We start from the raw sequence: 132,922 nt of genomic DNA on the forward strand, positions 1-132,922 counted from the left end.
CGAATGCTGTGGTGGCACCTGGAATGGTGAGACAACCCTTCTCCCAAATGTAGATTGTGGTGATAAAACATACTTAGTAATGAGACAAGGTGTTCGTGGAGCACAGGCATGGGCCTATAGCAAAAAGGCTAAAATTATCCCCACCTTTAATAACAAGCCTGGACCATGCCGTTGTATAGAATTCCATCCATCTGTACATAATACCTGTTATGAGCAGGTTCAACTATGCACTGGTACAGATAATAATACCTATTTTACAGCAATCTTGACCAGACATTTTTCGGGGACATTTGGAGGTGAGTGGGACACAGTCCCTCAGGTCTGGGGGACCTCAAATAAATATGCCCAATCTGGCTGTCCCAATACAGTAGGAAAAACAGTTTGCTGGAATAAGACTCCACCTGTGCACGTCTCTGATGGAGGTGGACCCCAAGATCAGGTGAGACAGAATATAGTCCAAAAGCAACTGGAAAACATTGTAAACCACATGTCTCCTAAATTTAATTACCATCTAATAGCTTTATCCAAAAATAGGGATGTGAATCTAGACCCCCAAATCCTGAAAATGCTAGACATCACACATAGGTTACTTAATCAATCCAACCCTTCTTTGGCTCAAAATTGCTGGTTATGCCTTCATTTAGGACTATCTATGCCTATTGCTATCAATGTTAATTCCATTGAATTATCATCTAATAACTGCATGCCCATCATGCCTTTACCAGTACAACCTGTCTTTTCTGAAGCACCCTGTATTGTCTCCCCTTATAGAGATGACAGTTATGCTATTGATATTGGCATACTCTCTTTGACCAATTGCACTGACATCATCAATATTACTTATTCCCCGTGTGCTCCCAATGATATGGCATTTGTTTGTGGCAATAACTTGGCATATACGATTCTGCCCACTAATTGGACAGGATTATGTACTATCGCCCTTTTGCTACCCAATATAGATATAGTCAATGGAAATGAATCTTTATCTATACCATCCTTTGATTATATATCTGGCCGTTTTAGAAGGGCTGTCCAATTTCTCCCTCTCTTGGCCACTCTGGGAATCACTGCTGGCATGGCCACTGGTACCACTGGTATGGGCATTGCTATACATAAATATACTGAACTAGCTCAACTTATGGCAGAAGATCTACAAGCCCTATCAGGCACAGTTAGAGATCTTCAAGATCAATTAGATTCCTTAGCTGAAGTAGTGCTATAGAATAGAAGAGGTTTAGATCTTCTAATGGCTAACCAAGGAGGCATCTGCTTAGCATTACAGGAAAAATGCTGCTTTTATGCAAATAAGTCAGGAATTGTTCGAGACAAAATAAAAAAATTACAAGATAATCTAGAGGAAAGAAGAAGAAAAATTATAGACAACCCATTTTGGAGCAGACTAAATGGCTTTTTACCTTATCTCCTTCCATTTTTAGGGCCCCTCCTTGGCTTACTAATATTACTGTTGCTAGACCCTTTTCTTTTAACAAAGTCATGGCCTTTATAAAACAACAAATTGATGCTATTAAAATGCATCCCCTCCAGGTTCATTATCACAGACTTGCTATGGACGATGAACGCATAACCATAACTACTTAGGGGACTGGCTAGTCAAGGACGGATAACGAGGACCCTCATCTCAGACTTTGCTTATCCTACCAACCTAAGACAGGAGTCCGGTCGTATAGCTACCATGTATCCCATGATGGGTAAGGAGGATCAACTGAGATGGTAAGGCGGTCCCAACCTAAGACAGACACAGTCACCCCACCCTCTTGGTCAAGAGCTGGCAAAACTTTAAAAGTAAAATGTACATTTAAAAATATTATAAAAAAGGGGGACCTGTGGAAGGCTGACACCACAGCATCTATTTTGTAGGCCAAGTGCCATTTCCCATACTAACAGACTTATGTTTCTATTTTCCTGCAAACGCTAGGCCTCTTCTCATAAATCATGCGAGCAAAACCTGGAAACTTGCCTGTGGGAATTTTCTGCTGCGGCCAGGTGCTGTGGCTGGGTTGCTTGGATACCCGGTGATGCAAACCTCCTCCTTCACCCACCCTTATATACCATGAGATAACATTGTAATAAACGAGACTTGATCAGACTCCTGTCTTGTCTCCATTCTTCGTGCCCCTTGCCCCTTCCCATTCTGACCCCCTCCTCCAGGTATCCCTGTCAACTGACCCGTGGGCTGGGTCAGTAGGTAATGGTTTTCTTTCGTCTGGCAGCTTTCATAATTTTCTCCTTCATATTAACTTTAGTGAAATTGATTATGACGTGTCTGGGGGATGTCTTATTTGGGTTGAGTCATGCTGGAGTTCTGAAACTGTCTGCTATCTGAATTTCGGAATCTCTTGGCATGTCTGGAAAGTTCACATTCATAATCTCATGGAGAAGAGACTCTGTGCCTTGTGAAGCCACTTCGTCACTTTTGGGGATCCCTATAAGACAAATATTAGTTTTCTTCAAATTATCCGAGAGCTCTCTGAGAGAGTGGTCTGTTTTTGCTCTCCATTTCTCTTCTTCTTTGAGGGTTTGGGAGCGTTCAAAAGCTTTGTCTTCAATGTCAGAAATCCTTTCTTCTGTTTGCTCCATTCTGTTACTGAGGGATTCTACTGTGTTTCTCAGATCTTTGAGGGATTTGGTCTTTGAATCCGTTGAATTCTTGAGATAACTTTTGGAATTCTAATTTGATCTTATTTGCTATCCAGATCCTGAATTCAATTTCTGACATCTCAGGTATTTGTGCATGGGGTCTTGTGCTGTTTCTGCCCCGTTGATCCTTGGGGGAGTTGATCTACTCTGATTATTCATATTGCCAGAGTTTTTCTGTTGATTTCGCTTCATGATTGTTTTTCACCGTTGCCTCTGGCTGTCCTCAGAGTTGGGGAGGTGTCTCTCCAAGATTGGACCCCAGCGGGATCACTCTATTGTTGCTGGATCTTTGTAGGGAGTGACCCTGTGTAGTTCCTCTGGGGCTGCTCTAGCTAGGGAGTTCTGGTTGTGGAAGCAGCTCCGGTTTGTGACACACCCAGATCCAGCAACAGGGTTCGGGGTGGTGCGCACGGTTCTGGGAGTGCCAGGCGCCCAGTGACTTTGACATAGAGAGCTCAAGGCTCCAGCAGTCTCTGGCCAGGAGAAGAGCTCTGCGTAGAGGCAGGGAGGGCTCCAAAGGGCACGCAGCTACCAGAGTCCCTGTCCAGATGAACGGGCTAGTGTGGAAGCTGGGAGGACACAGGAGGGTGGACGCAGGGTTGCGTGGCTCCCACAGTTCCTGGTCAGGGAATGCAGAGGCCCGGTGGGTGCGGGTCACCAGTCGGGGGTCACTGCACAGCTCTTATGGAGGTCTGGGTGGTGCCAAGCCCAGGAGTTTGAGGTTGCTATGAGCTGTGACATCATGGCACTCTACCCAGGGCAACAGCCCAAGCCTCCAGTGTGCCAAAACCATCTCACTCTGCCCCTAAGGATTAAGGCTGTAAGGCAGCTCAGTCCCCGCCTTTAGGCTGCTCAGTCAGTAGGTTACTTTGACCTGCCCAATCCTTGCTCTGAGACCCTGAGGGCGGAGCTTGCTGGGGCAGTTCTTTCACAATGGCTTCCTGTGCCCAGCTCAGTGGCTCAGTCTGGGGCCCCAGACAATGCCCAAAGTTCTCCACACTCCTGCTCAAGCTCTCCCCAAGGCAGTTCAACTGAGTGCCAAGTCCAAGAACACCGAAACAGTTCACAGGTAAGGCCTTTCGGGTTTGCATTCTCACTGCTGCTTGTACTTACGGTTGCCGGCGTGATTAGGTTGATCGAACACACGCAACCACTTGCCAGTTTTCCACTGTTTCTGTCCTCCTCTTGGGGTCCAGAAGTCCCTTGCTGGCTCCCTGTATCCTCAAAGGGATGATTATAGGCAGATCCCACCGGCCAGAGATGCCTGGAGTCTTGTCTCCCCAGACTCGCTGTTCCCAGTTGCAGGGAAGCTGTTATTCGGCCGTCATCTTTAATCTCTTCTCCTGCTCTCTTTTTTATTTATTTATTTATTTATTTATTTATTTATTTATTTATTTATTTAGAGACAGAGTCTCACTCTGTTGCCCTGGGTAGAGTGCTATAGTGTCATTATCCACAGTCTATATTTTAAGGGGAATAGATGCTCATTTTTTTCTGGTGTATAAAATTTGTATTGAAGTATAACATATACATAGGGAAGTGCCCATCCTAAGTGTGTAACTTGATGAATTTTCATCAACTGCACACACCACAAAACCATCAATAACCCAATGTAGTCAGAGCCCAGACCCCAGTGTGCCCTTGGCCCCTCTCCTCCAGGCAGGGGTGCCCACCACATGAGCCACCTGACACAGGCATATTTTGCCTGCTTTTTCCCACTGATTTTAAATCTTCACACAGGATGTGATCTCCCAGTCTGGCTACTTCGCTCAGCACAATGTTTGTGTGGGATGAGAACATTGATTGTCACTGCTGTCTGAATTCTACAGCATGAATGGACCACAGTGTGTCCATTCCACGGTGGATGGACATCTGCATTTTTCTATTTTTTGGCTATTATAAGCTTTTGCTTGCTCTGAGGGCTGCTGTCCACATTATTTCTATTCTAAAGGTCACTGCGCTGCCCTGCACATAACTTTCTCCTTTTGGCATAAATCATCCTTTAACCTACGATCTTGGTCACTATTATATGAGTTGGTCACTATTACCACCAACTTATACTTACTGATGATAATTGACATTTGTACTTTGCTGTGTGCTGTGGCCTGTGCAAAGTGTGGGTTGGTGAGTCCTGGCCTGGGCAGAGGCACTTTGGTGTGGATGGGGTGCTGTCATAGGTGTGCTAGTCTTAGGGTGTGCCAGGTGCCAACAAGTTCCCACACAGCCCCTACAGCACATCAGTCAGTCCTGAGCACAGTGACACTGGCCGACAGGCCACAGCAAACCATCTTGAGTCTTACTTTAGAAAAACATTATGGAATTATCTTAGATGTGACCCAGGAATTCCACTCCTAGGTATTTACCAAAGAGAAATGAAACTATGCATCATCTACACAGCGATACCATATGGGTGTGTTTACAGGGGTGTCAGTTGTCATAGCTCCAAACTAAATGCAGCCCAAAGTCCATCAGCTGGTGGTGGATAACCGGGTGTGGTGTTAACACACACATTGGAGAAGCGGGCATCAACATCATGACCCCCGACATGTGTTTGGTAGGATTTCACTTTTTCTTTTAATCTTTTGACTGCAAATAGGCATATAGGCGTTCAAACAAGATGTTTTGCTAGGCTTGCTGAGAACAACGCCTAGCAAACAAAAACTTGACACTTAATCACTGTTGTGTTACCTGACTTAAATCTCTAAGCACCATACGCTTAGTTCTTAATTATTTTTCACATTTGTGCCTGAAATAACTGAAATCAACTTGGATGCATTATTTTGATCAGTAAGAAACAAAGAACGTCCAGTAGCGCCGGGTACCCTGAAGGTTGTTGCGCTCCCTGCACGACTCGGCGCTCAGTGGGCCACGCAGCACTTGTGAGAGCTCTGCAGTCAAAGGTTAAGATAAATGTGTGTCTTCCGGCCGGCGGTGCTTGGGGGCGGACTGCGGCTCGGCGGTAGATCGCGGAGAACTCCCTCGGGTAGTGGCTGATCATGTCGGGCTTGATATCCACCCAGCTGAGGGTCTTGCCACCGTAGGTGCCCATTGAGGTCCCACGGTCTCCAACAGCTCGGCCGCTCCCAGCCGCTTCCCCGTGGGCCGTGCCGCCTCCTTGGCATTGCGCAGGCGCAATCAGGCGAGGCTGCGTCCGCGGCGCACTGCGCAGGCGCCTCAGCTGCTTCGGAGTGGTATCCTGCGGCTGGTGTAGGCGGCTCCGCTGTAGGTGACTTGCCGGGTGTCTGCTGCTGCTTCTGCTTGGTTCTCCAGTCTTGTCGGCTTCCCAGAAAGGGAAGAGAAGTCCCTCTGTAACGTCCTAGAGACCAGAACTGGAGCCTCGGGGTCGGGCAGGAGAAGCCGCTCAAGTTGGGAACTACTAGTTTACGCAGTAAGCAGAATCTGTCACACCAGTGAATTCACCAGTGAATTTTATTATATGCAAATAAAACCTTAGCAAAAGCCCCTGTGGCTTAAAATCGCGATTGCAGTTGCCTAACATCAAAGCCAAGTTTGAGGCGGCGCAGTTTGCTGGCCCGGCTGCTCCAGGGTGCGTCTGTGGTCACTGCGGGACAGGCGGCCTGCAGGTCTCTGCGCTCTCCCCGGGCTGGGGCGGCTGTCCGGGCTAGCCTGTCCCTCCTCCAGCTCCCAGTCCGTTTGTGACCTTGACAACAGCAGGCAGCCCACGACTGTGTGCCCTGGGAAGCCCAGGTCTCCAACCCTAACCCTAATCAATACAGGCCCTTCGTATTCAGGGTGAACCCCAGAGTGGGGCCATCGCGGCAGCGTCCGGGAAGCAGGAATTTCTGTTCCAGGCGCTGATGATGCACGGCTAGTCAGATTCCTGTCTTGCTTCTCCTGATAACTGAAAATGGAATTTCAAGCAAAATGCTAAAACTCATGGGTTCTCTGGGCTTCTGCTTTCAGCCACTCTTTTGGATTAACCTTCCATCTGAGAACATCAGAAGGGCCAAATAGCAAACCCATCTGTTCCAATGCATTGGAAGCTGGCTTGACAGCAAGCACTGCAGGGCTGAGACCCAAAAGATGTGGGGAGCCCAAAAGGTAACCCTAATATTTGGGGCCATTTATCCCTTGGAGGCATCTGCTGATTCTGGTAGAGGCAGCCAAAAAGGTGAGAGCTCCCACCAGACTCAGGGGTCTGATAGTAGGCATTGGGTGATCAAAAATTGGTGTTCAGAGCCTGCCAAAGAGGATAGCTCTGTTAATTATTCAGGATTTGGGATAGAAGCTCAGAAGGTTATGCATTCAGAGTGAGGATGGATTGGAAATAGACCTGCCTTCTCAGTGACTGACCAGGTGTAAACCACTTCAGCCTCTGAAGGTATCTTAGAGATTTGGAATTGTTAGTGACTCATGCCAGCTGCTTACTAGAGACAAAGTTAAAGGTGAATCTTCTCCAGTAGATAGTAAGTTATTTGCAATAGCCAAACAGATGAAGAGCTAAGACATGCAGAAGACTAAGAAAACTTGTTGGTAATAGAAAACAGACTCACTTTTGCCATAACAAGGGGGCCCATCGCTGGCTATGGCCAACATGTCTTGCTCTGTAAGCATAAATCTTGTTCTTACTCTGTAAACCTACCTTTTCCTTCTCAATAAACTTTGTTTCATGTTTGCCCTGCTTTCGTGGATTTGGTCATTCTTTGGCCATGAATACACCAAGAACTGAGAATGCAGACAGCTGCCCAAACCCTGACATTCTGGTGCTGTAACTTGGATAATTCTGCGTTGGTAGGCCAGCTGCCCATTTTCCTTGGAAATACTCTGACTTGCGACACTCCTCGGTAGGCCAGCCCCCTTTTTTCCATGTAAATGCTCTGACTCAGGGGGCCTTGTTAGGCCAACCCCCCTTTTCATGAGAATACTCTTGCTTTGGATCTTCCAGCCTTGCAGCCAGCTTTGGGGGGCTCTGAGGCTCACTTTCACTTTTCTGCCCTGGCCTAGTCTCAGACTGCATGGGCAAGTTCTTGGCTGAAACTGGGTAGGTGATAGGAGTTTGGGGACACATCCCTTGTCCCTCCTGTAGGGAAGAAGTGTTTCATTTGTTTCACTTTAAGGAAAGGGCGCTAGCTATAACTGTTATGCTTCAGGGACTCTGCTAGTTTTCGTGATGCTCTTTTCCATCTGATAGGGTGTTTATTTCTTTTCCTATATTAAGGCTAAAACAATGTTCTCCCCCAACCTAGTTTAGCCTGTTCTAGGCCACCATGTCTCTTCTGAGTAGGGCATGGGTAAATACTTACAGCCCTGGTCTTACTGAGCTCGTCTCTTCTTTAATTTTTTTCTGCTCTGTCCCAGGAAGTGCCTGCCTTATTGTGGCTGGGAGCCAGATGCTGGTGTCATCAATAATATTTTTACAATAAGACCAAGTTGTTACACCAACAGATGTTATTGTCCTGGTGCTTAAAATCAAAAAGAGAAATAGACTCACAGGGATTCAACAACGGAGCTGTCAGATACAGAATTTAATACATGGGTGCATGTATTATTTAATATGTGCAAGGAATTAAAATAAAAAATTGAAAATTTGGCAGAGGATTAGGAAAAAAACCCCAAAATGGAACAAAATACTCTTCACAACAGGAAATTCTAGAGCTGAAAAAATAAACTAAAATTAAGAACTAAGTTGATGGATTTGAAGGAAGATGAGACACTGTTGAACAGAAAATTGGTGAAATGGAAGACAGATTAAAAGAAAACTTCCTGACTAAAGCACAGATAGACAAAATGATATAAAACAGAGACAAATGTATAGGAGAGGCCTGGCGCCTGTAGCACAGTGGTTATGGTGCCAGCCATGGTTGGTTGGTTGGGTTTGAACTGGCCTGGACCAGCTAAACAACAATGATCACAACAACAACAAAAAATATAGCTGAGTGTTGTAGCAGGTGCCTATAGTCCCAACTACTTGGGAGGCTGAGGCAAGAGAATCGCTTAAGCTCAAGAGTTAAGAGATTGCTGTGAACTGTGACATCACGGCACTCTGTAGAAGGTGGCATAGTGAGACTCTGTTTCCAAAAAAAAAAAAAAGTATAGGAAAGATATGTAATACGTATGTGCTGTTTTGGCCAGGCACCATGTTTTATACCTATAATCCCAGTGCTTTGGGAGGCCAAGGCAGATCACTTAAGGCCAGAAGTTCAAGACCAGCTTGAGCCACATAGTGAGATCCCCATCTCTACAAAAAAGAAATAAATGTGTGCTATTTTAAGCCATTAAGATTATTAGACAGCAATGGAAAACCAAAATAGATGATGAAGAGAAGAATAGTGGAATGTAAGATAGAAAAAAAATATATATATGTATCCAACGACCTTGTTGGAGTATGTCCAAATATATATATATATATATATATTTTTTTTTTTTTTGGAGAGACAGAATCTCATTTTGTCACCCTTGGTAGAGTGCTGTGGTGGCGTCACAGCTCACAAACCTCCAGCTCTTGGGCTTAGGTGATTCTCTTGCCTCCACCTCCCAAGTAGCTGGGACTACAGGTGCCTGCCACAACACTTGGCTATTTTTGTTGTTGTGATCATTGTTGTTTAGCTGGTCTGGGCTGGGTTCAAACCCACCAAACTTGGTGTACATGATCAGCACCTGTCTGGGTCCATGCAGCTCTTGACCACAGCAGTACCAAGAGCAGTGGCCACAGCTGGGGAGGGGACAAAGCGACCTTGGGAGGAACCTCCCTTTGCCTACGTAAGACCAACAAAGCCATTGTGTGCCATCTGGTGCCTAGTGAAGACTGTCTTAGCTCTGAGGTCTGGCCAGGAGGTGTCCAGTCTGGTTTTCTTGCCTGCCTCACACTCTGGCTCTGGGGCACTTCTGAGAGTGGGTGAGTGTGTTGCCACCCACCGCTTACCCTGTGTGAAAGGCAACTCCTGTGTAGTCCCCTGATACTTGTAAAGTATTTGTCTTCACTTTTTAATCACTCTCCTGCAAGACTGAAGGCTGAGATTGGCACACATGCTTGGCAGGGCTACAGCATCACTGTGACCATCCTCACAGTGTAAGATGCAGGGTTGGGTGCAAAAAATGTTGCTGCTCTCAGCAGCCCACATGCTCTCCAGTGCTGGACAACGACCTTGTTGGAATATGTCCATGGACACATGGCCCCCAGGGAATTGAGTTGGCCTGTCAGGGCTCCAGGCTTCACCTCAGTGGCCTCTGCACTGGATGCAATGTGCATCTCTTTCCTGCGGGGTTTCACTCTTCTCCACACTGGCCTGGTGGGCAGGCCTTGGGTTGTCCTTGCTGCGTTTCCAAAATGTTGGGTTGGGCTGCCCAGCGGGCTCACCGTCAACTGGGAAAAGCTGTGAAAGAAGAGGGGAGGAGAAAACCAGGCATGCTCTTTAGGTGCAGCCTACATTAATTTGCTGATGTGATTGGTAAAAAGTCCTTTCTAAATCCTTTTTATTTTGAAATATAATATGCGTATTAAAATACTTAATACATAACAACTTTTGTAAAGGGGATGCCCCAGAAACCACAATCCCAGGAGGGAGTAGAGCTCCACAAGTGTCCTGGCAGACCCTGCACCCCCCCATCCAGGACCACTCCAGAGGGACTGCGTGCCTGGCTCTGTAGCAGACCTGCCTTGCTTTGCATGGCTCCACCCGTGTGTGTTACCTATTGCTACAAACCACTCAGACTCAAAGACTTAAAGTGATAGCAGTTTAATAATTCTCAGGGATCTGTAGGTTGACTAGTGTTTCTTGGGTACATTTTATAAATGCCTTCTCCAATTTTGTGGTTTGTCTTTTTAATCTTTAATGGTGTTTGTGGAAGTATAGAAATTCTTCATTTTATTTTAGCTAATCATTCATTTTTCCCCTTAAGGTTAATGCTTTATGTGATCTATTAAAACAAACTTTCATTGCCAGAATAAACTGCACTTAATTTCTTTTCTTTTTTTTTTTATTAAATCATAACTGTATACATTGATATGATCATGGGGCATCATACACTCGCTACATAGACCATTTGACACATTTTTCACTTAATTTGTGTAAATTAATTTTTTAATATATTGATGGATTTATTTTGCTAAAATTTTGTTCTAGTCATCTGGATGTCTGTTCATGTAATATTCTCACTGTCATTCATGGGTGCAGGTATGAATGTCTGTCCTAACCTCTGTTCTCAGAAAATGGATTTGTTTAACTTTCATTCTTTTTTTTCTTTTCATTTTTTTATTAAATCATAACTGTATACAATGATATGATTATGGGGCATCATACACTCACTTCATAAACCATTTGACACATTTTTATCACAGTGGTTAACATAGCCTTTCCGGCGTTATCTCAGTTACTGTGCCAAAACATTTATATTCTACATTTACCAAGTTTCGCAAATACCCCTGTAATATGCACCACAGGTGTGATCCCACTGATTCCCCTCCCTCTACCCACCCCCCCCTTTCCCACTTCCCCCTATTGTTAAGTTGTAGCTGGGTTATAGCTTTCATGTGAGAGTCCCAAATTAGTTTCATAGTAGGGCTGTGTACATTGGGTATTTTTTCTTCCATTCTTGGGATACTTTACTAAGAAGAATATGTTCCAGCTCCATCCATGTAAACATGAAAGAGGTAAAGTCTCCATCTTTCTTTAAGGCTGCATAGTATTCCATGGTATACATATACCACAATTTATTAATCCATTCGTGGATCGATGGGCACTTGGGCTTTTTCCATGACTTAGCAATTATGAATTGGGCTGCAATAAACATTCTGGTACAAATATCTTTGTTATGTTGTGATTTTTGGTCTTCTGGGTATATGCCCAGCAGAGGAATTACAGGATTGAATGGCAGATCTGTTTTTAGATCTCTGAGTGTTCTCCATATATCTTTCCAAAAGGAATGTATTAATTTGCATTCCCACCAGCAGTGCAGAAGTGTTCCCTTTTCTCCGCATCCACGCCAACATCTCTGGTCTTGAGATTTTGTGATATAGGCTAGTCTCATTGGAGTTAGATGATATCTCAAAGTAGTTTTGATTTGCATTTCTCTGATGATTAAAGATGATGAGCATTTTTTCATATGTCTGAAGGCCGTGCGCCTGTCTTCTTCAGAGAAGTTTCTCTTCAAATCCCTTGCCCAGCCTGCGATGGGATCCCTTGTTTTTTTCTTGCTGATGCGTTTGAGTTCTCTGTGGATTCTGGTTATTAAACCTTTGTCAGAGTTATACCCTGCAAATATCTTCTCCCATTCTGAGGGCTGTCTGCTTGCTCTGCTTACTGTGTTCTTAGCTGTGCAGAAGCTTTTTAGTTTGATCAAGTCCCAGTAGTGTATTTTTGAAGCTGCTTCAATTGCCCGGGGGGTTCTCCTCATGAAATACTCACCCAGACCAATTTCTTCAAGGGTTTTCCCTGCATTCTCCTCTAGTATTTTTATAGTTTCATGTCTTAAGTTTAAATCTTTAATCCAATGAGAGTCTATCTTAGTTAATGGTGAAAGGTGTGGGTCCAATTTCAGTCTTCTGCAGGTTGCCAGCCAGTTCACCCAGCACCATTTGTTAAATAGGGAATCTTTTCCCCACTGAATGTTTTTAATTGGCTTGTCAAAAATCAAATAGCGGTAAGTAGCTGGATTCATCTCTTGGTTCTCTATTCTATTCCAGATATCTACTTCTCTGTTTTTGTGCCAATACCATGCTGTTTTGATCACTATCGATTTGTAGTAAAGTCTGAGGTCTGGTAGTGTGATTCCTCCTGTTTTGTTTTTATTTCTGAGTAATGTCTTGGCTATTCGAGGTTTTTTCTGATTCCATATAAAACGAAGTAATGTTTTTTCAAGATCTTTAAAATATGACAGTGGAGCTTTAATAGGGAGTGCGTTGAAATTATATATTGCTTTGGGTAGTATGGACATTTTGATAATGTTGATTCTTCCTAGCCATGAGCATGGTATGTTTTTCCATTTGTTAACATTTTCAGCTATTTCTTTTCTTAGAGTTTCATAGTTCTCTTTATAGAGATCTTTCACGTCTTTTGTTAGGTAAATTCCCAAATATTTCATCTTCTTTGGCACTACTGTGAATGGGATAGAGTCCTTAACTGCTTTTTCAATTTGACTGTTGTTGGTGTATATAAAGGCTACTGATTTATGAATGTTGATTTTGTAACCTGAGACGCTGCTGTATTCCTTGATCACTTCTAGGAGTTTTGTAGTAGAGTCCCTAGTGTTTTCCAGATACACAATCATATCATCTGCGAAGAGCGAGAGTTTGATCTCTTCTGACCCTATATGGATACCCTTGATCGCCTTTTCTTCCCTAATTGCGGTGGCTAAAACTTCCATTACAATGTTGAAAAGCAATGGAGACAATGGGCAGCCTTGTCTGGTTCCTGATCTGAGTGGAAATGATTCCAATTTAACTCCATTCAATATGATATTGGCTGTGGGTTTGCTGTAGATAGCCTCTATCAGTTTAAGAAAAGTCCCTTCTAGACCAATTTTCTTGAGTGTTCTGATCATGAAGGGATGCTGGATATTATCAAAAGCTTTTTCTGCATCAATTGAGAGAATCATATGGTCTTTGTTTTTTAATTTGTTTATGTGCTGAATTACATTTATAGATTTACGTATATTGAACCAGCCTTGAGACCCTGGGATAAAACCAACTTGGTCATGATGTATAATTTGTTTGATGTGTTGTTGAATTCTGTTTGTTAGGATCTTGTTGAATATTTTTGCATCTATATTCATTAGTGATATTGGTCTATAATTTTCTTTTCTTGTTGGGTCTTTTCCTGGTTTGGGGATCAGGGTGATATTTGCTTCATAGAACGTGTTGGGTAGTCTTCCTTCTTTTTCTACATTTTGGAACAGGTTGAGTAATATAGGTACTAATTCCTCTTTAAAGGTTTGGTAGAATTCTGACGTGAAACCATCTGGTCCCGGGCTTTTCTTTTTAGGGAGGTTTTGTATAGTTGATGCTATTTCTGAACTTGATATGGGTCTGTTCAACATTTCCACTTGATTCTGGTTAAGTCTTGGAAGGTGGCGTGCTTCCAAGTATTGGTCTATTTCCTTCAGATTTTCATATTTCTGAGAATAAAGTTTCTTGTAATATTCATTAAGGATTTTTTGGATTTCTGATGAGTCTGTGGTTATTTTGTCTTTGTTGTTTCTGATTGATGATATTAGAGATTTTACTCTTTTTTTCCTGATTAGGTTGGCCAGAGGTTTATCTATTTTATTGACCTTTTCAAAAAACCAGCTTTTTGATTTATTGATCTGTTGTATTATTCTTTTGTTTTCAATTTCATTTAATTCTGCTCTAATTTTGGTTATTTCTTTTCTTCTACTGGGTTTGGGGTTGGAATGTTCTTCCTTTTCCAGTTGCGTGAGATGTCCCATTAAGTTGTTAACTTCCTCTCTTTCCGTTCTCTTGAGGAAGGCTTGCAGTGCTATAAATTTCCCTCTTAGAACTGCCTTTGCAGTGTCCCAGAGGTTCTGATAGCTTGTGTCTTCATTGTCATTTTGTTCCAAAAAATTGGTGATTTCTTTCTTAATCTCATCTCTGACCCAGCTATCATTCAGCATAAGGTTATTTAACTTCCATGTTTTTGTATGGGTATGCAGATTCCTGTTGTTACTCAATTCAAGTTTTATTCCATGATGGTCCGAGAAGATGCATGGAATAATTTCTATTCCTTTAAATTTACTGAGGTTAGACTTGTGACCTAAAATGTGATCAATTTTGGAGTAAGTTCCGTGGGCTGATGAGAAGTATGTGTATTCAGTTTTGTTGGGATGAAATGTTCTGTAGATGTCTGCTAAATCTAAATATTGGATGGTTAGGTTTAAATCTAAGATTTCTTTGCTCAGCTTCTTTCTGGAGGATCGATCCAACACTGCCAAGGGAGTGTTGAAATCTCCAACGATTATGGAGCTGGAGGAAATCAAGTTACTCATGTCTGTTAGAGTTTCTCTTATAAATTGAGGTGCATTCTGGTTGGGTGCATAGATATTAATAATTGAGATCTCGTCATATTGAGTATTACCCTTAACAAATATGAAGTGACCATTCTTGTCCTTCCTTACTTTTGATGGTTTAAAGCCTACTGTATCTGCAAATAAAATTGCAACACCTGCTTTTTTCTGATTACCATTTGCCTGAAATATGGATGACCATCCTTTCACCCTGAGTCTGTATTTGTCTTTTAAGTTGAGATGTGACTCTTGTATGCAACAAATATCTGGCTTAAGTTTTTGTATCCAGTCAGCTAACCTATGCCTCTTTAGAGGACAGTTTAAGCCATTCACATTGATGGAGAGTAAGGATAAGTCTGGTGGAATTTTGGGTATTGAGTTTTTCAAAGGTCCAGTGGACATTTTTAATCCTTTCGCCAGTGTGGAAGTTGGAGTTTGATCCGAAGTTTCTGAGTGAGTTTACTTTTGTGGTATAGGATTGGGTTGGTCATTGTGGAGGATAGGTCTGAGAACATCCTGAAGAGCTGGTTTACTTATGGCAAATTTTTTCAACATATGAATGTCATTGAAGTATTTAATTTCTCCATCATAGATGAAACTCAGTTTAGCTGGATACAAGATCCTGGGTTGAAAGTTTTTTTGCTTTAGGAGATTAAAAGTTGATGACCAGCCTCTTCTTGCTTGAAAAGTTTCAGCAGAGAGATCTGCAGTTATTCTAATATTCTTACCTTTGTACGTTATAGTTTTCTTTCGCCGGGCTGCTTTGAGAATCTTCTCTTTCATGTTAACTTTAGTGAAGCTAATTATGATATGTCTGGGAGATGGCTTATTGGGGTTGAATCGTACTGGGGTTCTGAAGCTGTCTGCTATCTGAATTTCAGATTCTCTAGGCATGTCTGGAAAATTTTCTTTCATAATTTCATGTAGAAGGGCCTCTGTGCCCTTGGCTGCAACTTCATCAGTCTCCGAAATTCCTATAACCCTTATGTTATTTTTTTTCGAATTATCTGAGAGCTCTCTGAGTGAGTGATCCGTTTTTGCTCTCCATTTCTCTTCCTCTTTGAGAGATTGGGAGCGTTCGAAGACTTTATCTTCAATGTCAGAAATCCTTTCTTCTGCTTGCTCCATTCTGTTACTGAGGGATTCTACTGTATTTTTCATATCTTTGAGGGCTGTAAGTTCTTGTTTCAGTGTGTCTAAGTCTTTGGTGGTTTTGTCTTTAAATTTGTTAAATTCTTGAGACAGTTTTTGAATTTCTCCTCGAATTCCTAATTCCATTTTATTAATCTTGTCTGCAAACCAAATTCTGAATTCGACTTCTGACATCTCAGCCAGTTGTTTATGAATGGGATCTTCAATCATATCTGCCGTATCTTTTCTTGGGGGGGTTGATCTATTCTGGTTATTCATGTTACCAGAGTTTTTCCGCTGATTCCGCCCCATGGTTTACTCCCTTTGGTTTTTCCCCTGGGGTTTTATCGAGGGCCCGTACAGTGTTGTGGCCTGAGAAACTGGGGCCCTGTCTGGTGTGGTGGAGCAAAGTGGTTCTGTCTTGTTTTCAGCTGGTTTCTGTTCGATCCTATTGCAACTTCTACTCTGGCTTGAAGTCTCAGCTGTGTGGAAAAATCAGCAATTAAGTCACCCCGCCTGCCCACCTCTGGCCCCAGTTGGAAAAGGAGAATCAAACCTTCCTACAATCGCACACCCAGGGCACCACCTGAAAAGTCCTCAGTCTATTAGCCCAGTTCAAAAGGTCCGAATCAACTGTCTCAATCGGCACTTGTCTCAGGTGGAAGGGTTCAAGAGGTCTCTGGGAACTGGATCACAGGGGCCTGGTGACTCCTCTGAGACAGCTCACCCCAGTGCAGCGTGGAGTCAGGAGGAGCCACCCCGCAAACAGAGCAGTCTGGGAAGGTTGACGTCTCCTTCCCCACTTTGCCCCTCCGTCGGACCCAGTCACTGGTATCTCTGCAGATGGCTAACCCAGTTGCCTGCAGTGAACAGACACTCCAGGGGTTTGCACCTGCCTGAATCGCGAGGAAGTCTGCCAGGCCCCCGCAGACTGCCGCTATCTAGCAGGAGGAGATGGGGCCTGACATCTTTGAGTGTTTGATGCAGGTGATGGGAAGGAGGTGTTCACTCAGGCTTAGCCCCGTCCCTGATGGATGCTGCTAACAGAACAGAACAGAACAGACAACTTTGTGAGGTTCTGTCTCTGTTCCTGTCGTCGCCTACAGGAGACGGGCTATTTTGAGTTCAAACGTCTTTGCTGCTGGAGAATTGCGTCTGAACACCTCTCTGGGTCGGCCCCGCCCTGGAGGCTTCTGGGTTTGTGAGCCGTGTCACCGGTGGCCTCCTCTGGTTGCCCAGGGAGACAGGGGGTGTGGCCTCAGAGTATCCAGAAGTGAGCGTTCTTCCGTTAAAGAAAAAACGGCTGTTGATCTACCTCCAGGGAACTGCTGCTCTGGTGTGGGCACTCAGGCGACCCTTTTCTCCTCTGTCCCGCGCCCCAGAGTCAGCACTGAGCGGCCGCAGTTTGTGCTGGGTCCACACCCCTTAAGAGATCCCCCAAGAATCAGAACTCTTGGGGGATGGGCCCCCAGACCCGGATTGGGAGTGGGGCGGGGGGAAGCTAGAGTTTCATTCAGTTTCACGCAATACTACGGTCCGGGGAGGGCTCCTGCACTGCACCGCAGGGAAGTGCCGCCAAGGCTTGATTTCCCCTCAGCGGAGTGCCCTCTCCTCGCTCACGTGTCCCAGAGTCAGCGCTGACCTGACGCAGCTCAGGCACTGTGCACTCCCCTCGAGAAATCACCCAAGGAGCCGAACTCCTGGGGGATAGGCCCTCAGACCCCGAGTGAGAGTAGGGGCTCTCAGCTCTCAGCGGGGAAGCTAGAGTCTTATTCAGTCTTGGGCCCCGTATGCCCGGGGAGGGTTGGTGCACTGCACCGCAGGGAAGTGTCGCCAAGGCTTGATTTCCCCTCAGTAGAGTGCCCTCTCCTCGCTCACGTGTCCCAGAGTCAGCGCTGACCTGACGCAGCTCAGGCACTGTGCACTCCCCTCGAGAAATCACCCAAGGAGCCGAACTCCTGGGGGATAGGCCCTCAGACCCCGAGTGAGAGTAGGGGGTTCTCAGCTCTCAGCGGGGAGGCCAGAGTCTGATTCAGTCTTGGGCCCCCTATGCCCGGGGAGGGTTGGTGCACTGCACCGCAGGGAAGTGCCGCGAGGCGTGACTCCCCCTCAGCCCGGTGCCCTCTCCTCACTCGGCGCGCCTCAGAGTCAATGCTGACCAGTCGCAACTCGGGGACTGTCCACTCCCCTTGAGAAATCACCCAAGGATCTGAAGTCCTGGGGGACAGGCCTCCAGACCTCAGTGGGCGGGAGGGGAGCGCCGGGGATTCAGGGTTGCCGGCAAAGGATTCCCAAAGTTTTATTCAGCCCTATGTCCGGCAGGAGAACGCCACGGCACCCCAGTAGGGGAGGTAGGTCCAGTTTTTAGAAGGTCTCTCCCGTGGAGTGTAGTGGGAGGGGCTTTAATTTCTGCCCGCTTGTTCAATTGTGGGGCTCCAGAGCCAGTCTCATGGGGGAGGGGGACTCCCGTCCGCTTGGTGGTGGATTTTGTACCTTTTGTTTGCGTCCTTGTGATCACAACTTGCCTCAGCGGTGTTGATGTGCGTTCTTCAGCCTTCTCTCTTGGTGAGGCTCAAGTCCACCAGGATACTTACTAAATTCCTGTCCCTTAACTCTCCTTCTGGACGGGAGCCTTTGTTGAAAGCTGGCTTCAGTCCGCCATCTTGTCTCCCCATTAACTTTCATTCTTAAAGGCAATTTTCTCTGAGGTTAGGATGGCAGATTTTTTGAGCACTAGGAGGCAAATCTCACAGTCCCTGGACTTCCTCTGTTGCTGTTGAAGGTCAGCTTCCAGGTTCCTAGAAGGTCACCTGCCTTTTCCCAACTGTCTTTAAAGAGTTTGTCTTTGGTGCTCTGTGAGTTCCAGATAATGTGTCTCTAGGGACTGCTTTTATTGGTTCTGACCTTCTTAGAATCTATAGATTTCTATCTTTTACAAATTCTGGAATATTCTCAATTGTTGTTTCATCAAACATTGTTCTGTACCAAGGACAAGCTGTCATATAGTATATGTTTTTGGCTTTGCAGTTTTCTGTCACAACTTTTCTTTTTTTTTTTGTAGAGACAGAGTCTCACTTTACCGCCCTTGGGTAGAGTGCCGTGGCGTCACATGGCTCACAGCAACCTCTAACGAGCTTGGGCTTATGCGATTCTCTTGCCTCAGCCTCCCGAGCAGCTGGGACTACAGGCACCCGCCACAACGCCCAGCTATTTTTTTGTTGCAGTTTGGCCGGGGCTGGGTTTGAACCCACCACCCTCAGCATATGGGGCCGGCGCCCTACTCACTGAGCCACAGGCGCCGCTATTCTGTCACAACTTTTCAACTCTGCTGTTATGATGTGAACTAAGGAGTAGAAAAAATGGAAAGCAGTGAGTGTGGGCATGGCAGCTGCACTGGGCTGCAGGCCTTCCTGCTCCCTTCCTGAGGAGATCTAGGTTAGGCCTCCTCCCTCTGTGTCTTCTGTATAACTTTCCTGTCCTACATTTTTCCATCAGATTGTTTCTCTGTGATTATTTGAGGTTTAAAGTAGAAAATCAGAATGTAAATGACACACAATAAGCTGCACGTACTTGAAATGTGCGTAAGTTTTGACACCCCTGTGGATTCATCACCCTGGTCAAGGTAAGGAACACCCCCACTCTGGTCTAATCATGCCCCTCACTCTTCCAGACCCAGCTCCAGTGCACTTTGTAGGCAACCACAGGTTAGCTTTGTTGCTGCTGACCAGCTTGTGCTTTCTTGAATTTCACATTAATGGATCCATACAGTCTATATTCTTTCATGTCAGACTTTTTTTTGTTTCTTGTTTGTGAGATTTAACTATGCTGCAGCATTGCCAGTAGTTCATTCTCTTTTTTTTTTTTTTTGTAGAGACAGAGTCTCACTTTACCGCCTTCGCTAGAGTGCCATGATGTCACAGGACTCACAGCAACCTCTAGCTCTTGGGCTCCTGCCTTTCTCCTGCCTCAGCCTCCCGAGCAGCTGGGACTACAGGCGCCCACCACAACGCCCGGCTATTTTTTGGTTGCAGTTCAGCCGGGGCTGGGTTTGAACCTGCCACCCTCGGTATATGGGGCCGGAGCCCTACTCACTGAGCCACAGGCTCCACCCTTGCTGATTATCCCAGCATGTGGATGTACCACGATCTGTTTATCTGTTTACCTTTTGATGAACATTTGAGTTGTTTTCAGTTTTTGGCCATAACAAGCTGCTGTGAATATATACTTACAGGTCTTTTTAAAGATTGTTTTAAAGGCTAGTCAAGTGAAGCAGTGGGAATGTAGAAAGGATAAAGGATCTATAACCAGTTATGATCAAGTATTATCAGTGACAATATATATAGTTGTAAACACCACTGCTCTCAGACCTGCTCAGTTCTAAGTCTTTACAAGGATTTATACTTTGACTTCCTTGAAGGAAAAACTCCCAACTTGTTTTCCACAGTGGTTGTTGCCTTTGCATTCCCACCACAGCATGTGTGTGTGTGTGTTCTGGCCCCTGGACACTTGCTAGCAGTTGGTGCAGTCCATCTCTTCAGTGGCACCTGCTCTCCTAAGTGTTTAGTGGTGTCCTATTGTAGCTTTAATTTGTATTTGCATTTATCTAATAATGTTGCTGTCCACTAGGCTTTAAGTCAATGACACAGAGGCAGCACCGCAGACAAAATGAATGATTTTATTCTTTTTCCTTTTTTTAATTTTTATTAAATCATAGCTGTGTACATTAATATGATCATGGGGCACCATACACTTGGTTCATAGATTGTTTGACACATTTTCATCACACTAGTTAACATAGCTTTCATAGCATTTTCTTAGTTATTTTGCTGAGACCTTTACATTCCACATTTACTAGGATTCACATATACCCTTGTAAGATGCACCGCAGGTGTAATCCCGTTAATACCCCTCGTCCACCTACCTCCCCCCTCCCTCCCCTCCCTTTCCCCCTTCTCCCTATTCTTAGCTTGTAACTGGGTTATAGCTTTCATGTGAAGGTCCTACATTAGTTTCATAATAAGGGTGAGTACATTGGGTACTTTTTCTTCCATTCTTGAGACACTTTACTAAGAAGAATATGTTCCAGCTCCATCCATGTAAACATGAAAGAGGTAAAGTCTCCATCTTTTTTTAAGGCTGCATAATATTCCATGGTGTACATATACCACAATTTATTAATCCATTCGTGGATCGATGGGCACTTGGGCTTTTTCCACGACTTAGCAATTATGAATTGGGCTGCAATAAACATTCTGGTACAAATATCTTTGTTATGGTGTGATTTTTGGTCTTCTGGGTATATGCCCAGTAGAGGGATTACAGGATTGAATGGCAGATCTATTTTTAGATCTCTAAGTGTTCTCCATCTCTCTTTCCAAAAGGAATGTATTAATTTGCATTCCCACCAGCAGTGCAAAAGTGTTCCCTTTCTCCACATCCACGCCAACATCTCTGGTCTTGGGATGTTGTGGTATAGGCTAGTCTCACTGGAGTTAGATGATATCTCAAAGTAGTTTTGATTTGCATTTCTCTGATGATTAAAGATGATGAGCATTTTTTCATATGTCTGAAGGCCGTGCGCCTGTCTTCTTCAGAGAAGTTTCTCTTCAAGTCCCTTGCCCAGCCTGCGATGGGATCCCTTGTTCTTTTCTTGCCAATGCGTTTGAGTTCTCTGTGGATTCTGGTTATTAAACCTTTGTCGGAGACATAACCTGCAAATATCTTCTCCCATTCTGAGGGCTGTTTGCTTGCTTTACTTACTGTGTTCTTGGCTGTGCAGAGGCTTTTTAGATTGATCAAGTTCCGATAGTGTATTTTTGAAGCAGCTTCAATTGCCTGGGGGGTCCTTCTCATAAAAAACTTGCCCAACCCAATTTCTTCAAGGGTTTTCCCTGCACTCTCTTCTAGTATTTTTATAGTTTCATGTCTTAGGTTTAAATCTTTAATCCAGCGAGAGTCTATCTTAGTTAATGGTGAGAGGTGTGGGTCCACTTTCAGTCTTCTACAGGTTGCCAGCCAGTTCACCCAGCACCATTTGTTAAATAGGGAATCTTTTCCCCACTGAATGTTTTTAATTGGCTTGTCAAAGATTAAATAATGGTAATTAGCTGGATTCATCTCTTGGTTCTCTATTCTGTTCCAGACATCTACTTCTCTGTTTTTGTGCCAGTACCATGCTGTTTTGATCACTATTGATTTGTAGTATAGTCTGAGGTCTGGTAGTGTGATTCCTCCTGCTTTGTTTCTATTTTTGAGTAATGTCTTGGCTATTCGAGGTTTTTTCTGATTCCATATAAAACGAAGTATTGTTTTTTCAAGATCTTTAAAGTATGACAGTGGAACTTTAATGGGGATTGCGTTGAAATTATATATTGCTTTGGGTAGTATGGACATTTTAACAATGTTGATTCTTCCCAACCATGAACATGGTATATTTTTCCATTTGTTAACCTTCTAAGCTATCTCTTTTCTTAGAGTTTCATAGTTCTCTTTATATAGATCTTTCACGTCCTTTGTTAGATAAACTCCCAAGTATTTCATCTTCTTTGGCACTACTGTGAATGGGATAGAGTCCTTAATTGTTTTTTCAACTTGACTATTTTTGGTATATATAAAGGCTACCGATTTATGAATGTTGATTTTGTAACCTGAGACACTGTTGTATTCCTTGATCACTTCTAAGAGTTTTGTAGTAGAGTCCCTAGTATTTTCCAGATATACAATCATATCATCTGCGAAGAGCGAAAGTTTGATCTCTTCTGACCCTATGTGGATACCCTTGATTGCCTTTTCTTCCCTAATTGCGGTGGCTAAAACTTCCATTACAATGTTAAAGAGCAATGGAGACAATGGGCAGCCTTGTCTGGTTCCTGATCTGAGTGGAAATGATTCCAATTTAACTCCCTTCAATATGATATTGGCTGTGGGTTTGCTGTAGATGGTCTCTATCAGTTTAAGAAATGTCCCCTATACCAATTTTCTTAAGTGTTCTGCTCATGAATGGATGTTGGATGTTATCAAAAGCTTTTTCTGCATCGATTGAGAGAATCATATGGTCTTTGTTTTTTAATTTGTTTATGTGCTGAATTACATTTATAGATTTACGTATATTGAACCAGCCTTGAGATCCTGGGGGATAAAACCGACTTGGTCATGATGTATGATTTGTTTCATATGTTGCTGGATTCTGTTTGTTAGAATCTTGTTGAATATTTTTGCATCTATGTTCATTAGTGATATTGGTCTATAATTTTCTTTTCTCGTTGGGTCTTTTCCTGGTTTGGGGATCAGGGTGATGTTTGCTTCATAGAACGTGTTGGGTAGTCTTCCTTCTTTTTCTACCTTTTGGAACAGGTTGAGTAATATAGGTACTAATTCCTCTTTAAAGGTTTGGTAGAATTCTGATGTAAAACCATCTGGTCCCGGGCTTTTCTTTTTGGGGAGATTTTTTATGTTTGATGTTATTTCCAAACTTGATATGGGCCTGTTCAACATTTTCACTTGATTTTGGTTAAGTCTTGGAAGGTGACGTGCTTCCAAGTAACGGTCAATTTCCTTCAGATTTTCGTATTTCTGAGAGTAAAGTTTCTTGTAATATTCATTAAGGATTTTTTGGATTTCTGAGGAGTCTGTTGTTATTTCGTCTTTGTTATTTCTGATCGATGAAATTAGAGGTTTTACTCTTTTTTTCCTGATTAAGTTGGCCAAAGGTTTATCTATTTTGTTGACCTTTTCAAAAAACCAGCTTTTTGATTTATTGATCTGTTGTATTATTATTTTGTTTTCAATTTCATTTAGTTCTGCTCTGATTTTGGTTATTTCTTTTCTTTTACTGGGTTTGGGGTTGGAATGTTCTTCCATTTCCAGTCTCTTGAGATGTCCCATTAAGTTGCTTACTTCCTCTCTTTCCCTTCTCCTGAGGAAGGCTTGCAGTGCTATAAATTTCCCTCTTAGAACTGCCTTTGCGGTGTCCCAGAGGTTCTGATAGTTCGTGTCTTCATTGTCGTTTTGTTCCAGAAATTTGGCAATTTCCTTCTTGATCTCATCTCTGACCCAGCTATCATTCAGCATAAGGTTATTTAACTTCCATGTTTTTGTATGTGTATGCAGATTCCTGTTTTTACTCATCTCAAGTTTTATTCCATGATGGTCCAAGAAGATGCATGGAATAATTTCTATTCCTTTAAATTTGTTGAGGTTAGACTTGTGACCTAAGATGTGATTGATTCTGGAGTAAGTTCCATGGGCTGATGAGAAGTATGTGTATTCAGTTTTGTTGGGATGAAATGTTCTGTAGATGTCTGCTAAATCTAAATGCTGGATGGTTAGATTTAAATCTAGAATTTCTTTACTCAGCTTTTTGTTGGAGGATTGATCCATCACTGCCAAAGGAGTGTTAAAATCTCCGACTATTATAGAGTTGGAGGAAATCAAGTTGCTCATGTCTGTTATAGTTTCTCTTATAAATTGAGGTGCATTCTGGTTGGGTGCATAGATATTAATAATTGAAATCTCATCATATTGAGCTTACCCTTAACAAATATGAAGTGACCATTTTTGTCCTTCCTTACTTTTGTTGGTTTAAAGCCTATTGTGTCTGCAAATAAAATTGCAACTCCTGCTTTTTTCTGATTACCATTTGCCTGAAATATGGATGACCATCCTTTCACCCTGAGTCTGTATTTGTCTTTTAAGTTAAGATGTGACTCTTGTATGCAACAAATGTCTGGCCTGAGTTTTTGTATCCAGTCAGCTAACCTATGTCTCTTTAGAGGGCAGTTTAAGCCATTCACATTAATGGAGAGTATTGATAAGTTTGGTGAAATTTGGGGTATTGAGTTTTTTGAAAGTCCAGTGGGCATTTTTAATCCTTTTGCCATTGTGGAAGTTGGAGTTTGATCAGAAGTTTCTGAGTGAGTTTACTTTTGTAGTAGAGGATTGGGTTGGTTATTATGGAGGATAGGTCTGAGAATATCCTGAAGAGCTGGTTTGGTTATGGCAAATTTCTTTAGCATATGTATGTCATTAAAGTATTTAATTTCTCCGTCGTAAATGAAACTCAGTTTAGCTGGGTACAAGATCCGGGGTTGAAAGTTATTTTGCTTGAGGAGATTAAACGTTGATGACCACCCTCTTCTGGCTTGAAAAGTTTCAGCAGAGAGATCTGCAGTCATTCTAATGTTCTTCCCTTTGAAGGTAATAGATTTCTTTCACCTGGCCGCTTTGAGAATTTTCTCCTTCATATTAACATTAGTGAAGTTAATTATGATATGCCTGGGGGATGTCTTACTGGGGTTGAGTCGTGCTGGGGTTCTGAAGCTATCTGCTATCTGAATTTCAGGTTCTCTAGGCATGTCTGGAAAATTCTCTTTCATAATTTCATGCAGAAGGGCCTCTGCGCCCAGTGAGGCCACTTCATCTGTTTCAGGAATTCCTATGAGACGGATATTTGCCTTCTTCGAGTTATCCCAGAGCTCTCTGAGTGAGTGATCCATTTTTGCTCTCCATTTCTCTTCCTCTTTGAGTGTTTGGGAGCATTCAAAGGCTTTATCTTTGATGTCGGAGATCCTTTCTTCTGCTTGGTACATTCTGTTGCCAAGGGATTCTACTGTATTTTTCATATCTTTGAGGGCTGCAAATTCTTGTTTTAGTGTGTCTAAGTCTTTCATGGTTTTGTCTGTAAATTCGTTAAATTCTTGAGACAGCTTTTGAATTTCTCCACGAATTCCTAATTCCATTTTGTTAATCTTGTTTGCCATCCAAATTCTGAATTCGATTTCTGACATCTCAGCCAGTTGTTTGTGAATGGGATCTTCAATTACATCTGCCGTATCTTTCCCTGGGGGGGTTGATCTATTCTGGTTATTCATGTTACCAGAGTTTTTCCGCTGATTCCACCCCATGATTGTTTTACTCCCTTTGATTTTCCTCTGGTGTTTTGTCGAGGACCCGTACAGTGCTGTGGCCTGAGAAACTGGGGCCCTGTTTGGTGTAGAGGGGCTAAGTGGTTCTGACTTGTTTTCAGCTGGTTTCTATGTGACCCTAGTGAAACAGTTACTCTGGGTTGAAGTCTCAGCTGTGGAGAAATACCAGCAATTAAGTCATCCCACCCACCACAGGCAACAAATGGAAAAGGAAAATCAAACCTTCCTATAACCACACACCCAGGGCACCACCTGGATAGTCCCCAGGTGAGTGACTCAGTTCAAAAGTTCCAAGTCAATTGTCTCAGTCAGCAGCTGCCTCAGGTGGGAGAGTTCAAGAGGTCCCTGGGAACTGGATCACAGGGGTCTGGTGACTGCTCTAAAATGGCTTGCTCCAGTGCTGCGTGGAGTCAGGAAGAGCCACCAGTAAATAGATCAGTCTGGGAAGATTGATGCCTCCTTCCCCACCTTGCAGCTCTGTCACACCCAGTTGCTGCTAGCCCCACAGGGCGGTGACCCAGTCAGTTGTCTGCAGTAAGCAGATACTCCAGGGGTTTGCACCTGCCTAAGTCACAGGGTAGTCTGTGTCTGCTCGACTAGGCCACTATTCTCTGTCTTTATCCAGCAGGGGGTGGTGTGGCCTGTCAACCTTGGGCACCTGATGGAGGCTGGAGGTGTTCACTCAGTTCCAGCCCCACCCTTAGTTTATGTTACTGGGTGAAGGGAACAACCCTGTAGGAGTTTGTTTCTGACCTTGCCAGATTCCTCTGCAGAGGAGAGGCTGATTTGAGTTCCCAGACCCTGTGCCTCAGGCCCTGTCTTTAGTCCTGCGGGTTTGTATTCGCAGCACAATCAGTTGTTGGCTGTAGCCTCTTGGCCTCCTTTGTCTATAGGCTGGTGATCCCCTAAGGGCCAGGTGCATCTTAGGCTCAGTAGAGCAGTCCTCTGGATCAGCCCCACCCTGGGAATTTCCCGGCTCTGTGGGTGTGTTTTCTAGTCCCCGTGTTCCACCCAGGTCGGTACCGTCTCAGGAAAACCCTTTACTCACGGGGCCTGTGTTTCAGTCCCAGGTCTGTTCCATGGTGGTTGCCATCTGAGAATATGCTCGGCCTCATCTGGTTGCCCAGGAAGACAGGAGGAGAGGCTATGGGTTATCTGGGGGTGGGCCTTGTTATTGCTGAAGACGGCTGTTGCTCTGCACCTCGGGGCACCACTGCTCCAGTCTAATTCCCTCTCAGCTGACCATCATCTTCTTGCTCCTTTCCTACAGAGTCAGCACTGGCCAGCTGCAGTCCAGGTCCTGTCTACACCTCTTGAGAGTTCACCCAAGAATCTGGACTCTTGGGGGGGCAGGTCTCCAGATCACAGAGTGAGAGGGGAGGGGAGTGTTAGGAGCTTGGAATTGCAGGTCATAACACCAAGCTCATTGAGACCAAATGAACAAATAAACAGATACAAAGGTTACCAGGCACATGGGCCCATAGATACAGAGACAGATGGAGACACATAGACATACAGGCAACAGCCACAACAACAGCAGTATAAGAACAACTGCAATAAAAATAGTGATAATCATAAAATAATTGAAAGAAAGGAAAAAAAGAGAGAAAAAAGTGGTGTTAGAAGGAATGTTAAATGAGAAGAAAGAAGAAATTAAAATTAGAAGACATAGAAATAAAAGATATATCTATATAAAAAGTAATAATAAAAAATTATTGAAATCTCCTCTAAGAAAATGGTGAGGAAAAAAGACAAAAACAAAACAAAACAAAAAAACCCCATGAAAACCAAAAACAAAACAAGACAAAACAAAACAAAAGAAAGGCACCAACTCCAAAAGTATTCTTGGGTGTAGAAATATACCTATAAATATCTGTATGTCTGCTGAAAGGGATCAACTTTCATAGGAATATATTCATACTGCGATATACTTTCTGGACACCAGGTGGCGCTGTGGGTGGTTCCGAGACTTATACCTGATTTACAGTTTATACCGTTACCATGGTAACCACCTTCCACGGCCAATGGCCATTTTGGAGTTTCCGTAACAGATTGTCACCTAAGAATTGTGCAACCTCGGCTGTTCTTTTCCAGACAGCACTTGGCGACTGACTTTCCCACTCAGTGCAGGTGTCCACGCTTCCTAAGTCCCTCCACTCTGTTCCCAGGTTCCCCTGCAAACTGGCGACTGTAATCAGCCATAAGGGGAGCGGTGTTGAGTTAGCGCTTTCGTTGGTGGGCTCCCGGCTCTATCTCCTGTAGCTGGTTCCCGGGGTTTCAGCAGCCAAAGCCGGTCCGTGGCTTCAGTAGCTTCGTGGCTCCAGAAGCCAAAGCCGGGTCCTAGGCTTCAAGCCGGTTCCCGTGGTTGGAGCACTCGGGGGACTTATTCTGAGTTTTATGGATCAGAGTTTCCCATTTGGATGGGCGCCCGCCAGTTCACCGCACAGCCTGAACCGCCAGCCCCCTCCAACGCCTGGGGGAAAGGTGCCCACCCTTTTGGGTTAGTTCAAAATGTCTGTTTCCCGGGCAGGATCCCTTCCCTTCAATTGTCCAACAGTTTGCCCAGCTCCCCGTGGTTTTGAGTGGCTCTCCTTTCAGAAGCCTCCCTCAGTTCAGGATTAATTACTTGTCAATTGGATTTTGTCAGCATTTACAAGCTGCTGACCTCTGTAGGGGAGGGGCCTGCTGGCCTGCATGGCCGAGCAGGGAAGAATCTCTACAACAGAGTCTGTGATTTTAAATTACTCCTCATATATAGCAAACCACCAGTTCGCTGGGCGTCTCCAGCTGTCTGTCCACTCCAATAATCCACACACAGGGAAGGTCCAGACTGCCTTCCCTCTCACCTGGTGGCTTGCAAAAATGAATGATTTTAAAAGGGATGGCTGCTGCTCGCTCAGGCACATCAGCAATCAGCCATCTTTATTCACTTTCTTACATATCCAAACTCATCAGATAAAAATAATCCAAGAATAAAGAAGACAAAAGGTAAAGATTCCTTATCAGCATTAATACAGCAAAGTATGCACACACCTTTCTAAACTAAGAATATCTCTATTTGGAGATAAACAACAACGGAGATGAACCACAAAGGGCTGGTTGTCTGTTCTGTTTGCCTGCTTCCCTATATGACTAACTGAAAGTTATTGTGTAAATAGAGGTAGGGGATTAAGTGCAATGATCCATTGCCCCAGGCAGATGATTTGTCTCCAGCTATGACTTGGCGAAGGCCCTCCTGCACGCTCTTTCCTTGAAGGCGTGACTGCCTGCATTTTTTAGCAAAGCTGCTTATGCGAGCTGGGGAAGAATATCCCCTAAAACTCACATCTAGCCCAAGTACTGGAAATGTTCCTTCTCAGAGCCTCATACCTCAAGGAGCACAAATGAGACTGATTTACCTTACAAGGGTGCAGGGGACTGTGCCCCTTCATAATAACCAGTAATATTCAGCGTTTTTCATGTACTCGTCATTTGCATCTGTTTTTTGCTAAAGTGTATGTTCAAACTGCATGTTTCTTAAAAATTTGTATTTTTTTTTGTTTGTTTTGTTATTGAGTTTTGTATATAAGTTGTTGAGTCAAAGGACACAAGTCCTTTACTAGACATGTGATCTGGAAATATTTTCTATTAGGTCGCAGCTTGTCTTCCCATTACTTTAACTATGTCTTTTGAAGACTTTGATTTTGATAAAGTTCAATTGATTAACTTTTTCTTTTATAGATACTGGTTTTGCGTTCATATCTAAGGATTTTTCACTTAACCTAAAGTAAAATTTTTTCTCATGTTTTCTTCTAGTTTTATGTTTCTTCTGTATTTAGGCCTGTAATCTATTTTGAGTTTGTTTTTATACATGGTGTCAGGTATGGGTCAAAGCTCATTATTTTGGAATTGGGATATCCAATTTCCCCGGCACCATTTGTTGAAAAGACACTTCTTTCTACACTAAATTCCAGTGAACCTTTGTCAAAAATCAGTTGTCCTTACCTGTGTGGTCTGTCTTGTTTCTGCTCTGCCTGACTCGTCTGCCAGCATACCAGCACCACCTTGTTTTAATTACAGTGGCTTCACAGTCAGGCTTGAGTTCTGGTTGTGTTAATTCTCCAGGGTTGTTGCTCTTTTCCCATTTATTTTGAATGTTCTCCGTCCTTTGGCTTCCATGTAGATTTCAGAATCAGCTTTGCTTAAATTTTCTTTGAGATTGCTCTGATCTATAGATCAATTTGGAGAGGATGGGCATCTTAACAATATTAAAGTTTTAATCAATTCATATGGTTTATTTCTTCATTTATTTAGGTCTTCTTTAATTTTGTCACCAAAATTGAAGAATTACATGCCATTAAATTTAATAAAAGAATGTAATACAATTAAATTTATTTTTATTATATGGTCTTGCATGTTTTTTGCAAGATTTATACTTAGCTATTTTGTATTTTTTGATACTGCAAATATTATTTGTGCTTGTGCTTGTGCTTCTTGTGGAATGTTTATAGTCTATACAACAAGGTTGCATCTGCTTGGGTATCCGAGCAAATCTCCCTGGCGAAGATACAGAGAGAGGTTTCTCATGGATAAGCTGTGCCCTGCTGGAGGCTTTTCAAACCACTCCTGCCACAGGCCTGGCCTGTCTGGTAGGAGCTCTACTTTAAGGGAAGCGAGGGTTTGGCATTTTCTCCCTCTGTTCTTGTTTCCGTCTCCCTCTGGACAGAGCACCCACTGCCTCTGAGCAGTTGGAGCCACCCCTCTGGTATCTGTCCTGCACCCACATGTCTATAACTGGTGAGGCTTTAGGTCAGCACCAGGCCATTCCACAGGGCTTAGCTCACCTGAGTTTGCTCCTTGAGCCCACCTGCCTAAGACCTTATGCCCCTCCTTTACCATCCACAAGACTGTGGCCCAAGGAACCCCAGGAGAAGTTAAGCCCTTCCCAGCAGACACACTGCAACCTTCCATAGGGCAGGCTCCTGGGCTCTAACCCTGCCTGGCACCCAGTGGTGCTGATGGGAAGCTGTGGGGTCAGTGTGGGCAGGGAGCCTAGGAGGGGCCCCCAGGGTCTGGGCCACTCTTTGCGCTGTCCTCCTGCATGGGACCAGTTGGCTTCCTGGCTCCACAGGCAGCAGATGGCTGGTTGAGCAGTCAAGTGAACACTGTGGACACCGTGGATGCCAGATTGTGGTAGTCGAAGGAGTAGATGGTTCTCAGCCAGGTGTAGACGCAGAGCAGGGACAAGCAGAAGACAACACCAATACCATGGCAGGTGCATGGCACATGCAGCATGGTGCCAGAAGTGAGGGGTAGTGGACAGCCTAGGGGAAGCCAGATGGAAACCCGCCTATTTGACCAACCCCCGGCTGTCTTCGTGGGGTGTGTTGTGAGTTTTGGGGGCAGGATGTGTGGCAGATGAACAACCTCAGCCCCCAGCAACAGCCCAGGGAGCAGAGAGGGCTCAGGTAGAAACCACCCAGGGGTCCCTGCCCCCCGGCCCAGAGCTGAGCGTGCAGGCCCCAGACCCTGTTATTGTGGGCTTCCCTCACCTGCTCAGAGTCCTCCCTTGGTGTTATCTACCCCGATTACTGGCTGGTCCATTATGAGGGGCACAGGGTACACTAAAGATATCCTGTGAAAGGGATAAAGGGTACAAGGACCCTCTTTCCCAGCACTGAGACCCCACCATTGCTACAGCCCCCCAGGCTCTGCCTTTTCCTGGGACAGTGAGGTCCTCAGCTCCCTGCCCTTTCCTCAAGGGGGTGAGGGGAGGTGTCCAGGACCCAATGAGGGGGTTTCGGCCCCTACCACCTGTGCACTGTTAGAAAAGGGATGTCCTAACCACAGGGGACAGCTGATCAGCCCCTTGTAGGTGGATCAGGGACCCAAGCTCATCCAACCTGACCTTGGGGCCCTGGTCTAAGCAGAGCCCAGACCTTTTGGCTGCTGAGGGCAGGTGTAGGTTGGCTCTATGTCCCCTGCCCTAAAGCCATTTGATAAATGTCTCCACTCAGCAGCGTCTGTGGGCCTCTTGCTTGGTCTCTATGTTGGCCCCAGACTTAGCAGCCAGTAGACAGGTTTTTGCCTGGGGTGCTCAGGTGTCAGAGGGAGTAATGGTCAGGATGGCAGTGGGGAGAGGGTGCAGCCTATGCTCCTTTGTAGTCAGTGTCCACACACTGCCTCCTACCCTGCCCGTGCTGTCAGAGGGCAGGCCTGATGGGAAGGGAGAAACCCACTCTTGAGGGGATATTAAGGTCTTCCAGAGCCTCCTCTGCTCTGGTCCCCTACCTGGCCATGCTGCGGGAAGACCCTGGGGACCACTAGTGGGCAGATGGCATGCCCATTCCATGCATGTGGGTTTCCTTCTAGATTTTAGATCTGTTTGTCAGGGCTGTTCCCCTCCTGAAGTTTAATTTGGGGAAAATTTTGCATCTACACTAGACTGAGACTCCAGTGCATAAACTAGGTGCTTCTGCATTTATTTAGCTCTTCCTTTAATGCAGTGGTTCTCAACCTGTGGGTTGCGACCCCTTTGGACTGTATTAAAGGTTCATGGCATTAGGAAGGTTGAGAACCATTGCTCTAATGGCTCTCAGTTTTCTGCATTAAGGTCTTCCATATCTGTCATTAGATTAATTCCTAGATATTTGGTATTTTTGTTGCTTTTCTAGGTGGTAGCTATTAAAAAAAATTTTATGTTTATTGCTCATTTGTAGAAAAACAGTTGGCTATTTTGTGGATACCTGGTAAGGTAGAGCACCTATGGGAGTCCAACCAGAGGGGAGCCAGAAGTGGGAAGACCTACTGGAGCCTGAGCACTTCGACCTCTGCACTTCAACATGATACCATCCACTGGACTGTCAGGCTTATGTGGGTCATCTTGGAAGCAAAGGCAGCAAGACTGAATTGGAGCGGGCCTTTGGCTACTATGGACCATTCTGAAGTATGGGGGTTGCTAGAAATGCTCCCGCTTTGCTTCAGTTGAATTTGAAGATCCCTGAGATGCAACTGATGCTGTACTGGAGCTTTGTGGAAGTCATCACGTGGCTGCCAAGTGGGAGTGGAACTGTCCAATGGAGAAGAAAGAAGTAGAAATCGTGGCCCACCTCCCTCTTGGGTCCTCGGGATGACTCTCCTAGGAGAAGTCCTCCCCTTGCTGCAGACCCTCAAAGAAGAGCTTCTCTTGCAGCCAGAGCAGATCCCTTTCTGAGGTAGGAGAAGGAGAGATCACTGTCTCGGGAGAGAAACCATAAACCTTCTGAACCTTCTCTAGGGTTAGAAGCCAATGTAGGTTAAATGAAGAGAAATAGAAAACCAGTTGGTCTCTTGGAACAGTGACACAAAAGGTATAATTCTCTGTGCTTTGAAATGGATCATAAGGCAAGTAATACCAAGAATTGTTACTTTATGTTTTCTAAAGCAAAATTGAATTTGCTTTGAACTTTACTTTTGCATAGGACTGATAATAAACCTCTAAATCCTTCCCAGATAAAGTGTTTTTTTTTTTATATATAGAAAAAAAAACTGGCAAAAATTGAACCAAGACTTATTTTTTCCCCCATATCTGAGATATAGTATGCAACTATAGTTGAACAAGCAGGCTTTAAAAAGCTGCAGTGAAACAAGCCAGCAGGTAAAAAGCTGCACCATTGTACTAAATTAGAGGCTTTTGAAAATCAAACTAATTTTCACCCTGGGCAGAGATTGCCTAATTGGTATAGAATCTGACAAATTCCAAGAAAGTTTACCTTTGCTTTAGGTCCTAAGTTCATTGTGTAGTTGCTATATATGAGTATATAGCTGTTTGTAACATTCTTAATTTGGAAATATAAGATATCAAAATACCAATGTCCTACCACTTTAAGAGTACATTGGAGAGCTGAACTTCGAGTTACTGTGCAAGACTTTTTTTTCATGCTATCATTTGTAATGTTTTGTGATAATCCTTTGGATTAAAGTTTTGATTATAATTGTTGCTTAATTTGAAAGCCTATTTTTCCTTGCAAACTCAAATCTGTGAGCTTGGTACAAAGTCCAGCTATAACATTCTTACAGGAAACCATACTTATATTTTCTTGTAACATGGTTTTGAATTAATAAAAAATTAACACACTTGTGTGATAGTCAGTTGAACCTACTGTTAACATTGTTCTCATCCCAAGGGAAGCAATTGGTCACACAATTCTTACTTTCTGGGAAACATAACCTAGAAGCAGTATGGATTAGTATTCTTAAGTGACAAGAATATTTAGTTGTCACCTAAGTGATTATTCATAGTCACCTCTTTTTAAAGGAGCAGAAGCCAGTTCAAGGTTTATGATGGTGACAAACATTTTAATGTCCAGCATCAACCTGGTACATTGTATCCTAAAGGTGCCCATGTAAAAATGGCTTTATCTTTAGCACAATAAGTTTCTACAAAGTTTTAAAAGATTCTTCCATTTTGTGTGGCACCTGTGGCTCAAAGGAGTAGGGTGCTGGCCCCATATGCCGGAGGTAGCAGGTTCAAACCCAGCCCCGGCCAAAAAAAAAAAGATTCTTCCATTTTATAATTTGGGGTGTTGCATGGGAATTCTAAACCAGCCTATCACGATATGGCTCATATGTGACAGTGCAGAACTAAAGATGGAGGCAGTCATAGCCTGCCTTTTAGAAGACAAGGAGTTGCAATTTCACAGTTTTTTGTGATTAGATCAAATCATAATGCAACAATAACAAAAAAGAAAAAATTAACTTTTGTTTATTGGCTGTATTCAATAAATTTGCTAAACTCTCCTATGACTTTTACTAACTTACTGCAGATTCTTTTGGATTTTTATATCCTAAGTGGCATTGTCTGAGTAATGATGGTTTGGACTTTTGTTTTCCAACTATGTGACTTTCTTTTCTGCCTCACTGCACTAGTTACAACCTCAAGTGCAAAGTCAGCACCAGCGGTGAGAGCAGAACTAGGGTGTTGGTGGTGAGGTTGGTTTTGATGCTGTTTGTTATCAGATCAAGGAAGATGAGGTGAATTTTCTATGAAGTTCATCTTGATGATGCTGGTTATCAGATTAAGGAAGTGACCTCTTAATTCTTATTTGCAAAAACTTTATTACCATAAATGGGTATTGGATTTTATATAATTTTTTTTTATTTCTTAAGATGATAATCTGATTGTTCTCCCTTACTATTGCAGTGTTGCAGATTACAGTGATTGATTTTTTTACTGTTAATATTTCCTTGACTGACTTTTCATTCTTGGAAGATGACAGTGTCAGCAGTGTCCTTTGCACACATTGCTGGTTCTGCCAGGGGTTTTGAGTCTGGTGTGTTCTTTGTGGGAAAATTTTCTTTTTTAAAACTAGCTTCATTGAGGTATAATTGATATGTTATAAACTGACACACCTAAAGTGTGCCATTTGGTAAGTTTTGACATACCCACACACCCAGGAAACCTCACAGGATCAAGATGGGGGTGTCTCACTGCCCACAGCTTCCTTTTCCTGCCAGACATCAGCCCTCCTTCTGCTCACTCCCCTTGGAAAAGAATAGTGTCAAGATGTAGAATATCTAACTTGGGTGCTTATTATATAGCCACATAAGCGATGGCAGTTTGGTGATGGTGTGAAGATAGATAGTCCATAAGGAAAGCCACGCGCTACTCAATCAGTGTTCAGCCAAAGGACAAAGGCATTTTAATGGGAAGCAAAGACTTCTGTGCACTGTGCTGGATCCACTGGGAAAAGCAAAAGCCTGACATCTGCCTCCCACCACATGCTTCAGTGAGTTTGAGGGGGATCCCAGACCTAAATGAAAAGGCTGAAACTATAGAACACCCAGACGAAAATGTGGGAAGTATCTTTATAACCTCAGGACGACAAAGCTTTCTTAAAGAAAATATGAAAAGGAAAACAATTACTGGTGGCACCCGTAGCTCAGTGGATAGGCCACCAGCCACATACACCGAGGCTGGCAGAATTTGAACCCAGCCTGGGCCAGCTAAAGCAGCAATGACAACTGCAACAGAAAAATAGCCGGGTGTTGTGGCATGCACCTGTAGTCCCAGCTACTTGAGAGGTTGAGAATTATTGTGAGCTGTGATGCCACGGCACTCTGCCCAGGGCAATATAGTGAGACTGTCTCAAAAAAAAAAAAATTATATCCTTACTGTGTGTCAAGCTTAAGATAAATTGTATCTCCATTAAAAATAAATCTCATTGTATTTTTAATGGAGATATAAAAATATCTCCATTATGAGGTGTTTGTATTTGTGTATTTCCAAGCACATGAGAGTTTTTTGTTATCTTTTTCTTGTTGATTTCTTGCTTAATTGCACTGTAGTTAGAGACTACATGAGGTATGATTTCACAGCCTGAAAATTAGCTTGAGACTTTAGCCTGATGACACTTTGTTATGGTGAGATTATTAATGTCGGCAGGAATTGAAACACATGTGTATCTGCAATTGCTGGGAGCACTGTCTACAGTGTCTCCATGTTCAAATTTGTTAATGGAGTTTTTCAAATCTTTTTAATATCTTCATGGACTTTTTTCTGTAATTGTATAACTTGCTGATAAATGTGTTGTTTTAGCAGACATATAAACACATTTTAGATCATTTCATTATGTGCTTGTAACATTAAAATTCTTAGTGGAACATTTTTATCATGATATAATTATTTTTAATTATTTTACATGATATTAATATCTATAGAAGTTTATGACTACACTAGTTAAATTTTAGTGCAATTACCAATATGTTGGGGGCAAAGCCTCCTCACTTGCTTTCTCTCTGTTCCAGCTGCTCCATGCCCCTCTCTGCACTCCTGGGACTCTGTCTCTCCATAACTTTGCTCCTGACATAGTCTATTGTTGTCATGTTTTAAATTTTAGTTTATGTGTTTTTGTTGATGTATCATAGCTGTACATATTTTGGGGACACGTGCTATTTTGATATAAGCATACGATGGGTAATGATCAAATCAGGGTAACTAGGATATCCATTACTTCAGATAAGATAGATAATTTATCTTAGAAAAGATAATTTATCTTTTCTTTGTGTCGTGAACATTATATTCTCTCTTCTAGCTATTTTGAATTATCATGTCTTTTAGTTTTCTAGATATCTCAAACCCCACAATATGCAGGTTTTATTGTATGCTCATGTACTCTGATTTCCTTACATATTACGGAAAAAGGGAGCACTGCACATAAAACACAGCTGCCTCAGTAGGCAGAACCTGGGCCCTGAGAACACTCACAGTGAGTCCTGCCGCCCAGGTCTGAGGCCCTGGCTCATCCAATCTGAGTCCCAGGACCAGCTGGGAGCCTGTTCGTTCTCACAGAGGAGGAACGGCCTTGGGGTGGAGTGACCCACTCAGGCCTCACACTGATCAGAAGTGATGGACTTCTGACACCTGCTCCTGGCCCTGAGGCCTGGGCCTCTTTGGAGCAGGACCTGGGTGGCCACTGCTTGGTGACAAGAGCCCTTGAGGTTTTGTGGGACTCAGACCTTGAAGTGTCTGGGCCCCTGTGGCTCCGACAAGGGTTTGACTGGCTCTGCCTTCAGGGTTGTGGCTGGGGCCAACCCAGAGGATTCTGGGACTGCCCCTGGGTGCTGGGTTTTCTCTGGTTTCCCCTAAACCTGCTATAATGGCTGTGTCTCTAGAGTATGGGGAGTGATCATGCTGGTGTGTCCCGAGGCCCAGGGCTGGATTCCACTGGGTTTGGAACCTCTTCCTCACTGGGCACTGGGGATTAGATGGCAAGAGCCCTTCCTGCACACTTGGCTCCCCAGAGTGGAAGGGGCTGCAGCTGAGAGGGGCCAGGCACATGGCCAGGAATGCTATGCCCCAGGGGGAGGGGGAGGGCCCTTAATAGGGTGGGTGTGCTCTGACCTGCTTACCCACCCTACCCTCTCACCTTAGATGGAAGGACCCCTTTTCCCCCAAGGGATGCATGAGCCAGTGCCCACTGTGAGCTGTTCATTATCAGAAGAATTGATCTATGTTGGACATTGAAGCAAAGGGCTAGCTGAGTTAGGACCACCAGCAACAGAACCGCTCTGTCCAAGGTCCACCTGTAGAGGTGGTACCAGGAGACATCCATGCAAGAGCAGCAGCATGGCCCTTGCAAGGCCTGTGGCAAGGCGGCTGAAGGCTGGTTCCCACAGCTCCCACTTGCGTTGAGTCTCACTGGCATCAGTGCCTCCCTTGGCAGTACAAGACTGCAGATTGTGGGGGCTACCTGGTGTCTCTAGGGAAAGTACGGGCCAGAGGTTTTTGGTCCAGTGACATGGCTGTGTTTGAAAGGAGCCTGAGTAGGCTTTGGTCTTGATGGCTCAAAGGGAACCAGGTAGTGGTCCTTGGTGACCTGAGGCCTGACACATGCACTCCTGCCTGTGTGTGAGTGTGTCTGTGAGTGTGTCAGAGACATTAGTCCTGGGGTGGACCCAGGGCTGGCAGAGGACAACTCTTATGCTGTATTCACCTTTGGTTCTTTGCTGCCGAGTGGGTGGCTCAGGCCTCCTGGAGCTACCCTGTGTGCCTACAGCACCAGCCGACCATGCTGGTGAGAGGCTTCTGATGAGACCTGCTCTGACTCATCTCTCTGTATGTCAGGAAGCCTGGAGAGAACTCATGACTCTTTGACTCAACAACAAAGTGTGGCTCTGGTTTTAGAGTCAGGATCGGCCCATCTCTAGGGTCACAGGCCAGAACCAGAGAAAAGTGAGCCGAAGCAGGTGTCTGCATAGACTCACTCAGCTGGGGCAGTTTCATTGTGCTTGCGGGTTTGCATTTGGGAAAACCAATTCTGATCTACACATCACTGCAAAAGAGGGCCCCATGACTCAAATATCTAAACACAAAAAGAAAATATTAGAACTTATTGGAAAATACACAATTATGTGGAGGAGTGAGGATGTTATTAGTTTCAAAATTATGAAAGCCACAAAAATGTCAACACATTTGACTAGAGAAAAATTTAAAAAATGTTCAGGAATAAAAAATTCATAATTAAAGCCAAAGTAAACTAGTAAGTTCTAGTTGCAGGTGGTCCAGGCTGCCCATGGCATCTGGGCAGGAGGAGAGAAGCATGGGCTAGGCACCAACTTCCACCCATGGGAATGCCCATCTGTGACCTGAGAACAGAGAACTGACTCAAATGAAACTGTCATTTATTTTAAAATGCATCTAAAAACCAATGTTGACAAAGTTATGCTGAGAACTTTTGGGTGTTTTTAGAAAATATTTTTTGAATTTAGAGTCATGAACCCTGCTCTTTTAGTGTATGGTCCGTGGTCTCTGACAGATGCACTGTGCCTCACCACCCCACACTCAAACTGCAGGATGAGTTCACCCTCCACACCTTCTCTCTGCCCTGTGGAGTCAACCCTTCCCAGTCCAGCCCTGGAAGCTGCCCAGGCTGGAGTTCAGGGGCATGGTCACAGCACACTGTAAACTTGACTTCCTGGGCTCAAGCCACCCTCTCTCGTCAGCCTTCAGAGTTGGGACTATAGTTGTGCACTACACAACTGGGTTATTAAAACAAAAATTTTTTTTTTGGTAGAGATGGGACCTTACTATGTTGCTCAGGCTGGTCTTGAACTCCTGGCCTCAAGAAATCCTCCTGCCTCAGCCTCCCAAAGTGCTGGAATTATAGATGTGTGCTGCTGTGCCCAACCCCCTCTTTCAGAAAGTCATATAAATGGAATTATCTGTGTGTAGTCTTCTGAAATTGCCTTTTCTCTCCTATTCAAGATAATTTCCTTGAAGTGAATTCAAGGTGTTGCATGTATTGACAGTTTATTCCTTTTACTTTCTGAGAAAGTTTCCATGGTGAAAATGTACCGTAGTATATTTAACTACTAACCCATTGAAGGACATAAGTAATTTCCAGTTTCTTGCTACTGTGAATAAAGCTGCTATGAGCACTGGAAATAAGATTTCATTTCTTTGGGGTAAGTGCCCTAGAGTGCAGTGGCTGGATCGTGTGGAAAACCCAGTTTTGTTTTGTTTTTTCAGTTTTTGGCTAGGGCCGGCTATGAACCCACACCTCCATTATATGGGGCCAGCATCCTACTCCTTTGAACCACAGGTGCCATCTGGAAAACCCAGTTTTAGCTTTAAAAGGGCGGACAGTATTTTCCAGAGTGGATGCAGCTGTGCCCTTTACACTCCTCTGGCCATGACCAAGTGATTCAGCTTCTTGACCTCCTTGCTGTGTTTGATGTTATTACTAAGTTTTTTTTTTTTTTTTTTTGAGACAAAGTCTCAAGCTGTCACCCTGGGTAGAGTGCTATGGCATCATAGCTCACAGCAACCTCCAACTCTTGGGATCAAGCGATTCTCTTGCCTCAGTTTTTCTATTTTTAGTAGACATGGGGGTCTCACTTTTCCTCAGGCTGGTCTCAAACCTGTGAGCTCAAGCTATCCACCAGCCTGGGCCTCTCAGAGTGCTGGGATTCCAGGAGTGAGCCCCTGTGCCTGGCCTATCACTAAGTTTTTGAAAGTCATTCTGATAGTTCTGTGATGCTTACTTTTATGTGTCAACCTGACTGGGCCACGATATTTGGTTAGATGTTATTCTGTGTGTTTTTGTGTAGGTGTTTGGATGAGTTTAACACGTTCACTGAGAGACTATGAAGCAGATGGCCCCTTCTATATGCTAGGCCTCTTCCAATCAGTCAAGGATCTGAAGAGAGCAAAAGACCGGCTGCCTGAATAAGAGGGAATTCCTGGCGCCTAAAAGCCTTGGAGCTGGGACATTGCTCCAGCCTAGACTGGGATTGAACACTGAATCTGCCCTCAGATTGGACATCCAGCTTTGGCTCACCTCATTCTCAGGCCTCTGGGCTCAGACTGGAGCTGATTCAGTGTTGGCTGCCTGGGGTATCCAGCTGGTCAGTGTCTGTGGACATATGAGCTGATTCCTATGATAACTTCCTTATTCTGCATACATACCCACATGCACACACACAACACATGATCATGCACACACACACACACGCTCATGCATGCATACATGCACATGTGCACACATAATGCACACATGCACATAATGCACACGCGCACATGCAACACATTCACACATAACGTACGTGCACACACAATGCATGCACACATAATGCACATGTGCACACACAACACATGCACACATGCACCCTATTGGAGAGCCCTGACTAGTGCAGATTCTGATGGAAGAGTGGGGTGCTTTGGAGCTGGGAGCAGGAAGAGGTTGGGGCCTGGGTTTCCACGGAGGCACTGTTGGCAGGACTATGACATTAAAGGTGATCATGGTGAGGGCTTGTGAAGGAAGGAGGAGAATGCACAGATTGTCACAAACAGGCTCAATGAGGAACATGTTACAGAAGCTGGAGGACGGTTACCCTTGTCATAAAGTGGCAAAGATGTGGCTGAATTGTGCCGGTGCTTAGTTTTTACCTAATGTCCTTTTCCTGTCTCAAGGCCTGTCCAGGACACCACAGTAGATTGTGTTTGCGAGCCTTGGAGAGGAGGTCACAGAGATAAAGTGCTGTTTTCATCACATAAAATCACAGGCACAACCCATTAGCACGGTTATGACTGCAGAGGTTGGCCTGATCACCTGGCAGGGTGCTACTTGTCTCTTCATGTAAAGCCCTTCCTTCCCCCTCTCCATACTTTACTCTCAGCAAAGACATCACTGTCTCTGGAGTTGAGAGTTGCCTCCTGCTTCCTGAGAACAGAGCATCTATACAAATTACTGGCATTCTTCTTTGTGGGAGATTTGTCTCCCCGCCTTTTTTATTTATTTATTTGTTTATTCAGTCTCCTATTTATATCATATGACTCATAGATATTTATTTTATTATATACTTTGGGTTTTAATCTAGTCCTACATTATTTTGTTACTCAAATCAACTCAACCCTTGCCATTTGGAGCTCTTCCCATTGCTTTGACCCTTTCACTTTGCTTTTTAATGCCTGCTCTTCCTTCCTGGTCCTGCAGGACATTCCAGGCTCATCTGTTTCTTGGCCAGGCTTAGGAGCAGCTGGTTACCTAGCTGCGTTGGTTTTTCTTATTGGATGATAATAGAAACTAAGACCTGGGGATTAGATGTGCTCATTGCTACCCAAATCTTGTTTGTTGTAGGCCCCCCAGCTGACAGAATGAAGGGACGTGCATGGGTACTGACACTGTGCATATCTATAAACATTTCTCCATGGAGCCATGTGTGTCTGTACTAAGCTACATGTGAGTCCATGCTCATTCTACAGCTTTGCCTACTCCAGCAGGGAGAACCTGGGCTCAGAAGCATTTTCATTATAAAATTTAATATCTATTCACATTATCTATTTCATCTTGGCTGAGTGTTGGTAGTTTATGGTTTTTAAGGAATTGTTCCATTTCTTCTAAGTTGTTGATTTTATGACTTTAAAGTTGTTCATAGTATTTTCTTATTATCCTTTTTTTTTTGTAGAGACAGAGTCTCACTTATGGCCCTTGGTAGAGTGCCGTGGCCTCACACAGCTCACAGCAACCTCCAACTCCTGGGCTTAAGCGATTCTCATACCTCAGCCTCCCGAGTAGCTGGGACTACAGGTGCCCGCCACAATGCCCGGCTATTTTTTTGTTGCAGTTTGGCCAGGGCTGGGTTTGAACCCGCCACCCTCGGTATATGGGGCTGGCACCTTACCGACTGAGCCACAGGCGCCGCCCTTCTTATTATCCTTTTAATGGCTTCAGGATTTGTTATGATATAACCTTTTTGTTCTTAATATTGTGGTTTGTGTGTTCTTTTTTAAAAAAATGTTTGTCAGTCTTGCTGGAGGTTTAATTTTTTAAAAGGTTTTCAAAGATTTTGCTTTGTGTTTAATTAATTTTCTCTATTACTTTCCTGTTTTAGTTCCATTGATTTATGATTTTTTTATTAATTTTTCCTTTTTTATGCAAGCTCTGGCTTTATTTAGCTATTCTTTTTCTATTTCTATTTTATCTCCTATTTGAGATAGGAATTTGAATAATTGATTTGAGATTTTTCCTCTTGCATAAGCATCTAGTCTTATAAATTTCCCTCTCAGTGTTACTTCAGCTACATCCCACAAATAAATAAATAAAACAACTTATTTCATTGAGTTCTGTATTCTTAGAAATTTCCTATAGATTATTTAGAAGTATATTTGATTTCTGAGTGCTTGGAGATTTTTCCATTGTCTTTCTGTTATTAATTTCCTGTTTGATTCCATTATAATCAGAAAATATACTCTGAAAAAATACACTATATGATTTCAATTCTTTTAAATTTGTTTTATGGCCTAGAATATGGTCAGTTTTGGTGAATGTTCCATGTGTGCATGAAGTGAATGTATGCTACCATCTCAATGTGGGAGATAAGTGGACCTGTATTACGATCTCATTGTGTGATGTGTCTGTAGATGCCAGTGAGATCCTGTTGGCTTTTGTGTTCAGTTCTACTAGGTCCTTGTTTAGTAGTTCTAGCAAGTGCTGTGAATGGGATGTTGAGGTTTCCAACTAAAATTATGGATAAGTCTATTTTTCCTATCAGTCCTATCATTTTTTGCTTCCTATATTTTAAAGTGGTTTGGTGTGTACACACTTAGAATTGCTCTGTATTTTTGGTGGTTTGAATCTTTTATCATTCTGTAATGTCCTTTTTATTTCTAGTAACTTTTTTTCATATGGAATCTTTTCTCTGAAAATAATATAGGTACTTGTGCTTTTGGGGATTAATATTTACATTTTTTCACATCCTTTTACTTTCATCCTACCTGTCATGTTGGAGAGGAGTTTCTTGTAAGCAACACATTTTTGTCTTTTAAAAATCTATGCTGCCGGGTGGTGCCTGTGGCTCAGTGAGCAGGGCACTGGCCCCATATATCAATGGTGGTGGGTTCAAACCCAGCCCCAGCCAAACTGCAACAAAAAAAATAGCTGGGTGGCAGGCGCCTGTAGTCCCAGGTACTGGGGAGGCTGAGGCAAGAGAATCGCCTAAACCCAGAAGTTGGAGGTTGCTGTGAGCTGTGATGTCATGGTACTCTACCAAGGGTGATAAAGTGAGACTCTGTCTCTAAAAAAAAAAAAAAAAAAAAATCTATGCTGCCTTTTAATCTGTGTATATAGACCATTTATATTCAAAGCAATTATAATATGTTGGGGTTAAGTCTGACATTTTACTTTTTGTTTTCTGTCTAATCCCACTGTTTCTCATGCCTCTTTTTCTTTTTTTCCTTTGTCATGCTGTGGGTTTTGTGGAAAATTTTTAGAGTTCTATTTTGATGGATTTCTAAGGTTTGTGGGTATATTATTTTCTAAGGTTTGTGGGTATATTATTTTCTATGACTTTCTGGTTGATTACTCTTTGAGCTGCAGTATACAAAATGTGACCTTTCATAGTCTGCTGCTGTTCACATTTTGCCACTTTGAGTGGAGTACACAAACATTACTTATATTTAGTTTCTTTCATCTTCCCACTTAAAAATGTAATTGTCCCAAGTATTTCCTCTATACACATTAAGAGCCATATCAAGTCACATTATAACTTTCACTTCAAACATAAAATGTGAATATAGAAACTCATAGGGTGATGAATAGTCTATTCTGTTTATTTTTCCTTTTACCTATTTCATTGTTCTTATTTCCTTTATGAAGACTCTGATATCATTTTTGTTCTTTTTGGAGAGTTTTCTTCAATCATTCTTAAAGGGTGTGTCTGCTACTAATAATTCTCTTAGCTCTTCTTGATTTGAGAATGTCTATTTTTCCTCATGTCCATAGGATGGTTTCACCAGATACAGTTTCAGGGTTACAAGAACTTTTCTTTCAGCACTTAAAATTTTTTGTCCCCTGCTCACTCTCACAGTGGAACTGTTGAGTGCCCACATATTCCCCCAGGGGACTGAGGGCCAGCTCACCTGGGCCTGTGGATGCTAGCAACCCCTACTACTCCAGCTGCAGAGCCATGAAATGCCCAGGTGTGCCCTTCTCCGGTGGAGAGATACTGGCCTCCCAACCAAAGCAAGTGACATGGCCTCATGTGCTCCCCGAGGAACGTTGCCCTAAGATGGAAAAACTTCGTTCTTTGTGGACATGCCTAGGCTAGTAAGAACAATCAGTTAAATGTTCACAGAAAGGAAAGTTACTGGAGGGCTTTGCACGGTTGCACTTGGGGGCTGGGCACCTGCGGAAGTTATGGGAAGATGTGCTCTGCTCTATTCTCCTTTTAGCAAATTATTCTTTCTTAAGTTTTAGGGAACTAATCAATCAAGGGCAAGACAGCTAGAAGCCGTTGTGGTTAAGCCTTCAGCAAAGTGTTGAGCAAAGGGTTCTCGATTTAGAACTAACTATGTATGTGTCTAGCAGCATGTGTGCTGAACAAAGAATTTCTTAACAGTCTTTATGATTTCACCATTAGATGTTCCTTTTTCTATTTCTATACATTTCTTTTTCTTTTGACTAGTGCTGTGGTGTGTATAAAAACACCCATAAAACATCCAAGCGAGCCTTGGTCTCCCTCTCATAATAATCATTCTGCGTGCAGTGCTTATCTCTGAGTCTCCGAGCATCTAGTTTTGAGGACAACAACACTCAGGGACCTAAGCATCAGCGTTCATGGGGCCTCTACTTCCAGCAAACCTTTCTACTCCAGTGGCAAAGCCACTATATGCTTGTATTCCCTACCCAGGGACGAGGACTGGCCTGCCCAGCAGACCCCACCCCCATCAAAGCCATGCCATAGTCTCCTCAAACACCTGCAATTACCGGCAGACCTGGTCAACATTGAATACAGTCAAGGAAGTCATAGAGACCATAATACTATGCCCACCAGAACCAAAACCAATGAACTCCATAGGACACATCTGCAGGATAAAGTCTTTCCCTACAAAAACTACTCCATAAAATTAGAAGAAATGACTATTCCACCAGATATACAGGTAACAAAGAAATATGAAAAAGTAAGGGAACATGATACCTTCAAGGGAAAACAATAATTCTCCAGTAATAGACCACTTAGGAAAAGGAAATTTATAAAATATCTGAAAAGGAATTAAAAATAGTGATCTCATAGAAACTCAGTGAGATATAAGAAAACATAGATAGAAAATTCAACAAAATCACACAAAAATTATGATAGATAATTGTCCCCTGCTCACTTAATGACAGATTTCATAAGAAATACCAAATAGGGCGGTGCCTGTGGCTCATTGAGTAGGGTGCCAGCCCCATATACTGAGGGTGGCAGGTTCAAAGCCAGCCCCAGCCAAACTGCAACAAAAAAATAGCTGGGTGTTGTGGTGGGCACCTGTAGTCCCAGCTACTTGGGTGGCTGAGGCAAGACCATTGCCTAAACCCAGAAGTTGGAGGTTGCTGTGAGCTGTGACACCATAGTACTCTACTGAGGGCAACAAAGTTATATGCAGTCTCAAAAAAAAAAAAGAACCAAATAGAAATCTTGGAACTGAAGAGTTCAATGAATGAAATAAAAAATACAATCAAGAGCTGCAACAGTAGACTATGTCAAAGATTAAGAATTCCTGAACTTTTATCTAGTGAGAATCAATTTTTGTTAATGGTGAAAGGTGTGGATCCAGTTTCAGTCTTCTACAAGTTGCCAGCCAATTCATCCAGCACCATTTATTAAATAGGGAATCTTTCCCCCAATTTATGTTTTTGATAGGCTTATCAAAGATCAAATGACGATAAGTGTCTGGGTTCATCTCTTGGTTCTCTATGTTATGAGGAAGACCCCCCACCCCCACACCAGGCAACTGAAGCAACACCAAAAATATATTACTGGGATCTGATCAAACTAAAAAGCTTCTGCACAGCCAAGAACACAATAAGTAAAGCAAGCACACAGCCCTCAGAATGGGAGAAGATATTTGCAGGTTATGTTTCTGATAAAGGTTTGATAACCAGAATCCACAGAGAACTCAAATGTATTAGCAAGAAAAGAATAAGTGATCCCATTTCATTGTGGGCAAGAGACTTGATCAGAAGCTTCTCTGAAGAAGACAGGTGCATGGCCTACAGACACATGAAAAAATGCTCATCATCTTTAATCATCAGAGAAATACAAATCAAAACCACTTTGAGATATCATCTAACTCCAGTAAGAGTAGCCCACATCACAAAATCCCAAAACTACAGATGTAGTTGGCATGGATGTGGAGAAAAGGGAACACTTCTGCACTGCTGGTGGGAATGCAAGCTAATACGTTCCTCTTGGAAAGAAGTTTGGAGATCACTTAGGGAACTAAAAGTAGACCTGCTGTTTGGTCCTGCAATTCCTCTACTACCCTGTTTCCCTGAAAATAAGACAGTATCTTATTATTATTATTTTTTTGGCCGGGGCTAGGTTTGAAACCGCCACCTCTGGCATATGGGACCGGTGCCCTACTCCTTGTGCCACAGGCGCTGCCCGACAGTATCTTATTTTAAGGTGTGCTCCCAAAGATGCGCTAGGTCTTATTTTCAGGGGACATCTTATCTTTCCTGTAAGTAGGTCTTATTTTCAGGGAAACAGGGTAGGTATATATGCAGAAGACCAAAAATCACTTTACAACAAAGATAATTGCACCAGAATGTTTATTACAGCCCAATTTATAATTGCCAAGTCATGGAAGCAGCCCAAGTGCCCGTTGACCCATGAATGGATTAACAAATTATGGTATATGTATACCATGGAATATTATGCAGCCTTAAAAAAGATGGAGACTTTACCTCTTTTTTTTTTTTGTGACTTTACCTCTTTTATGTTTACATGGATGGAGTTGGAACACATTCTTCTTAGTAAAGTATCTCAAGAATGGAAAAAAATCCAATGTATATTTATTTTATTTTATTTTTCACCATACACTGGTTTTATATACCATATGACAAATTTTCATCACACTGGTTAACATAGCCTTCCTGGTCCAATGTATATTTAAAAGAAAAAATATCCAATGTACTATTATGAAACCAATATATAATCACACACACCTTCATATGAAAGATAAAACACAACTACAGTCCAGGATGAAGGAGGGAAGTGGAGAGGGAGGGGAGGGTAGAGGGTGGGTGGACAGAGGGTAATTGGTGGGACCTCATCTATGGTGTATATTGCAAGGGTACATGTCAAATATATTAAGAGTAGAGCATAAATGTCATAACACAATAATTAAGTGAGGTGAAGGCTATGTTAACTAGTTTGATGTAAGCATTCCAAATTGTATATAAATCAGCATATTGTACCACATAAATGCATTAATGTATGCAGTTATGATTTAATAAAAAATAAAATTTATAAACTTAAAGAAAAAAGGACTATAAAGGAAAAAAAAATTCCTGAACTTGAAAAAAATTTGAAATAACCCAGTTGGACAAAAAAAGAAAAAAATAATTAAAAGACAAAGGAATCCTGTGAGACTTATGAGACATCATTAAGCTAACAAATATTCCCATTATGGAAGGTCAAGAAGGTGAAGAGATAGGAAAAGGCATAGAAAACCTGTTTAAGGAAATAATAACTGAAAAATTCCCAAGACTAACAAGAGATATGAATATCCAGATACAGCAAGCTCAAAGATCTCTCTCAAATATTATAGTCAAATTGTCAAAAGTCAAAGACAAAGAGAAAGTTCCAGAAACATCAAGAGAAGGGTGCCAAGTATTGTATAGGGAGTTTCCATCAGATTAATGACAGATTTTTTTCAGAAAAAACCTTGCAGGCCAGGAGAGAATGAGGTGATATATTCAAAGTGATGAAATTAAAAAAAAAAAAAACCCTCTAGTAGCCAAGAATATGAAACCCAGCAAATCTATCCTTTAGTAATAAAGGAGAAAGAAAGTCCCAGACAAGCAAAAATTGAGTGCAGTTGTCACCACTAGACTAGTAGTAGAAGACATGTGTAAAGGAGCCTTACCCCTGGAAGTGAAAGGGTGATAACTCCCATGATGAAAACTCATAAAAGAAGAAAAATCACTGGTAGAGCAGATACAAAAATAAGAATGAGAAAAAAATCAAATCTCATCACTACATAATCACAAAATGCAAAGCTAAACAAAAAAGGAAGGAAGAAATGGACAAAGGCTATACAAAACAACCAGAAAACAGGTAACACAATGACAGGAGTACGTTCACACCTATCAATAACCACATTCAATGTAAATGGTTTAATTACTCAATTAAAAAACACAGACTGGCTGAAAGTATAAAAATATAAGACCCAATGATACCTACAAGAAATTCACTTCACTTGTGAAGACACACATAGACAGCAAGTAAAGGGATTGAAAAGATATTCCACACAAGTGAAATCTAAAAATGAGTAGAAATAGCTGTGCTTATATTAGCTACAATAAACTTTAAATTAAAAAAAGTAAAAAGAGACAAGGGAGGTCATTATATAATGACATTGGTATCAACTCAGCCAGAGGATTTAATAATTGTAAATATTTATGTTCCCAATATTGGAACATCCAGATTATAAAGCAGATACTACAGCCAAAGAGAGCAATAAACCCCTATATAATAACAGTTGGGAGTGCAAATCCTATTCTCAGGATTAGACAAATCAACAAAGAAATATCAGACCTCAAACTGCTCTAGGCTGCCATGACAGTCCCTCTTGGATATTCATACCCCTCCTGTACTGCCAGGTCCCTAGGACCTGGCCCAAGGCTTTTCATGGTGTGGTGCTGTGTAGTGGCCCTGGCAAGGCTGCCTCAGCCAGTCCTGTGGGTTCAGGCTGAGTGGAGCCCTGTGGCTGCTTTGGACACCCAGGTGAGGGTCTGTGCTGCTCAGTGTGGAGGAATCCTCCACAGCCTGGCACTTAGGTCCTGCATTTACCTGTAGGTGACCTGGGGACCACAGTGCTGCCGCCAAGGGGTAGGTGGCTCTTTCTCAAGTTCCACACCTCCTGTGTGGCTGTGGCTCAGAAGAGCCAGCTCTGACCATTGTGAGGAGGACACCCCCTTCTCTGATGAAAAACACTCTCCTTCCTTCCTTGTTCCCCCATTTGTTTTGGGAACAGGGGCCGTAGGTCCCACATAGCCACTTCTGTGGGGTCTTACTTGCCCTTGGTGGCTGGGGGTGGGAGTTGGCTCTGGTAAGCTGTGGCCTCTTGGACATTGTAGTTCTGTATCCAAAGTGCAGATGAGCACAGTGGGCAGTCAGGACAATAAGAGACAGCTGTGCCCTGGGTGCCCTCCTGTCCCCTCTCCCTGGGCCCAGATACTTGGAGTTTCTTCCCTGAGTCCTCCACTTGCACCCTCCTCCCGTGCCTACTGCCTGGGTCTACACACCTGGTTTGTCCCACCTGGGCCCTCTACCTGGTCCGATTGGTCCCTCTCTCTGGGAGAGGAGCAGCCTGTCCAGGCAGCACAGAGGCCAGTTTCCTTGAGTGCCCCACCCCTCCCTGGGAGGCTGAGGGCCTCAGACCCAGGGTCACAATGCCCCAGGCAGCACAGGGACACAGGCAGCCCTGCTTCTCACTGTGTGCCCCCCACAGCCCCTCCTTTGGCCCCTCCACCTGCCCCTGAGGCCTGAGCCCTGCTGGAGACTGCCTGCCTGGTCCTTGGTGTCCTCCTGGGACTGGTCTCCCTGTTCCTGGGAACTCAGTGGTGCCGCTGCAGAGCAGCCTGCCAGGGTAGGTGGCTGTGGCTAGGTGTGGTCAGTACGGGCCTGGGATGGGGAGGCTGTGGGGAGGAGGGAGAGGATTCTTTGTGTGACCCCAGCCATCACAGGCCCTGCCTGTCCTCGTCACTGCCCATGGCAAGTGCTCAGTGACTCTCTGTGGAGCCACGAGCTTTGGGGACCCGAGGACCCTGAGTCTCATTCTTGCTTTGCTTCCAGGATGGGCACAGTGAAGAAAATACACACTTCCAGGGCTGCCTGGCCTGAGAACAGGTTTAAGGGATCCCCTGATCCCTGTGAGGGATGTACAGTGGCTGCTCTCCCTGGTGTGTTCAGGGGTGGCGACCAACAAGGCCTAGCCCAGGGTTTGAGGCTCCTGGTGCTTGGGAAGCTGCCTCCCAGTTCAGGGGTCTTTGTTCTCTGTGGGGTCTGTTGGCACAGGAGTTGGGGGTTTTGGCACTCCCAAGAGAGCAGAGGGGCCAGGCAGAGTGGGCTTAGACTGCAGGAACATTTGTCCTAGAAGGTCTGGTGTGGGCTTTGCAGGTTGTAGAATGTCGGGGCACCCATCCTGGGAGGGCATCTATGAGGACATCGGAGCCATGCCCCCGGGGGAGAAGGCTGAAGGGCCCACAGCACCCATAGACCAGGTCCTGGAGGAGGAGTATGACGATGCGGGAGAGCCAGAGCCTGAGCCTGAGGACCAGGACCACCCCAGGAGGAGGCAGTGGGGGTGCCGCTGAGCTGAACCGGTGGCTGTCTCCCTTTACACGCAGGTTGGATTTCTCGCCAGTGGGGCCCTGAAGCTCAGGCTGGAATGGAAGACCACAGTGGGCCCTGCCCCAGGACATGATTATCCTGACCTGACCTTGTATGGGGAGAGTGGGATATACCTGGGAGGCTGGGGTTTCACTGTCCTCATTGTTCACACAGCTGTTATTAAACTCCCTTTGAACTCATTCGCTGGTTCTTATTTTACCCCAGGGACACTGATCAGAAGCCACCATGGCCCAGGTTCTCTTCTGTCCCCTCTGTCTTCTGTACCCTTATGTACCTCCCATTGGAGAATGGACCTCTGCCGTGTCCTCAGAGTCTGCGGGGGAGGGTTTGTGTGCTTTCAGCTCATCCTTTTGTTCACAGTTCTGAGTCATGGGTGTGGTTCTCCGTCAAAGCAGTTTGTGGTCACTCTGATGTTCAAGCATAGCTTGTCTTGCCTGAGTGGAAGGTTTGTGCCTCACCTTCTTCATTTCTGTCATCTGTCCTGGTTTTGATCCCAGCACAGGCTGGTCTCTGATGATGCAGCCAGTGTATTTGTGACAGTGTCCTCCTAGAGCAACATTCACTAATTTCCTGCTGCTGATCAGAACCCACTAGGACCACTTTTTCTCACTGAACCCATCTGTGAACACACCCTCCACAAGCATATCCATCCAAACCTACCCTCAGTCGTGACCAAGTTCCAGGACCACACTCACCATGATCAAATCTCCTGTGACCATACACACCCACGAGCATACCTATAAGATCACATCCTCTCTGGGAAATACTTTCCTACCATCCCTGTTCCTGTGTGGGTGTGGAGTAGGTTTGCACATATGTGGAAGTATTAGTGATCTGAAGAAGAATGGTGCCCCATGGTGTCCTGATGCAGAATGGATGCTATGGTGACCTGATGGACTCTCCTAGTGCACAGCAGACCCTTGTGGTGGATAGGGACCCCTCATGCTGACCTGGTGGACAGTAAGCCTTATGGTGGAGAGTGAACCTTCATGGTGGAGAATGGACCTTCATGGTGACCTGGTGGAGAGTAAACCCTCATGGTGGGGAGTGGACCCTTGTGGTGGGGAGTGGACCCTCATGGTGGAGAGTGGACCTTCATGGTGACCTGGTGGAGAGTGAATACTCATGGTGGGGAGTGGACCCTTGTGGTGGGGAGTGGGTCCTCACGGTGGAGAGTGGACCTTCATGGTGACCTGGTGGAGAGTAAACCCTCATGGTGGGGAGTGGACCCTCATGGTGGAGAGTGGACCTTCATGGTGAGGAGTGGACCATCGTGGTGGGGAGTGGACCCTCATGGTGGGGAGTGAAACCTCATGGTGGGGAGAGTGGACCCTTCATGGTGATCTGGTGGAAAGCAGACTCATAGAAGACTGACATATTTGCAAATGCAGGGATGTTGTTGGTGTCTCTGGAAGTCAGACAGGATTCTACCTGTTCATCAAATCATGTATGTTGTATGAAGTGCAGACCCATGTGGACCATTAGGCCGTAGCCAATGTGATGTTGGTGCTTAGGTCTTGTGGAGAACAATGTGGAAACTGCGACCAGGGCAAGTTAATCTCAGTAAAAGGCCAAGTGTCCACTGGGGGCCCAGACAACAGAAGACCCTGTGGTTCTTTGCCTCCCTGTCTGTCCTGTCCTCTGGCCCTGCCTCTGGTGTTCTTCCTGGATGGGGATTAGGGGCCACATTCTCCTTTACCCCTCCCCCTTTCCCTGGCTTGTTTTCTCTTCACCTCTCTGAAAGTTTTGGAAACTCCACCTCAAACCAGCCCTCAGTAGGAGTGTTTCTAATGCTTCCCTTCCAGGAAGTTTGGGAAGGAAATCCTTTAAATTGTCATTTGGATTTGCAGCAAATTCTTTAGACATCAGGTAGGTAAAACAAACTTCTGGGGTCCCATGAGAGATGACTTTGGTGCCTTGCGGACTGGTTTTAGTGATTTGGGGCTGGGCCATGGCTGAGGTGGGCATGGGCTTGAGGTGTGAGGGAAGGCTGTGGCTGTGGTGAGGGTCTCCATTTGTGCTATTTCTTTCTGTTGCCCCATCTGTAATGTTGCACACCTCCACCCCACATCCACTTCCTGGGCTGACAGCTCAGCTATGTCCATGCTGACTTTAGTGTACATGCTTAGAAGACTAATGCTCTGTGTCACCACCTGAATTATTAATAATTTTTCATTGACGGCCCTTGAATTTTCATTCTACTCTGAATCTCACAAACTATGTAGCCTATGCTGGGGCTATCTCTTCATTTACTGCAATTATTTTGTTTACAAAATTCTTCACTTTAGAATGTTTAGAATGTACAATGTACAAGAAGAAAATAAAAAGTTATCCAACATTTTACCTCCCAGCAATTAATATTTCTGACATTATGGAGTGTATCCTTTGAGAACTTTATTAGCAAAGACAAGAAATTATTTACAAAGTGTATTGTTGTGTGTAATTTTTTTCTATGTATTTTTTATATTGGCACGTCAATAAATAAAACATTTGAGCCATAATTTTAATGGCAGACAAGTATCTCATTATATAGATGTTCCTTAGTCTATTTAACCAACCTGAACCAGGTGACTTGCACACCACAGACACACATTCTCACAGGGAGGTATGTACCCTTTGCAAATGCTAGTCACAGAGAATGTGAGTTTCTCAGGATTTTGATCAAATTGCTGAGTCTCTCTGTTCACATGGAGTTTGGAAAGGCCTTAGGTTATCAGCCACATCATTTGTATAAGGCAGAGAAAGCCCATCCCTTTCTTGCCAGCCCTGGTCTCAGCACCATGGCCACGAGGGCCTTGCTGAGAATGGGCTCCTGGTTGGTCTCTGTTGCATCTGGGACTGTGTCAGGCACCAGCTGCAGAAGCTCAGCCAGCCTCACTACACACCCACTGCTGGTGCTGTATGGCCTCAGGCACAGGTGACAGATGGTGGCTCTGATATGGGGGGAGGCAGTGAGGGCACTGAGGGGGGGAGGCTTCCTTCTCAGAAAGTGTCACATCAAGTCGGAGTCCACCTGCTCAGGGACAGAACTCATGTGCCTGCCCCAAGACTGCCAGCCTGGGGCACCACAGCAGCAGATGCAACCAGGCATGGCATTGTGCTCACTGGGACTGTGGCCCCTGCTTATGGTCTGCTGGACCCTCCCTCCTGGTGAGTGTGTGCTACTGTCCACAGGGCCCTAGTGGGTCAGAGTCCCCTGGTGTGCAGGACATTTTGGGGAGGAGGGAAGGGGATGACACAACACAGGACACACCTAGTTACCAGTTTCTTTGTGCACATTTTTGCCAACTTTTACTTCTTTGAAGAAACCGTTTTGATGCCATCAAAATGCAGAGCATTAATGGTATGGGAATTTGAGATAAAGGTGGGAATTTTGATTGAAAGTGAAAGTTCTGAATTCTCAGAATCTTCTTTCACCATCCTTTGTTCTTGTCCCTCAAGGCCTGGTTGGGGAGGAGTCCCTGAGTCTCCTGGGTGGTGGAAACCGCTGCGAGGGCCTCTTGCAGGTGCAGTACCTGGGCCAGCAGGGCCCTGTGTGTGGGGACTACTGGGGCATGGGAGAGGCATCAGTGACCTGCAGACAGCTTGGCTGTGGCCCTGCACTATCAGCCTCCAAGTATGTTCTGAGGCCCCAAGAGATAGGGCCTCCCTGGCTGGACAGTGCCCACTGCCAGGGTGAGGAAGCTTCTCTCTGGGAGTGCTCCCTGGGGGCGTGGGGGCCGCTGAGCAGCTGTGAGTGCCAGTGTGTGGCAGTGATAACTTGCTCAGGTAGGTAAGATGGAGACCCTGAGCCCCTCCAGTCCCTGGATCTCCATCCTCAGGCTGTGGACGCATCGAGGCAAGCCCGCAGGGTAGGAGGGAGGGTCTGGCTCAGATGTGAATGCCTGCCCCTTTTGGAGCTTGGGTTCCTCACGGTTCCTTTTTGCTGCAGGACAACACAGCAAGGGGTCTTCTCTGCTTTTTGGGAAACTGGTTCTGGCTTCCCTGCCTGTCTCCCAGCCTGGACCCCCTTCCTGTTCACTTTAATGTTGGTCTCTAGGTTTCTAAACTCAGCTATCCAAGCTGTGCTTTCCTTTGTCTCCCTCCATCATCAGGGCCACCTCAGGAAACTCCTTGGGGTCCCCCCACACCCTAGCTGTGCAGAAAGCACAGTATTGTCACAATGCAAGTTACCTATCTGGGTGCTCATGGCAGTGGCTCCTGTGTGCCACTCTCTGTGCCCTGCTATGACCCAGAAATCCTAGGAGGAACAGCTCTAGCGCCCCGGAGCACCTATGGGGAAGTCAGGCACAGGGTGGATAAACTGTGAGGGTCCCGTGGAGGCTGAGTCAGGCTGAGGCTGTCAGAATTGAATCCCTGAACATGTGCCAAGGGTGAGGATTCCAAGAGCCAGATTTCTTCTCTGTGCCAACAGATGGTACCATGCAACAAGTCAGATTGGGCGGTGGTGGCAGCCCCTGTGCTGGGGTCCCTGAAGTGGTGAATCCAGCTGGCTCTGTCCTAAGGTGTGACTTGCACAAGGAAGAGGCCAGTGTCTTCTGCAGACAGATGGGGTGTGGCTCTGCTTTACAATGGTCCACAGCTCACCACAGAGGGGACCCTGGGGACAAGGGGCAGAAGTTGGTGACCTGCCAGGGAACGGAGTCCCTCATCTTCAACTGCAAGATGAACCTAAACTTTCTAGAGCAGTGTGACCTCCCAGTGTACACACATGTGGTGTGCTCAGGTAGGGACACCCTGCCATTTCTGCAGGCCTCAGTTTTCTCACATGAACACAAGGAATAATGGCATCTACCCCTGTGTAGCCCCAGTGTGAGCGGAAGTTTCCCTCCTCAGTGTGGGGGTTGAGGGGGGGCGTCCACATGCTTCTGCATTCTCACCATGCAGTGGTCCAGGAAAGGTCTGAACTGTGTCCTGTTGGGGCCTGTGGTCTTGGCTGTTCTGCTCAAGGCTCCCATCTAGCCTGGGGTGGGGGTGGGGGTCGTGAGGGAGGGGGCTGGGCTCATGTACCCCTGGCAAACTTCCCAGGGGACCTGTGTCTCCCCAGAGGGCAGGGGCGAAGTGAGTTTTGCTGTCAGGTGAGGACCCCAGGGAGATGCTGACTGGTGGGAGGGGCCTCGCTCCCAGTCCAGGGGCTGGGGGTGGCCAGGGAGTCCTGTGACCTCTTGCAGAGATCCTCCCTTGTAGCCCAGAGGCTGGCAGGGAGACGGTCCTGCTGTGGTCTCTCCAGTCCAGCATCTGCCCCCAGGACACACCGAGGCGCGGCTGGCTGGCGGCGAGCACCCCTGCTCTGGGCGCCTGGAGGTGAAGCGGGGCCTGACCTGGGGCACCGTATGCGACGCAGACCTGGACCTGGCCACAGCTCACGTGGTGTGTCGAGAGCTGCGGTGTGGGGCGGCCATGTCCACGCCCGGGGGCGCCCGCTTTGGCCGCGGCTCCGGGCTTGTGTGGACAGAGGCCTTCCGCTGTGTGGGCAACGAATCTTTGCTGTTCCACTGCCCGCGAGGTCCTGGGAGCCAGTGCGGGCACAGTCGGGACGCCGGGCTCACGTGCTCAGGGGAAAGTAAGTCTCCCGCAGGCTCCAGGGGGCCCTGGACTGCGATGTGGGATCCAGGGCGGAGGGTCGGTGGGCGGTCGGGCGGGACAGAACTCAGGTCCGAGTCCAGCCCAATCGCCGCCATCCCCTGAATGGAAACGCGGGCAGACTCTCCTCCTGCGGCTGCAGGGAGTGCACAGGGTCCGGGGCTCAGGGCCTCTAGGGGAGCTCAGGAACCAGCAGGCACAGGCACACGTGTTCATTCCCACAAATCAAAGGCTCTAATTTAAACGCTCCTTCCTACTTTTTATTTTCCCTTTTCATTTTTACTGCGACAAAAATCACAACATAAATTCATCATTTTAGCCATTTTAAGTGTTAAATTCAGTAGTATTTATCTAGTACGTTCACAACCTACATTCTTTATGTGGTTCTAGAACATTTTTTATCACTCCCAAAGGAAACCGGTAACAAGTAGGCAGTTACTATTTCCCCGACCGCCCGCCCCGCCCCACCCAATCTTCTGCACAGACTCCCTGGACTTTCCTACTCTGGACATTTCATATACATGGAGTCATACCACGTGTGTCCGTTTGTGTCTAGCCACATTATGATCTGCAAAAGTTTTCTTGAATTCTGTAGGTTGTCTTTTTACTTTCTTGACAATGTCTGTGATATGTAAAAGTTTTTGACTTTGATTAAGCATGACTTATCCTTCTTTTGTAGATTGTGCTTTTAGTGTCCTATCCAAAAAACCATGGCCAAATCCAAGGTCATGAAGAGTTTTCTTCTAAGAGTTTTATAAAATAGCTCTTATATTTGGGTCTTTGATCCATTTTGAGTTAATTTTTGTATATGCTGGAGGGAAGGGACCAGCTGCATTCTTTTGCATGTGCACATCCACTTTCTCCTGCACCATTTTTTTCTTTCTCCAATGAGTGGTAATGGTACTTTTTTTTTTTTTTTTCAAAAATGAATTGACCATATGGTTATGGGTTTATTTCTGGACTTTCAATTCTGTTCCATTGATCTATATGGCTATACTTAATGCTGTACCACACAGTTTTGATTACTGTAGTTTTGTAGTAAGTTTTGAAATCAGAAAGTGTGAAATCAACAAAGTCCTCTAAGTTTGTTCTTTTTATATGATTTAGGCCATTCTATATGAATTTGAGGATCATTTTTTTTTTATTTCTTAATAAAAAGCTGTTGGTATTGTGATAGGAATGGCATTGATCACTTTGGGTGGTGTAGCCATCTCAACAATGTTGTCTTTCAGTCTTTGAATATGAGATATCTTTCTCTTTATTTGAGTCTTACTTAAATTCTTTTAGCAATGTTTTGTGGTTTCAGTTGAACAAAGATTGTGCTTCCTTAGGTGTATTTATTCCTATGCATTTTATTTTATTGTTTGATGCTATTGTAAATAAAATTTTTCTTAATTTCTGTTTTGGTTTGTTCAATGCTAGTGTATAGAAATAAACTATCATATAAATAACTGATATCTGTGCATTGATACTGTATTCTGCAACTTTGTGGAATCACTTGCTAGCTCTAATAATTTATTTGTGGATTCTTTTTTTTTTTTAAGACAGAGTTTTACTATGCCTCCCTTGGTAGAGTGCAGTGGTATCACAGCTCACAGCAACCTCCAACTCTTGGACATAAGCAATTCTCTTGCCTCAGCCTCTCAAGTAGCTGGGACTACAGGCACCTCTCACAATGCTGGGTTATTTTTTTGTTGTATTTGTATAGCTGACCCAGGGCTAGGTTTGCACTGACCACCCTTGGTGTATGTGGCTGATGCCGTAACTATTTGTGGATTCTTTAGGACTTTCTATATATTCATACCATCTGCAAATCGAGATAGTTTTACTACTTCCTTTCTAATCTGGATGCCTATTTTTCTTTTCTTATCTAGTTGCTCTGCTTAGAACTTCTGACACAATATTGAGTAGAAATGGTGGCAGTGGGCATCCTTATCTTCTTCCTGATCTTAGGGAAAAAGGATTCAGACTTTTTTGAGTATGCTGTTAACTGCAGGTTTTTGGTAAATGTCCTTTAAACATGTTAACAAGGTTCTCTTGTATTCCTAATTTTCTGAGTTTTTTAATCATGAGAGGATATGCATTTAAGTCCAATGCTTTTTTCTGCATCAATTGAGAATAATATTGTTCTCTTTCTTCATCTTATTAATGTGGTGTATTGCATTGATTGATTCTTATATGTCGAATCACCCTGGTATTTCTGAGATAAATCCTACTTGGTCATGGTGTATAATTCTTTTACTGTGCTATAGCTTTCTGTTTGCATGTATTTTTGGAAGATTTTTGCATCAATATTTTTCAGGGATTTTGCCCTATAGTTTTTCTGTGATGTCTTTGTCTGGCTTTGTTATCAGGGCAACACTTTGTTATCAGGGCAACACTTACCTCATATAAATGAATAGGAATGAATGGCCATTCCTATTTTGGGAGAGATTTTGAGAAGGATTAGTATTAATGCTTCTTTAAATGCTTGGTAGAATTCATCAGTGAAAAATTCTGGCCCCCTGACCTTTCATTGTCAGGATTATTTTGGGGGGGAGCTACTTTAACTATTTTTTTTACTCTCTATTTCACAGGGTATACACATTTTTATTTTTATTTTTATTAAATCATAGCTGTGTACATTAGTATGATCACGGGGCACCATACATTGATTTTGGTTGTAACCAAAGTGGAAATTAACTTTCAAAAAGAACCACTGTCTTGGGGACATCAATAGATTGAAAAGGATGTAAGCTCTTTGAGGGCAAAACTCTAGCCATCTTGTGTCTGCTTACACATCTCCTTGCCTCTTCCCAGCATGGCATGGAACACAGTTATTCAGAAAGTGTTTTCTTTTTTTTTTTTCCATGGGGCATCATACACTCAATTCATAGACCATTTGACACATTTTCATCACAATGGTTAACATAGCCTTCCTGGCATTATCTCAGTTACTGTGCCAAGACATTTACATTCTACATTTACCAAATTTTGCAAATACCCCTGTAAGATGCACCACAGGTATAATCCCACCCCCACCTCCCTTTCCCACTTCCCCCTATTGTTAGGTTGTAACTGGGTTATAGCTTTCATGTGAAAGCCCCAAATTAGTTTCTTAGCAGGGCTGAGTACATTGGGTACTTTTTCTTCCATTCTGGAGATACTTTACTAAGAAGAATATGTTCCAGCTCCAATATCCGTAAATCTATAAATGTAATTCAGCACATAAACAAATTAAAAAACAAAGACCATATGATTCTCTCAATCGATGCAGAAAAAGCTTTTGATAATATCCAGCATCCCTTCATGATCAGAACACTCAAGAAAATTGGTCTAGAAGGGACTTTTCTTAAACTGATAGAGGCCATCTACAGCAAACCCACAGCCAATATCATATTGAATGGAGTTAAATTGGAATCATTTCCACTCAGATCAGGAACCAGACAAGGCTGCCCATTGTCTCCATTGCTTTTTAACATTGTAATGGAAGTTTTAGCCACCGCAATTAGGGAAGAAACGGCGATCAAGGGTATCCATATAGGGTCAGAAGAGATCAAACTTTCGCTCTTCGCAGATGATATGATTGTGTATCTGGAAAACACTAGGGACTCTACTACAAAACTCCTAGAAGTGATCAAGGAATACAGCAGCGTCTCAGGTTACAAAATCAACATCCATAAATCGGTAGCCTTTATATACACCAACAATAGTCAAGTTGAAAAAGCAGTTAAGGACTCTATCCCATTCACAGTAGTGCCAAAGAAGATGAAATATTTGGGAATTTACCTAACAAAAGATGTGAAAGATCTCTATAAAGTCAGGATGTTTTTGATCATTGATTTAATCTCTCCACTTCTTATAAGTCTGTTCAGATGATCTATTTCTTATGGAGTCAGTTTTGGTAGTTTATGTCTTTCCAAAGATTATTCATTTCATCTGTATTATCTAGTTGGTTGGCATGTAATTGTTCATAGTATTCTCACTATATATATATATATATATATATATATATATGTTTCTGTAAGACCAATAGTAATGTTCCCACTTTTATTTCTAATTTTAATAAATTGAATCTTTCATTTTTTTCTTAGTTTTTACCTAAAGAATTGTCATTTATAAATTTTTTTTAAGGAACCATTTTAAACTTTCATTGGTTCTATGCCTTTTTTATTCTCTATGTTGCTTATTTCTGCTATAATGCTTATATTTCTGTGCTTCTAATATCTTTGGGTTTAGTTTGCTCTTATTTATTCTGGTTCCTTGAGATATAAAGTTAGGTTAGTGATTTGAGTTCATTCTTCTTTTTTCTTTTTCTTTCTCTCCTTCCTTTCTGTCTCTCTCTCTGTCTTATCTGGTTGCTCTGGCTAGAACTTTTGACACAATATTGAATAGAATAGAGTTGCTCACAGCAACCTCAAACTTCTGGGTTCAAGTGCTCCTCCTGCCTCAGCCTCCTGAGTAGCTGGGACTATAGGCACCCATCACAACTTCCAGGTAGTTTTTTCTATTTTTAGTAGAGACAGGGTCTCACTCTTACTGAAGCTGGTCTTGAACTCCTGCACTTGAGCAATCCACTTACCTCGGTCTTTCAGAGTGCTAGGATTACAGCGTGAGCCACCTTGTCTGGCCTTCATTCTTTTTTCATGTAGGTGTTTTCCATTACACATTTCCTTCTGAGCTCTGCATTCATTTAATTCCACAATTTTGGTATGTTATATTTTTATTTTCATTCATCTCAAAATATTTTGTAATTTCCTTTGTGATTTCTTCTTTGGCTCATTGGTTGTTTAAGAGTTGTTTTTAAAATTATACACGCTTGGAACTTTCCTTTTTTCCTTCTGTTATTGATTTCTAGTTTCATTCCATTGTGGTCAGAAAAGATATTTTGCATGAACTAAGAAGAAGGTAACTGATGACTCCATACTGAACCTCTGAGTCAAAGCATTCTGTGGTACACAAGCTCTTACCTGACAATGGGAATGTTACCTTTTTTGCATTATTATTATTATTGCTCAATATTTTATTGCAGCAATTGTCTGATTTCTTTTCTAAATCTATTTATCTTCGTTCGTTCTTTTTTTTTTTTTTTTTTTGGTTTTTGGCCAGGGCTAGGTTTGAACCCGCCACCTCTGGCATATGGGACCGGTGCCCTACTCCTTGAGCCACAGGCACCGCCCTCTTCGTTTGTTCTTTACGAGGTTTTTGTTTCTAGTCCTTATCTTAAACATTGTTATTGTTACTAAATTTTAAGCCTTTTTAATTTTGTTAAGGCAAAAAGTGGAAACCAAATAAACACATGTATATGTATAGAGAAAATAAAAAAAGATTTTAAAAAGATATTTTGCATGATTTAAGTGTTTTAAAATTTATTCAGACTTGTTCTGTGGCCTAGCATATAGCCTATCCTTGTGGAATTTTATCCATGCATTCCTGGAAGAACGCATATTCTGCTGATGGATTTTCTGTATGTGTCTGTTAAGTTTGTTGGTTTACAGTGGTGATCCAGTTTTCTGTCTCCTGATTGGTATTCTGTCAGATATTCTGTCCATTACTGAAAGTGAGATATCTAAGCCTCTGACTGTCATTATGGAAGTGTCCACTTATTCTATCAATTTCAACAATTTTTACTTCATATACAGTGCTATATTTCAAGACTCTATGGTTTCATATGTGTTTTAAATTATTATTAATTTTTCATGAATTGACCCTTCCTTCCATCAATATATAATCACCTTTTTTGGGTCTCAATATTTTTACTTATAGTCTTTTTCGGTTACTCTTTGTATTACTTTTTCTTGTTCTTTGTCCACCCTTTGGTTAATTTGCAATCCATTACTATCTTTTTTATCCTTTATCTTTCAATCTATTTGTGTCTTTGGATCTAAAGTGAGTCTGTTGTGACATTATATAATTAGATTATTGAAAAAAATCCTTCTGCCCCTCTCTCTGCCTTGTGGTTGGAAAGTTTAATCAATTCACATTCAAAGTACTTCTGTATGTCTTATACATATCTTTTTGTCACTCATTTCCTCCTTTATTGCATGTGTTTAATTGATTGTTTTCTGGTGTACCATTTTATTTTCTATTTATTTCCTTTTCAGTATATCTTAAAATTATTTTCTTAGAGTTACCTTGGGAATTACAATTAACATCTTAAATTTATAACAATCTGGTTTGAATTAATACCAATTTAGCTTCAAAAATTCAAAATACACAAAAATTCTGCTCCTATGTAGCTCCATATCCCTTTTTATGTTGTTACCAGAAATTACATATTTATATGTTGTATGCCTTTTAATATAGATTTATGCATTTGTCTTTTAAACCATAGAGGGGAGAAAGAAGTTATATTCCTCAAACAAAATAAAACTGGCATTCATATTTACTTATGTAGTTATCTTTACCAGTGTTCTTTATTTCTTCATATGGCTTCAAGTTGCTAAGTTACTATCCAGTGCTCTCTCATTTCGACTGGAAAGACTTGCTTTAAGTATTTCCTGTAGGGCAGGTCTACTAGCAATAAACTCCCTCAAATTCTGTCTGAGAATGTCTTAATTTTCCTTCATTTTTAAGTGTAGTATAGCTGTCCTTCAATTCTTGTTTGACTTTATTTTCTTTTTGGCTCTCAGAACTTTGAATATATTATCTCACTTCTGGCTGCATAATTTTGGATGAGAAATTGGCTTTCAATCTTATTGAGAATCCCTAGTATGCGACAAATCACTACTTTGTTGCTTTTAATACTCTGTCTTTTCACATTTGATTATAATGTATTTCTTTTTTAAACTTCTCTAATATTTTTCAATTTAGCAATAGTTTTAGCTTAATCTTTTTATTATTTATTTTTTAAATTGACAAAAATTATATATATTTAAGATATAGGACGTCATGTTTTGTTATTTATATACATTACGGAATGGATAATCAAATGCTTATAATCAAACATTACTTCACATATTTATTTGTAATGAGAATGCTTAAAATCTACTCCCTTAGCATTTTTCAAGAATGCAATATGTTATTATTAACTATAGTCACCATATTGTATAATAGATTTCTTGAACTTACTCCTCCTGTCTGATCAAGATTTTGTGTCTTTTGAACAATATCGCTCCAATCCCTTCCCAGCCCCTCTACAGCTCACCCCAGGAAGCAGCTGGTAACCATCACTCTACTTTCTCCTTCTATGAGTTTGATTGACTTTTTTCGATTCCATGTATGTGAAATCATGGAGTATTTGCATTTCTGTGCCTGGCTTCTTTCATTTAACATAATGTTAAGTTTATCCATGTTGTCACTAATTATAAGATTTCTGTTTCTTTTTAAGGCTAAATAGAATTATATTAGATACTATAAATATGTATATATATTTGTGTGTTTGTGTGTGTGTGTGTAATATTTTCTTTACCTGTTCATACCTTGATGGACAATTAGGTTGCATTGGCTAGGATGAATAGCTCTTCAGTAAACATGAGTGCAGATAACTCTTCAATATACTCACTTAATTTCCTTTGAATACACCTGTATACCTAGTGATTATAATGCATTTCAATATGATTATCTCCACAAATTGAATCAGATCAGGTTCTTACAGTTAGGCTTTCCCCTCAATTCCACGTTAAGAACCAGGTGCATTAGCGCCTGAGTTCTGGGGAGTGAGATCTGAGATATTGTTCTGCTCCCCAGAGCTCTGGCTGGATAAAGGAAGTGGGTCATGGGGGAGCACATGCAGCTCTCCCTGGGGTCACTCCTTGCTTCTTGAACAAACATTCAGCAACCTCCTCTTCCTCTGCGTTCCTCTCTGTTGGAGACATTCCAGAACGCTGGCAAAGGATATTTTGATTCAGGCATTGAATCAAATCTGAGATTTGAGCATTGCATCAAATCTGGGAAGTTTTGGCATTATTTCTTCAAATGTTCTCTCTGTCCCTTTCTCTCCTCTGCTTTCAGGACTTGGTATGCTTGATGGTGTTCTACAAATCTGAGGCTCTATTAAATTTTCTTTATTTTTTCTTTCTGTTCCTCAGACTGGATAATCTTGATTGACATATTTTCAAGTTCCTTGATTGTTCCTTTTTTGAACCCCTTGAGAAAAATTTCAGTGTCAGATATTGTGCTTTTCAGCTCCAGAGCTTCTTTTGGCTCTTTCATTTTGAAATTCTTGTCCTTTTATTGATATTGTATCTGGCGAGATATGGTTGTCCTGGCATCCATTAGTTCACTGACCATGGTTTCCTTTAGCTCTTTGAGCATATTTGAGACAGCTGACTTGATGCTTTCCTCTAGTAAGTCAGACAAGTGGGCTCCTTTGGGGCTGGTTTTGATTGTTTTTCTGCTCTGTGAATAGCTGTACCTTTTTGGGTTTGGTGTTTGCTTCATATTTTAAAACATAAAACTGGAAAATTTGAACATTATAGTGTAGCAACTTTGGAAATCAGGATTCTCCCCATCAAGGCTTGTAGTTACCGTACTTAATTGTTCAGCAGCTTCACTAAACTCTTTGTCCTGTGGCCTTGGGAGTCTCTGCTCAGTTAGCATACTTACTGGTCAGCCAGCATTCTGAAAGAGATAGCTCTTCCTGACTAGAGGAGCATATTATTCTCCCAGGCTTTGTGCATCAATTCTGTGTTGGGTCCCTCCCCCATTGCTTAGCCAGGTGTGTAAACTCTGTCTTGGCAATGCACTGCCTGCTTGTGTGGGACCCATATTTGGCAACTTCTTTCCGTTAGAGCCCCTGTTGTGTTTGCTTACATTCCAGAAAACTGACAAAGTTGATCGAGAGGGTTTTCCCAATGCTTTAGTGGAGGGATGAATGTTGGTGCTCCCCAGCCCAATTTTGGTGACATCACTGGGCGGTGCTGTTTTCTTGCCGGTTTCTGACCTCCCAAGGCTGGGGTGTGGGCTGTGTTTGGCATCAAAAACAAGCACAGCATGTCTGAGGGTCTGGGAACCACACTGCCTGCACCTTCTCCCCCAGAGTTTCGGCTGGTCAACGGCAGCAGCAGCTGTGAGGGCCGCGTGGAACTCCAGGTGGAGGGAGCCTGGGCACCCCTCTGTGCTGCCCACTGGGACTTGGCTGATGCCACCGTGCTCTGCCACCAGCTCAAGTGTGGCAATGCCGTGGCCACGCCGGGAGGAGGCCATTTTGGGGATGGGGATGCTCCCATCTGGCCTGACGTATTTCACTGTGAGGGGACAGAACCCCATTTGTTCAGCTGCCCAGCAAGCACTCTGGGGGCCCCTGCCTGTGCCCCAGGAAACTCGGCTTCCACAGTCTGTTCAGGTGGGTACGGCCTCAAGGCTGTGAGGCAAAGGGTGAGATGAGACTGGACGGGTTCTTCCTGGGGTGGTGGTCAGTCCCCCGATGCGCTGCGGCCCCAGCATGTACCCCTCAGCAGGTCTCCCCCACGCCCTGAGGCTGAGGGATGGTCAGAGCCACTGTGATGGGCGCGTGGAGGTCTCCCTGAATGGCACGTGGGGCCGAGTCCTGGATGATGCGTGGGATGTGCGCGGCGCACGCGTAGTGTGCGGGCAGATCCGGTGCGGAGCCGCCGAGCGAGCCTATGACGCGCCGGCTCCTGGGAGCCGGGCTATCCCTGTGGGGCTGAGCCGCGTGCGCTGTCTGGGCAGCGAGACGTGCCTGGGCCAGTGCAACCTGTCTGTGTCCCTGCGGGAGACCGCGGGGACTTCGCGGGACGCGGGCGTCGTGTGTTCCGGTGAGTGTGGAACCCCATATCTCACCCTCACCTTCACCCTCTCCACCCCCTCCACTCGCCCCCGGGCCGGGCAACCCTGAAGTCGGTCTCTCTGCAGGGAGCCTCCGGGTGCGGCTAGCCGCAGGGCCGGGCCGCTGTGCTGGGCGCGTGGAGGTGTTCCACCGGGGAGCGTGGGGTACCGTGTGTGATGATGCCTGGGACCTGCGCGACGCGCACGTGGTCTGCAGGCAGCTGAGCTGCGGCCGCGCCCTCAGCGCCCCGGGGGCGGCCCATTTTGGGGCCGGCGCGGGGCTCATCTGGCTGGATGAACTGGGATGCCAGGGCCAAGAGTCTGCCCTGTGGCAGTGCCCATCGGGGGCCTGGGGCCAGCACGACTGCGGGCACAAGGAGGACGCTGGGGTCTTCTGTTCAGGTCGGTGCGGCCCGTCCACCCTGTCGTCCCCACCCACACCAAGAGCTGGGCTTGCTGACTGCCCTCTCTGTCCGCAGAGTTCACGGATGTGAGGCTACGGAACCACAGCGGACCGTGTGCAGGGCGGCTGGAAGTTTTCTACAACGGGACCTGGGGTGGGGTCTGCCAGACCCTGAATGCAGCCTCCCTGGGGCTCCTGTGTGAGCATCTGGGCTGTGGGTCCCAAGGCCAGCTGCTGGCTGGGGCAGGGAGCTGGCCTGGCCCCGAGGCTCGCTGGCTGGCCTCCATTCAGTGCAGGGACAGGCATGATCGGTCCGTGTGGCAGTGCCCGTCAGCCCCCTGGGACCCGGATTCCTGCTCTAGCGGAGAGGAAGCGTGGGTCCTGTGTGCAGGTGAGTGGGGCTTATGTGTGCGGGTGGGGGCTGGCTGAGGGCCCTCCCACCTGGTTGGCTGCAGGGCCCTTTTCCAGAGGGAGGAAGCATCAGCCTTCCCTTTACCACATGGGTGGTGGTGGTCCCGTCCGTGCCCTGAGGCTCTCAGCTGAGTGGGGATCATCCGGAATCACCTCAGACTCCTAGCTCTCCCCGGTGGGGAAGCAGGACGTCGGGGCTTCCTGGGCGTCCTCGGGGGGTGGGGGGGACTGCGCAGGGAACGTCCCCCACCTCACCCCTCGCAGGTAGTAGTAGTAGTCAGCCTGTGTGGTGTCCCTTGCTTAAAGGGAGAGCGTTCTTCTTTAGCAAGCAGAAATCCTCTATTTGGGAGAAAGAAAGAATAAAGAAAAGAAAAACGTTTGAGAAACTGTAAGCCGCCAGGCTCGCAAATAAAGAATGGGTCCTATTTTTGTAAACAGAAAAGGCAGAAGTTCCGCAGGACCTTGGAGAGAGCCTGAACTGCTCATCCACACTCAGCTGCCCAGGTAGCCCCCTGTCCTCCCTGTCCTCGTCCCCATCCCGGTCTGGTGCTGGCAGTGACCGTAGCCCCCTTCTCCAGAGGAGGGAGCGCTGCGTGTGCGCGGGGGCTCGGACAGCTGCTCTGGGCGCGTGGAGCTTTGGCACGCGGACTCCTGGGGCTCGGTGTGCGACGACTCTTGGGACCTGGCGGACGCGGAGGTCGTGTGCCGGCAGCTGGGCTGTGGTCCGGCTGTGAATGCGCTGTGGGGGGCCGCCTTTGGCTCTGGCTCGGGACCCGTGTGGCTGGATGAGGTGGGGTGCCGGGGCAGCGAGGTGTCCCTGAGTGAGTGCCAGGCTGAGCCGTGGGGACATGGAGACTGCACGCACAAGGAGGATGCGGCTGTACGTTGCTCTGGTGAGTGTGGTTATGGGGTGCCCACTACAATCCCTTTGAGTGACGTGTACCCCTCCTGACTGCCCAGTACCCTCAGCGATGCTATGGATACACAGCTACAGTGTCCAAGGGGCGTCAGCTTACCAGAGCTAATCCCTACCCCAGCCACCTGAGATATGACCCCACAGAAGTAGCTATGTGGGACTTAAGGCCCTCTTCCCTACACAGATTCCCCACGCTAGGGAACAGGGAAGGAAGGAGAATGGCCCAAGGCTTTTCCTGTGTGGTGCTGTGTAGTGGCCCTGGCAAGGCTGCCTCAGCCAGTCCTGTGGGCTCAGGCTGAGTGGAGCCGTGTGGCTGCTCTGGACACCCAGGTGAGGGTCTGTGCTGCTCAGTGTGGAGGAATCCTCCACAGCCTGGCATTTAGGTCCTACATTTACCTGTAAGTGACTTGGGGACCACAGTGCTGCCGCCAAGGGGTAGGTGGCTCTTTCTCAAGTTCCACACCTCCTGTGTGGCTGTGACCCAGAGGAGCCAGCTCTGACCATTGTGAGGAGGACACCCCCTTCTTCGGTGAAAAACTCTCCTTCCTTCCTTATTCCCCCATTTGTTTTGGGAACAGGGGCCATAGGTCCCACATAGCCACTTCTGTGGGGTCTTACTTGCCCTTGGTGGCTGGGGGTGGGAGTTGGCTCTGGTAAGCTGTGGCCTCTTGGACATTGTAGTTCTGTATCCAAAGTGCAGATGAGCACAGTGGGCAGTCAGGACAATAAGAGACAGCTGTGCCCTGGGTGCCCTCCTGTCCCCTCTCCCTGGGCCCAGATACTTGGAGTTTCTTCCCTGAGTCCTCCACTTGCACCCTCCTCCTGTGCCTACTGCCTGGGTCTACACACCTGGTTTGTCCCACCTGGGCCCTCTACCTGGTCCGATTGGTCCCTCTCTCTGGGAGAGGAGCAGCCTGTCCAGGCAGCACAGAGGCCAGTTTCCTTGAGTGCCCCACCCCTCCCTGGGAGGCTGAGGGCCTCAGACCCAGGGTCACAATGCCCCAGGCAGCGCAGGGACACAGGCAGCCCTGCTTCTCACTGTGTGCCCCCCACAGCCCCTCCTTTGGCCCCTCCACCTGCCCCTGAGGCCTGGGCCCTGCTGGAGACTGCCTGCCTGGTCCTTGGTGTCCTCCTGGGACTGGTCTCCCTGTTCCTGGGAACTCAGTGGTGCCGCTGCAGAGCAGCCTGCCAGGGTAGGTGGCTGTGGCTAGGTGTGGTCAGCACGGGCTTGGGATGGGGAGGCTGTGGGGAGGAGGGGGAGGATTCTTTGTGTGACTCCAGCCATCACAGGCCCTGCCTGTCCTCGTCACTGCCCATGGCAAGTGCTCAGTGACTCTCTGTGGAGCCACGAGCTTTGGAGACCCGAGGACCCTGAGTTTCATTCTTGCTTTGCTCCCAGGATGGGCACAGTGAAGAAAATACACACTTCCAGGGCTGCCTGGCCTGAGAACAGGTTTAAGGGATCCCCTGATCCCTGTGAGGGATGTACAGTGGGTGCTCTCCCTGGTGTGTTCAGGGGTAGCGACCAACAAGGCCTAGCCCAAGGTTTGAGGCTCCTGGTGCTTGGGAATCTGCATCCCAGTTCAGGGGTCTTTGTTTCTGTGGGGTCTGTTGGCACAGGGGTTGGGGGTTTTGGCACTCCCGAGAGAGCAGAGGGGCCAGGCAGAATGGGCTTAGACTGCAGGAGCATTTGTCCTAGGTCTGGTGTGGGCTTTGCAGGTTGTAGAATGTCGGGGCACCCATCTTGTGAGGGCGTCTATGAGGACATCGGAGCCATGCCCCCGGGGGAGAAGGCTGAAGGGCCCGCAGCACCCACAGACCAGGTCCTGGAGGAGGAGTATGACGATGCGGGAGAGCCAGAGCCTGAGCCTGAGGACCAGGACCGCCCCCGGGAGGAGGCAGTGGGGGTGCTGCTGAGCTGGACCGGTGTGCACCTGTGCGCCCTGGCATCCTCTGTGCTGTGGCTGCTGTACTGCGCCTGTGTGGGGGGCTCTGCTCTACCTAGCGCCTACATTTAAAGCCCTGAGAGCTGCTTCTCCTGTGTAGTGACTCTCACTCCCGTCTCAGCCCTGCGGCGTGGGGATATTTGCTGTCTCCTCAAAGCTGTTTGTTGGGATGGCTTCTCCCCTGGGTCGATGTGGAGTCTGGAGGTGGCAGGTCTTTTATTTGGGTTTCTTTAGGTGTGCAGTGTCCGCCTAGCACCTTGATCCCACTCGCTGTGAGGGAGGGGCCTGAGCAGACAGTGGGGGGAGGACTCAAGTGTGAGAAACAACCTCACTCTCACTGCGCCATGTGCCCACCCTTGTCCCGCTGCAGCTGGCTTGGCTTGGCTTTGCAGCCAGAAACCAGGAGCTGAGAACTGGGCTCTGAGAAATTGCTGAGGATCCCATTGGGTGTCTCCCTTTACACGCAGGTTGGGTTTCTCGCCAGTGGGGTCCTGAAGCTCAGGCTGGGATGGAAGACCACAGTGGGCCCTGCCCCAGGACATGATGATCCTAAGCTGACCTTGTGTGGGGGGAGTGGGATATACCCAGGAGGCTGGGGTTTCACTGTCCTCATTGTTCACACAGCTGTTATTAAACTCCCTTTGAACTCATTCGCTGGTCCTTATTTTACTGCAGGGACACTGATCAGAAGCTACCATGGCCCAGGTTCTCTTCTGTCCCCTCTCTCTTCTGTACCCTTATGTACCTCCCATTGGAAAATGGACCCTCATGGTGTCCTCAGAGTCTAAGGGGGCTTTGTGTGCTTTCAGTCCATCCCCTGTACTCAGGTTTGGTTAGCTGTGGGGTGGAAGGAGAGGATAGGGGTCTTCCCATGAGGCAGCCCCTTGGACTATTCCTATTTCTTGATCCTGCCCTTCTAGTCTGAGGGGTCCTGCTGGCTGCTCTCTAATGTTCCAACCTGAGAACATGTCCTTTGTAGGTACAGAAAATGCATTAGTGGGAGTGGTGGGTTTGTTGCTCAGCTGGAGGGTTGACACTGGAATCTGTGTTGTTTCTGGCTGTTCTGGTGGCATACCCCCACCACCCTCTCTGACTGGCCACCCAGGTCCCCAACCAGGACTCTCCCAGCCATGACCAGACCTGACCTGATGTCCCCTCTGATGTCAGTAACCTAGTAAGAACCAAGTTTAACCATTCACCTGTCCCTCCTCTATCAGTTCTGTCCAGTGATACTGTCCTCTGACCTTCCTCCAGGTTTGCCCTGCCATGTGCCAAGCTATCACTGATACTGGCCCCATGAGCGATGTGGACCCAATCTCTACTCTTAGTATCTTCCACCCCTTCTCTTGTCCTCCATGCCCTGGGTTGGAAGGGAACCCTGCTCTGTCCACTTGCCCTGTGCATGTAGATGGACTGGAGACGCCTCCTTTGGACAAGAAGCCCCATGAGGGTGACAGGGCAATATCTAGAGAGGCTGGACAGGGCCTCTGCAGAGAACTGCAGTGCTGGGGACATGTGACCAGGTTCTGGGGTGCAGTTGGAGCATCTCCCAACAGAGGCTTGGGGGAGTATGGAGGAGCACACTTTGCTCTCTGGCCTCAGGAGTTGGCCAGCCTGACTGGACTCTGTGCAAGGGGTGTCCCTTGGGCCCAGGTTAGGGTGGAGGGTATGGATGGGACCCTGAGCAAGAGTGGGAGGGAGAGGTCTGATAACGTGTATGCAGGGGGAATTCCCAGGTATAAGACAAGTGACATGGCAGGAAGTGGATGGGGTCTGAGCGTGAGGTGCAGAGAGGACCCTGGGGGTATAGAGTGAGGGTATCAGCACTGTCATCAGAAGAAGGGGACTCCCAACCCCAGGGGTCAGTGTGACCTGTGGTCTCCACCCCTTGTGTTGGCCCAGATTGTCCCATTTATTCCACTGTGTCCAACCCAGCAGTGGGTACAATTTCTTTACAGTGATCACAGTCACAAGGGCCTTGCTTTTGCCGGCAGAACTGCAGGGGCTCTGGCAGGTTTTGCCCCCAAATCTGAGGTGTGGGCTTCTGATCTGCACCTACCAGCTCCCTGTTAAGTCCCCTGCCATACCTGGGGCACCCCAGGGCTGTGTGCCAAGCCTGTTTGAGTCCTTACCTCATTTGGAGGCTGCTTAGGTACCTTGAAAGTCAGTGCACAGGGGGGTCCCATTGCTTCTAGGTGGGCTGCAGTGTGCCAGGAATGGGGCTGCTGCACAGACTGCCATGTGTGTAGCTCTTTGGTTTTCTCTGGAAACCCATTTCCTTTGAATATTCCTTTTCTCCTACATAGAGATCTGAAGATCTGAGCTGATCTCTCCTAAACTGGTTCTTTGGAAAATCTATTGGAAATTAACATTTATTAAATTTTGCTGCTTCCAAAAAATACACGTGTATTATTGTAAATTCAAAAACTCATAGAACCAAGAAAGAAAATGGACACCTACCCATCTTTCTATTCCTCAGAAATAAACACTTCACCATCTTGGCTTATACCCATTGGGAACTTTTCTTTGCACAAATGTCCAGATATTAGTGTGGCATACAATAATGTCTCATAATGTGCATTCTGTGTCCTGTGTAATTTCCAATTAAAATATGTAGCTGACACATTGGCCCAGGTGCACACCCTCCTTGGTTTAACCCTCTTGCTGCATTTGACTCACAGGGAGGTGTGCACCATTTCTGAACGCTATCCTGTTTTCCTGAAAATAAGACATCCTCCGAAAATAAGACCTACTTACAGGAAAGATAAGACGTCCCCTGAAAATAAGACCTAGCGCATCTTTAGGAGCACACCTTAAAATAAGACACTGTCTTATTTTTTGGGAAACAGGGTAGTCATAGGGAATTCCAGTTTTCAGTATTTTAATCAGATCGCTGAAGTCTCTCTGTTCACACAGAGCATGGAAAGGTCTTAGGTCTTCAGCCACACCTTTTGTGTGAGACAGAAAAGTGCATCATTTTCCTGCCAACCCCGGTCTCAGCACCATGGCCATCAGGGCCTTGCTGAGAATGGGCTCCTGGTCGGTCTTTGTCACATCCGGGGCTGCGTAAGGCACCAGCTGCAGGAAGCTCAGCCGGCCTCACCACACACCCACTGCTGGTGCTGTCTGGCCTCAGGCACCGTGGCAAGGGAGGAGTGAGGGGAGGCACTGAGGGCACTGATAGGCTTCCTTCTCAGAAAGTGTCACATCAAGTCAGAGGCCATCGACTCAGGGACAGAACTCACGTGCCTGCCCCAAGACTGCCAGCCTGGGGCACCACGGCATCAGATGCAACCAGGCATGGCATTGTGCTCACTGGGGCTGTGGCCCCTGCTTGTGGCCTGCTGGACACTCTTTCCTGGTGAGTGTGTGCTGTTGTCCATAGGAACCTGGGGGTCAGAGCCCAGAATGTTTTGGGGAGGAGATAGGGGGATGACACGACAATGGTCTCCTCTCAACAATGGTTTCCTAGCAGGAATCCTGGGAGGCTCAGCTGGGCCCCCAAGGGTTGGTGTATCCTCTGCATGGCTCATTAGCAGGTGGAATGACCAGAGGTGTTTCTTTGTGGGCCAGCACCATGTTTGAGAAAGGCTTAAAGTCTAACTCTTTTGAGTTTCCACAGAAAATGGACCTTAGTCCATTTTTGTTAACATTTTCTTCATTTTTGTGGATATTTAACCTTGTTAACATCATTGATAATATCAAAACAAAATGTGAGAAAACTTGGGAAAAATCAAGATTATGGGCACAAAGATGGAAGTTAGATTTCTAATTGTTGATGATTCTGGACAGAAAACACTCAAGGGTACCTTTGCCACGGAGGCCCTTCCTGTGTTCTTCTTTGGCAGGTAGCGTGGGCCAGTCCCTGGCCCTGCTGCGGGGTGGAAACCGCTGTGAGGGCCTCCTGCAGGTGCAGCTCCTGGGCCGGCAGGGCCCGGTTTGCGGGGACCGCTGGGGCCTGGGTGAGGCTTCTGTGATCTGCAGGCAGCTGGGCTGTGGCCGCGCCCTCGTTACCCCCACGTATGTGGTGTGGCCCCAGGAAGCCCAGCAGTCCTTGCTGCAGGGCTTGCGGTGCCAGGGCATGGAGGCCTCACTCTGGGAGTGCTCCCTGGGGATGTGGGGGCCGCTGCAGGGCTGTGCGTGTGAGTGCATTGGGGCCGTGCACTGCTCAGGTAGGATGGTCGGAGCTGCTGCCTCCAGCCTGCAACCCTTTCCCCACCATGACTTCTACCTCTGGGGGAGGAAGAATGCTGACTCTCTTGGGGTGTCTGTGAACTCCAGGGCTGTGACCCAGCATGGGGCCCCTCCAAAGGCCAGGGCAGCCCAAGTGAGGAACATGGCATATGTCTACGCCACCCCTGGCAGGGACCCTGGCTGGAGCCCAGCCTTTTGGGTTCTGCTGGCTCCTTGAGACCATCAAGTGTTATGCCCAGTGGTGACCACAGGACCTTCTGGAGTAAAATGTCTTGCCTTCCTTCCCTGAGAGGCCAGCATGAGCAGAGGCACCCAGGGAGGTGTAGAGCAAGATATGTCCTCCTGGCCCTCGTCTCAGGCCTCTAGGCCACTCTGTCCATGGGTTCTCCCTGATCAGGACCTACTCAGAAGCCTGAACTTAAGGGTTTACCCCCAGATTTCAGTGCCCTTGTCTTGTCCAGGCTCTGGCTGGGACCACACCATTCCCCCTGCATCAAATTGTTGTTGGAAAGCAGGGGCTCGAAGTGGTGCATTTGAGAGATGGATGATGGGTATTTGTATGGGCCAGGAGAAAGGCCTCATGGTACTTGAGAGCTCTGGAGTGGTAGGTACCAGACAGATGTACCCTGTGCAGAGGCCACCACAGGCATGGCCTGGGGACCTGGGAAATCAGCCTGCATGAGCCCTTCAGAAAAGAGCAGATGGCTAGTTTTCAACCTGTACACTCTCCACCTGAGGGACCCTCCCCATGGGCTGAAGCACTAGAAACCAGGGGGTATGGAGTTGGTTCTGCCGCCCATATGGAGCCCCCACTGGGCACAGTGGGGAGAAGGGGCCCAGTGTGGGCAGCATATAGTTATTGGCTGCCCCCTTCAGGATCCAGGACCCATAGGAAGGGCCTCTGCTGTGGACCTCCACCTGGCCCCCTCCCACCAAAGACCACTACCTCAGAGCTCCAGAGCCCATGTGTTTGGGGTGGGAGGGCCTTACCCAAGAGGAAACCAGGTGGGAGCAGTGCTGGCCCTCTGTATGCAGGTGGGCGGCTAGCATCCTTGGGGCTGAGTGGTGGAGGAAGCCCCTGTGCAGGGACCCCTGTGATCCAGGTAGCAGAAGGCCCTGTGATAAGGTGTGGCTTGCACCAGAAGGAAGCCAGCGTCTTCTGCAGAAGGCTGGGGTGTGGTCCAGCACTACAGGCCACCAGACCTCACCTCACAGGGAAGGCTGGAAGGCCAGAGTTGAAAGTTGTGACCTGCAAGGGACCAGAGTCCAACATCTTCAACTGCAGGTTCAACCTGAACCTCCTAGACCAGTGTGAGCTCCCAACAGATACAGCGGTGGTATGCTCAGGTAGGGATACCCCTGCCCAGGGGTCTCCAAGATGGGAGGTGACTACTCAGGATATCTCTAGGGACTGAAGAGGACTTCCCCACCACTTCCCCACTGCTTCTGGCAGACACCTGCTGCCATGCACCCAGACTGCACCCCAGTCCTGGGGAAGGAGAGGGACTGGGAGCCTGCCCTAGGAGACTCTGGTGGCCACTGGTGGCCCTAGGGTCATCTGAGGAGATGGCCGACTCCAATACCAGCTCCTCCGACAGGGCTCTAATTGGATTGGCCCCAAGTGTAGCTAGGTTCTGGGCTTTAAAATGACCAGGTGATTAAAGTTGCTTGGCAGGTGTGAGGCCCAAGCCTGGAGGTGGGTGCAGAGGCACAGATGTGGGGGCCTCAGGCCCTGGAAGTAGAGGTTCTCATCTCCCCAGAGGCCAAGGGCTGAGTTGAGCTTTGCCGTTAGAATCTGTGTGGGACCAAGATCTCAGGGACATGCAGAGTGGTGGGAGAGGCCTCGCTCCCAGTCCAGGGGCTAGGGGTGGCCAGGGAATCCTGTGACCTCTTGTAGGGATCCTCCCCTGCAGCCCAGAGGCTGGCAGGGAGCCGGTCCTGCTGTGGTCTCTCCAGTCCAGCATCTGCCCCCAGGACACACCGAGGCCCGGCTGGCTGGCGGCGAGCACCCCTGCTCTGGGCGCCTGGAGGTGAAGCGGGGCCTGACCTGGGGCACCGTATGCGACGCAGACCTGGATCTGGCCACAGCTCACGTGGTGTGTCGAGAGCTGCGGTGTGGGGCGGCCATGTCCACGCCCAGGGGCGCCCGCTTTGGCCGCGGCTCCGGGCTTGTGTGGACAGAGGCCTTCCGCTGTGTGGGCAACGAGTCTTTGCTGTTCCACTGCCCGCGAGGTCCTGGGAGCCAGTGCGGGCACAGTCGGGACGCCGGGCTCACGTGCTCAGGGGAAAGTAAGTCTCCCGCAGGCTCCAGGGGGCCCTGGACTGCGGTGTGGGATCCGGGGCAGGAGGGTCGGTGGGCGGTCGGGCGGGACAGAACTCAGGGCTGAGTCCAGCCCAATCCCTGCCATCCCCTGAATGGAGACGCGGGCAGACTCTCCTCCTGCGGCTGCAGGGAGTGCACAGGGTCCGGGGCTCAGAGCGCTGCTGGTCCTGCCCTTCTCGCTTCAGCATGTGTTTGTTCGCCATTTGTCAATTATCTTTGGAGAAATCCCTTCAAGTACTCGACCCATTTTAGAAATAGGTTATTGTTGTGTAATTGTCCTAGATCCGAACTAACATATGATTTGCAGATATTCTATGTTTTTTCACTTTCCCAAAAGTTTGTTTTGATGTACAGAATTTTTAAAATTTGATGAAGTCTTATTAATCTGTTTATTTCCCTTTTGTTTCTGGAGATTTTACTGTCACAAGAAAGAATCCATTCTCTAATCCAAGGTCATGAAGATTACTCCTATGACTTTTATATTTTTAGTTCTTACACTGATCTTTGATCAATTTTGAGTTAAGCTTTATACATGTTGTAAGAAAGGGTCCTACCTCATCCTTTGTATGTGGATATCCAGTTGTCCATTTGTTTAGGATGCTATTCTTTCCCTGTTTTTTTCTGCTCATTTATTTATTTTTAATTTTTTTACTAGGGGATACCATTGATTTTGTAACATGGATACCTTTTATATTGCTTAAATTGGTGCTGTTAGTGTGCCCTTCACCTAACTAGTCTTCATTGTATCCAATAGGTTTTTACCCCAGGCCAACTTCTTGTATTCCAATACCCTTTACATCTCTTTGTGCCTATGTGTGCCCATCAATTAGTTTCCATTACTAGAGAACGCATGTGGTGTTTGTTTTTCTATTCCTGAGGTAATTTGTTAAAGATAATGGTCTCTAGTTCTATCTAAGTTGCTGCAAAAGGTGCTATTTTCCCCCTTTTTATGGTGGAGTAGAACATACTCATTTTCAGTCTCACCAATTGTGAATAAGTGTTCATTTCTCTCTGCATCCATGAATCTATTGTTTTTTGACTTTTATATAATGGCCATTCTGACAGAGGTAAGATCATATCTTTTGCATTTTTAATTTGCAGTGATGATCAGTGTTGTTGAACATTTTTTCATATGTTTGTCTATTTTCTCTTGAAAAATTAATTTTTTCCCACTTTTTAATGGAGTTGTTTGTTTTTGTCTTGTTGATTGGTTTGAATTTGTAGATTCTGGATATTAACTCTTTGGTGCATGCATAGTTTGTGAATATTTTCCTCCCATTCTGTAGGTTGTCTTTTTACTCTGTTGGCAATTTCCTCTTCTGTGTAGAAACCTTTTAATTCAATCAAGTCCCATTTATGTATTTTTGTTGTTGCTGTATTTGCCTTTGGAGTCTTAGTGATAAATTCTTTGCCTAAGCCAATGTCTGTCTAGAAGAGTTTTTCCTGTGTTTTCCTCTAGAATCTTTATGGCTTCATATCTTACATGTAAGTATTTTATCCATCTTGAATTAATGTTTGGATATGGCTATCCAGTTTTCCCACCATCATTCATTGAATAGAGCTTCATTTCCCTAGTGTGGTATTGTCTGCTTTGCCAAAGCTCAGTTGTTTGTAGGTAGATGGTTTTATTTCTGTTCTAGTCCATTGGTTTGTATCTCTACTTTTACAAACCTGTACCATGTTGTTTTGGTTACTATAGCCTTGTAGTATAATTTGAAGTCTGGTAATGTGATGCTTCCAGATTTGTTCTCTTTGCTTAAGATTGCTTTGGCTATTCAGGCTCTTTTTTGGTTCCAAAGGAAGTATAGTATTAATTTTTCTACCTCTGTGAGATACAACATTGGTATTTTGATGGGGATTGCATTGAATTGGTAAATCAGTAGCATTTCTGTATACTACTACCAATCCAGATGAGAGTCAAATAAAAGATTCAATACCATTTACAATAGCTGCAAAGAAAATAAAATACCAAGGAATATACTTAACCAATGAGGTGCAAGTTCTTTACAAGGAGAATGACAAAACACTGATGAAAGAAGTTGAAGATGACACAAACAAATGAACAAACATCTCATGCTCATGGACTGGTATAACCAGTTAAATGTCACTCAGTTATTTTTTACAATTGACACAAATAATTATACATGTCTATGAGGTATGTTGAGGTATTTGGATACATATATACCTTGTGTAATGATCAAATATTTCTTTCTCTATTGAATTGTCTTGATACGCTGTGGAAATCAATTATCCCTAAATGAGTGAATTTACTTTGGGCTTTCATTTCCATTCTGTTGATCCATTTTTGCGTTTTTATGCTGGTAATGCACTGTCTTGATTACTGTAATTTTGTAGTAGTTTTGGAATAGGGAGGTGAATCTTCTAACTTTTTTTTTTTTTCATTATTGCTTTTCCACTTAAGGTCCCTTGAAATTCCATGTAAATTTTAGGATCAGTTCTTTTATTTCTGAAAAAAAAATAATTTGAATCTTGATAGAGATTTCATAGAATCTGTGGATTGCTTTAGGAGTACTGCCATCTTAACAATATTACACATTTTAATCCATTAACATGGGATGTCTTTGCATTTATTTAGATCTTTTTTTTTTGAAACAGAGTCTCACTTTGTCACCCTCGGTAAAGTGCCACAGTGTCACAGCTCACAGCAACCTCAAACTCTTGGGTTTAAGTGATTCTCTTGCCTCAGCCTCCTGAGTAGCACCACAACACCTGGCTATTTTTTGGTTGCAGTTGTTATTGCTGTTTGGCAGGCCCGGGCCGGGCTTGGACTCACCAGCTTGGTTGTATGTGGCTGGCGTCCTACTCACTGAGCTATGGGCATGGAGCCCTATTTAGATCTTCGATTTTTTTTTTTAAACAATGTGTTGTTTTCAGTTTACAAGTCTGTCCTAGACCTTCTCTGTTGAATTTATTATTTTAGTTTTATTTTATTTTTAACTGACACATTTTGACACATACTAATTGTACATATTTATGGTGTACAATGTGATGTTTTGATATATGTATACATTGTGTAATAATCAAATCAGGGTATTTAGCACATCCATCACCTCAACATTTATTGTGGTGAAAACATTAAAATTCTTTCTTGTCATTACTTTGAAATATACAGTACAATATTAACTGTAGTGACCCTATTGTATGACAAAACACCAAAACTTATTCCTCCTAGGTAACTGTAACTTGTGCCAATTGATCAGGCTCTCCTCATCTGGCTACCTCCTGCTCTCCACAGGCTCTGATAACCACTATCCTACTCTCTACTTCTATCAGACCAATTTTTTTAGATCCACGTATTAGGTCATCTGGTATTTGTCTTTCTTTGCCTGGCTTATTTTGCTAAATATAATGGCCTCCAGGTCCATCCATGTTGCTGCAAATGACAATATTTCATTGTTTATGTCTGAATAGTATTCCATTATGTACATGTACCATATTTTCTTTCTTTCTTTTTTTTTTTTTCTTTATTGTTGGGGATTCATTGAGGGTACAATAAGCCAGGTTACACTGATTGCAATTGTTAGGTAAAGTCCCTCTTGCAATCATGTCTTGCCCCCAGAAAGTGTGACACACACCAAGGCCCCACCCTCCTCCCTCCGTCCCTCTTTCTGCTTTTCCTCCCCCCCATAACCTTAATTGTCATTAATTGTCCTCATATCAAAATTGAGTACATAGGATTCATGCTTCTCCATTCTTGTGATGCTTTACTAAGAATATTGTCTTCCACTTCCATCCAGATTAATACGAAGGATGTAAAGTCTCCATCTTTTTTAATAGCTGTACTCCATGGTATACATATACCACAGCTAGTTAATCCATTCCTGACTTGGTGGGCATTTAGGCTGTTTCCACATTTTGGCAATTGTAAATTGAGCTGCAATAAACAGTCTAGTACAAGTGTCCTTATGATAAAAGGATTTTTTTCCTTCTGGGTAGATGCCCAGTAATGGGATTGCAGGATCAAATGGGAGGTCTAGCTTGAGTGCTTTGAGGTTTCTCCATACTTCCTTCCAGAAAGGTTGTACTAGTTTGCAGTCCCACCAGCAGTGTAAAAGTGTTCCCTTCTCTCCACATCCACGCCAGCATCTGCAGTTTTGAGATTTTGTGATGTGGGCCATTCTCACTGGGGTTAGATGATATCTCAGGGTTGTTTTGATTTGCATTTCTCTGATATATAGAGATGATGAACATTTTTTCATATGTTTGTTAGCCATACGTCTGTCATCTTTAGAGAAGGTTCTATTCATGTCTCTTGCCCATTGATATATAGGATTGTTGGCTTTTTTCATGTGGATTAATTTGAGTTCTCTATAGATCCTAGTAATCAAGCTTTTGTCTGATTGAAAATATGCAAATATCCTTTCCCATTGTGTAGGTTGTCTCTTTGCTTTGGTTGTTGTCTCCTTAGCTGTACAGAAGCTTTTCAGTTTAATGAAGTCCCATTTGTTTGTTTTTGTTGTTGCAATTGCCATGGCAGTCTTCTTCATGAAGTCTTTCCCCAGACCAATATCTTCCAGTGTTTTTCCTATGCTTTCTTTGAGGATTTTTATTGTTTCATGCCTTAAAATTAAGTCCTTTATCCATCTTGAATCAATTTTTGTGAGTGGGGAAAGGTGTGGGTCCAGTTTCGGTCTTTGACATGTAGACATCCAGTTCTCCCAACACCATTTATTGAATAGGGAGTCTTTCCCCCAAGGTATGTTCTTGTTTGGTTTATCAAAGATTAGGTGGTTGTAAAATGTTAGTTTCATTTCTTGGTTTTCAATTCAATTCCAAGTGTCTGTGTCTCTATTTTTGTGCCAGTACCATGCTGTTTTGACCACTGTGGCTTTGTAGTACAGACTAAAATCTGGTATGCTGATGTCCCCAGCTTTATTTTTATTACTAAGAACTGCCTTAGCTATACGGGTTTTTTATGGTTCCATACAAAATGCAGAATCATTTTTTCCAAATCTAGAAAGTACGATGTTGGTATTTTGATAGGAATGGCATTGAATAGATAGATTGCTTTGGGAAGTACAGACATTTTAACAATGTTGATTCTTCTCATCCATGAGCATGGTATGTTCTTCCATTTGTTAATATCCTCTGCTATTTCCTTTCTGAGGATTTCATACTTTTCTTTATAGAGGTCCTTCACCTCCTTCGTTAGGTATATTCCTAGGTATTTCATTTTCTTTGAAACTATGGTGAAGGGAGTTGTGTCCTTAATTAGTTTCTCATCTTGACTGTATTGGCGTATACAAAGGCTACTGACTTGTAGACATTGATTTTATATCCTGAAACATTACTGTATTTTTTGATGACTTCTAGGAGTCTTGTGGTTGAGTCTTTGGGATTCTCTAAGTATAAGATCATTTCGTCAGCAAAGGGGGAGAGTTTGACCTCCTCTGCTCCCATTTGGATTCCCTTTATTTCCTTGTCTTGACTAATTGTATTGGCTAGAACTTCCAGCACTATGTTGAATAGTAAAGGTGACAGAGGAGAACCTTGTCTGGTTCCAGTTCTAAGAGGAAAAGCTTTCAGTTTTACTCCATTCAGTAAAATATTGGCTGTGGGTTTGTCATAGATAGCTTCAATCAGTTTTAGAAATGTGCCACCTATGCCTATACTCTTCAGTGTTCTAATTAGAAAAGGATGCTGGATTTTATCAAATGCTTTTTCTGCATCTATTGAGAGGATTATATGATCTTTATTTTTGCCTCTGTTAATATGGTGGATAACGTTTATGGACTTGCGTATGTTAAACCAGCATTGCATCCCTGGGATGAAACCTGCTTGATCATGACGAATGACTTTTTTGATGATAAGCTATAATCTATTAGCTAGGATTTTGTTGAGAATTTTTGCATCTATATTCATGAGTGAGATTGGTCTGAAATTCTCCTTTTTGTTTGGGTCTTTTCCGGTTTTGGTATCAGGGTGATGTTTGCTTCATAGAATGTGTTGGGGAAGATTCCTTCTTCCTCAATTTTTTGGAATAATTATCTGCAGTACAGGAATAAGCTCTTCCTTGAAGGTTTGATAGAATTGTGGTGCAAAGCCATCTGGACCAGGGCATTTTTTGGTTGGAAGATTTTTTTTATTGTTTCTTTAATCTCAGTGCTTGAAATTGGTCTGTTCAGGAGCTCTATTTCTTCCTGGCTAAGTCTAGAGAGTGGGTGTGATTCCAAATATTGATCCATTTCCTTCACATTGTCAAATTTCTGGGCATAGAGTTTCTGGTAGTATTCAGAGATGATCTCTTGTATCTCTGTGGGATCAGTTGTTATTTCCCCTTTATCATTTCTGATTGAGGTTACTAGAGATTTTACTTTTCTATTTCTCATTAGTCTGGCCAATGGTTTATCTAGTTTATTTATTTTTTCAAAAAACCAACTCCTTGTTTCATTAATTTTCTGAATGATTCTTTTGTTTTCAATTTCATTGATCTCTGATTTGATTTTGGATATTTCTTTTCTTCTACAGAGTTTAGGCTTAGATTGTTCTTCTTTTTCCAATTCCGTAAGATGGCTTGTGAGATTGTCGATGCCCTCTCTTTCTGTTTTTCGAATGTAGGTATCTAAAGCAATAAATTTTCCTCTCAAAACTGCTTTTGCAGTATCCCATAGGTTCTGGTAGCTTGTGTCTTCATTGTTGTTATGCTCAAGGAAGTTAATGATTTCCTGTTTTATTTCTTCCTGCACCCATCTGTTATTCAACAGAAGATTGTTTAATTTCCATGCCTTTGGGTGGGGTCGAGCGTTTTTGTTAGAGTTGAGTTCCACTTTTAGTGCCTTATGGTCTGAGAAGATACAAGGTAAAATTTCAATTCTTTTGATTCTGTTGATGTTTGTTTTGTGTCCCAGGATATGATCAATTTTGGAGAATGTTCCATGGGGTGATGAGAAGAATGTATATTCTTTATCTTTGGGATGGAGTGTTCTATATGCATCTATCAAGCACAGTTGTTCTAGGGTCTCATTTAAATCTCCAATATCTTTGTTTAATTTCTGTTTAGAGGATCTGTCCAGCTCTGTAAGAGGAGTGTTAAGGTCGCCTGTTATTATGGTATTATCAGATATCATATTGCTCAGACTGAGTAAGGTCTGTTTCAAGAATCTGGGAGCATTTAAATGGGGTGCATAAATATTTAGAATTGAAACATCTTCTTGTTGTATTTTTTCCTTTGACCAATATAAAGTGACCATCTTTGTCTTTTTTGACTTTAGTTGCTTTAAATCCACAAGTATCTGAAAATAAGATCGCAACTCCTCTTTTCTTCTGAATTCCATTTGCCTGAAAAATTGTCTTCCAACCCTTGACTCAGAGTTTTAATTTGTCTTTTGAAGCCAGGTGTGTTTCTTGCAGACAGCAAATGGATGGCTTGTGTTTTTTAATGCAGTCAGCCAATCTATGTCTCTTCAGTGGGGAATTCAAGCCATTAACATTTATTGAGATAATTGATAAGTGTGGTAGTATTCTATTCATCTTATTTTGTGAGAGTCCATTGCTTAGTTTTATCTTTTGCATCAGTGTGGAGGCTAGGTTCTGTCCTTTAATTTCTGAGTTCTTACTTTGCTGCTGATCCATTGTGATGGTCAGTGTGTAGAACAGGTTGAAGTATTTCCTGTAGAGCTGGTCTTGTTGTGGTGAATTTCCTCAATGTTTGTATATCCGTAAATGATTTGATTTCTCCATCAATTTTAAAGCTTAGCTTAGCAGGGTACAGAATTCTGGGCTGGAAATTGTTCTGTTTAAGTAGATTAAAGGTAGATGACCATTGTATTCTTGCTCGGAAAGTTTCATTAGAGAAGTCTGCAGTCACTCTGATGGATTTGCCCCTGTAGGTCAACTGGTGCTTACTCCTGGCAGCTTGCAGAATCTTTTCTTTTGTCTTGACTTTGGACAGGTTCATCACAATGTGGCTTGGAGAAGGTCGGTTAGAGTTGAGGCGACCCGGGGTCCGATATCCCTCTGAAAGCAGTGTGTCAGAATCTTTGGTGATATTTGGGAAATTTTCTTTTATAATATTCTCTAGTATGGCTTCCATTCCTCTGGGGCATTCTTCTTCCCCTTCTGGATTCCTATAACTCGTATGTTGGAACGCTTCATAAAGTCCCATCATTCTGACAGTGAACGTTCTTCTTTCTCTCTCTTCTTTTCTGCCTCTTTGACTATCTGAGTTATCTCAAGAACTTTGTCTTCTACCTCTGAAATTCTTTCTTCTGCATGGTCTAACCTGTTGCTGATACTTTCCATTGCATCTTTAAGTTCCCTAATTGACTGTTTCAGTTCCTTCAGCTCTGCTATATCCTTTCTATATTCTTCTTATTGTTCATCTCTTATTTGATTCTGTTTTTGGATTTCCTTTTGGTTATTTTCCACTTTATTAGCAATTTCCATCATTGTTTCCATCATTTCTTTCATTGTTTTCATTATGTGTATTCTAAATTCCCTTTCTGTCATTCCTAACATTTGTTTATAGGTGGAATCCTCTGCAGTAGGTATCTCATGGTCCCTTGGCGGGGTTTTTCTGGACTGGTTCTTCATGTTGTCTGGAGTTTTCTGCTGATTCTTCCTCATGAGTGATTTGTTTTATCTGTTTCCTTGCCCTAATTTTCCTTTCATTTCCTCTTGCTCTTTAAGTTCTTATGCCCTGGCTGCTGTGGAAGTTGTGGTGGAACGTTGTCCCCTTCTGGGCCTTTCCAAGAGCCTGGCAGGAGAAGGGAGAAGATGAACAGGGGTCCTCCTGCTGGCTGTCACAGGAGGGCAGGCCATGGCCATGGGGCCCTGGCCAGAGACAGAAGGGGACACTCAATTTCCTAGGCTGAGGGAGGAGGAAAAGCCTCCTCCTTCTCCACCTGGCCTTCTCCAGGTCGACTCTGCAAATGTGAGAGTGTCAGGAGCCTGGCTCAACTGCCTGTTCAGCCCCTGCAGTGCTAGAGATGGGTAAACTGAGGTCCAGAGACATGCAGGGCCACTGAGCAGACAGAGCTGTGTGTTAGCCTGGTCTCTGACTGGTGTCCAATGTGCTGCCGCCTCAATCTCTCTATGGGACTGGCAGTCTTGACAGTCCCACAGCCTAAGGCCCAGGGCTGTATTTTCCTTGGCTCAAAGGCCAAGCAAAGGCAGCAGGCTTCTCCCACCATATTTTCTTTATCCTTCCTCTGTTGGTAGACACTTATGTTGGTTCCATATCTTGGATATTGTGAATAGTGCCATTGGGAATAATAGTCATTCTCATTCAGGTGAGATGATATCTCATTTTGCTTTTCATTTTCTTTTCCCTGATGATTGGTGATGTTAAGCATTTTTTAATATTCCTATTGGCCATATATGTGTGTTCTTTGGATAAATGTCTGTTTAGGTCTTTTGCCCATTTTAAAATCAGATTATGTGTTGTTTTGCTATTGAGTTGTTTGAGTTCCTTATGAGTTCTGGATATTAATCTCTTGTCAGATGCATAGTTTGCAAATATTTTCTCCCACTTTGTAGGTTGTCTCTTAACTTGGTTGATTGTTTCTTTTGCTTTGCAGAAGCTTTTTAGTTTGTTGTAATCACATTTTTCCACTGTTGCTTTTTAAGGTCTTATCCAAAATATCCTTATCCAAATCAATGTCACAAAGTCTTATCTCCATGTCTTCTTGTAGTAATTTTATTGTTTGGATCTTATATTTAAGTCTTGAATCCCTTTTAAGTTGATTTTTGTGTATCATGAGAAATAGGGTTTAGTTCTTTTCTTCTGCATGTGGATATCAATTTTTCTTAGCATCATTTATTGATGAGACTGTTCATTCCCCAGTATGTGTTCTTGGCACTTTTGTCAAAAATTGGTTGGTTGTAAGTGCATGAATTTATTTCTGGGCTCTATGTTCTGTTACACTGGTCTATGTTTCTGTTTTTATGTCAGGACCATTCTGTTTTGGTTGCTATGGATTTGTACCATATTTTGAAGTAAAGTACTATAATTACTTCAGCTTTGATATTTTTCCTCAAGATTGCTCTGACTATTCTTGGGATTGTCCTTTATTATTGTTCATGACTAGAAAATAGAAATGCAACTATTTTTTTTTAATGTATTGATTTTTTTACCTTTAATTTTTCTGAGGTTGGCTCAGCGCCTATGGCTCAAACGGCTAAGGTGCCAGCCACATACACCTGAGCTGGCGGGTTTGAATCCAGCCTGGGCCTGCCAAACAACAATGACAGCTGCGACCAAAAAAATAGCTGGGCATTGTGGCAGACACCTGTAATTATAGCTTCTTGGGAGGCAGAGGCAGGAGAATCGCTTGAGCCCAGAAGTTGGAGGTTGCTGTGAGCTGTGATGCTATGGCACTCTACCCAGGGTGACAGCTTGAGGCTCTGTCTCAAAAAAAAATTTTTTTTTTCTGAGGTTGTTTATAACTTTAATAGGTTTTTTTGGTTTGTATTCTATAGACTTTTCTATAAATAAGATCATTCTTCTATGAATACAATTAGTCTTACCTCTTCCTTTCCAATCTGGATGCTTTTTCTTTCTTTTTTCTTGCCTAATTTCTCTGGTTAGAACTCTCAGTAGAATGTTGACTAGAGATGGTTAAAATGTGTATCATTGTATTGTTCCCTTATTGCAGGGGGAAAGTTTTAGTTTTTTGCCATAGAATATGATGGGTTTTTCATAAATGCCCTTTGTCACAGTTAGGAAGTTCCTTTATATTCCTGATTTGTTGAGTAGTTTTATCATGACGGTATGATGGATTTTTGTCAAATGTTTATTCTACATAAATTGAGATTATCCTGTCTTGTTTTATTTTCTTTTATTCTATTAGTGGAGTGAAGACATCTGGTCCAATGGTTTTTGTTGTTGTTCTGAAGTTTTTGTTTACTGAGTCATTCTCTTTACTTTTATATAACTCTGTTCAGATTTCCTATTTCTGTGTTTCTAGAAATATGTTCATTTTATTTAAATTATCTAATTTTGGGGGTGCATATTCACAGTATTTATTTATATTTCTGTTTATTTCTGTAGGTTTAGTGTAATACCCCTACTTTCATTTCTGATTTCAGTAATTTGAGCCTTCTCTCTTTTTTTAATTGGTCCACCTAGCTAAATGTCAATTTTGTTGATCTTGTCGCAGTCTTGACTTTTATTTTTGCATCCTCTCTATTGTTTGTCTTCTGTGTTTTATTGACTATCTCCTTTGTTTCACTAGCTTCAGGCTTAGTTTCTTCTTCTTTTTCTAGTTTTATAAGTTGTAAAGTAAGTTATAGATTTGAGATATTTTTCTTTTGCTACACTAAATTTTCCTCTAAGCACTGTTTTCACTTCAAGTGATATTTTTTCTTTTTATCATTTTAATTCCCCTCAAGGTATTTTCCTTTTTTAAAAAATTTATTATTAAATCATACCTGTGTACATTAATGCAATCATGGGGCACCATACACTGGTTTTATATACGATGTGACATATTTTCTTCACACTGGTTAACATAGCCCTCCTGGCATTTTCTTAGTTATTGTGTTAAGACATTTATATTCTACATTTAGTAAGTTTCACATGTACCCTTATAAGATGCACCGTAGGTGTGATCCCACCAATCACCCTCCCTTCGCCCATCCTCCCCCCTCCCTGCCCTCTCCCCTTCCCCATATTCTTAGGTTATAATTGGGTTATAGCTTTCATATGAAAGCCATAAATTAGTTTCATAGTAGGGCTGAGTACATTGGATACTTTTTCTTCCATTCTTGAGATACTTTACTAAGAAGACTATGTTCCAGCTCCATCCATGTAAACATGAAAGAGGTAAAGTCTCCATCTTTCTTTAAGGTTGCATAATATTCCATGGTGTACATATGCCACAATTTATTAATCCATTCATGGATTGATGGGCACTTGGGCTTTTTCCATGACTTAGCAATTATGAATTGGGCTGCAATAAACATTCAGGTACAAATACCTTTGTTATAATGTGATTTTTGGTCTTCTGGGTATATACCCAGTAGAGGAATTATAGGATTGAATGGCAGGTCTATTTTTAGATCTCTAAGTGTTCTCCAAACATCTTTCCAAAGGGAATGTATTAATTTGCATTCCCACCCCCCTTTAAGGTATTTTATTTATTTTTTTCTTATGATTTCTTCATTGATACACTGGTTGTTTATGAGTGTGTTATATTTATGAATTTTCAGTTTTCCTTTGGTTATTAATTTCTAGCTTCATTTCAATGTGGTTGGAGAAGATATTTTTATGATTTTAATCCTTTAAAATTCATTCAGACTTGATTTGTGTCCCAACATAAGGTCTATCCTTATGGTATACATTTAGGTGCACTTGGGAACAATGTGTATTCTTTCTGTTGTTGGATAGAGTGTCCTATATATCACTGTTAGGTCAAGTTGGTTTATAATAATGCTTATATTTGTTATATGTTCTTGATGGCTTGATCCTTTAATAAGTATATAAAGGATCTTCTTATCTCTCCTAATGATTTTTTTATTAAGTCATAAACATATAGATCATGTATACATTAATGCATTTATGGGGTACAATGTGCTGATTTCATATAGAATTAGGAACACTTATATCACACTGGTTAATATATACCTCATCTCATTTACTTAATTTAATATAATTGTTAAGACATTTATACTTTATACTAATAGATCTGACATGTACCCTTGCATTATGCACGATAGGTGTGATCCCATCATTCACCCCCCCCTCGATCTGACCTCCCCCTTTCCCTCCCATCCCCTCCACCTCCCTCCTTCATCTTGGGCCATAGTTATGATCTATTCTTCATATGAAAGTGTGAGTGATTGTAAATTGGTTTCATAATAGTACTGAGTACATTGGATATTTTTCTTCCATTCTTGAGATACTTTACTAAGTAGGATATGTTCCAGCTCCATCCATGTAAACATAAAAGAGGTAAAGTCTCCATCTTTTTAAAGGCTGCATAATATTCCATGGTATACATATACTACAATTTATTAATCCATTCATGGGTCGATGGGCACTTGGGGTTCTTCCATGACTTAGCTATTATGAATTGAGCTGCAATGAACAATATGGTGCAAATATCTTTGTTATAAAGTGATTTTTGGTCTTTTGGATATACACCTAGTAGAGGAATTGCAAATGGCAGGTCTATTTTTAGATCTCTGAGTATTCTCCATACTTCCGTCCAAAAGGGAAGTATTAGCTTGCACTTCCACCAGCAGTGCAGAAGTGTTCCCTTTTCTTCATCCACACCAACATCTGTAGTTTTGGGATTATGTTATGTGAGCCACTCTTTTTTTTTTTTTTTTTTTGGTTTTTAGCCGGGGCTGGGTTTGAACCCGCCACCTCTGGCATATGGGACTGGCGCCCCACTCCTTGAGCCACAGGCGCCACCCATGTGAGCCACTCTTACGGGAGTTAGATGACATCTCAAAGTGATTTTGATTTGCATTTCTTCGATGATTAAAGATGATGAGCATTTTTTCATGTGTCTGTAGGCCATGCACCTATCATCTTCAGAGAAGCTTCTGTTTAAGTCCCTTGCCCACAATGAAATGGGATTACTTGTTCTTTTCTTATTAATAAGTTTGAGTTCTCTTTGGATGCTGGTTATCAAACCTTTGTCAGAAGCATAACCTGTAAACATCCTCTCTCATTCTGAGAACTGTCTGCTTGCTTTACTTACAAGATTTTTAGTTTGATCAGATCCAAGTAATGTATTTTTGGTGTTGCTTCAATTGCCTGGGGAGTCCTCCTCATAAAGTATTCTCCCAGGCCAATTTCTTCAAGTATTTCTCCTTCACTCTCTCCAAGAATCTTTATAGTTTCATGTCTTAAGTTTAAATCTTTTATCCAGTGAGAGTCAATTTTTGTTAATGGTGAAAGATGTGGGTCCAGTTTCAGTCTTCTACAAGTCTCCATCCAATTCTCCCAGCACCATTTGTTAAATAGGGAATCTTTCCCCCAAATTATATTTTTGATAGGCTTATCAAAGATGAAATGACGATAAGTGTCTGGGTTCATCTCTTGGTTCTCAATTCTGTTCCAAACATCTATTCTACTCTCTATTCCATACTCTCTGTTTTTGTGCCAATACCATGCTGTTTTTATCACTATAGATTTATAGTATAGTATGAAGTCTAGTAGCATGATTCCTCCTGATTTGTTTTTATTTCTGAGAATGCCTTGGCTATTCAATTTTTTTTCTGGTTCCATATAAAACTTAGTACTATTTTTTCCAGATCTTTAAAGTATGACGGTGGTGCTTTGATAGGGATTGCATTAAATTTGTAAATTGCTTTGGGTAAGATGGACATTTTAACAATGTTGATTCTTCCTAGCCAAAAGCATGGTATGTTTTTCCACTTGTTAATATCGTCAGCTATTTCTTTTCTCAGAGTTACATAATTCTCTTTATAGAGATCTTTCCTGTCCTTTGTTAGGTAAATTCCCAAATATATCATCTTCTTTGGCACAACTGTAAAGGGAATAGTCTTTGATGTTTTTTTTGGCTTGACTATTATTGGTATATATAAAAGCTACTGATTTGTGAGTATTGATTTTGTATCCTGAGATGCTACTGTATTCCTTGATTACTTCTAAGAGTTTTGTGGTTGAGTCCTTGGGGTTTTCCAGGTATAAAATTGTATCATCTGCATGGGCAGCACCTGTGGCTCAAAGAAGTAGGGTGCTGGCTCCATATGCTGGAGGTGGCAGGTTCAAATCCACCCCCGGCCAAAAACTGCAAAAAAAAAAAAAATTGTGTCATCTGTGAAGAGTGAAAGTTTGATCTTCCCTGACCCTATTTGTATACCTTGATTGCCTTCTCTTACCTGATTGCAATGGCTAAGACTTCCATTACAATGTTAAAAAGCAGTGGAGACAATGGGCAACCTTGCCTAGTTCCTGATCTGAGTGGAAATGTTTTCAGTTTTACTCCATTCAATATGATATTGGCTGTGGGTTTGCTGTAGATGGCCTCTATCGTTTTAAGAAAAGTCCCTTCTATACCTATTTTCTTAAGTGTCCTGATCATGAAAGGATGCTGGATAGTGTTAAAAGCTTTTTCTGCATCCATTAAGACAATCATTGGTCTTTGTTTTTTAGTTTGTTTATGTGATGTATTATAGTAATAATGGGATATTTCTTAATTCCTACTTTGGCTGAGATAAGGAGAACTGAAACAACTGGGCTTAAATTGGGTGAACTTTTATTTTTAACCACTTGTATCTGTAGGCTGTGAGAATGAAAATACATTCTTACCTAGATTCATTAATTCCTTGTGACTAGGCTGAAGAGTTCTTTGTAGGCATAGAAGATAATTCAGTCTGAAAACAGGACAGTCAACCTCTTTGTCCAGTCATTATCTCCCACAATTCATAAACACATACAAACAAGTGCTTAGTTCTGTACACAGACCCTACAGAAGATGGCACACTAGAGCACTAGTGTTAAAATTTTTTTTCATAAAGAATGAACAAAAAGGACATTTCTCACATGGGAGTTATGTCTGTAGTTTTGTCACATGATCCATATCACCCCAGAACATGCTAATTCTATGTGAATTCAGTTTCTATCAGAAGAACCACAGGAATATACAGTTCAGTGTACATACACATGCCCTGATGCAAGCTAGTTAGCAGGATAAGAAGAATTGATCTGAAAGATTAGAGGGAAAAGAACACAGAAATGAACTATATTCCATGGGAAGGGACTCTGCTTCTTTCCCTGAAGGAGTCAATTTGCTCCTTACACTCCATGATCACTTAAGGTCTTATCTTTCCTTGAAGATATTTTCCCTGCAATGTTCCCTATAGAGATCCCCAAAGGAAATTCATAAATATTATTAATGGCAATAATAACAATGAGCATCTTTTGGTAACATCACCATTGTTGATGGGTCCTTTGTCCCATGTCTCATTTTTCTTTTCAAACAGTACCTTCAGTTAGCTTTCACAAAGATGCAAGCTTCAAACAAGTCAATTGGAAACAACAAGGAGGAGAAAAGTTATAATAATTGCATTCATTGTGCAGAATTTTGCTCTCAGGAAGATGGAAAGATACAACAGCATGAGAAACTCAAGGAAAAAGCCCTTTTGGGGGAAATATGTGTGCCCAACTACTATGGTGTGTGAATAGATGTGGCAAATCAGGCTGAATCTCTCACTGCCTTTTTCTAAAGTAGCTGTAACCACCCTATTTCAGTCCCACATTTTTGCTATTACAGTTCTTCGGGCCAAGTTTGGGAGAAATAACTTTTAAAGATTTACTCCATTTTTGGGCCTGTAAATTCATCAGCATTAGTCCCCTGGTCTTCTGATTTCCTTGTGGGGCTGATTTTGATGAAGTAAGTAATTGATTGAGAGAATAAGAATCATGATTTTGGAGGAGGGGATAATGGTCCCAAAACCATGGGTCAGAATTTCAAATGGCTTGTCTTCTTTGATGTTTTAAACTGTGGCCCACAACTAGGAAAGTGAGTACAATAAAAGTACCTCAGTCTTGAGGGAACTCATTGATATAAAATAAAAATTATATCTTTTATATAATTATATTTTTTATTAATTTATATAATTAATAAAATTAATTTATATAATTATATGTAATAAATAAAATTTATATAATAAAAATTAATTTATATAATAAAATATATAATTAATAAATTTAATTCTCCTGCATAACATCCCTGTAAAGGTCCCTTTGTGTAGGGTCCAGAGATCTCTTCCATTCTTCCTGGCCATATCTTTAAATGTCACAGGTGCCTGGGACGCAGCCATGAGCAGGGTGGCTGCCATCTTGGTCACAAGGGTTTGCCTCCTGGGAGAGAGAGCAGGAAAAGCAGCTAGCAGATAGCACTGAAGGAGGTGAAAAGCAGGGCATGAGGCACTGAAAACAGGCCCTGCCACTCCCCAGGGCTGGAGTTGTGGCTTCAAGGCAGGCAAGGAGGACTCTGGAATAGGGCTATGTCACTCTCCTTGCTGGCCCACAAATACAACCTGCCCTCTGTGTTTCTGCCACCATGGGATGGAGGCAATGTTGAAAACCACTAAGAAATCCCCCTGGCTGGGTCCTTGCAGAGCTGGGGGTCAGGTGAATGCTGTCTGGGAGGGGACTCTTAGCCCAGCCCACAGAACGCCTTTGCTCCATTTTGAGCAAAACAAACAAACAAACAAACAAACAAAAAAATAAACAAATTTTGATTCATTGATCTTTTGAATAATTCTTTTGTTTTCAATTTCACTTGATTCTGCTCTTATTTTAGTCATTTCTTTTCTTCTGCTGTGTTTGGGGTTGGAATGTTCTTGCTTTTCTAGTTGCTTAAGATGTCCCATTAAGTTATTCCTCTCTTTCTTGTAATCTTTCTTGAGGAAGGCTTGTAATGCTATAAATTCCCCTCTTAGGACTGCCTTTGCAGTATCCTACAAGTTCTGATGATTCATGTCTTCATTATTGTTTTGTTCCAAAAATTTGGCAATTTCCTTCTGAATCTCATTTATGACCCAGCTATCATTCAGCATAAGGTTATTTAGTTTCCATGTCTTTGTATGACTGTGCAGATTCCTTTTATTGGTGAGTTCAACTTTTATTGCGTGATGATTTCAGAAAATACAAGGAATAATTTCCATACTTCTAAATTTGCTGAGGTTAGACTTGTGACCTAAGATGTGATCAATTTTGGAGGATGTTCCATGGGCTGATGAGAAGAATGTGTATTCCGTTTTGTTAGGATGAAATGTTCTATAGATGTCTGTTAAATTCAATTGTTGTATGGTGAAGTTTAAGTCCAAAATTTCTTTGCTTAGTTTCTTATTGGAGGATCTATCCAACACTGCCAAAGGGGTGTTAAAATCTCCAACTATTATGGTGCTGGAAGATATTAAATTGCTCATGTCTGTTAGGGTCTCCTTTATAAATTGAGGAGTATTCTGGTTGGGCACTTAAATGTTAATAATTGACATCTTATCATGTTGAGTGTTTCCCTTAACAAATATGAAGTGACCATCCTGGTCTTTCCTTACTTTTGTTGGTTTAAACCCTAGTGTATCTGCAATAAAATTACCACCCCTGCTTTTTTCTGATTTCTGTTTGCCTAGATTACAGATGCCCATCCCTTCACCCTGAGTCTATATTTATCCTTTAAAGTAAGATGAGATTCTTGTATGCAGCAGAATCTGGCCTGAGTTTTTGTATACAGTTAGCCAACCTGTGCCTCTTAAGAGGACAGTTTAAGCCTGGGGTCCTCAGACTTTTTAAACAGGGGGCCAGTTCACCATCCCTCAGAATGTGGAGGGCTGGACTATAGTTAAAAAAAGAAACTATGAACAAATTCCTATGCACACTGTACGTATCTTATTTTGAAGTAAAAAAAACAAAATGGAAACAAATACAATCACACTGCCTCATGTGGCCTGCGGGCAGCAGTTTGAGGACCCCTGGTTTAAGCCGTTCACATTAATTGAGAGCATTGATAAGCCTGGTAGTATTTTGGGTGTCAAGTTTTTTGAAAGTCCAGTGGACATTTTGAATCTTTTCACCAGTGTGAAAATTGGGTTTTGGTCAGGAATTTCAGAGTGAGTTTACTTTAGTGGTATAGCATTGTGCTTCTTATTATGGAGGATGGGTCTGAGGATATCCTGAAGAGCTGGTTTGGTTATGGCAAATTTCTTCAACATGTATATGTCATTAAAGTATTTAACTTCTTCATCATAAATGAAGCTCAATTTAGCTGGATATAGGATCCTGGGCTGAGAGTTGTTTTGTTTTAGGAGATTAAAGGTCGATGACCATCCTCTTCTGGGTTGAAAAGTTTCAGCAGAGAAATCTTCAGTCATTCTAATATTCTTCCCCTTGTAGATTATGATTTTCTTATGTCTGGCTGCTTGCAGGATTTTCTCCTTCATATTAACTTTGGTGAAGTTAATTACAATGTGTCTAGAAGATGCTTTCTTTGGATTGAGTTGTGCTGGGGTTCTGAAACTGTCTGTATCTGAATTTCAGTTATCTCTTGCCATGCTTGGGAAGTTCTCAATTATCTCTTGGAGTAGAGTATCTGTGCCTTTGGACCATCCTCTTCTCCTTCAGGGATTCCTGTGAGGCATATGTTTGCTCTTTTGGAGTGGTCCCACAATTTCTTAGGGAATGATCCATTTTTGCTCTCCATGTCTCTTCCTCTTTGAGTGTTTGGGAGCATTCAAAGGCTTTGTCTTCAATGTCAGAGATCCTTTCTTCTGCCTGCTCCATTCTGTTACTGAGGGATTCTACTGTATTTCTCAGAGTTTTGAGGGCTGCAAGTTCTTGCCTCAATGTGTCAAGATCTTTGGTGAGTTTGTCTTTAAATTCATTGAATTCTTGAGACAACTTTTGAATTGCTCCTTGAATTTCTAATTCCATCTTTACCTTCTTTCTGTTAATCTTATTTGCAATCCAAATTCTGAATTCGATTTCTGACGTCTTAGCCATTTGTTTATGAATGGGATCATCTGTTGTGTCTCCTTTGTCATTCCTTGGGGGAGTTGATCTGCACTGATTATTCATGTTGCCAGAGTTTTTCCGCTAATTCCACCCCATGATTATTTTTCACCATTTGGCTAGAGAAGCTGGCAAGGTGAAATTGAATTGAGGGCTCCTGGAATTATAATTAACCAGCCCTTTACCAAAGAACTGGGACTGGTGATTGCAGCTTTTCCATTAGAGTTTTACAAAGGTTGCATTCAGAACTACTGCCTGAAGCTCTGGGCACCTTCGTGGTGGGGCTAGATGGTGCTGACTTGTATTCATCTAATCTCTGTCCAATCCTAGTGACTCAGTGGCTTTGGGCTGAAATCTTAGATGTGGAGAGATATAAGCAACTAAGACACCCCCTCCCCACCACCCCACAACAACTGTAAGGGGAGAATCCCACACTCCCACAACAACACAGCCTGGATACAACCTTGGTGGATCCCTGGCTCAAGATTGGTCCCTGTTCCCTTGATGGGCCCAGGTCAAGAGTTCCAAACCAATTGTCCCAGTCAACACAAACACGGATCAGGTGGGAGCGTTCAAAAGGTCTTCAGCATGTAGACAGCGGGGGGTTGGGGTCCACTGGCAGCTCAATTTGACCCCAGTGGGAGGGACTGTGGAGCTGCCACCACTATCAGGGGTGGTGCTGCCACTGTTGGGGGTGGTGCCTCCAGTCTGGGGGTACTGCTGTGTCCAGGTCACAGGAGCCTGCAGGGAGCTGGAGGACATTGCCACTGGCAGCAAGGGTCACAGGAGTAGGGCAGGGAACTGAAGGGTGGAGCCCCTAACCCCCATCTCATGCTGCAGGAGCTGGGTGGGAAGACAGAGGGTGGAGTCACCAGCCTCGGGGGCCTCAGGGGTCACAGGAGCCAGGCAGGAGTTGCCAGCCATGGGCCACAGGTCACAGGAGCCAGGCAGGAGTTACCAGCCGTGGGCCATGAGTCTCAGGAGCCAGGCGGGAGTCACTGACTGTGGGCCACATGGGTCATAGGAGCCTGGCGGGAGTCACCGTCGTGTGCTGCAGGTCACAGGAGCTGGGTGGGAGTCCCTGCTGTGGCCACCGGTCGGTGGTCCCCAGTGGTTAGTAGCATGGAACCCGAGCTATGCTCTTTCTAACATGGGGCAAGTCTCTCTCTCCTTGTAACTCCCCGCCACTATTAAAGTTATAGTTTCAGCACAACTGTCCCACAGCTCATGAGGTGCCCCGCCCTAGCAAAAATCTGCCAAATGCTCCAGATTTTGCAAGGGGTAGTCTTGCAGACTGCCGGGAGAGGGAAGGAGAAGTGGATTGGGAGTTCAGGAAGGTAGGGAAAATATTAGATCAACTTTTGGTGCAGGCAAGAGACTTACAGTGGTATCTCTTACAGTGGTATCTCTCCATGGAGGGAGTCCCGGCCCTCAGTTGTTCTCTCCCCTTTGGTGAAACAAAAGGTCCTCTGTTCTCTACTTGCTTCAAGCTGCTCTCCTGGTGGGGGGTGGGGGGAGGATTCCCATCCTTTTTGGGATGGGTTTTGTAAGTGAAATTTGTTTCCTTGGAGTCCCAGCTTGTTGCAGCAGGGGTGCTGCAAACCTATCAATCATCTATCTCAGTTCAGCTCCTAATCTTCCACTTTATTGGGTTATTTCTGGCCATTATTTCTCCCTCTGGATGGGAGCCTCTGCTGAAAGCTGGTTTCAGTTGGCCATCTTGCCTCCCTCTCCCTCCTAATGATTTTTTACTTGAAGTTTATCTTAGTCTGTTTGGGCTGCTATAATGAAATACCTTAGACTTGGTAATTTGTAGATGACATAAATTTATGAGCATTCTGATGGTTGGGAAACCCAAGATCAAGGCACTAGCAGATTTGGTGTCTGGTGAGGGCCTGTTCCACTGAGATGGTACTTTCTCTGTGTCCTCAGATGGTTGAAGAGTGGCAGAGAAAAAAGGAGGAACTCTTTCCCTCAAGCCCTTGTTTAAAGGCACTAATACAAAACAGAGGATGGAGCTCTTATGGCCTAAGAACTTCCTAAAGGCTCCGCCTCTTAATACTGTTGCATTGGGATTAAGTTCCAGCATACATTTCGGAGGGACACAAACATTAAAACCATTGCTAAGTCTATTTTGTCAGATATTAGTATAGCCACTCCAGCTGTGTTTTGGTGACTGTTTGCATGGGTATTCTTTTCTAACATTTCACTTTCAACCCAATTATGTGTTTTCATTCAAAATGTGTTGACTGTGGTGTGTGACACACATTTTGGGGGCAAGAAACAAGTAGAAGAGGGACTTTACCTAACAAACACAATCAGTGTAACCTGGTTTCTTGTACCCGCAATGAATCATCAACAATAAAAAGAAAAATGTGTTCATTGAAGACAGCACATCTTTGGACTATTTAAAAAAATCCATAGATCATTTTCTATCATTTAATTATATGGTTTAATTTCTCTCTATATATATGTGTATATATATATATATTTAACTCAACAACATTTATTTTTCACTAAGACTTTATCTCAAGGACATATCTAAACTGTTACCACCCCCCACCCCATCCTGAAGACAGGTTAGTATTGTGAAGGTCATTAAGCAGGTATGAACAATGTGAAGGATTGGAACCAATATTATCTGACAAAGAACAACTTTCATCTAAATCATCATAAAAATTTTTAAGTAAAAAAAAAACAAAGAAAAAGAAAAAAAGAGTGGGGGCAGTGGGGGTTTCAGATTGAACAAGAGCCTCACATTTCATCTAATATCTTCAATCTTGTAACAAAATGGAAACAGGATTACTATAATACAAAACTTCTACTATAGCATGCTGTACACACCTGTGTTCCAAGCTGACCCCCACTCCCCTGCTGTTTTTGACTCAATTATTTCCCGGCCTGTTGGGCCTGCTGACTAAGAAGCATGTAGATCTTCTTTTTAATCTAGTCTTTGTTATAAGGCTGGTATGTCTGGGTATTGGCTCCGTGAACCAGACAGCTGAGGTCTGCCAGGTCATTGATAAAATCAAACAACTGACTGATATTGTATGTGATAGAGGGGCTATTGGGATCCATTCTCTTCAAATGTTCTTCATACATTTTACAAATGCCTTCCACGCATTTGTTCACAGATTCATAGTCAGTGTAAGTTCTGCCTTCTGGCCTCTTAGTAGGCTGTACCAGCAAAATGGTGTGAGACATGGTGCCAAACTCTCTTCACTGCAGCTCCCACTGATACCACCTCCACTACACAAGCTTAATCTCTTTATATTAAAGTGATTACCAATAAGGAAGTACAGTAGAAATTCTGTAAGTTGACCACCAAAGAGACTGTAACAAACTGGTCATACAAAGACAGTCAATATAAGGCATTTACATTGAGTACAGGTGGTGCATATCTGGTCTATGAAAATTAAGTGAACTTAAGGATATGGTCAGTGTAGGGAGGTGGTCAGCTATGGGGGTTCTACTGTACCTACTTCTGTTATTTTGCTTTTTGTTTTCTTTCTTTCTTTCTTTTTGCAGTTTTTAGCCAGTGCTGGGTTTGAACCCACCACCTCCAGTATATGGGGCTGGCGCCCTACTCCTTTAAGCCACAGGTGCCGCCCTTGCTTTTTGTTTTCTATATGTTTTATAGGTCTTATAAAAGACCTTTTGTTCCTGGATTTCTACATTGCTGCTTTCATTTGTGTTAAATTGGCTCTTATAGTGTATCATTTTCATTATCTTCTCTCTCTCTCTTTTTTTTTTACTTTTACCTCTACTGGTTCCCCTGGCAATTATAAGTAACATTCTAAATTTACAAAATTCTAGTTGGTTTTAAAACCAACTTAGCTTCTATAATATACACAGTATCTGCTCTTATAGAATAGTCTCAAATTTCATCTTTATACCTGTGTGTCCATTAACATCAATGTATAATTATTATTTCCTGCATTTGTCTTTTAAAACATATAGGAACAAGTAAACTGGAATAACAAGCCAAAATACAATACTGTTGGCCTCTATCTTTCCTATATAATTATCTTTATCACTGTTACTCAATTAATCATATGGCTTTGACTTACTATCTGGTGTCTCTTTATTTCAGCCTGAAGTACACCCTTTTCCATTACTTGTAGGAAAGTTCTACTAACAGGGAATCTCTGCAGCTTTTCTTTTAATTTCTCCTTCATTTTTGAAGGAGAATTTTGCTAGATATAGAATTTTTGAGGGACAAGTTTTTCTTTAAGCATTTTAAGTATATTACCCCACTACCTTCAGGTTTCCGCGGTTTCTGATGAGGAATCAGCTGTTAATGTTACTGAGGATCCCTTGTACACAACAAATCACTTCTCTTTTGCTGCTTTCGAGACGCTTTCTTTATATATGGCTTTTGGGAGTTTGACCATAGTCTGTGTCAGTGTAGATATTTTTGAGTATAGTCTACTTAAAGTTTGCTAAGATTTTTAGATGTGTAGGTTCATGTTTTTCAATAAACTTGGAATGTTTTTACTATTTTTTCTTCAAGTATTTTCTCTACCACTTTCTCCTATCTTTATGTGACTTCCATTATGTCTATGTTGGTACACTTGATAGTATCCCATGAATCTTTGGGATATATTCATTTTCCATTATTCTTTTTTTCCTTTCTCCTCAGACTGGATAATCTCAATTGACTTATATTCAAATTCATCGATTTTTTGCCTTCTCAAAAAATGCTGTTAACTTATTTAGTGAATTTTTCACTTTAGTTATTGTACTTTTAAGCACTAGAGATTATATTTGATTTCCTTTTATGATTCACATCTCTTTATTAATATTTCACATTTGGTGAGATATTGTGGTTTAGCTCATTACCATATTGCAGACAGTATATTTAAATTCTTTGTCTAGTAGGTCTGATGACTTAGCTTCCTCAGGGACAGGTTCTGTTTATTTTTTACACTGTGAATGTGTTATAATCTCTGGTTACTTTGCATTTCTCATATATTTTGTTGAAACTGGACACTTTGAATTATTACAGTGTGGAAGCTCTGGAAATCAAATTCACCCTCATCCCCATTGTTTGTGATTATTGATTTTTGTGGGTCATATTTCTTCCCTTAGTGACTTTTCTAAATTCTTTTTTTAAAGGCTATTTTTTGTTGTATGTGACCACTGAGGTCTTGGTCCTGTTAGCTTAGTGCTGAGGTAGTGAGTAAACTTACTTACTTAAATTCCTGTAGTAAAACACAAGCAACAAACACCTACAATGCTTCCACCTTTTGCATATTAGCTCTTCGTTGATGGGCACATCTTCAGTGTTAAGGCAAACAATTTCCAACTTTGCATTAGCATTCAGTACTTACTTATGCAAAACCAAATTTCTTTCTTTACTATTACCACTTCTTTCTTTACTATTTTCCAGCTGTTCCTGGATATTACAGCTTCAAAAATTATGGTTATTGTAGTTTTGCCACCTTATTCATTGCTTCACAGGAGGATGGAGCTTTGGGGTTCCTTACTCTGCCATTTTTTAGTGTTGTTCTTGGTTCTCACAGTCAGGCTTTCCCTGATTTTTCTTTAAGTCCACATTAAGAACCAGGTACATTAGCGCGTAAGTTCTGGGGAGTGAGATCTGAGACATTGTTCTGCTCCCCAGAGCTCTGGCTGGATAAGGAAGTGGGTCATGGGGGAGCACATGCAGCTCTCCCTGGGGTCACTCCTTGCTTCTTGAACAAACATTCAGCAACCTCCTCTTCCTCTGCGTTCCTCTCTGTTGGAGACATTCCAGAACGCTGGCAAAGGATATTTTGATTCAGGCATTGAATCAAATCTGAGATTTGAGCATTGCATCAAATCTGGGAAGTTTTGGCATTATTTCTTCAAATGTTCTCTCTGTCCCTTTCTCTCCTCTGCTTTCAGGACTTGGTATGCTTGATGGTGTTCTACAAATCTGAGGCTCTATTAAATTTTCTTTATTTTTTTCTTTCTGTTCCTCAGACTGGATAATCTTGATTGACATATTTTCAAGTTCCTTGATTGTTCCTTTTTTGAACCCCTTGAGAAAAATTTCAGTGTCAGATATTGTGCTTTTCAGCTCCAGAGCTTCTTTTGGCTCTTTCATTTTGAAATTCTTGTCCTTTTATTGATATTGTATCTGGCGAGATATGGTTGTCCTGGCATCCATTAGTTCACTGACCATGGTTTCCTTTAGCTCTTTGAGCATATTTGAGACAGCTGACTTGATGCTTTCCTCTAGTAAGTCAGACAAGTGGGCTCCTTTGGGGCTGGTTTTGATTGTTTTTCTGCTCTGTGAATAGCTGTACCTTTTTGGGTTTGGTGTTTGCTTCATATTTTAAAACATAAAACTGGAAAATTTGAACATTATAGTGTAGCAACTTTGGAAATCAGGATTCTCCCCATCAAGGCTTGTAGTTACCGTACTTAATTGTTCAGCAGCTTCACTAAACTCTTTGTCCTGTGGCCTTGGGAGTCTCTGCTCAGTTAGCATACTTACTGGTCAGCCAGCATTCTGAAAGAGATAGCTCTTCCTGACTAGAGGAGCATATTATTCTCCCAGGCTTTGTGCATCAATTCTGTGTTGGGTCCCTCCCCCATTGCTTAGCCAGGTGTGTAAACTCTGTCTTGGCAATGCACTGCCTGCTTGTGTGGGACCCATATTTGGCAACTTCTTTCCGTTAGAGCCCCTGTTGTGTTTGCTTACATTCCAGAAAACTGACAAAGTTGATCGAGAGGGTTTTCCCAATGCTTTAGTGGAGGGATGAATGTTGGTGCTCCCCAGCCCAATTTTGGTGACATCACTGGGCGGTGCTGTTTTCTTGCCGGTTTCTGACCTCCCAAGGCTGGGGTGTGGGCTGTGTTTGGCATCAAAAACAAGCACAGCATGTCTGAGGGTCTGGGAACCACACTGCCTGCACCTTCTCCCCCAGAGTTTCGGCTGGTCAACGGCAGCAGCAGCTGTGAGGGCCGCGTGGAACTCCAGGTGGAGGGAGCCTGGGCACCCCTCTGTGCTGCCCACTGGGACTTGGCTGATGCCACCGTGCTCTGCCACCAGCTCAAGTGTGGCAATGCCGTGGCCACGCCGGGAGGAGGCCATTTTGGGGATGGGGATGCTCCCATCTGGCCTGACGTATTTCACTGTGAGGGGACAGAACCCCATTTGTTCAGCTGCCCAGCAAGCACTCTGGGGGCCCCTGCCTGTGCCCCAGGAAACTCGGCTTCCACAGTCTGTTCAGGTGGGTACGGCCTCAAGGCTGTGAGGCAAAGGGTGAGATGAGACTGGACGGGTTCTTCCTGGGGTGGTGGTCAGTCCCCCGATGCGCTGCGGCCCCAGCATGTACCCCTCAGCAGGTCTCCCCCACGCCCTGAGGCTGAGGGATGGTCAGAGCCACTGTGATGGGCGCGTGGAGGTCTCCCTGAATGGCACGTGGGGCCGAGTCCTGGATGATGCGTGGGATGTGCGCGGCGCACGCGTAGTGTGCGGGCAGATCCGGTGCGGAGCCGCCGAGCGAGCCTATGACGCGCCGGCTCCTGGGAGCCGGGCTATCCCTGTGGGGCTGAGCCGCGTGCGCTGTCTGGGCAGCGAGACGTGCCTGGGCCAGTGCAACCTGTCTGTGTCCCTGCGGGAGACCGCGGGGACTTCGCGGGACGCGGGCGTCGTGTGTTCCGGTGAGTGTGGAACCCCATATCTCACCCTCACCTTCACCCTCTCCACCCCCTCCACTCGCCCCCGGGCCGGGCAACCCTGAGTCGGTCTCTCTGCAGGGAGCCTCCGGGTGCGGCTAGCCGCAGGGCCGGGCCGCTGTGCTGGGCGCGTGGAGGTGTTCCACCGGGGAGCGTGGGGTACCGTGTGTGATGATGCCTGGGACCTGCGCGACGCGCACGTGGTCTGCAGGCAGCTGGGCTGCGGCCGCGCGCTCAGCGCCCCGGGGGCGGCCCATTTTGGGGCCGGCGCGGGGCTCATCTGGCTGGATGAACTGGGATGCCAGGGCCAAGAGTCTGCCCTGTGGCAGTGCCCATCGGGGGCCTGGGGCCAGCACGACTGCGGGCACAAGGAGGACGCTGGGGTCTTCTGTTCAGGTCGGTGCGGCCCGTCCACCCTGTCGTCCCCACCCACACCAAGAGCTGGGCTTGCTGACTACCCTCTCTGTCCGCAGAGTTCACGGATGTGAGGCTACGGAACCACAGCGGACCGTGTGCAGGGCGGCTGGAAGTTTTCTACAACGGGACCTGGGGTGGGGTCTGCCAGACCCTGAATGCAGCCTCCCTGGGGCTCCTGTGTGAGCATCTGGGCTGTGGGTCCCAAGGCCAGCTGCTGGCTGGGGCAGGGAGCTGGCCTGGCCCCGAGGCTCGCTGGCTGGCCTCCATTCAGTGCAGGGACAGGCATGATCGGTCCGTGTGGCAGTGCCCGTCAGCCCCCTGGGACCCGGATTCCTGCTCTAGCGGAGAGGAAGCGTGGGTCCTGTGTGCAGGTGAGTGGGGCTTATGTGTGCGGGTGGGGGCTGGCTGAGGGCCCTCCCACCTGGTTGGCTGCAGGGCCCTTTTCCAGAGGGAGGAAGCATCAGCCTTCCCTTTACCACATGGGTGGTGGTGGTCCCGTCCGTGCCCTGAGGCTCTCAGCTGAGTGGGGATCATCCGGAATCACCTCAGACTCCTAGCTCTCCCCGGTGGGGAAGCAGGACGTCGGGGCTTCCTGGGCGTCCTCGGGGGGTGGGGGAGACTGCGCAGGGAACGTCCCCCACCTCACCCCTCGCAGGTAGTAGTAGTAGTCAGCCTGTGTGGTGTCCCTTGCTTAAAGGGAGAGCGTTCTTCTTTAGCAAGCAGAAATCCTCTATTTGGGAGAAAGAAAGAATAAAGAAAAGAAAAACGTTTGAGAAACTGTAAGCCGCCAGGCTCGCAAATAAAGAATGGGTCCTACTTTTGTAAACAGAAAAGGCAGAAGTTCCGCAGGACCTTGGAGAGAGCCTGAACTGCTCATCCACACTCAGCTGCCCAGGTAGCCCCCTGTCCTCCCTGTCCTCGTCCCCATCCCGGTCTGGTGCTGGCAGTGACCGTAGCCCCCTTCTCCAGAGGAGGGAGCGCTGCGTGTGCGCGGGGGCTCGGACAGCTGCTCTGGGCGCGTGGAGCTTTGGCACGTGGACTCCTGGGGCTCGGTGTGCGACGACTCTTGGGACCTGGCGGACGCGGAGGTCGTGTGCCGGCAGCTGGGCTGTGGTCCGGCTGTGAATGCGCTGTGGGGGGCCGCCTTTGGCTCTGGCTCGGGACCCGTGTGGCTGGATGAGGTGGGGTGCCGGGGCAGCGAGGTGTCCCTGAGTGAGTGCCAGGCTGAGCCGTGGGGACATGGAGACTGCACGCACAAGGAGGATGCGGCTGTACGTTGCTCAGGTGAATGAAGGAAGTGGCAAGAGATGGTACGAAGACGTCAGCACTGTAGACTGGGTGTGGTCCCTGGGCCTGACTCTTGTCTTTGTTATTTCCACACTCAGGGAACGAGTCCCATGATTTAGTGGGTTGGTTTCTGATTTTCTGATGTTCTTTTGTTGTGGTGGGTGGTGTAGGACTATCCTTTCTCATCTTTCTACTGTGTTTCCTGCAGTCCATGTTCACTTTCGGGAAATGAGGTGCAACTCATTTGGTTGCACCTCATTCTCTGTGCAGAGGTGAGACATCCACACCTTGTGATACCTTTAGCAGGGCTGGCAGCTGTGGGCAACTCTTGAAGCCTCTGTATTGGGACCATGCCACTCACTGTTTTACAAAGGGGGGAAGATTGTCTCATGAGGACAGAACCCTGCACTCCTAGGGAGAGCAGCCAATTCTGGGGTGTCCTGTTCAGCTGATACCAGTTGCTTGCCCCATAGCACCTCTGATTTCACATGCTCCCCATGAGGGCAAGCCTGAGGGTGTGGGCTTTGAGACCATTCTGCAGGCTCAAGACCTCTACCTCTGCAGACCCTCGTCCAGATCCCTTGCCAGCTGCAGAGTCCTGTCATGTGCTCAGGGCTGTCAGTGCTGTCCTGGGAACTCTTCTTGCTTTTCTCCTCCTGGGCCTCATTGCCTTCCGTGTCCTACTTCTCATCACACAAGCCAAGCATATGGGTAAGCACAAGCCCACCTTGACCCCAACAGCCAGTGTGGCAGAAAGAAGCACTTTAAGCTAGTATTGGGGTCCATGCAATTTGGTCTGAAATACCTTAAGGTATTTGAGTCTCAAAGTATCTTAGACATTTGAGTCAGCCTCCAGCCCCTGGGACACTGAGCTGATCCTTAGAAGTGTGCCCCTTAGACTCCACATTGGGGCTCTACTGGTGAGGGAGGTGGTCAGGGTGGGAGAGCACTGAAAACCTGGCCTTGTTACCATGGCCTGTCCCAGCCCAGAGCCCCTACCTTTCTCCTACCTGAGTGAGTCCCTGCCTGAAGGTGCTGTCCTGCCCTGCTCAGCATCCATGCTGTGGGTCTGCCTGTGACTACACTTGCCCTGCCTCAGGTCTGGGGAGGTCCGAGGCATCTCCTGGAGAAGCCACCTATGAAGTCATCTGGGAAATGCCACTAGCAGCATTGTATGAAGAAATTATGGAAGCCCAGGATGAGTACCAGGGTGAGGAGCCTGGGATATGGTCAGGATGGATGTGGTAAGGATGGCTGCAGCAGCCTCAGGTGGATTTGTGCCTTCCCCTGGGTACTGAGACCTGGTTTGGGCTCTGGATGCTGAACACAGTATGCAATGGAGGTAGGATCTGACTACCAGGGTGATCACAGAACACCCTGGTTGAGAAGGCCTCCTACCCCAGTGCTAGTGATTGCCAGGGAAGCCCTTGGGCTGGGACAGTGGGACCAAACCAATGAGGGAAGACTTGGTGGTGGAGTCCTGATTCTAGGGGCCTGTGCTGGGGGAAGAGGCCAGGTGAGGTGGGCTAGGATCTGTGGGGCTGGTAGATAGGAATGCCACTCTTTTAACATGGCATGGCTTACTCAGTCCTGTTTCCACACCTGTGGGGTGAGCAGGACAAAACTAGATGGAACTACCCATGCTGCTGCTACAGGCTATACCCCAATGTGGGGATGCTTTGAACACGGTCAGGTGTTTTTTGGTTGATATTTCTATGCATCTCAGTAGAGGGACATCTTATAGGCCACGACAAGCATGGCTTGCCATATGTGGCTTTTGGGACAGTTTGCATGTTGTATCAATATGGTAACATGTGTCTCTTATGCCAGTTTCAGGGGGGTTGTCTGGCATCACAGATGAACAGTCTGCACCCGACGAGAGTTATGATGAGGCTGTGTCTCCGCTGGAGGAGATGACACCATAAAGCACCCTGAAGATCATGTATACAGTTTCAGCAAAATAACAGTTCTTTATTTCTTTTACAATTGGACTGAATTTCACAAGACATCCCCCCCATTCCTTTTGGTGCAATATCCTCAAGCCATTCTGACAAAATTTAAGGGGTATTTTCTGTTGACAGATATGCTATGTAACATTCAAGTTTCCTGTACATCTGCAGCAAATACAGTACATATAGAAATCCATTGTTATGTTTTGTGGCTTTTAAAAACAAATGATAATGTCTTCATATATATTCTGTAACTGGCTTTTGCTACCCAGCAGTGTGCTAGAAAACTCTCCATGTCAGAATGTAGACGTCTGCCTTCCTCTTCTTTCTGGACATTGCTTGTGTGACTTCAAAATTTATTTCAGATTTTCCACACGTGTATTATGTCATTTGTGAATGTCAGGTTTAGCCTCTTTTTCCCAAACAATACATATTTAACCTCTTCTTCTGTGCCTTATTTCATGGATCAGGACCAGTGTTGAAGAGAGGTAGACATCAGATGTCACGTGTCATTTGTGACCTGAGTGAAAGCATCCCATATTTCATTTCACCGTTAAGTATATTTCACTGTTAAATTAAAAAGTGTTCCCTTTTTGTAGATGACATTTATCAGATTAAGGAATAACTACTTTATCTCTCACTTGCTAAGGGGTTTGTATTTTACTTTAAGTGTTGACTTTTATCAAATGCTTTTTCTGTATCAAGTGCTACCTGATTTTTCTTCCTTTTTTTGGTTAATGTAGTCACCTAGACTGATTGATTTTCACATGTTGAAATCTGAAAGAAATTTTCTTTCAGTTTTCTTGGGTTAAGAAAACTCAACTTTATCATAATACATTATTATTTACAGATACTGCAGGAATCTAACTGGTAATATGTTGTTGCATCAATGTTTAAAATTTGTAAAAGAGAGATAGGTGTGGCATATTTTTTCTTTTTTTGCAATGTTTCTGTTTAATATTTAGTATGTGGATTATTCATGTCTTATGAGAATTAGAACAAATGCTTTCCTTTAAAAAAATGTTTTCAAGAGTTTATGTTACATTGGTTTTATTTCTGCTTAAATGTTTGCAAGAATTCACTAGGGAAGCCATCTGGACCTGCAGTTTCTTTTTGAGAAGGTTTTCTTTCAGATTTAGTTTTCTTAAAATTTTCTCTATACTACACATGTGTTTCTTTGGTTTCCACTTTTTGCCTTCACAAAATTAAAAAGGCCTAAAATTTAATAACAATAACAATGTTTAAGATAAGGACTAGAAACAAAAACCTCGTAATGAATGAACGAAGAGGGGTGGCGCCTGTGGCTCAGTGAGCAGGGCACCGGCCCCATATACCGAGGGTGGCGGGTTCAAACCCAGCCCCGCCAAACTGCAACCAAAAAATAGCCGGGCGTTGTGGCGGGCGCCTGTACTCCCAGCTACTCGGGAGGCTGAGGCAAGAGAATGACCTAAGCCCAGGATTTGGAGGTTGCTGTGAGCTGTGTGATGCCACGGCACTCTACCGAGGGCAATAAAGTGAAACTCTGTCTCTACAAAAAAAAAAAAAAAAAAAAAAAGAATGAACGAAGATAAATACATTCAGAAAAGAAATCAGACAATTGCTGCAACGAAATATTGAGCAATAATTATAATAATGCAAAAAAGTAACATTCACATTGTCAGATAACAGTATGTTTATCATAGAATGCTTTGACTCAGAGGTTCAGTATGGAGTCATCAATTAACTTTGTCTTCTTATTTTTTTCCAAAGTCTCAAAAAATAGACAACTAATATTTATAAATAAAAATAAAAGATAATTTCAAAAAACAGATCATGCCAAATATTATAGACAATAGAAAAAGAAGAACTAGACTTTACCTAACAATTGCAATCAGTGTAACCTGGCTTATTGTACCCTCAATGAATCCCCAACAATAAGAAAAAAAAGAAAGTCCATAATAAAGACATTAACAAATTTGAAAATTAATAAATTGAATAAAGTATCTCCACAGGAAAAAAAAAAGAAAAAGAAAAGGAAGAACTACTTCAAAATCATTCTACTTTATCTGGATACACCTGATATTAAAATTGGAAAAAAATATTATTATAAAGGGAAATTACAAACATATTTCACTTATAAATGAGGATGCAATATCCTAAACAACTTATTAATGAGTTGAATTAAAAATTAATGTTCAAGTAATGTGCTTTGGTCAAAATTAAATCCAGTTTATGTGAGAATTAGTCACTATTTTCTTTTTTTTTTTCTTTTCCTTTCCCTCACCCCCTCCCTCCTTCTCTCTCTGGTCTCCCCTTCCCCCATGCCCCACCGTGTCATTAATTGTCAATTTTCCTCATATCAAAGTTGAATACATAGGATTCTTGCTTCTCCATTCCTGTGATGCTTCACTAAGAATAATGTTTTCCACCTCCATCCAGGTTAATGCAGATGCTGCAAAATCTCCATTTTTTTAATGGCTAAATAGTATTCCATGGTATACATATACCACAGCTTGCCAATCCATTCCTGGGTTGAGGGGCATTTAGGCTGTTTCCACATTTTAATGATTGTAAAATGAGCTGTGATAAACAGTCTAGTACAAGTGTCTTTATAATAAAAGTTTTTTTTTTCCCTTCTGGATAGATGCCCAGTAATGGGATTGCAGGATCAAATTGGAGGTCTAGATTGAGTTCTTTGAGGTTTCTCCATACTTCCTTCCAAAAAGGTTGTATTAGTTTGCAGTCCCACCAGCAGTGTAAAAGTGTTCCTTGCTCTCCATGTCTGTGCCGGCATCTGCAGTTTTGAGATTTTGTGATATGGGCCATTCTCACTGGGATTAGATGATATCTCAGGGTGGTTTTAATTTGTATTTCTCTAATAATTAGGGATGATGAGCATTTTTTCATGTGTTTGCTAGCCATTTGTCTGTCTTCTTTAGAGAAGGTTCTGTTCATCTCTCTTCCCCATTGATGTATGAGATTGTTGGTTTTTTCTTGTGGATTAAGTTCTATATAGATCCTAGTTATTAAGCTTTTGTCTGATTCAAAATATGCAAATATCCTTTCCCATTGTTGTATGATCGGAGATGTGAGAGAGTCAGCAGCTTTGCCACAGATGTGAGCTCGCTCCTGCAATGTTGATGGGCCCAGGAATGATTGACTACACACACAAAAGATGGCATGTAGCAAAGAAACTTTATTTTGTGCCACCTTATATACGTTGGTGGTCACGTAGAAACTTAATCTATAAACTTTATTATTACCTAAATCTTACCTAACTTACTCTATCTAAAATTAACTTGTGGGTAAATATCAAATCTCCACATTAACACAATTTCTTCTGTTTTTTACATTCCTCTCAGACATGCGTCAACTCTAACTACAAATCTGATTAAACATAATACAGAAACTGCAAGGGAAATGAGGAAGTGAAACTCCTCATAAGCACATTCAATTTACCCGGTTTAAATTTATGGCTTGGTTTCTCCACAGCACAAAGACCTTAAGGCTCTGCGACATAATGTTTTCACATATGTCAACCATTGTTTCTGGAAATTTTTTGTTTCCATGGAAACACACTCCGTGTATGCTCAGGGGAGCCCAGCCCTCTGTCCAGCCTATTTGCTGTTTGCAAAAGCTGCTTCTGTGTTAGCAAAAGCCAATTAGCCCTTACCAGGCTCACTTTATGTGCTTTATGTGGGGAGCTCTGTCACCCCACACCCATTGGGTAGGTTGTCTATTTGCTTTGGTTGTTGTCTCCTTAGCTGTATAGAAGCTTTTCAGTTTAATTAAATCCCATTTGTTTATTATTCCTGTTGTTGGCTATTATCATGGCAGTCTTCCTCATAAAATCTTTCCCCAGGCTGATATCTTCCAGTGTATTTCCTATTCTTTCTTTGAGGATTTTTTATCATTTCATGCCTTAAATTTAACTCCTTTATCCATCTTGAATCAATTTTTGTGAGTTGAGAAAGGTGCGGGTCCAGTTTCAGTCTTTTACATGTGGATATCCAGTTCTCCCAGCACCATTTATTGAATAGGGTGTCTTTTCCCCCAGTGGATGTTGTTGTTTGGTTTATTGAAGATTAGGTGGTTGTAAGTTGTTGGTTTCATTTCCTGGTTTTCTATTTGATTCCAAATCTATGTCTCTATTTTTGTGCCAGTACCATGTTGTCTTGACCACTATGGCCTTGAAGTACAGCCTAAAATCTGGTATGCTGATACCCCCAGCTTTGTTTTTATTACTAAGAACTGCCTTAGCTATACGTTTTTTTTACTGGTTCCATACAAAACACAGAATCAGTTTTTTCAAGTCTTGACAATAGTATGTTGGTATTTTAATAGGGATGGCATTGAATTGGTAGATTGCTCTGGGAAGTATAGACATTTTACCAATGCTGATTCTTTCCAGCCATGAGCATGGTATGTTCTTCCAATTGTTAATATCCTCTGCTATTTCCTTTCTTAGGATTTTATAATTTTCTTTATAGAGGTCCTTCACTTCCTTTGTTAGGTATATTCCTAAGTATTTCATTTTCTTTGGGGCTATGGTGAAGGGAGTTGTATCCTTAATTAACCTCTCATCTTGGCTGTTGTTGGCATATACAAAAGCAACTGATTTGTGAACATTGATTTTATATCCTGAGACATTACTGAATTTTTTGATGACTTCCAAGAATCTTCTGGTTGAGTCTTTGGGGTTGTCTAAGTATAAGATCATGTCGTCAGCAAAGAGGGAGAGTTTGACCTCTCCTCCCATGTGGATGCCCTTTATTTTCTTGTCTTGCCTAATTGTATTGGCTAGAACTTCTAGCACTATGTTGAATAGTAATGGTGACAGAGGACAACCTTGTCTGATTCCAGTTTCTAAGTGGAAAAGCTTTCAGTATTTAACTCCATTCAGTAAAATATTAGCTGTGGGTTTGTCATAGGTAGCTTCAGTTTAAGAAATGTGCCACCTATGCCTAAACTCTTCAGTGTTCTAATTAGAAAAGGATGGTGGTTTTTATCAAATGCTTTTTCTACATCTATTGAGAGGATCATATAGGCTTTGTTTTTGCTTCTGTTGATATGGTGAATAACATTTATGGATTTACGTATATTAAACCAGCCTTGCATCCCTGGGATGAAACCTACTTGATCATGATGTATGACTTTTTTGATGATAAGCTGTAATCTATTGGCTAGGATTTTGTTGAGAATTTTTGCATCTATATTCATTAATGAAATTGGTCTGAAATTCTCCTTTTTAGTTGGGTCTTTTCCTGGTTTTGGTATCAGGGTGATGTTTGCTTCATAGAACGTGTTGAGGAAGATTCTGTATTCCTCAATATTTTGGAATAATTTCTGCAGTATAGGAATAAGCTCTTCTTTGAAGGTTTGATAGAATTCTGGTGTGAAGCCATCCAGACCAGGGCATTTTTTTGTTGGGAGTTTTTTTACTGTTTCTTTGAACTCAGTGCTTGAAATTTCATCTGGGCTAAGTCTAGGGAGAGAGTGTGATTCCAAATATTGATCCATTTCCTTCACATTGTCAAGTTTCTGGGCATAAAGTTTCTGGTAGCATTCAGAGATAATCTCTTGTATCTCTGTGGCATCAGTTGTTATTTCCCCTTTATCATTTCTGATTGAGGTTACTAGAGATTTTACTTTTTTATTTGTAGTTAGTCTGGCCCAAGGTTTATCTATTTTATTTATTTTTTTCAGAAAACCCAACTCCTTGTTTCATTAATTTTCTGAATGATTCTTTTGTTGTCAATTTCATTAATCTCTTATTTAATTTTGGAGATTTCTTTTCTTCTGCTGGGTTTAGGCTTAGATTGTTCTTCTTTTTCCAATTCCATAAGATGGCTTGTGAGTTTGTTGATGCGCTCTCTTTCTGTTTTTTGAAAATAGGCTTCTAAAGTGATAAATTTTCCTTTCAGGACTTCTTTTGCTGTACCCCATAGGCTTTGGTAGCTTGTGTCTTCATTGCTGTTACACTCAAGGAAATCAATGATTTCCTTTTTTATTTCTTCCTGCACCCAACTGTCATTCAGCATAAGGTTGTTTAACTTCCATGCCTTTGTGTGAGGTTGGGCGTTTTTGTTGGAGTTGAGTACCACTTTTAGTGCCTTGTGGTCTGAGAAGGTGCCAGGTAAAATTTCAATTTTTTTGATTCTGTTGAGGTTTTTTTTGTGTGTCCTAGGATATGATCAATTTTGGAGAATGTTCCATGGGACGATGAGAAGAATGTATATTATTTATCTTTGGGATGGAGTGTTCTATATACGTGTATCAAGCACAGTTGTTCTAGGGTCTCATTTAAATCTCTAATATCTTTGTTTAATTTCTGTTTAGAGTATCTGTCCAGCTCTGAGAGAGGGGTGTTAAAGTCCCCTGCTATCATGGTGTTACAGGATATCATATTGCTCAGACTAAGCAAGGTCTGTTTCAAAAATCTGGGAGCATTTAAATTGGGTGCATAAATATTTAGAATTGAAATGTCTTCTTATTGTATTTTTTCCCTTGAACTTAAATCCACATGTATCTGAAAATAAGATTGCAACCCCTCTTTTCTTCTGAATTTTGTTTGCCTGAAAAATTGACTTCCAACCCTTAACTCTGAGTTTTAATTTGTCTTTTGATGTGAGGTGTGTTTCCTGTAGACAGAAAATGGATGGTGCATGTTTTTTAATCCCATCAGCCAATCTATGTCTCTTCAGTGGGGAATTCAAGCCATTGACATTTATTGATATAATTGATAAGTGTGGTAGTGTTCTATTCATCTTATTTTGGGAAAGTCCATTGCTTAGTTTTGTCTTTTGTATCATTGTGGAAGCTAGGTTCTGTTCTTTAATTTCTGGGTGTTTACTTTGCTGAAGGTCCATTGTGAAGGTCAGTGTATAGAACTGTTTGAAATATTTCCTATAAAGCTAGTTTTTTTTTATTAAGTCTTTTGTACATAGATCATAAATACCTTTATGCCCATTTCAGTGTGTTGATTATTTGTACAAATTGGAGTGCTTACATCATACTAATCAGCATAGCTTTCATCTGATTTACCCAATTATAGCATAGGACATTTGTGTTCTACACATGATAGAACCAACTTGTACTTGCAATGTGCTCCATAGTTGTGGTCCCCCTACTATCCCCTCCTGTCCTTCTAACCCCCTCCCCATCCCTTGATCTCCTCTTCCCTCCTTCATCATAGCCTAAAGTTGTGTTTCATTTTTCATATGCAAGTGTGAGTTATTATAAATTGGTTTCACAGTAGTACTGAGTACATTGGATACTTTTTTTCCCATTCCTGAGATACTTTGCTAAGAAGAATATTTTCCAGCTCCATCCGTGTAAACATAAAGGAGGTAAAGTCTCCATTTTTTTTACTGCTGCATAATATTCCATGGTATACATATACCACAATTTATGAATCCATTTATGGGTCGATGGGCACTTGGGATTCTTCCATGACTTGGCAATTACGAATTGAGCTGCAATGAACAATCTGGTGCAAATATCTTTATTGCCAAATGATTTTTGGTCCTTTGGATATACACCTAGAAGAGGAATTGCAGGATCAAACAGCAGGTCTACATTTAGATCCCTGAGTGTTCTCCAAACTTCCTTCCAAAAGGAACGTACTAGCTTGCATTCCCACCAGCAGTGCAGAAGTGTTCCCTTTTCTCCACATCCATGCCAACATCTGTTGTTTTGGGATTTTGTGATGTGGGCTACTCTTATTGGAGTTAGATGGTATCTCAGAGTAGTTTTGCTTTGCATTTCTCTGATGATTAAAGATGATGAGCATTTTTTCATGTGTCTGTAGGCCATGCACCTGTCTTCAGAGAAGCTTCTGTTCATGTCTCTTGCCCACAGTGATCACTTGTTTTTTGCTTAGTAATAAGTTTGAGTTCTCTGTGGATTCTGGTTATTAGACTTTTGTCAGTAGTATAACTTGCAAAAATCCTCTCCCATTCTGAGGGCTGTCTATTTGCTTTCTTAGTGTGTTCTTGGCAGTGCAGAAGCTTTTTAATTTGATCAGATCCCAGTAATGTATTTTTGATGTTGCTTCAATTGCCTGGGGTGTCTTCCTCCTGAAGTATTCTCCCAGGCCAATTTTCTCAAGTGTTTCCCCTGCACTCTCTCTAAGAATATTTATAGTTTCATGTCAAGTTTAAGTCCTTTAACCAGTGAGAGTCAATTTTTGTTAGAGGAGAAAGGTGTGGGTCCAGTTTCTTCTACAAGTTGCCAGCCAATTCATCCAGCACCATTTATTGAATAGGGAATCTTTCTCCCAATTTATATTTTTAATAGGCTTATTGAAAATCAAATGACAATAAGTGTCTGGGTTCACCTCTTGATCTTCAATTCTGTTCCATACATCTACCTCTCTATTTTTGTGCTAGGACCATGCTGTTTTGATCACTATCAATTTATAATGTAGCCTGAAGTCTGAAAGCATGATTCCTCCTGATTTGTTTTTGTTTCCGAGTAATGTCTTGGCTACTCAAGGTTTTTCCTGTTTCCATATAAAATGAAGTACTAATTTTTCCAGGTCTTTAAAATGTGAGAGAGGTGCTTTAATAAGGATCGTGTTAAATCTGTAAATTGCTTTAGGTAGTATAGACATTTTAACAATCTTGATTCTTCCCAGCCATGAGCATGGTAAATTTTTCCATTTGTTAACATCTTCAGCTATTACTTTTCTCAGAGTTTTATAGTTCTCTTTATAGAGATCTTTCACGTCCTTAGATAACACTCCCAGATATTTGATCTTCTTTGACACTATCGTAAAGGGAATAGAATCTTTGATTGTTTTTTCCCCTTGACTATTGTTGGTGTATATAAAGGCTACAGATTTATGAATGTTAATTTTGTATCCTGAGACGTTACTATATTCCTTGATCACTTCTAAGAGTTTTGTAGTTGATTCCCTGGGATTTTCCAGATATGTAATCATATCATCTGCAAAGAGTGACAATTTGATCTCTTCTGGTCCTATTTGGATCCCCTTGATTGCCTTCTCTTGCCTGATTGCAGTGGCTAAGACTTCCATTACAATGTTAAAAAGCAGTGGAGACAGTGGGCATCCTTCCCTGGTTCCTGATCCGAGAGTAAATTATTTCAATTTTACTCCATTCACTATGATACTGGCTGTGGGTTTGTTGTAGATGGCCTCTATCAGTTTAAGAAATGTTCCTTCTATACCTATTTTCTTAAGTGTTCTGGTCAAGAAAGGATGCTGGATATTGTCAAAAGCTTTTTCTGCATCAATTGAGAGAATCATATGGTCTTTGTTTTTTAATTTGTTTATGTGATGTATTATATTTATGGATTTACGTATATTGAACCATCCTTGGGACCCTGGGATGAAACTCACCTGGTTGTGGTGTATAATTTGTTTGATGTGTTGTTGGATTCTGTTTGGATCTTATTGAATATTTTTGCATCTATATTCATTAGAGATATTGGTCTATAATTTTCTTTTCTTATTGGGTCTTTTCCTGGTTTGGGTATCAGGGTGATATTTGCTTCATAGAATGAGTAGGGAAGTATTCCTTCTTTTTGTATGTTTTGGAAAAGATTAAGTAATATAGGTACTAGTTCCTCTTTAAAGGTTTGGTAGAATTCTGATGTGAAGCCATCTGGTCCTGGGCTTTTCTTTTTGGGGAGATTTCTTATAGTTGATGCTATTTCAGAGTTTGTTATAGGCTTGTTCAACATTTTCACTTCTTTCTGGCTTAGTCTAGGAGGGTGGCATATTTCGAAGTATTGATCTATTTCCTTCAAATTTTCATACTTCTGAGAGTAGAGTTTTATGTAGTATTCATTAAGGATTTTTTGAATTTCTGAGGATTCTGTTGTTATTTGGCCTTTATCGTTTCTGATTGATGAAATTAGGGATTTTAACCTTCTACTTTTATCTATTTTATTGACCTTTTCAAAAAACCAACTCTTTGGTTGATCTGTTGTATGATTATTTTGTTTTCAATTTCATTTAGTTCTGCTCTAATTTTAGCTATTTCTTTTCTTCTGCTGGGTTTAGGGTTGGAAAGTCCTTCCTTTTCCAGTTGCTTGAGATGTCCCAAAGTTATTGACTTCCTCTCTTTCTGTTCTCTTGAGGAAGGCTTGCAATGCTATAAATTTTCCTCTTAGGACTGCCTTTGCTGTATCCTTGAGGTTCTGATAGTTTGTTTTTTCATTATTGTTTTATTCCAAAAAATGGGTAATTTCTTTCTTAATCTCATCTATGACCCAGCTATTGTTCAGCATGAGGTTATTTAGTTTCCATGTTTTTGTATGCATGTGGAGATTTCTGTTGTTACTGAGTTCAACTTTTATTCCGTGGTGGTCCGAGAAAATACAAGGAGTGATTTCTATTCTTTTAAATTTGCTGAGGTTGGACTTGTGACCTAAGATGTGGTCAATTTTGGAGGATGATTCATGGGCTGATGAGAAGAATGTGTATTTGATTTTGTTAGGATGAAATGTTCTATAGATGTCTATTAGATGCAAATGTTGAAAGGTTAACTTTAATTCTAAAATTTCTTTGCTTAGCTTCTTTTTTGAGGATTTATCCAAACACTGCTGGAGGAGTGTTAAAGTCTCCAACAATTATGATTCTGGGGGAAATCAAGTTGCTCATGTCAGAGTTTCTCTTATAAATTGAGGTGCATTCTGGTTGGGTGCATAAATCTTAATAATTGAAATCTCTTCCTGTTGAGTGTTGCCCTTAACAAATAAGAAGTGACCATCATTGTCTTTTCTTACTTTTATTGGTTTAAAGCCTATTGTATCTGCAAATAAAATTGCAACACCTGCTTTTTTCTGATTTCCATTTGCCTGAATTATAGATGACCATCCCTTCACCCTGAGTCTATGTTTATCTTTTAAGGTAAGGTGAGATTCTTGAATTCAGCAGATGTCTGGCCTGAGTTTTTGTATCCAGTCAGCCAACCTGTATCTCTTTAGAGGGCAATGTAAGCCATTCACATTAATTGAGAGTAATGATAAACCCAACAGAGTTTTGGGTACTGAGTTTTTCAGAAGTCTAGTGGACATTTTTTTATCCTTTTGCCATGATGGAAGTTAGAAATTCATCAAAAGTTTCTGAGTGATTTTACTTTGGTGGTGGAGGATTGTGTTGTTCATTATGGAGAATAGGTCTGAGAATTTCCTGAAGAGCTGATTTAGTTATGGCAAATTTCTTCAACATGTGAATGTCATTAAAGTATTTAATTTCTCCATCATGGATGAAACTCAGTTTAGCTGGATACAGGATCCTCAGTTGAAAGTTATTTTGTTTAAGGAGATTAAAAGTCGATGACCACCCTCTTCTAGCTTGAAAGGTTTTAGTGAAGAGATCTGCAGTCATTCTAATGCTCTTCCCCTTGTATGTAATGGTTTTCTTACATCTTATGGCTTTCAGAATTTTCTCCTTCATATTAAATATAGTGAAATTAATTATAATGTGTCTCTGAGAATTTTTATTCAGGTTGAGTTGTGCTGGTGTTCTGAAACTGTCTGCTATCTGAATTTCAGAATCTCTGGGCATGTGTGGAAAATTCTCTTTAATTATTTCATGAAGCAAAGCATCTGTATCTTTCGCAGCAACCTCATCACTTTCAGGTAGTCCTATAAGGCAAATATTAGACCTCTTTGAATTATCCCAGGGCTCTCTGAGAGAATGATCCGTTTTTGTTCTTGACTTTATTTCCTCTTTGAGTGTTTGGGAGCGTTCAAAAGCTTTGTCTTCAGCAGCTAGATAGCAGAGATCCACTGGCTGCTCAGATTTGGCTCTCTCTGGTGCTCTATGGAGTCAGAAAGGCCCGCCCAGTAGCACAGTAGGAACAGGGGGCTGAGTCTCTTTCTCCACCTTGTTCCTTTTTCATGCCCAATCACTGGTGATCCCACAGGGCTGCAGTCCTGTTTCCTCCAATAATGCAAAGTGCCAGGGCTTAGTGCCTGTCAAAGGAAGAGTCAAAGGAAGGTCAATGCCCTGAAGGCCTGGCCACTGCCCTTGGCTACCAGCCAGCTGGGGGAACTGAGGCCTGCCTGCCTCGGGTGTTCAATTTCCACTGGCGAGTGTTCCACTTGAGCTCAGTCTAATCCTGGGGGTACCAGGCCTGCAAATGCTTATTTCCCTCAGCCACCGTGCCTTTGCCCCGCTGCTCTGTAGCACCAGTATCCCTATAGAGTGACTTTTGGTTTCCTCTGGCAGTGCATAGAGTTGGGGGGGGGGTTTCTCCAAGATTAGACCCCGGCATGATCACTCTATTGTTGCTGGATCTTTGTGGGAAGTGCCCCTGCACAGTTCCACTGTCACTGTCAAAGCCAGAGAATTCTGGCTATAGGAGCAGCTCTAGAAGCATGCTGCACACAGATCTGGCAGCAGGGCAGGGTACACTGCACACAATTCTGGCAGTATCTAGCACTTGGTGACTTCAGCAAGAACACTACTCCACTGGCGAATCTGGTTGGGTGGGCGCAGTGCACAGCTTCGGCGGTCTGGGTGGGTGGGGTGCAGAGTGGCCTCAGTGGTCTCCTGCTGGGTGTGGTGTGGTGCAAGGCCTCGATGGTCTCTGGGCAGGTGGGGTGTGGTGCAGAGGCAGGGAGGGCACCGGGGGCAAGGTGCGGCTTGGAAACAGGGAGGGAGCAGGGGACCAATGGGGTGGGGACGGGGTACTCAGTCAGGCAGGCTGGGGGCGGGGTGCTGCTCATGAGCCTCCTCCCTCAGTCTCTGCAGGGGTTAGGGATCTGGTTTATCTGGTTATGGGGGAAGGGTGGACTGAAAGTTCAGAATGGCAGGGAAAATGTAAGTTCAATTTTAATGCCTGGTAAGAGAATGTTCAGAGTCACCACAGGGTCCCTCTGGAGGAAGTAGTCCCCACTTCTTACTGCTCTCACCCGTGGGTTGAGACAAGAGATCCTCAGTTCACTACTTGCCTGTAGAAATCTCACAGGAGCAAACAAAGGGCGAAAGGAAAAGGAAAAAAGAACCCACAGCTTTCTTGGGGGAGGGGTCGGGCATTTTTCCTTTTGGTTGAGTTTTGTACCTGGAGATTGCTGTCTTGGAATTGCAGCTTGCCTCAGCAAGGGTGACCTGTAGTTATCTCTCTTTTCTCTTGGCTGGGCTTCCTGTCTTCAGCTCAATCGGATACCCTCTGGACAGGAGCCTATGTCGGAGGCTGCCTCCAGTCAGCCCTAAAGCTGGTCTTGCTGTGGCAAAATTCCTCAATGTTTGCATATCAGTGAAAGATTTGATTTCTCCATCAATTTTAAAGCTTAGATTAGCAGGATATAGAATTATGGGTTGGAAATTGTTCTGTTTAAATAGATTAAACATACATGACAATTGTCTTCTGGCTTGAAAAGTTTCATTAGAGAAGTCCATGGTCACCCTGATAGATTTGCCCCTGTAGGTCAGTTGTCGCTTACACCTGACAGCTTGCAAAATCTTTTCTTTTGTCTTGACTTTAGATAAATTCATCACAATGTGTCTTGGAGAAGTTCTATTTGAGTTGAGGTGACCAGGGGGGCGATATCCCTCTGAAAGGAGTATGTCAGAATCTTTGGTGATATTTGGAACATTTTCATTTATAATATTCTCTAGAATGGCTTCCATTCCTCTGGGGCATTCTTCTTCCCCTTCTGGGATACTTGTAACTTGTATGTTTGAATACTTCATAAAGTCCCATAATTCTGTCAGTGAATATTCTTCTTTATCTCTCTTCTTTTCTGCCTCTTTAACTATCTGAGTTATCTCAAAAGCTTTATCCTCTACCTCTGAGATTCTTTCTTCTGCATGGTCTAATCTGTTGTTGATACTTTCTATTGCATCTTTCAGTTCCCTAGTTGTCTGCTTCAGTTCCTTTAGCTCTGCTATATCCTTTCTATATTCTTCATATCATTCATCTCTTATTTGATTGTTTTTGGATTTCCTTTTGGTTATTTTCCACTTTCTCAGCAATTTCCTTAATTGTTTTTTTGATTGTTTTCCACTTCCTCAGCAATTTCCTTCATTGTTTTCATCATCTATATTTTAAATCCCCCTTCTGTCATTTCTAACTTTTTTTTTTTTAGGTGGAATCCTCTGCTGTGGCTACCTCAGGGTCTTTTGGAGGGGTTGCTCTGGACTGGTATTTCATGTTGCCAGGATTTTTCTGCTGATTCTTTTTCATGAGTGCTTTCTAATTTTCCTTTCACTTACTCTTGCTTTTTAAGTTACTGTGCCTCTGGCCTAAAGTTTTAATGAGTCCTTTTGGTATAGGACCAGAAGGATGAGAAGATTGAAGAGCAAGAAGGGAAAAAACATTTAAAAAAGAGAAAGAAGAGAGGGTGATTAAAAGGAAATATTGACAAAAAGAAGAAAGGCACCAAAAGAAAGAGAGAAGAGTAATATAGGTGCATAGTAGGGTACTTTGACCCAACCTGTAGGAATGTGGGGTTAGGTGGTTCACTTGAGGTCAACAGCTGTTTGCCAGCCTGATCAGACATAGTACCCCACCTCCACCAGGTAGAAAGGAAAGACAAAAATACTATAAATCAAACCTAAACAAATAAACAAAATCCTTATGGGATAAAATTGGGGGAAAAAAAATAACAGGGGCAGAAACACTGGAAAAAATAAAATTCTGATTGTTAAAGAAGGCAAAGATGGAAGATTGTATCTAAACTAGAATAGTGAAAGAGAGAGATAGAGATAGAGATAGAGATAGAGATAAAGAGAGAGAGAGAGAGAGAGAGAGAGAGAGAGAGAGAGAGAGAGAGAGAGAGAGAGAGAGAGAGAGAAAAGAACAAAAAGGATTGCAAGAGAGACTTTACCTAACAATTGCAGTCAGTGTAACCTGGCTTATTGTACTCTCAATGAATCCCCAACAATAAAAAATAAAAAAAAAACATTTTTCATTGTATATAAAACCAGCACATTGTACCCCATGATTGCATTAATGTACACACCTATGATTTAATAAAAAAAAAAAAGAAAGAAAGAAATAAAGAAAAGAACAAAAAGGAAAAAAGAGGGAAAATGTTGAAATTAAGGGAAAAACAAAAACCCCCAAACCAAAACACCAAACAGTATATATATCTTGCTGAATATTGTCTGGGCAATAGGTGATCTTCTGAGGTATGAGATATTAATCATAATGTTGATACAGCTGTACAAGATGGAGACTGGAGGCCTCTGCTGATTTCTCAGACCCTGCAGGCTTGGGAGCACAAATATCTCTACAGCCCACTGAAAAGACACTCCAAATGGTGTCATGTTTTAACTCTCAATGGTTTAAATATTCTAACAACTGAGAGTTAATTTTTTTGAATGTGGGTTCTGTTTCATCTTTTACATGTGGTTAACCAGTTCTCCCAACACCATTTATTGAATAGGGGTTCTTTTCCCAGTGTATGCTTTTGTCAAAGATCATATGGCCATAAGAGGATGGTTTCATCTCTAGATTCTCTGCTCTGTTCCATAGATCTATGTCTCTATGTTTACCACGTTATTTTGATCACTATAGCCTAAGGATATGCAAGTCTGGTAAAGGGATGTCTCCAGATTTGTTCTTATTTTGTAGGATTGCATTGGCTATTCAGGGTCTTGTCTGTTCCATACAGAGTGTAGGACTGTTTTTTCAAGATCTGCAAAATATGATGCTGGTGTTTTAATGGGGATCATATTGAATTTGTAAATCACATTGAGTAGTATAGACATTTAAAAAATGTAGATTCAGCCAATCCATGAATATAATGTATTTTTCTGTCTATTAACATCCTCTGTAATTTATTTTCTCAGTCATAGAGATAACTATGAGAGGTAAAGATTCCTTTACCTCTGTTGTTAAATATATTCCAAGGTATTTCATTTTCATTGATGCTACTTGGAAGGGTATTGAGTATTTATTTGATTCTCAGCTTGACTATTTTTTCTTTTTCTTGAGATGGAGTCTCATTATGTCACCCTCGGTAGAGTGCTGTGGTATTACAGCTCACAGCAACCTCAAACTCTTGGGTTCAAGCAATTCTCTTGCCTCAGCCTCCCTTGTAGCTTGGACTACAGACATCCCCCACAATGCCTGGCTAGTTTTTTTTTTTTTTTAATTGTCGTTGTTGTTTGTTTAACAGGGTGGGGCCAGGTTTGAACCCACCGGCCCTGGTGCATGTGGCCAGCATACTAACCACTGAGCTACAAGCGCTGAGCCACTCAGCTTGACTATTGTTGATGTATATGAAAACTACTGATTTGTGTATGTTGATTTTACATCCTGAGATTTTGATGTATTCATTTATCAATTCCAGGAGTCTCTTGGCTGAGACTTTGGGGTTTTCTAGGTACAAGACCATGTCATCAGCAAAGAGTGATAGTTTGACCTCATCTTTCCCTGTTTAGATATCCTTGATATCTTTCTCTTGTCTGATTGCTCTGGGTAGGACTATGTTGAATAGTAGAGGCAATAGTGGGCAATCTTTGTTGGATTCCAGTTCTAAGTGGGATTGCTCTTATTTTCTTAAGTGTTCTTATCAGAAAGTGGTGTTGAATTTTGTCAAATACTTTTTATGCATCTATTGAAAGGATCATAGGTCTTTATTTTTACTTCTGTTTACATTTATAGATTTACATATATATGCTTATGCATATATATGAATTACATTTATAGATTTATATATGTAGACCCAGCCTTACATCCTTGGGATGAAGCCTACTTAGTCATAATGAATAATTTTTTTGTATGTCATTGAATTATGTTTGCTAAGATTTTTTTGAGTATTTCTGGATCTATATTCATTAATGATATTGGTCTGTTTTCTTTTTTTGTTCTGTCCTTTCCTGGCTCTGATATCAGGATGATATGTGCTTCTTAGAAGTTGAGGAGGGTTTCTTCCTTCTTGATGTTATTGAGTAGATTCTGAAATATGGGTACGAGCTCTTCTTTGAAGGTTTGGTGTATTCTGGTGTGAAACCACCTGGTCCTTGACTTCTCTTTGTTGGAAGATTTTTGTTGTTGTTTCTATCTTGGTGCTTGATATTGATCAGTTCAAGAAGTTCTATTTCTTCCTGATTGAGTCTAGGGAGGTAGTGTGATTCCAGGAATTTGTCTACTTCCTCCATATTTCAAATTTCTTGGCATATAGATTTTTATAGTATTCCATGATGATTATTTCCATGGTATCTGTTGTTATTTCCCATTTTTCTGTTTTTGATTGAACTTATTAGAGATGTTTCTTTTTTTGTTTGTTTCTGATTAATCTAGCTAAAGGCTTATCAATTTTGTTCATCTTTTTAAAGAGTCAACTTTTTGCCTCCTTTGTCTTCTGTATGGTTCTTTTCTCAATTTTATTTAGTTCTGATCTGATTGATCTTGGTTATTTCTTTTCTTCGCTGGCTTTGGGGTTGGTTTGATCTTCGTTTTCCAGTTCCCTAAAATGATTCATTAGATTGTTGATTTGTGATCTTTCAGATTTCTGGATGTGGGCATTTAAGGCAGCAAGTTTCCCTCTTTAAACTAGTCTGACAATATCCCACAGGTTTTGATAGCTCGTGGCCCCATTGTCATTTTCTTCAAAGAATATTTTGATTTCCATCTTTATCCCCTCTGTGACTCAACTATTATTTATTTTTAAGTTTTTTTTATTGTTGTGAATTCATTGAGGGTACAAAGAACCAAGTTACACTAATTGTATTTGTCAGGCAAAGTCCCTCTTATAAATGTGTTCCTCTCCCCAGAGGTGTACCAAATGCCATGACCCCAACCCTCCCTCCTTCCCTCTCTCCACTCTCCCATTCCCCTATCCCTTACCATGTACTAAGTTATCAATTATCCTCATATCAGAATTGAATACATTGGATTCTTATTTCTCCATTCTTGTGATGCTTTAATAAGAGGAATGTGTTCCTCCTCCATCCAACTTAGTACAAAAGAGGTAAAGTCTCCATCTTTTTTAGTGGCTGAATAGTATTCCACAGTATACATATACCACAGCTTGTTAATCCATTCCTGGATTGGTGGGCATTTAGGTTGATTCCACATTTTGGCGATTGTAAATTGAGCTGCCATGAACAGTCTAGTGCAAATGTCCTTATGATAAGAGGATTTTTTTTCTACAGCATAGATGCCCAGTGATGGGATTGTAGGATCAAATGGGAAGTCTAGTTTGAGTTCTTTGAGAATTATCCATACTTCCTTCCAAAAAGGTTGTATCAGTTTGCAGTCTCACTAACAATGTAAAAGTGTTCCCTTCTCTCCACAACCATGACAGCATCTGCAGCTTTGAGACTTTGTGATGTGGGTCATTCTCACTGGGGTTAGGTGATGACTCAGGATTTTTTTTTTTTCTGCAGGTGGTTCTTCAGTCTTTTTTTTTTTATTATTTAATCATAGCTGTGTACATTAATGCAATCATGGGGCACCATACACTGGTTTTATATACCATTTGACATATTTTCATCACACTGGTTAACATAGCCTTCCTGGCATTTTCTTAGTTACTGTGTTAAGATATTTATATTCTACATTTAGTAAGTTTCACGTGTACCCTTGTAAGATACATCATAGGTGTGATCCCACCAATCACCCTCCCTCCTCCCATCCTTCCCCTCCCCTCCCCTGGCTCACCCCCTTCCCCATATTCTTAGGTTATAACTTTCATATGAAAGCCATAAATTAGTTTCATAGTAGGGCTGAGTACATTGGATACTTTTTCTTCCATTTTTTTCTTCATGTTTTATTTTTTATTAATATTAAATCATAGCTGTGTACATTAATGTGATCATGGGGCACCATACACTGGTTTTATAAACAGTTTGACACATTTTCATCACACTGGTTAACATAGACTTCCAGGAGTTTTCGTACTTATTGTGTTAAGACAATTATATTCTACATTTACTAAGTTTCACATGTACCCTTGTAAGATGCACCACAGGTGTAATCCCACCAATCACCCTCCCTCTGCCCATCCTCCCCCCTCCCTGTTCTCCCTCTCCCCATTTCCCATATTCTTAGGTTATAACTGGGTTATAGCTTTCATGTGAAAGCCATAAATTAGTTTCATAGTAGGGCTGAGTACATTGGATACTTTTTCTTCCATTCTTGAGATACTTTACTAAGAAGAATATGTTCCAGCTCCATCCATGTAAACATGAAAGAGGTAAAGTCTCCATCTTTCTTTAAGGCTGTATAATATTCCATGGTGTACATATATCACAATTTATTAATCCATTCGTGGATATATGGGCACCTGGGCTTTTTCCATGACTTAGCAATTATGAATTGGGCTGCAATAAACATTCAGGTACAAATATCTTTGTTATAATGTGATTTTTGGTCTTCTGGGTATATACCTAGTAGAGGAATTATAGGATTGAATGGCAGATCTATTTTTAGATCTCTAAGTGTTCTCCAAACATCTTTCCAAAAGGAATGTATTAATTTGCATTCCTACCAGCAGTGTATAAGTGTTCCCTTTTCTCCACATCCACACCAACATCTCTGGTCTTTTGTGATATGGGCTAATCTTACTGGAGTTAGATGATATCTCAAAGTAATTTTGATTTGCATTTCTCTGATGATTAAGGATGATGAGCATTTTTTCATGTGTCTGTAGGCCACGTACCTGTCTTGTTCAGAGAAGTTTCTCTTCAAGTCTCTTGCCCAGCCTGAGATGGGATCACTTGTCCTTTTTTTGCTAATATGTTTGAGTTCTCTGTGGATTCTGGTTATTAAACCTTTGTCGGAGACATAACCTGCAAATATCTTCTCCCATTCTGAGGGCTGTCTTCTTGCTTTACTTACTATGTTCTTGGCTGTGCAGAAGTTTTTTAGTTTGATCAGGTCCCAGTAGTGTATTTTTGATGCTGCTTAAATTGCCCAGGGCGTCCTCCTCATAAAATATTCACCCAGGTCGATTTCTTGAAGAGTTTTCCCTGCACTTTCTTCTAGTATTTTTATAGTTTCATGTCTTAAGTTTAAATCTTTAATCCAGTGAGAGTCTATCTTAGTTAATGGTGAAAGGTATGGGTCCAGTTTCACTCTTCTACAGTTTGCCAGCCAGTTCACCCAGCACCATTTGTTAAATAGGGAATCTGTTCCCCACTGAATGTTTTTAATTGGCTTGTCAAAGATTAAATAACAGTAAGTAGCTGGGTTCATCTCTTGGTTCTATATTCTGTTCCATACATCTACCTCTCTATTTTTGTGCCAGTACCATGCTGTTTTGATCACTATTGATTTATAGTGTACTCTGAGGTCTGGTAGCATGATTCCTCTTGCTTTGTTTTTATTTCTGAGTAATGTCTTGGCTATTTGAGGTTTTTTCTGATTCCATATAAAACAAAGTATTATTTTTTCAAGATCTTTAAAGTATGACAGTGAAGCTTTAATAGGGATTGCATTAAAATTGTATATTGCTTTCGATAGTGTGGACATTTTAACAATGTTGATTCTTCCCAGCCATGAGGATGGTATGTTTTTCTATTTGTTAGCATTTTCAGCTATTTCTTTTCTTAGAGTTTCATAGTTCTCTTTATAGAGATCTTTCATGTCCTTTGTTAGATAAACTCTCAAATATTTCATCTTCTTTGGCACTACTGTAAACGGAATAGAGTCTTTGACTGTTTTTTCAGCTTGACTATTGTTGATATATATAAAGGTTACCAATTTATGAATGTTGATTTTGTAACCTGAGACGCTGCTGTATTCCTTGATCACTTCTAAGAGTTTTGTAGTAGAATCCCTGGTGTTTTCCAGATATACAATCATATCATCTGTGATGAGTGAAAGTTTGATCTCTTCTAACCCTGTATGGATACCTTTGATCGCCTTTTCTTCCCTAATTGCAGTGGCTAAAACTTCCATTACAATGTTAAAGCTCAGTGGAGACAATGGGCAGCCTTGTCTGGTTCCTGATCTGAGTGGAAATGATTTCAATTGAACTCCATTCAATACAATTTTGGCTGTGGGTTTGCTGTAGATGGCCTTTATCAGTTTAAGAAATGTCCCTTCTATACCAATTTTCATAAGTGTTGTGATCATAAGGGATGCTGGATATTATCAAAAGGTTTTTCTGCATCAATTGAGAGAATCATATGGTCTTTGTTTTTTAATTTGTTTATAATGCTGAATTATATTTATAAATTTACATATATTGAACCAGCCTTGAGACCCTGGGATAAAATCGACTTGGTCATGATGTATAATTTGTTTGATGTGTTGCTAGATTCTATTTGTTAGGATCTTGTTGAATATTTTTGCATCTATATTCATTAGTGATGTTGGTCTATAATTTTCTTTTCTTGTTGGGTCTTTTCCTGGTTTGGGAATCAGGGTGATGTTTGCTTCATAGAACATGTTGGGTAGTATTCCTTCTTTTTCTATAATTTGGAATAGGTTTAGTAATATAGGTACTAGTTCCTCTTTAAAGGTTTGGTAGAATTCCGATGTGAAGCCATCTGGTCCTGGGCTTTTCTTTTTAGGGAGATTTTGTGTGGTTGATGCTATTTCCGAACTTGATATAGGCCATTCAACATTTCCACTTGATTCTGGCTAAGTCTTGGAAAGTGATGTGCTTCCAATTATTGGTCAATTTCTTTCAGATTTTCATATTTCTGAGAATAAATTTTCTTGTAATATTCATTAAGGATTTTTGAATTTCTGAGGAGTCTGTTGTTATTTCATCTTTGTCATTTCTGATTGATAAAATTAGATATTTTACTTTTTTTTTCCCTGGGTAGGTTAGCCAGAGGTTTGTTTTTTTTTTTGTAGCGACAGAGTCTCACTTTATGGCCCTCGGTAGAGTGCTGTGGCCTCACACAGCTCACAGCAATCTCCAACTCCTGGGCTTAAGGGATTCTCTCGCCTCAGCCTCCCGAGTAGCTGGGACTACAGGCGCCTGCCACAACGCCCGGCTATTTTTTGGTTGCAGTTTGGCCGGGGCCGGGTTTGAACCCGCCACCCTCGGTATATGGGGCTGGCGCCCTACCGACTGAGCCACAGGCGCTGCCCCGGTTAGCCAGAGGTTTATCTATTTTATTGACCTTTGCAAAAAAACAACTTTTTGATTTATTGGTCTGTTGTGTAATACTTTTGTTTTCAATTTCATTTAATTCTGCTCTAATTTTGGTTATTTTTTTTCTTCTACTGGGATTGGGGTTGGATTGTTCTTCCTTTTCCAGTTGCTTGAGATGTCCCATTAAGTTGTTAACTTCCTCTCTTTCCATTCTTTTGAGGAAGGCTTGCAGTGCTATAAATTTCCCTTTTAGGACTGCCATTGCGGTATCCCAGAGGTTCTGATAATTCGTGTCTTTGTTGTCATTTTGTTCCAAAAATTTGGTAATTTCCTTAATCTCATCTATGACCTAGCTATCATTCAACATAAGATTATTTAACTTCCATGTTTTTGTATGAATATGCAGATTCCTGTTGTTACTGAGTTCAACTTTTATTCCATGCTGGTCCAGGAAGATGCAAAGAATAATTCCTATTCATTTAAATTTGCTGAGGTTAGACTTGTGACCTAAGATGTGATTGATTTTGGAGTATGTTCGTGGGCTGATGAGAAGTATGTGTATTCTCTTTTGGGGGGATGAAATGTTCTGTAGATGTCTGATAAATCCAAATGTTGGATGGTTAGGTTTAAATCTAAAATTTCTTTGCTCAGCTTCTTATTGGAGGATCCATCCAACACTGCCAAAGGAGTGTTAAAATCTCTGACTATTATGGAGCTGGAGAAAATCAAGTTGCTCATGTCTGGTAGAGTTTCTCTTATAAATTGAGGCACATTTTGGTTGGGTGCCTACATATTAATAATTGAAATCTCATCATATTGGGTATTACCCTTAACAAATATGAAGTGACCATTCTTATCCTTCCTTACTTTTGTTGGTTTAAAGCCTATTGTATCTGCAGATAAAATTGCAACACCTGCTTTTTTCTGATTACCATTTGCCTAAAATATGGATGACCATACTTTCACCCTGAGTCTATAATTGTCTTTTAAGGTAAGATGTGACTCTTGTATGCAGCAAATAACTGGCCTGAGTTTTTGTATCCAGTTAGCCAACCTGTGCCTCTTTAGAGGACAGTTTAAGCTATTCACATTAATGGAGAATATTGATAAGCCTGGCAAAATTTTTGGTATCAAATTTTTCAAAAGTCCAGTGGACATTTTATCCTTTCGCCACTGTGGAAGTTGGAGTTTGATCAAAAGTTTCTGAGTGAGTTTACTTTTGTGGTAGAGGATTGTGCTGGCCATTATGAGGATAGGTCTGAGAATATCCTGAAGAGTTGGTTTGGTTATGGCAAATTTCTTCAACATGTGAATGTCATTAAAGTATTTAATTTCTCCATCATGAATGAAACTCAGTTTATCTGGATCCAGGATCCTGGGTTGAATGTAATTTTATTTTAGGAGATTAAAAGTCGATGTTCACCCTCTTTTGGCTTGAAAGTTTTCAGGAGAGAGATCTGCAGTCATTCTAATATTCTTGCCTTTGTAGGTTATGGTTTTGTTACATCTGGCTGCTTTCAGAATTTTCTCCTTCATATTATGAAGTTAATTATGATGTGCCTGGGGGATGTCTTATTCAAGTTGAGTCGTGCTGAGGTTCTGAAACTGTCTGCTATCTGAATTTCAGAATCTCTTGGCATGTCTGGAAAATTCTCTTTCATAATTTCATGGAGAAGAGCCTCTGTGCCTTGTGAAGCCACTTCATCACTTACAAGGATTCTTATGAGGTGAATATTAGCTTTCTTTGAGTTATCCCAGAGCTCTCTGAGAAAATGATTCATTTTTGCTCTCCATTTCTCTTCCTGTTTGAGAGTTTGGGAACATTCAAAAGCTTTGTCTTCTATGTCAGAAATCCTTTCTTCTGCTTGCTTCACTCTGTTACTGAGGGATTCTACTTTATTTTTCAGATCTTTGAGGGCTGGAAATTCTTGCCACAATGTGTCAAACTCTTTCGTGATTTTGTCTTTAAATTCGTTGAATTCTTGAAACAACTTTTGAATTGCTTGTGGAATTTCTAATTCCAACTCTACCTCCATTCTATTAATCTTGTTTGCAATCCAAATTCTGAATTCGATTTCTGACTTCTCGACCATCTGTTTATGAAGGGATCTTCAGTTGTGTCTGCCATATCTTTCCTTGGGGGGGTATCTACTCTAGTTATTCGTGTTACTGGAGTTTTTCTGCTGATTTCACCCAATGATTATTTTACACCGTTTGACTAGATGAGCGGATAAAGAGAAATTGGGTTGTGGGCTCCAGGAATAATGATTAACCAGCCCTTTGCCCAAAAGCTGGGACTGGTGTCTGTACCTTTTCCCCTGGAGCTTTGCCAAGGACCCATACAGTGCTATGGCCTTAGAAACCGGGGACCTGCTTGGTGTGGTGAGGCTAAGTGGCTTTGTCTTGTTTTCAGCTGGTCTCTATCCTACCTAGTGAATCAGTTACTCTGGGTTGAAGTCTCAGTTGTGGAGAAATACCAGCAATTAAATCACCCCGCCACCCACAGGCAATGATTGGAAAAGGAAAATCAAACCTACCCACAGCCACACACCCAGGGTACAACTTGGATTGTCCTCAGGTGATTGGCCCAGTTCAAGAGGTCCAAATCAATTGTCACAGTCAGCATCTGCCTCAGGTGGGAGAATTTAAAAGGTCTCTGGCAAGTATATCGCAGGGGTCTGCTGACAACTCAAATATGACTCGCTCTTGTGCTCTGTGAGGTCAGGAGGACCCACTCAGCAAATAGATTAGTCTGGGAGGGTTGATGTCTTCTTCCCCACCTTGCATCTCTGTCACACCCAGTCACTGATAACCCCACAGGGCTGTGACCCAATTGTTTCCAATGAGCAAATACTCCAGGAGTTTGCACCTGCCTGAATCACAGGGAGATCTATGTCTGCTCAGCCAGGCTGGTGCTCTCTGCCACTATCCAGCAGGAGGAGGTGAGGCCTGACAACCTTGGGTGCTTAGTGGAGGCTGGGGCTGTTCACTCAGATCCAGCCCCACCCCTGATTGATGTTACTGACAGAACAGAACAACTTTGCAGAATTTGTTTCTGTCCTGGCTATATTCCCCTGCAGAAGAGAGGCTGTTAGAGTTCACAGAACCTGTGCCTCAGGCCCTGTGTGTGCTGCTGCCAGGTTTCAACTGCTGTTTATATTCCAGGGACATGGTTAGCTGTCAGTTCCAGCCTCTGCCTGCCCTCCTTTGTCTCAGCTAATGATCCCATGAGGGCCAGGTGCATCTTAGACTCAGTAAAGTGGTCCTCTGGGTCAGCCCTGCCCTGGGAATCTGCTGGCGCTACGCATGTGTATTCTAGTTCCTCCACTCTGCCCAGGCCAGTACCATCTCAGGCAAACCCCTGCCTGCATTTCCATCCCAGATCTATTCCACCAGTGGCTGCTACCAGAGAAGATACCTGGCCTCCTCTGGTTGCCCAGAGAGAGGGGGTGTGTGACTCTGGAATATCCAGGGGTGAGCCCTATTGTTGCCAAAATGGCTGCTGCTCTGTGCCTCAGGGCACTGCTGCTCCTGTATGGTTCCCTCTCAGCCAACCATCCTCTCCTTACTCCCATGCCACAGAATCAGCACTGACCAGCAGCAGTCCATGCCTTGTCCACACCTCTAGAGAAAATTCCCAAGAATCTGGACTCCTGGGGGAAAGGC

The 132,922-nt window shown here is 43.1% G+C and overlaps 3 protein-coding genes across 3 annotated transcripts; 2 read left to right on the forward strand and 1 right to left on the reverse strand.

The window, feature by feature from the left end:
- The first annotated feature begins 54,048 nt into the window (after positions 1 to 54,048).
- Positions 54,049 to 70,626, forward strand: LOC128582423 (scavenger receptor cysteine-rich domain-containing protein SCART1-like). Its single transcript, XM_053586333.1, has 12 exons — positions 54,049 to 54,182; positions 54,474 to 55,758; positions 56,281 to 56,595; positions 65,575 to 65,880; positions 65,996 to 66,313; positions 66,411 to 66,725; positions 66,803 to 67,117; positions 67,576 to 67,641; positions 67,716 to 68,030; positions 69,109 to 69,246; positions 69,773 to 69,979; positions 70,467 to 70,626. Exons 2-12 carry the CDS (start codon positions 55,455 to 55,457, stop codon positions 70,541 to 70,543), a joined length of 2,676 nt encoding a protein of 891 aa, XP_053442308.1. The 5' UTR covers positions 54,049 to 54,182; positions 54,474 to 55,454; the 3' UTR covers positions 70,544 to 70,626.
- Positions 70,627 to 73,299: 2,673 nt separating this feature from the next.
- LOC128582422 (scavenger receptor cysteine-rich domain-containing protein SCART1-like) lies at positions 73,300 to 107,354 on the forward strand. Its single transcript, XM_053586332.1, has 13 exons — positions 73,300 to 73,366; positions 73,848 to 74,171; positions 75,229 to 75,540; positions 76,168 to 76,482; positions 102,887 to 103,192; positions 103,308 to 103,625; positions 103,722 to 104,036; positions 104,114 to 104,428; positions 104,887 to 104,952; positions 105,027 to 105,341; positions 105,909 to 106,055; positions 106,444 to 106,554; positions 107,175 to 107,354. Exons 1-13 carry the CDS (start codon positions 73,300 to 73,302, stop codon positions 107,267 to 107,269), a joined length of 3,006 nt encoding a protein of 1,001 aa, XP_053442307.1. The 3' UTR covers positions 107,270 to 107,354.
- Positions 98,916 to 99,173, reverse strand: LOC128582424 (enhancer of rudimentary homolog). Its single transcript, XM_053586335.1, has one exon. The coding sequence runs from the start codon at positions 99,171 to 99,173 to the stop codon at positions 98,916 to 98,918; it is 258 nt and encodes an 85-aa protein (XP_053442310.1).
- Positions 107,355 to 132,922: the final 25,568 nt, after the last annotated feature.

This window comes from Nycticebus coucang, chromosome 3, assembly GCF_027406575.1.
Source record: "Nycticebus coucang isolate mNycCou1 chromosome 3, mNycCou1.pri, whole genome shotgun sequence".
Classification (NCBI taxonomy): domain Eukaryota; kingdom Metazoa; phylum Chordata; class Mammalia; order Primates; family Lorisidae; genus Nycticebus; species Nycticebus coucang.

Bases quoted from the DNA above. Each gene is read 5' to 3' on its own strand.
- LOC128582422 (XM_053586332.1), top strand. From the start codon at position 73,300: ATGGCATTGTGCTCACTGGGGCTGTGGCCCCTGCTTGTGGCCTGCTGG. The intron at 74,172-75,228 runs GTAGGATGGTCG...CTCTGTATGCAG, and splicing joins TGGGGCCGTGCACTGCTCAG to GTGGGCGGCTAGCATCCTTG. The intron at 104,037-104,113 runs GTCGGTGCGGCC...CTCTGTCCGCAG, and splicing joins CGCTGGGGTCTTCTGTTCAG to AGTTCACGGATGTGAGGCTA.
- LOC128582424 (XM_053586335.1), bottom strand. From the start codon at position 99,173: ATGTCTCACACCATTTTGCTGGTACAGCCTACTAAGAGGCCAGAAGGC.
- LOC128582423 (XM_053586333.1), top strand. From the start codon at position 55,455: ATGCAACAAGTCAGATTGGGCGGTGGTGGCAGCCCCTGTGCTGGGGTC. The intron at 56,596-65,574 runs GTAAGTCTCCCG...CTTCTCCCCCAG, and splicing joins GCTCACGTGCTCAGGGGAAA to AGTTTCGGCTGGTCAACGGC. The intron at 69,247-69,772 runs GTAGGTGGCTGT...TGGGCTTTGCAG, and splicing joins CTGCAGAGCAGCCTGCCAGG to GTTGTAGAATGTCGGGGCAC.